The sequence below is a fragment of the Rhineura floridana genome, chromosome 2 (genome assembly GCF_030035675.1).
Source record: "Rhineura floridana isolate rRhiFlo1 chromosome 2, rRhiFlo1.hap2, whole genome shotgun sequence".
Lineage (NCBI taxonomy): Eukaryota > Metazoa > Chordata > Lepidosauria > Squamata > Rhineuridae > Rhineura > Rhineura floridana.
Window position 1 is genome coordinate 162,783,165 of NC_084481.1, and position 144,179 is coordinate 162,927,343.

Below are 144,179 nucleotides of genomic sequence, written 5' to 3' on the forward strand. Positions count from 1 at the left end.
GGGGGGAAATGTGCATTAAAATGCATATATTAGTGAAAACAGCACACACAAATTCATTATATTAGTGAAAATAGCACACAGAAATGCATTGTATTGGGGGAAATTGCTCTGCAAAAATGTATATTAGGCAAAATTGTGTACAATTGTGTACATTCGGAGAAATAAAATGTTGATGAATTTTCATGAGGACTTAAAAAAAATCACAAACTGATGTGAAAATGTGGAGACCTGAATATAAATTTGGAAAAATGAGTAACTGGGAGAACTTGAAATTGACAGATTTGCCCATTTCTACTGTTAACTGAATGAGCATGGAAACATTTTATTAACAAAGGGTTCTTTTCTCCAAAAGGTTAATTAGTAATTGAATTATGATCTATTGTACCATAGTCAAAAGATTTCATAGAATTGTAGAATTGGAAGGGGACTATAAGGCCATCAAGTCCAACCTCCTGCTCAATGCAGGAATCCAACTTAAAGCATACCCGACAAGTGCCTGTCCACTGTCCCTTGAATGCCTCCAGTGTTGGAGAGTCCATCACCTCCCTAAGTAATTGGTTCTGTTGTTGTACTGCTCTAACAGTTAGGAAGGTTTTCCTGATGTTCAGACGATCGAGAAGAGATCCCGGCCCTCCTCTGTGTGGCAACCTTTCAAGTACTTGAAGAGTGCTATCATATCTCCCCTCAGTCTTCTCCAGGCTAAACATGCCCGGTTCTTTCAGTCTCTCCTCATAGAGCTTTGTTTCCAGTCCCCTGATCATCCTTGTTGCCCTCCTCTGAACCAGTTCCAATTTGTCTGCATCCTTTTTAAGTGTGGTGTCCAGAACTGGATGCAGTACTCAAGATGAGGCCTAACCAGTGTTGAATAGAGGGGAACCAATGCATCACATGATTTGGAAATTATACTTCTGTTAATGCAGCCTAAAATAACATTTGCCTTTTTTGCAGCCACATAACACTGTTCACTCATATTCAGCTTGTGATCAACAACAATCCCAAGATACTATTCGCATGTAGTATTGCTGAGTAAGTATCCCCCATCTTATAACTGTGCATTTGGTTTCTTTTTCCAGGGTGTAGAACCAAATTTGCCCTGTAGAATTTCATTCTGTAGTTTTCAGCCCAAAACTCCAGCCTATCAAGATCCCTTTGAATTTTGTTTCTGTCCTCCACAGTATTAGCTGTCCCTTCCAATTTCATATCACCTGCAGATTTGATAAGCATGCCTTGCACCTCCTCATCCAAGTCATTAATAAAAATGTGGAAGAGCACTGGGCCCAGGACCAAGCCCTGTGGTACCCCACTCGTTACTTCCACACAGTTTGAGAAGGAATAATTGATAAGCACTCTTTGAGTACAATTCTGTTTCCCAGGAGGGTCATAGACCCTCTTTTGGGAGAAGACTGAGCTAAAGTAGGAATTCAGCACTTCTGCCTTTTTTTTGTCTTCTGTTAGCATTTTGTCATCTTCATTCAGTAGCTGTACCACCTTTTTTCCCTCTATGGATGTACCTGAAAAAAGCTTTTTTGTTGCTTTTGGCATCTCTGGTTAACCTCAGCTCATTCTCAACTTTAGCCTTCCTGACACCATCTCTGCAATTCCATACTACCTGTCTGTACTCTTCCTTTGTGGCCTTTCTTCCACTTCCTGTATGTGTCCTTTTTTGTTTTCAGGTCATCTCTAAGCTTTCTGTGAAACCACATTGGCTTCCTCTGCATCTTCCTCCTTTTTTCCTTGTTGGAATTATTTGTCATTGTGCCTTTAGAATTTCCTTTTTTAAGAAACTCCCACCCATCTTGGATTCATTTACCTTTAACCTCACTCCCTTACATCTATAGAAGTAACAACAGTGGTTCCATGTGCTCAGCTCAACCCCCTTAAACCCACTGATGATGCACCTTGTTGGTTGCAGGATGGATTGTTTCTTGCCCAATAGTGGTCAAAGAGAATTCACATACTGCGAAGTGTGGCTGCAATTGTTGTTGTTCCCAAGCTACTGCCCATGAAGGTAGACCAAACAATTATGTCAATTATTACTGTCAATTATTACTCTGTGTCAATTATTACTCACTGGAATTGGGTTGGCTGTCATAGTGAGTTTATAGCAGCCAACAGGGTAGGCAGAAAATGGTAGAGAATCTTCTTACTCTTACTCATTTCTCAAACCTCTGGGTTGGGGCAGTCTGTGGTGGCTGGACTAAAATCCACTTTGAGTAGCATGGCGTCGCTAATTCATCATCTCAGTCGTCATGGAGAAAGGATCTCTCCTCCAGGTCTTTCTCCTCAAGATCCATTCCTTTGGACTTCTCCTGTGCCCATCCTTCTCACCCACATTTATTTATTTATGTATTGCTTATTGTAAATTGTATTGTTTTATTGATGTATTTTTATATTTGTGTTTTTTGTAAGCCGCCTTGAGGACCTTTTGGGCAAAAGGCGGGGTAGAAATAAACAACAATAATAAAAAACCCTCTCTACAGTGAAGGGTCAATTCTGTAAAGAAGTTTGGAGCAGCCATGTTAAAAGGCAGGGGCAGGGCATCCCAGGTTGGGGGTTGCCAACCCTGCTTTGATATGGATATCTTTGCAGAGGATTCTTAGTCAAGCCTTACCAACAGCACAATCCTAACCATATCTACTCAGAAGTAAGTCCTGTTGAGTTCTATGGGGTTAGTCACTTAGTGTGTTTAGAATTGCTGCCTTCAGGGGCATCCATCTGTACTCCTGAGTGCTCCCATCTCACATCTCCACAACACTAGGCTCCTGTCTTCCTACAGTGGCCTTCTGGTGACTGACCTGGCCTGAGGGCATTTAAACCTTTCTTGCCAGAAGCAAGTAGGCTAGATTAAATATTCCCTACCCAAGCTCCCTAAGAAAGTGAGAAGGAATTATTCCATCATTTTAGCTGGACCTGGAAACACCATCTTTTAGCTAAGATTCCTATCTTAATTTCCAACCAGAGATTGTTTTGTTTTAATAGTATACTCCAAGTAACTGTGGTTGATGCTTAATGTATCATGCTTAATGACATCACTAGGGCCCACCCCTGAAATCTCAGGTTTGGGATGCTTATGACCTGGCAACACTACTTCTAACTCCTTTCTAAGAGTCCTTAAACATGTTAAATTCTGAAGTCCCTTCCATTTCTGCTGGTGTTCAGTTGCAAGAGAAAGGGCAAAGACTTAGGGCAGAAGTAGGGAAACTGTGGTCTCCATATGAAGTTGGACTACAACTCCCAGCATTCCTGACCATTGGCTATGTTGGCTGGAGTTGATAGGAATTGTAATTTAACAACATCTGGTGGGCAGGGCCACAGGTCCCCCACCTCTGGCTTAGGGGAACAGGTAATTTCATGTTTTAACAGATTTAATGCCTTGCAAAGCAAGGTGCATTACGCCCTATCATTCTACTGCTTTAGGTGGTTGATGAAGGTGTGACTCTTTAAAAAGCGCTTTGGTGACTAATTGGAACTCCTCCAGATGAACTGTTTATTGAGCAATCACCTTAATTTCCTTGCATAAAGCTTACACAGAAGTTAGACTGCATCTGGATTTTATTGTTCATATGTTCTGTTTTGATTGCAGGATGGCAATACAACCAATTAGCATTCATTCTGATATGTGTTATGCTAATATTTTGATTGTGTAATTGGATATGATTTGAGGTTTGTTTTCTAATGATTTATTATTTGATTTATTAAGCTGCTTTACATTTCCTTGGAAAATTGGGCAGGATAAGAAATAAAATAAGTAAGTAAATGAAGATAATCAAAGTGATTTCTGAAGATTATACAAAATATTGAATTTTGGTAAAAAGATCCTTTTTTCTCTCACACCTCTCTGGTGAAATTTCTGGAAAATGTCCATTATGGGTGAATAGAAGAGAGAGGGTTCAGCGAGTGATTGCCTAGCAATAGCTTCCAAGTCAAGACTGCTCTTCACATTACAATTCCCTGTAAGCCAGCTTTTGCCAACCTGACACTCTCCAGATGTTTTGAATTATCACTCCCATCAGATATCTGGAGGGTACCAGGTTGCCAAAAGGCTGCTGTAAACCTTAGTGCACTTGCAGCTAAAGAAACATTCCTTCCCAAATTGGAAGGAAGCTGCAGGAGCTTCAGCTTTTCCCCTTTTATATTTGCATGTGGTAACCCTAGTTGATGAGGCGCCGGCCCTGAAATGCACTGAAACAATACGGAGACATGCACAGGAACATGCTGTTGGTGGCTGGAGTCGTTTTGCTGCCGCTGGTGCTGTGGTCTATGCCTCTTTGGGCGACGTGTGCGCTCTCCATCGGCGCTCCGTCGCTGCCGTTGTTTTTCTTTTCGATGCTGCTCCCCGCTGGGGTCTGTGCTTCTTTCGTCGCTGTCGTGCAGCTGGGCATGTGGTCTGTTCCGTTTGGCTGCTGCTGTGTTTTGCTTTCCCTTCGGAGCTTGTTCCAGTCGCCGTCGCTGTGGCCTTGTGCTTCGTCGCTGTGGATTCGTGTTCTCTTGCCGCTGTTCCAGCTTTGCGTTGCAGCTTGCGCTTCTTTGTCGCTGCCGTTGCCGGGCATCTTGGGTGTCTCCGGCTTCACTTTTCGGATCAAGAGAGACACGAGTAACTTTTGGGGGAGCCTGGTTCCTGATGATGGCACTGTGCCGAAGAGGTTAGCTGACACAGCTGATACACCTGACAGACTCCAACCATCTTTAGTGTTGTCTGACGACGCGGCCCTCTTAAACCTTAAGGTTTTTTGCCTGTTAGTGAATTTCTCTGCTTTTTAATCTGGGAGGTAAGAAGTGGGATCCTGTACAAGTTTGCTGAGAATGGGGCTGTCTCAATATATCAGCGGCCCAACACATGTGTCGGGGCATACTCTAGATCTTGTCTTTGCAACTGGACATGGGGATGGTGATCTGGATGTGGGAAGTTTTACATCTCTCCCATTGTCATGGACAGATCACCGCTTGCTGAAGTTTAGACTTACAGTGGCTTTTCCCCTCTGCAAGGGTGGGGGACCTATTAAAATGGTCCGCCCCCAGAGACTAATGAATCCTGAAGGTTTTCAAAGGGCTCTGGGGGATTTTCCGGCTGATAAGACTGGCGCTCCTATCGAAGCCCTGGTTGAACTGTGGAATGCGGAGATGACTCGGGCTGTTGATACGATCGCTCCTGTGCGCCCTCTCCTGTGTAGAGCTCATACAGCTCCGTGGTATACCCCTGAGCTGAGAGTGATGAAACAGGATAGGAGATGGCTTGAGTGGAAGTGGAGACGAACTCCCGATGGATGCAATCATGTGCTGGTAAGTGTTTCCACTAAGCAGTATTTGGAAGCGGTGAGGGTGGCGAAAAAACAATATTTCGCTGCCACTATTAAGGCATCTCTTTCCCGCCCAGTGGAGCTTTTCAGAGTTGTCCGACAGTTACTCTATACTTGCCCTCAGGACACGGTAGGGTCATCGATGGTCTGCTGCAATGAGTTTGCTGGACACTTCCAGAATAAGATCTTATGCATCCGCCGGGACTTAGACTCCCAGTTTGTAGCAGATGATTCGAGTGAGGCGTCCGGAGCGCAGTCTTGTCATGTTTTACTGGATGAGTTTCAATTGGTTCAGCTCGAGGATGTGGACAAGGCGCTTGGACAGGTATGTGCAACCACATCGGTACTAGATCCTTGCCCCTCTTGGCTAATAAAAGCTAGCAGGGATGGAACATCTGGTTGGGCCATGGAAGTGATAAATGCCTCTTTACGAGAGGGAGTGGTCCCGGGCTGTCTGAAGAAGGCAGCAGTAAGACCACTCCTGAAACAACCTTCCATGGACCCAGAAAATTTCAACAGCTATAGACCAGTAGCAAATGTTCCATTCCTGGGCAAGATCTTGGAACGAGTGGTTGCTGGCCAGCTCCAGGCGCTATTGGATGAAACTGATTATCTAGATCCGTTTCAATCGGGGTTTCGGCCCGGTTTCGGCACTGAGACAGCCTTGGTCGCCCTGTATGATGACCTATGTCGGGAGAGGGACGGAGGGAGTGTAACTCTGTTGATCCTCCTTGATCTCTCAGCGGCTTTTGATACCATCGACCTTGGTATCCTTCTGGAGAGGCTTGCGGAGTTGGGAGTACTGTTTGGCAGTGGTTCCGCTCCTACTTAGCGGGTCGTCTCCAGAGGGTTGTGCTTGGGGAACATTGCTCGACACTGTGGGCTCTGCAATGTGGAGTCCCGCAGGGTTCGGTTCTGTCTCCCATGCTTTTCAACATCTATATGAAGCCGTTGAGTGCGGACATCAGAAGTTATGGAGTGCGTTGCCACCAGTACGCTGATGACACGCAGCTCTATTTCTCCTCATCCTCCTCAGGTGAGGCTGTCGATGTGCTGAACCATTGCCTGACTGCGATAATGGATTGGATGAGAGCTAACAAACTGAGGCTCAATCCAGACAAGACTGAGATACTGCTGGTGAACGGTTTCCCGGATTGGATGGTGGATATACACCCTGTCCTGGATGGGGTTACACTCCCCCTAAAGGACCGGGTTCGTAGTCTGGGGGTTCTTTTAGATCCTTCCCTGTCACTTGAGGCCCAAGTGGCATCGGTGGCACGGAATGCTTTCTACCAGCTTCGGCTGGTAGCCCAGCTACGTCCCTATCTGAGCAGGGAGGACCTAACATCAGTCGTACATGCTCTGGTAACCTCACGACTGGACTACTGCAATGCGCTCTACGTAGGGCTGCCTTTGAAGACAGTTCAGAAACTACAGCTTGTCCAAAATGCGGCGGCCAGATTAATAACGGGGACCAGGCGGTCGGAACACATAACACCTGTTCTGGCTCGCTTGCACTGGCTGCCAATATGCTTCCGGGCTAGATTCAAAGTGTTGGTTTTGACCTATAAAGCCCTATACAGCACGGGACCACAATACCTATCGGAATGCCTCTCCCGATATGAACCTGCTCGTACACTACGCTCCACATCGAAGGCCCTCCTCCGAGTTCCGTCTCATAGGGAGGCTCGGAGGACGGTGACAAGATCTAGGGCCTTCTCAGTGGTGGCCCCCAAACTGTGGAACAGTCTCCCCGAAGAGGTGCATATGGCGCCGACATTGCTCTCCTTTCGGTGCCAGGTTAAGACTTGCCTCTTTGCTATGGCGTTTTAATATCTAACTCGTTTTAGTTTTAAATTTTGTTGTAATTGTTTTTGATTTCTTGTTTTATATATGTTTATGCTGTATTTATTATGAGATCTGAGATGTTTTGTATTTTTATATTCTGTTGTTCACCGCCCAGAGAGCTAATGCTAGTCGGGCAGTATATAAATCTAATAAAATAAATAAATAAATAAATAAATAAATGCTGTTGTTCAGGAAACATGATGTGCAGTTGGTCCCGACAGTGAATCTGTAAACATCCTGAACCTCTGAAGAAATCTGACATTTCATTCCGTTATCTTTTTTCTTCCTCCCCCTCTCCCATTAGCTTTAATTTTCTTTACAAGGGAAGACAACCACTGCCTGTTTTAGTAAAGATCCTGGATCTAGCAATCTGTTAAAGTTGTAATACAATTGCATCAACCCTCCTGAAGCAAGCCTTATCACCCTGCCAAATAGGGGCCTTCTCTTTAGGAGAGTAGTGGGGAATCTGTGGTCCTCTACATTTTATTTTATTGTACTGTAACTCCCATTAATCCCAGCAGGCATGGCTAATGCTTAGGGATGGGAGTTGTAGTCCAGCAACATCTGGAGGGCCACAGGTTTAGGTTTACGAGGTGCTAGATGGATTGGATTCCTGAGAATGACAGAAGCAAGGCAAGAGGTCTTCCACAATGTAAGTCTGAACAATATCAACATTTGTAGTTCAGTAGCTAAAGGTCCCTATGGATTTCCTCTCAGGCTTATGCTAGGAGATATCTCTAGGATAATAACAAAGAAATCCCCAGAGATTCTAAGTGGTGTGCTTCCAGAGAGTCACACTGACAGAGACAGTCTTTTTTAAAAAAAGTGTCTTTAAAAGGGAACATTTTCTATTAATGCTCACAAGATTTTCTTCTGTTGCTAAGATGAAGGGAGTCTCTTTAGTCCCTTGGCTCACCGTAATTATGTGTTATGCTCTGCCAAGCTAGAGTTCTCAAAGGCCCAAGGCAAAGCAGCCAACAGGGTTTTAAACCCTTAAATTTCAGATTGCATTTGTAATTAAAACATTCTTCCTAGGAAATGCTTCATGCATAGGATGAAATTTACTCAAATTGGTATGTAAGCTTCCAAGCAATGATCCATATGAATCTCTAATGAAACACTGGAGGAAACACCCCTTCCGTGCCTGAAGACGTGCATTGTGTAATGTAAAATCCTCTGTGATCACGTAATGCAACACCACCAAGAGTAACAGCCACTAAGGAAAGTGGGGGACAATTTCTCATCCAGTTTATTTCAATATGCAGCCCAAGTCTTCGCATCTTTACTCAGAAGTCTCACTGTGTTCAGTGAGGCTTAATCTCGGGAAATGTGATGTACTGCACTGCAGCCCAGTCCTATTCATGGGTGCCTCTAGACTACCAGTATTTTGTGGGAGAGATTTAAGCACATACTATAAATTAAGGTTTCTACATTTAAAGTGGATTCAAGTGCTCTGTTGCCCTAATGCAGCCTTTCCCAGCCTTTGGGTCCCCAGGTGTTGCTGGACTGCAGTTCCCATAATTCCTGACCATTGGCCAAGTTGGCTGGAGCTGATGGGATAGGTAGTCCAACAACATCTGGGGACCCAAAGGTTGGGAAACGCTACTCTAATGCAATGAATTCACTTTTTTAAAGAATCAGACATTTTGCAGTTTGGAAAGTGATGGGGAAATGTATTGACAAGTGTGGCATGAATTAATGATTAATGATGGGAAGATCTTACAGTTGATCTTACAAAGTTGCTTGAACCCTATGTTTGTCTCTCAATGTTTCACTTGTTTAATGTGACTTGCTCCCAAGGGCTGATGGCTTAGCTTCACTGAACCCAGGGCTGATTATAACCTATAATCAGATACCAGAAAGTGAGACACTTGGAGCAACAGCCAAAGATACTATTTCAACTCAGGACTCCATTCACACACATACCAAGTCAGCGTGCGTGCGTGCGCGGGAATACTACAATCGTAAGAGCAGGACGCAATCATTCTGTAGAGAGGGAAGGTGCCAATAGGCCAGGGAAAAGGCATCCAATTGGTCCTGCTGTTCCACATATTGGAAATGCATGGCATATCAATATGAAAAAGAAAAAACCCTCCCACACCGTTGTGTGCATGTAAAGGGAACCCCACACATCAGGGGACTGGAACCACTTTATAGCAAATGATGATAAAATGTAAAGTTTAGCTGTAATTTTACAGAAACCAGAACAGAAGCCTTGTAGCCCAACCGGGAAATGCTGTTTGGATTCTGGGACAGCTGCCTCTTCCCTATGGCAGCAAAACCAAAAACCTGCTTCTAAACTTCTGAGGGAAGGAACAGCTCCATGGTAGCCTTCACTTTTCCTCCTGAACTGGAATGTGCCAGGAAGTTTTAGTTTTTGTTTTGTTTGCCAACTTGATTTGTATTCATGTGCAGTAGGATATAAATACCTTCAAAATAAATACATTCCAAATATTAATGTATAGAGAACATGTACATGACTGAACAGAGGACCACTTTTGGAAAGCAGCCAATCCCAGTCTCCCTAAATCCAAACAGACATAGAGGGGGCATGATAATAAAATACTGTCCAAAAGTGCTGCAGCTCACAAGGGCCACGGTTCAGTGGCAGAGCATCTGCCTTGCGTGCAGAAGGTTCCGGGTTTAATCCCTGGCATCTCCAAGTAGGGCTGGGGGACACCCGTCTGAAATCTTGCATAGCCACTGCCAATCAGTGTAGACAATCGTCTGACTCAGTAGAAAGCAACTTCCAAAAGCACTGCGGGATTCCCATAGGCATCTGGTTGGCCACTGGGAGAAGATGCTGGACTAGATGGGCCATTTGTCTGATCTGGAAGGCTCTTCTTATGTTCTTATGACAAACATGCACTCACAGAGGCCTTGCCTGGCACCCATAGGGTCCTCTCCTCGCCCCTTGCCCCACTGAACTTAGACTTGAAAGAAGCATTCTACTGTAACTAACAGAACATGTGGTGGTGTCAATGTGTTTATGGTGCCAACAAGTTTCTTTGGTTTGCAAGTGTGCCCATGGGCCCAAAAAGTTGACAACCGGTGGGATAGCATATTGATTATTACTGAGAAACACATTTCAAGAACTTTATTTACAAGGCTTCTGCTTAGGCATGCTATCAGATCAAAACAGTTTGTTCCTTGCTGGGGTTAACTACTGGTTCACCCATCCACTGGAAAGAAACAGTTCAAGGGCACACCAAGTGAATGAAGACAGGCTGGCCTTCAACTAAGACTTTGCTGGCGCTACCGCGGCTGCTCTTGAAGAGGCTTAGAATCTTCCCATGGACGGGGCCCTCTGATATTCTTCCAGTCTTCAAAGTTGGAATTTTTCATTTTCTGTAGGGACAAACAACAACAAAAACAAACTAATCTATATGTTGGAAAACATTCTAGACATCCTCAGTTTCTCTTACTGAATTACAGCATCTCCTTTAGAACCCGTAACAACTAAGATCTGTAGAGGAAACAATTAAGGAAATATCTAGGTAAACACAAATGAAGCCATCATTCAGCATGGCCAACACTATTCCTCTGTGGCAAAAGAAAAGGACTCTCAGACTCTCTCAGGCAAGATAGGAACCTTATTTCCATCTGACTCTTTGCAACTCCCTCACACCTCTATTACATTTTGCTGTATCCTGCTTTTGGCTTCAGTCTCTCTCATCTTCAGGGGAAGGTGGACTTTGCATGGGAAATAAGAAGAAACACCTCTCATCCTGTTCCTGGAACAGCTTCTCCTCTGAAGTGGCTCTGAACAGTTATCTCGGCAGCTTCCTACAAAACTGGTATGTTTGGAGGAGGGAGAGAGAAGTGTGTGACTGCATGTATACAGAAGTACATGAGGCCAACTGAAAAATCATACTGTGATTCTGAAGTCACCACCACCAAAATTCCCAACTCAAACCTATGCTGAGTATTTTTTACTGTCATATTTTTTATACTTACTAGTTTATCAAAACTAGTGCTGAGAATGCAAAACTTAAGGGAATGTAGGTCACAGCTTTAGCACATAGCACCATATACTGTGGGTAGCACAGCCAAATTCTGCCCCTCACCCACCCTTTCCAGAACCAAGGGGTAGAGAGCAAAAGTATTCTTAGACAGCGATACAACATTGTGCAATTTATTCTGAGCATAGGATGGGTGCAGGGAAGGAAGAAAACATCTCCCAAATAAGGAGTGAAAGATTCAAATCCACAGATTCAATGTTAAACAGGCTAGTACTGGTGAAGGTAGTGGATTCTACTCCAGCTGGAATCTGGGATGGAACCCTGAGTTCTGATTAAGAATGAATTATTTACAAAATGGACACAGAATTTACTACATGCCTATGAAATTGTTGTCCCAACTGAGCGGGCAGGCCTTTAAGTATGCAAGGTCAGGCCTAGGATAGGGGTGCTCCCCAGGCCTGTGAGCATTTGGCACAGTTGGATCAATGGCATGATCAACCCTTTGTTGCACCATAGTCTGGCATGTCACACTAGGCATCCCTGTGCACAGCTACAGTGTGGAACAGTTCTGTGACCAGCTCAGGCCTCTCTCCACACATACTTCTGAAGATGATCAGGGAAGGACCATAAACACAGGAAAGGCTATGACTCCCCATCCCCCATATCATTTAAAAAAATTTCTACCCACAACCACCGCTGTTGTTCTAACTACATTTATTTTTGCCCATTCAAACTTAAGGAGTTCAGATGCAGTCAAAATGGAACAGAAAATGTGTTTTGTTTGCCTGCATGTTGTTATGGAGAGATGGCAAACTACTGAAATCTACCAAAAATATATATTTAGGGAGATGTTCCAAGCCCAGGAACAAGGAGGGAAGGAAGACTGAAGCAGTGCAGAGAAGCCTATATAAAACTGCTCCAGTTGCTCTGAGCAAGTAGTACTTTCCTGGCCAATGACCAACCCAAAGAGTATTCCTCCCTCTGGGATGGATTAATCATAAATTCTTTTATTTACCATATTTGATACTGAAACATTTTTCTGAAACATTTTTCAAGTCACGAAATAAGGAAACGAGTGTATAACTTGCCCACTTATTAAAAAGCAATAGTAATAATTGGGTTGGGGTCAGAAGATGTACAACATGGGTGGGGAACATTTTTCATCCCAAGGGCCGCATTCCCTTCTGCGCAACCTATTGGGGGCCACAGGCCAGTGGGGTAGGGGAGGCAAAAGTGGGCCAAACAATGGATGTAAATATTATCTTTGTAAAGTAGTCTAGTTTCTATACACACTCACATGTTTTTTATCCTCCATCCAGGCCAGCAAGAGGCATTATCAGAATTCAAGGGCACTTTACGGCCAGGCAAAAACACTCAAGGAAGGTGCGAAGAAGGGCCACTGAGGGGTGCTTGACCTGGTGAGAGTCTGAAGGGCCAGACAGAGAGGACTGGAAGGTTGCATTTGGCCCCTGGACCTGAGGTTCCTCCCCTCAAGATCTCCACAGTAATGGAACCCAAAATACTGTATAGCATTCTGACATTGCAGTAGGTTAAAACATTCAAAGATGCATGATTTGGCAAGATATGACCTACTCGTTTAACATTCATTGTTGAAATTTCTATAAGCCACCAGATATTTCAATATAACCACACAGAAGAGAGCCTAGACGAACACAACAGTGGGTTTTAAATGCAACAAATAAAATCCAAAGGAAATATGAACTGGGACCAACACAATCAACCTCCCATTCTATCTATAAAATGCCTTTTGGAGCCAATCTATTCTGTTTAAGAAGGGCCCCATGGTTCCTTTTAAGTTAGTACCTCAAGTCACCTTTTGTCTGATTTAGGTATTTTATACTCCCCAAGCAAAAAGGGGTTGTTGTTTCTATTACCAATTCAATTTTTCATCTTCTTTTTTTTTTAAAGAAAGAACTAAAGAGGGAAAGCAAACAAGAAAGAGTTGCTATTTCTTGCCTTGTGTCGCTGGGCCAGAGACAGAAAGTTTAATATCTTTGGAAATGTAAATTGTCCATGCCTTACAGTCTCTCTCCTCCTTTGTGTAGGTGGATACCTTACAGGTCAAGGCTCTTGTTGTTTTAATAATGATGCAGCCATTCAACCAGTGCAATTTCTTCTGTGTGTCAACTATGCATGGATAATGTGCACTGTATAGAAACCACATAAAATAAGACTCCAACTCCTTGTTTTAGCTGGGCATGTACTAGTACTCCAAGTGATTTTTTTTTGTCATCATGCCAGTCCCCTAAAAAGTGGAGTTGCAAAGTTTACCCAAAGAATCAGATTGATTTCAAAGGCAGATTTTTAATAAGTTTTATTTTTTAACACAAGTACTTAAAACAGTACAAGCGGGAGAGACAATCTTAAAAAGAGGTATTCCCTTCTCTCACACATGGGGAAAAGGGGAATGCCTCTTGTAAGATGGTGCCTAGTGAAATATGAAAATACATAATCTAAAAATAAAAGTTTGCTTTTAATTCCTTTGCAAATTTATGTAGATTTAATCAATTATTTAAAAGTAATTGTTCTAGTTGGGTTTCTTTAAATCAAGAAACAAACCCAACAAGTTTCTATCTACATTATGCCAAACCAAAACACTAGCAACATTAGGAGCTAAAAGGATGTGTGTCACCTCTCAGGGAGTACTATTTCAATGCCCAATATTAAGATTTATTTATTTGCATTAGACAATTCAATTTACCGAAACTTTACTGGAGCATATTCGGCTCTAGTCCATTATTAAATAAGACTCTTACTAAGAAACTTTGTCAAGAAGCTAGAGGGGGCAGCTTTTTTTTGCTCCTGCTAACTTTGGCAATTGCAGAAGTGAACAGCTGACCATTCTAGAGCCCTTCTGATAAAACATTCCATGGTAAGAATAAAAGATTGGGAATGATCTACTCCATATTTTGGAAAGTTGCTTGTCTTTGTCTGGTCTCTGTGCATTTGGACCCTCTTACATATCAACACCAAATTTTGCAAGATGGTTCCTGAGATGAAGGAGCAGGTTTCTGTCTATGTTTGGATAGAATTGGACACCATTTTGAATCAAGATTCTGGACTGAACCTTTCAAAACTGCACTGATTTAAACCATTGATGTCAAAACTGCACTGTGCGTGTGTTTTTTAGTTTTGTTTTGTTTGTTTCTTAGAATTCTCAACCAACTCCAGGCACTTTTCACTAGTTAATTATATTTTGTAATGGGGAGAAGAGAGTTACTTCAGCACACACGTACAGAGAGACATAAGTGCCAAGGCACTTATGAGGATTTGGATTAACTTGAAGTCTAGAGTACTTCTTGTGGATCTGGCACTGGCTCTGTTACTGCTTTTGGAAAAACACAAAAAGGGGAATGAGGGCATAAAGAACTGGTTGTGGTTTTGTTGGGAGACAGCAGACTTTTTGTTAAAGGGTTGGGTTGCCTAAGTCTGGCAGCTTGCTTTACATGAGAAGCTTACACAACATCACAGAGCTTGCAGAGGACCTAAAGTGAAGGACAAACTTACAGATACTTGGATGCGTTTCATAATGTATACTAGCAAAGGCACCTTGCCATTGATCCCACCTTTGGACCACAGGACACTGTGGAGAGATATGTGTCCATCCACTGTGGAGAGATATGTGTCCATCCACTGTGGAGAGATACGTGTCCATTAATGTTTTAATGTGTTGCAACAGAAATGTGACTGTGAACTCAGAGAGGAAAGTGGGTAATGTGACAAGAATATCAGCAGTCCAATGTTTGTTAAAGCTGTTCTAGTTTATAGTTGTAACAGAAAATACAACTTTTCATGACGTTTGGAGTACTTCTAGGGCAAACCACTCCTAGTGCTACAGTCATTGCTCTTCTGCTGTACACTACATGTGGAACATGTAGAAAACAACATCTGCTTGGCTAAGACCCTGGGCTATTTTGCACTTTGTAAATGAATAGACATCAGACTGAGTCAGGTACTGTGTTGTCACAGTGATTTTTCTATATCACACTGGACCCATTTAAACAGGTACAAGTTTCCCCAGGAAGGAGCACAGTCATGGCCTTCATTTTGAGTTATGATCAAGCATTAGTGAAACTGGGTTTTGTTGCCTCTTCACCGTGTTACTGGAAGTTAAAGGCATGCTTTTCATGTCACATTCCTTCAGAAGGGACAAGTTTCTTATGGTTTCTTTCTGCAAAACTGTTGATTCACACATTTAGAAGTTCAGAATGAATGAATGAGAAGAGGCAGTCACGCTATTGCCCATAACAGAATCAAGCCAGGCCCTAGACTAGAGGCAAATGACTTAGAGGTAAAATTGTCACCTACCCCATTGAAAAAGTGGGCGTGTGCATGGATACACATGTGCATGTGACTTTTATTTGCCTATAGCATATCTTAGAATTGCTGCAGCTATCCAGTGACTAGTTTTCTTATGAGAAAATTAATACAAAAGCAGAAAAACTCTTCTGTAACAAGGGTGCAAGACAAGAGAACATCATTAAGGTTGTTATTTCCAAGGTGCAATGTTGGGACCTGCTTAAGCATGTTGCTCCAAGAGGCTAATGAGACAGCCATAAAACTGACAAGAAAGTGTGGACCAACACACAAATGGAATTTGAAAAAGGGGGTAACATTATTTTAAGTCCTCTACACATTTTTGCAGTTATAAGCAAATGGCAACTAGTGATAATGCATAGACATACAAAAGATAGACAGTGTGGTACAGAAGCCAGAGTGTCAGGCTTGTTTGTAGGAAAATAAATAACCACTCATTGATGAAGTTCACTGGGCGGCCTTGGATAAGTCATTTGCTTGTATCCAGACTTTGACTTCCATGGATGGAAAAACTCCATTCACCTAAAAAGACTGCATCCATCCATGGAAGGCTTTTGACCTAGTGGAGGGATCCCACTGACAGAGAAACGGGGAAGCTACCTTCCCTGATTCCCCCCTTCCTCTGCAGCCTCTAGCGTCATTTGCCATATTGTTTCAGAGGATTCCACATTGCTTCAGATCGGAATTAGACACCACAAAAGCCGGCATCTATTTCTCCCTCTCTGCCAATGTCTTACTATAAATCGTGTGACAATATGTCACTACGCTGCACATTCTCTTGCATTCTCCATGTAGAAAGCTAGAATTGTAAGTCTAGACTAGAACCATTCTTGCTGACATTCTAGTTTTCTTTGTGGAAGGAATTTTGCATAGAAGATATTCAAATTGTGTGATCCCTCACCCTAAGTTTGAAATGGTAAAGCTCAGGCACAGATTTACCAACTCAGTGAGTACAAGGCCTAAATGGCTGCTCTAGAGTTCCTTACAGAAAGGGCAAGATACAAAATTTAATATAAATATGCTACTTTCCAATACAGTATACTTTAAAATACAGGGATGTATTTTATCACCCTATTTGTTTAATCCATATGCAGAACATATAATACGGAAAGCAGGATTGGACCAAGATGAAGGAGGTGTGAAAACTGGAGGGAGAAATATCAATAATTTAAGATATGCAGATGATTCCATACTACTGGCAAAAACCAGTAATATTTGAAACGAATGCTGATGAAAGTTAAAGAGGAAAGCACAAAAGCAGGACTACAGCTGAACGTCAAGAATACTAAAGTAATGACAACAGAAGATTTGTGTAACTTTAAAGTTGATAATGAGGACATTGAACTTGTCAAGGATTATCAATACCTCGGCACAGTCATTAACCCAAATGGAGACAATAGTCAAGAAATCAGAAGAAGGCTAGGACCGGGGAGGGCAGCTATGAGAGAACTAGAAAAGACAATAATGCTGGGAAAAACAGAAGGGAGTAGAAAAAGAGGACGGCCAAACAAGAGGTGGATTGATTCCATAAAGGAAGCCACAGACCTGAACTTAAAAGATCTGAACAGGGTGCTTTATAACAGATGCTATTGGAGGACGCTGATTCACAGGGTCGCCATAAGTCATAATTGACTTAAAGGCACATAAGAACAGCATTGGATCTCTGAGGGAGAGAGGGTTTTTTTTAAAAAAGACTACATGTAGTTCTGTCTGCTATTTAAAGCAAATTATTTGATAGGGATACATTTGCCTCTTAGAGCTTTCTTGGGCTTTTTTGGATTTTCAACCTCTGCCCTGACGCTTCAAACAATGTAGAGTACAGAGTCCAAGCATGAAATGCTATGCTTTGTATTTTCACAATCTGCTTTACAAGGTGCATCCCAGAAGCATAGCTATATTCCCATTCGTTCCGATGGCCCTTGTAGAAACAGCAATAATTTATTAGGCAAATGAGACCGCAAGGCCTAGCTGACTGCATAAAAACATATGTGTGCGAGCAGAATGCTTTAAACTATGTGCGTAGACTGAAGAGGGGGGTACTTGGGGAAGTAGCTTACTCCCAGAACACAAGACAGATAGAATTCATGATAGACCTGAAAGTGCAGTCATTACTATACAAATATATGCACCAATTGTAGCTCTCGCTTGAGGCCTTGAGCATCAATATCCGAAGCAGCACTTCAGATGGATAAATAGAGCTTCACACATGTTATACAATACAGCTTAGAAATGATTCAGCGGCACAAGCTGATTCTCAAAATATATGGAACTAATACAAAGTTGAAAATATTTTTTAAAATTCTAAACAGGTGGGGTGGCAGAAGTTAGATCAGGATCTACTAGTATACCACAGGGTGACTTCTGGTAGACTGGCAAGGATTTCTTACTCTCAGTAGGAAAAAAATTTGATTCTCTCCACTTCCAAATTAAACTGTTTAAATGAATAAAGTTTTGTGCAGGGGGTGACGGGTAAGTAGGAGTGGGGTTTTCTGTGGAAGGACAGTAAGCTTTGTTTAGTTTTGGTTCTCTTAACAAATTCCTGGCTCCGAATTCTTTAATTCTAAGTGTACTTTTTTTGCATCAGGTTCAAGTTGGCATAAAAAAAGTAGATCCTGAAAACCTGAAGCCTCCCCACCTCTGTTCTAAAATACATTGTTCAAAGACTATGTCCCTCCTCACATTTTTTTTAAAAAAAGAACCCATTTTCTAATTAAAGGGAAGCAGGGCTTAATAATGTTGGGACAGCTCCACTTTTGTAAGAGAGGAGCTGAGTTGGGTTAACACAACTTAGGTCAATCAGGTTGCCTTGGAAACTTATGTAAATGGCAACACTGAAGAAAGCCATCTGTTAGAAGAGAGGGAATGAGAGCTACCTCTTCCCTGTCCTGAAGCTGCATCTGCAATACAGTACTCAGAATTGTAACTCCTCACCCAAGGAGTTTGGAAATGTAGTAAAAATTTCACTAGAAGTGCTATTACAATTTTAAAGTAGCAATGAGTTTTACTAACATGTCCTAAGCACTGTTGTTTCTGGTCTCAGTCAGCATCACTGCAAAAATGGCACTAAAGGAGAATGCATGAGGTTCATCACATGCATACAAACTTGGGCATAAAAGATGTAAACTGCTTGTAGACCTTCTGTTCATACGTTCAATAATGTCCTTAATGAATGAGTCCCAGGACTGCAAGACGTCTTCCTATTGTACAGTTCTAATCTTCTTTGTCCAATACACATAATCTATAAAGCCTTTTTACAACTGATGGGAATTTGTTACTGCCCTTAACAAGGACTGCTATAAAAAAAGGTTGGTATACTCTTTTCTTTCAAAGCATATCCAACTCCTCAGTCAATGGTGATGGACTGAATGAAGACATTTCATCTGTCTGTGTTTTATAGTACCTTCAAGTATCATTTACCTATACACTGAAAGAAAGCAGGTGACCAGACCAGCAGGCATTTTGTAAGAATAGATCCTGGCTGCTCCTGGAAAGCTCTCCTCTGCTAAAGAGAGCCTAATTCATGGGTAGTTTGTTTAATTATTTCACAAGAGCAGCGTACCCTTTTTCAGTCAGAATGGTTCTCAAAAGTAGTCTATAGCAATAAAACCAGATTTCTAAGTGGAGGATATTCACAATAATAGATTCTGAATGCCAAGTCCTGAATTAAGCTATGGTGTCATGCGGCTCCTGAATCTGCTCACTTAAAATGTGGAGGGGGTGGCAAAGAGGACTTTTGTGGGGAGCAGGTGTTCCCTAGAGACCTTTCCCCAGTGCCGCAGGTGCTCTAGCTGCCATCAGTGCTCTGAGTAGATGGTACTGTTCTGTGTTGCGATCTATCGTGGGGGAAATTTCATACTCTGTGTATTGACTATTATATGCAAAATGACCCATTTTCAGACTTCTCTAGTAATCATGGCAACTTGATCTGCATGTTTACCAAACTGGAATTTTCCAGGTTGTGTGAAATGCAGGTATTCTTGGGTCCCTTTTGAGGAAAAGCGCTATATGTAGATTTTTTAAACCCTCAGCTACTAGTCTTCAGTTAGATCAAGTTCCCTCTGTACAGATTCATAATTAAAGATGCCCAACGCCTTGTGGGTTTACAACGCTCTCTCTCTTTCTCTCCACATATATATTTAGCTGAACCCCATTGATAATAAGGCACTTTCAAAACTGGGACAATGTGAATTTCCTTTCACTTTGAAAGATGTTTGGATTTGGCCTCAATGGGTTTTCAGGCAAAGCAGAAGAATTCTTTAGCCAGTTCCTCATTTGGTTACAATCCTTGCAAAAATAATCTAAATGGACATTTAATGTTTTGCTATGCCACTTTTGTGTTATTACTTTTGATTTTCCCATAAGCTCAATACAATTCTGGCAATTTAAATATTGTCTTGCAAGCAGCCACTTAAACCTGGTGGAGAGAAAATACTGCATATCCAAGTACACACACAGTTCTGAGATGAGTTGTGTGTCAAGTGTAAAGGAGAGAGACTCTTCATTATATGTTAGTTTCTTCACATAAATAAATCAGAGCAGAGTTACAATGACTAGCAAGGGAGCATAGAAGACAAAAGGCTCTCAAAAGGCAAACAGAACTGAGTCTGAGACCAGCATTTTCATTCTACTTACTAAAAATGATGCTTTCTGTCACCCAAATGAAATGCATTTTAAAGCATGATAAATACTTTCAACCATAATGATTAGGGTTTCTTTTCACCTAAGAGTATAGTAGAAATAGAAATGAAAGACTGCACTACAGAAAATGCAAAAGAACATAAGAGCTCTGCTGGGTCACACCAAAGGTCCATCTAATCCAGCAACCTGTTCTCACAGCGGCCATCTAAATGCCCATAAGAAGACTGCAAACAGGTCCTGAGTGCAACAGCACGCTCCCCGCCTGCAATTTCAAGCAGCTGTTATTTGTTTCCCAGTAACTGGTTATCAATGTGCATGAGAGACCATACATGAAGATCACAAGAGTACTGGGTCTGCACTGCTCTCTACTCTACTCTCTTTGGTATTCCTTGCAACCTGGACATGGACCTAGCCAAACAAGGGATGGAGGGGGGGGATTGGGACAGGACTACTGTCAAGCACAGAATGGATAATGGAAATCCTGCCTGATGGAAATGAAATTAATTTCTAATCCTAGAGCCTATAATCATTGGAAATTTCATTTCTCTTCTCCCCTCACAATATCTACTTCCCAAAAGTGAAAAATATTTCTTTGGAAGGATATGTATTTTAATGCTGTCAAATGGAGCTACAAAGCTTGAAACGTTACAAGTGGTTTGAGAGACTGATGATTTAACAGCCAGTGTCACTAAGACAATCACATGGTTTTGCAATTAGCCACATGGATCTCATCATGATGTTAGCAATATAAATGGAGACTCATGCACATTCTAGTCAGACTTGCATTTCTTTTATAGACTAACCACAGGAACAGTAAAACTGCATTTGCAGTGTTGTATTTGGCAGATGGACATCAAAGAAGGGTGTGCGGTAAAAGGCTTTCAACTCTCAAAGATTATTTCTACCCAAAGGAAAAGGCCTGCTTTTACTGGATGCCCATGAATCAAAACCAGGGCTGGTTTAATTTTAGGTATGAGGAGAATCACCATTATTATAACTAGGGCAGGGTATGGGGGAAAAAGGCTTCAGTGCAGGCATTCAGTGAACCATACCTCATATTCTGATTCCAGTGTCATTTTATTCTTCTTGAGTTTTTCTTCCAAAGCTGGATCAACCTGCCAAGTCAAAAAGGCCAGAAAATGTCAATTTAAATTTGAAAGAAATCCTGAAGTTTCCAAAACTTTCAGAACAAGTAATAGCCTCTCCATTCTCTTATGATGTGCTATTACCCTATGTAGGAAAAGAATCAAGGAGAAGGAAAAATAGGTGAATCCCTGCAGTATTCATTCATCGATGATGGAACAGCAGTGCATTTCTAATTGTCTCTTTGTCACAGTAGATTCTGGCAGTATCAGTAAAACACAAGACATCTTTGCAAGGAATGCTCCATATGAAATCCCAAGCCTTTCACCTCAATGGTGCTCCACCTTAAGTCTAAAGTCCTGTAGATGGAAAAGATGACCTGCATATAAAAAAATGGATCACTAAAGATGTCTTGCACACATTTCCATTCATAAAGTGGGAAACCGGGACAGGTTGATAAATCAGTCTCTCTCTCTCTTTCTATATCTATCCATGAAAATAAACTGCTCTTGTTCAATTTTGATCACAAATTAAACAATGTAAGATTACAGGAGACTTGCTTAAGCTCAGGTTCTCAGAACTGATTGCACCAGAAAGATGAATGCAATATCCCAGTTCTGCACATCCCTTGAGGAGTCCACCTTGGAAACTGCATATGCAGTTTGATAAGGGTGCTCAGAATTGTAGTTCTGTGAGGTGTAAACTACAGTTCCCCGGATTCTTTGGGGGAAATCATGTGCTTTAAATGTATAGTGTGTATGCAGCCTGGCTCCCAGAAGATCAGCAGTAGCACAAAATAATTCCCCCACGGCTGGGGCACATAGCCCCTGAGCCACTCACTGTGGGGGTGATCTTCAGCTGGCCCTTGACTCCCAGGAGACACGAGCGGGGATTTGAACTCAGAGACTCCCAGCCAGGCTCTGCTCCCCACTGTGCTATACTAGCTGTCAGTTAGCTTACAGATTCCCAAAACTTACGTCTCTCTGTTGGTCATGATTTCTCTAACTCAAGTTACAGTTTCTATTGTTTCTCTTCATATTATCCTTAGCTAGTAATAGGGGGCGGGAGGCATGTTCCCTTTTCAGGTATTTCCTAGCCATTCAGAATACTTAAGGAACATTGTCCCTACGAGGAAACACACCACTGGAATATCCTAGGCTATCAGCATTCCTTTATCAAGTTCAAGACTCTGGCCAGGTATTGCCTTAAGGCAGGGTTTCCCAAACTTCCGAGTTCATTGATCCCCTGATGAGTTTATAAAGTTGTTATGGACCCCAACCCAAATTCCAAGGAATATAAATGAAATACAGTTGAAATATCAATATATTTGGAACAGGGTCAGAGGAGGGCAACAAGGATGATCAGGGGACTAGAAACAAAGCCCCATGAGGACAGACTGAAAGAAGTGGGCATATTTAGCCTTATATGGTAGCACTCTTCAAATACTTGAAAAGCTGTCATATAGAAGAGAGCCAGGATCTCTTCTTGATCATCCCAGAGTGCAGGACACAGAATAATAGGCTCAAATTACAGGACACCAGGTTTCAACTGAACATCAGGAAAAACTTCCTAATTGTTACAGCGGTATGACAATCGAACCAATTACCTAGGGATGTGGTCCAATACTGGAGGCATTCAAGAAGCAGCTGGACAGCCACCTATTGTGTATGCTTTAATTTGGATTCTGGCATTGAGCAAGGAGTAGGACTTGATAGCCTTATAGGCCCCTTCCAACGCTGCTATTCTGTGATTCAATATAAACAACATTTAGCAATCATCAGTCATGATTACTAGGAATCATAACATGTAAAAATTATACAGAGGGTTGTAGTCAACTAAGTCCTACTCAAGAGTAGACCCACTGAAATTAATAAACCTAAGTTAGCTCTATTAACTTCAGTTGGTCTACTCTGAGGAGGACTAGCACTGAATACCACAATTTCTTAATTGGCAAGGGAGGTGCGTACATGCCTATGCCCTTTATTTCTGAGCCTAATTAAAATTTTCATACTATACCTGGCAAACTTCTTTTCCACCTCAGCCCCTTTTCAAGCCCCTTTCGACTCCTAGGCCTTCATTCACCTTGTGTACAGTCCCATCAACCCCAGAGGGTCAATATCAATCACTCTGAGAAACCCAGCCTTAAGACAATGCACAGTGATAGTCCCATCCACAGAAATCTGATCAGAAATCCATAATGATATCAAAGTGAATAGCGTGTAAGGATTTAGGTATGAATGTCAGAATAAAGTGCAGGTCTCATAGAAGAGATAGTTATGGAGGGACACGGATGCATCCCAAGGGCAACAAGCTCTGTCTACTAGCTCTGAGGCCAGGAGAAGGAAGAGACATTTACAGTAGAAGCACACTTACTGTTCTGCTGGGTCCAGTGCATCTCCACCTCTCTTTTCTGAAAACGGGGGCACATGACACTAGTCAAATCCTGCCCCTTTTTACTGTAAAAACCCAATGGGATCAGCTTGAGTACATTTAAAAAAATTTGCTTCAATGAGATTTCACAACTAATCAGCAGATCAACCTGTTCCCCCTCCAGGTGTGGCCAATGGAAACACTTTGCTGTAGGCGACTAGTGTGCTCACAGCCTTATACTGTGAAGTTGTGAACCACTCTGCATGTAGACGAAGGCTGTAATCCTATGCACATTTACATCAGAGCAAGTCCACTGATCTGAATGCGATTTACTTCTGAGCAAATATGCATATTCATACATGCAAATGACCCACATTTCCCATTTAAGTGGGCTCTTGCTTCTTCCTTTCCCTTTCTCCTGTAGAGGTGTGGCCAAAATAGGAAAGTGGCCCAATTTTAAAATGTTAAAAAAGACAAATAGATCTGGTGGGACCATAAAAAATGTTTGGTGCCACAGAATCACAGCAGGCGACCCATAGGAGTGGCCAGCAAAAAATGCAATATATTTTTTTAATGGCAAAATTTTGGAGGAGCCTCAGGGGCCACAAATAAACTTTTGGCATCATAATATCACAGTGGGGTACCTATGGGAACAGTTAATTTTTTAAAGACACATTTGGGGGGCTTGGAGGGCCACAAAAACTTTCTGAGGGGCTTGAGATGACCTGCAGATTGTGAGTTACCCACACCTGCTGTTTTAGCTCTCCCCCACACATTGCTCAGGTATCTTTACCTGCTTCACATTTGACTGTTCCACGTACTTTATGGGTACAGAACATTTCAAACAAAGGATTGAAGTTTGTATGTACTCCATGATATACTAAATATACTCTGTGATAGCTAAAACTCTATGATGGCTCATTTTGGTCCAAGAATAATCTAGTCTCAAAGCAAAGTCTGAACTGCATGAATGCAACTCTGCAAATAGACTAAAGAAAGAACGGGGGGGGGGGGACATCAGCACAGAATGCAGGTCTCCAAAGCAGTCTTGTAGTGTTAGTTTCATTCAGCAATCAGAAAAAAAAAAGATTCTTTGATGGAAGATTTCCCCCCCCTCCTTAGGGCAGCATTTCTATCAACCACTGCAGTGAATTCATTCCTGTGTTGTAGAAACATTTCACAGCCACAATATATTTATAGAAACAATATTGGGGCCAAAGGATTGACGTTCACAGTAAAAGGAACCCTGCTGTGTTTGAGTCCTCCTAATATTGATCCTAGAGCATGTTACAAGAAGAAGCAAACATGACTTAGGAGGTCAACTGTGTCCTAGGTTCCTAACCGAGATCCCTCAACCAAAGATGTTTTGGTGGACATTGGATTGTTGTCAGGCACAACTGGCTACATTCTACCCAGAGGCTGGCAATAGCCAAACAAATATTTGTACTTCAGAATTTTATGGGCTACAAAACTAATTTGCACTGCTGGACAGTTCCAGAACATTAAGAACAGTTGTTTACACCCCAAGAAAGAATTATTTATACATGGTACTGTGTACAAATGAAGATCCCTTTCCTGTCATTAACTACCAAGTATAAAATGAATTCAGCTTTCATCCTGAGATGGGAAAGGATGTTAATTGCTTCAACACAAAGCATGAGAGGAAGCATACACTGAGAGCCCTCGGATCCAGCAGAGGTTGCTGTTACTGTGTGCTGTTTAACTCAAGGCTTGAATTTGGGAGCCTCCCTAATACATATGTGTGTACAGGTGGCACTGATATGGTTAGAGAGGTTTAGGGGAGGATAAAATGAGCTGATAAATTGTCTGTCTTAAATGAGTCAAATGACAAAAATTATCAATCTGCCTACTCTGATCTGTGTACTATCAGAGATAGAGCATGTCCAGTACCTACCTATATTTGCTACTGCCAAAAAACAGCAATCATCTACTTTTGCAAAGCTTTTAGCTTCCTTTGGCTATCTCCCCCAAAGCAATATAAATAATTCAGCAGGCATAAGTGCCTCTGCTATCTCCCCTTTCTTTTGATATGTTCCCACCAAAGGAGAACAATAGTTGAATACCATTGAAGTGGTATACTAGTGAAGGCCTTCAACAGATAGATGACTTCATGACTATGTCTTGAGTTTGTCCTGCAATTGATTCTAGCAGGTGATCTTTTTGATGCCTTTCATCTCATCAAACATTTACTTGATCCATCATTTATTCTTTTTGCCTTATTGCAGGAGTGCGAGTCTTTTCCATCCTCACATCCCCAACTCTTGTGGGGCATTTTGACAGTAGGGCAAGGCCACTGCCATCAGGGGAAGCCTTTACTTTGCCTGGGAGACTAATTTCAAATGGTGTGGGCAAAAGCATAAGGGTTTGTAGGTGCTGCTGATTAGCTGACTGGCAGCCCCTCCAAACCCCACTTTTATCAGGGAGCCATATCTTTACCTACTCCACACTTGGACTCGATGGTGGGCCGGATGAGGGCCAATAAATTGAGTCTGAATCCTAGCAAGACAGAGGCGCTGTAGATTGGTGGTTCCCGAGTTCAGATAATTGGTCAGTTGACTGCTTTGGATGTGGTTGTACTCCCTCTAAAAGAGCAGGTTCGTAGTCTGAGGGTGCTCCTGGATCCATCTTTGTTGCTAGAGGCCCAGGTGACCTCAGTGGCTAGGAGCGCCTTTTACCAGCTTCGGCTGGTAAAACAGCTGTGGCCGTTTCCATACCAAGATAGCCTGACCATTGTTTTCCATGCACTGGTAACCTTCAGGATGGATTACTGTAATGCGCGCTACGTGGGGCTGCCCTTGAGGTTGGTCTGGAAGCTGCAGCTAGTGCAAAATGTGATGGTGCAACTACTCACTGGGGCAGGATATTGCCAACATGTCACCCTGCTGCTAAAAGAATTGCACTGGCTGCCCATTAGCTACAGAGCTAGGTTCAAGGTTCTGGTTTTGGTGTACAAAGTCCTGTATAGCTTGGGTCCAGATACCTGAAAGATCATCTTAGCCCTTATGTACCCAGTCAATTACTACTCTCTGCAGGTGAGGGCCTCCTGCAGATACCATGTTATCAGGAGGTCCATTCCTCACAACATAGGAAGCGGACTTTCAGTGTAGTGGCACCTACCCTTTGGAATTCCCTCCCGTTAAATATTAGGCAGGCGCCACATCTGTTATCTTTTCAGCGTCTACTGAAGACCTTCCTGTTTCAACAAGCCTTTTAAGTAGAGACCTTATCCCCAGTCTGCATCTAATTGGAACTGCTTTTCAAGATGTTTTTAAAGCTTTTTCAAAAAAGATGTTTTTAAACATGTTTTGTTTTAATATATTTTAAAGTCTGTTTTTATGATGTTTTAGAGTGTTTTTGTTTGCCGCCCTGGGCTTCTACTGGAAGGAATGGCAGGATTTACATTTTAAAAATAGATGAATAATAACTAAAATCACCAACATACACAAATACAGATTCAAAGCTGGAGCAGTTTTATAACAATATTTATGTCTCAAAGCCTGGGTGAATAAATTTGTCTTCAATTGACATCTAAATGTCATCAATGTAGACCACAACTGCACTCCCATGGGGAAGGAGTTCCACAATTGTGAGCCACCATGGAGAAGGCCCTATCCAGAGCGACTGGCCTCTTTTTATGTGCTTAAATGCATGGCGAGCCCTAGCACCAATGAGTTACTTTTTCCTGTCTCAGACCACAGACAAGGTTTCCAACTGGAGCAGCATGAACTTGAACCCTGGATGGGTTAAGTAATGGAGATGAAAGAGGGAAAAACAGTGCCCTAAACAATAAAAAGGCTTATGGAAGGCAGAAAACAAAAAAGAATTGTCACAGACCAATATCTTTAGGCAAATAAAGCCCTAAACACCTTGGGACTTAAAAGAAGTGCCTTCCATTATCATCTGACCCCTACACTATGATCATGCAGTATTCTTTGTCCTATATACTGTAGTGGTCAGTAGGATGGCGATATGATATGGGCCACTCTCCACGGTGGCAACAGCTTATAGCACACCCTCCCATGTGACATCTTGTTCACCCACACAGCAGAAACATTTAAATGAAGCTAAATACATTTTTATTTCTCTGGGTGTTTGAATAACAACTGGCTTTCATGGGGGGTATTATAGATATTTGTCACTGCTGATTTTATTCCGATTTGGAGCAGTATCCAACTAATCTCTGCTTGCACAATGGACCTCCTCCCTTCCTTTCCCTGTGACCTTCCCAAGTCTGCTCCAGAGAGTTGGGAAAAATCCCAGAACAGATTTAGGGAATGTACAGGTGAATTCTTGTGCTGACAGAACCAATAACAGATGTGGTTGCAAACAGATTTGTAGGGGTGCAGAATGAGAAAGAGGAACAGTGCTATAGAGTAGAAAGAGAGAAGGAGGGTTAAGAGAAGGAAGAATCCAAAGAAAGCTGTGGGGATACTGAGGAAAAAGAGAGCCTGCACTGGGAGGCAAAAGTGGTGAAAAGACGTGGCCCTTCTAAATGAGCAAATAAAAGTTAAAGCAGTCCCTGATTTAGAGGAAACACAAAATAGATCACATTTATTGACTACTTTTCCCAAAGTTCTGGGGGTGATATATACTCTATTGTGTGTCAAAAAGCCGGACTGCTGTTGAAAAATGCACCACTCTTTTTGGAACTGGAACTCTGCTGCTGAATTGCTGGCTGACTCATCCGGAATGTAATGGAGGTAGACAGGGCAGGGGAGTCAGAAAAGTAAGACACCCGCGTTTAAAATATTAAAAGACAATTCCTCAAGGTGCCTTTGTAAAGCCTCTTTAATATGCTGTACCTGTTCTTTTACAAACCACTTAAATAGCCTGAAGTGCAAGATTTAAAACAAAATGCCCTCGAGGCCTGGGCTGAGAAAGAGGAAATGTTACGTAGTTCAGTGCTTCAAAAGTTTCCTCCTTTCTTTCTGTTCTTCAAAAAGGATATGATTATATGAAACATTTACTGATATTTTCTGCTAGAATTTGAAGTCTTTAAAATGTTGAACATGCAACTTGGAGTCTCATCTACTGCAGTGTCTTTAGAGAGAAATTTGCTGGATCATCACAATTATTTCTATAGCATGCTTGCTAGCTTTTTTTGAAATTTGAGTTTAGAATCACTTTTCTATATACTTCTAATCTTCCCCATAACCCATGTAAATTAGGCCTTGCACACAGAAATATTTTATTGTCTTTTGAGGCTAGGATGTCACTGGAGCACCAGGTAAAGAAGAAATAGACTAAGTTGAAATGACACAATCCCACAGTCCAGGTCTCCTATTTGAGTATGTTCAGAGAAACAAACAACAATCAGTTTTAATCAGTATACAAGTAATGACTGCATCTAAGCAAACACTACTACTACACAGCCATCATTAGTTTCAAAATGGTGCTTATGTGGAAGCAACTTGGAAATCTAGTTCATGTACAGTTACATATATGTAAATAAATTATGGAATTCAGCCACAGACCTTTGGTTCATATGTATACTGAAATGTTCAATTTTTCATTCATTTTGCTTTTCCTTGGGGCTTAAATAGAGTAACAAAATCAAGATTCAATTCAAGATTCACTAAATTCTAGTCAAAGTACCGGTAGCTTCTATACTGATATCTGGTGAACTTCACCAACAAGAAAAAATGCAAGTATTTACACAGTGCTTTTCATATTCAAAGTGGTTTATAAACTCTTGATTCCAAATCCTCTGTAGGTAAAATGAGAATGTATGCATTTCTATTACTCTATTTTTACATTTCCCTGAGATTTTTTAAAATACCATCTTGGGTTTTTTTAGCCAATATTCCAGTTACTCTGAAAGTCACATTGGAAACATCTAGAGGAGTTAGAATCAATATAATCTGCCTCCCAAAACGTTACTGATAAAATTGCCAAAATTGTTATTTATTGTTGTATATATATTTCTGGACCAGTGTACTCAGGCTTTTTAATTTGGAAAAATGGAAGAACTGAAAGTGAAATGGGCAAGTGTCATGCTAGATTTTTCAATGACAGAGGCATGAGACTAGGCACCGGTTAAGACATTTTAGAAATCAACAGTTGCCATGGGGGAAAAGTTGCTAGAATGACTAGAAGGGAAGAAGGATACATATAATAGTAATAAGAGGAAATTGGTAAGTATAGCTTCTCATGCAGGTGAAAAGAAAAGAAAAACCTGCACCCGCCAACATTCAGTCTTTTTACAACTATCTGAAGTACAAGCACTAGCACCAATTTACTAGACGTTATTTTAAAGGGTTGTAGCCAACTAACTTTTATTCAGAGTAGACCCATTTAAATTAATGGAGTTAAGTTAGTCATGCCCCTTAATTTCAACAGGTCTACTCCTGAGCATAGGATTGGATACAAAGCCTAAATTCTAACCCTGATAATGAGATAAACAGAACAAATTGCCAAAAATGTGCAGCTGCTTTCAAGGTTTCTGCGATCTCAACATATAGTGAATTCTGGAATATAAACTGGGAATTCATATGTATATAGACGAGCTCTTGGTGACAAGTTAACATGATATTAAAATAATTCTGACAAGTTGCCACTAATACATGGATGACATCATCAGGGGCTTTGAGGCCACTTTATCTTGTCTAAAATCATTTCAGCCTCTCTGTATAAAACACAATGTATGAATATCCCCTTGTCACGTAGAGCTCTGCTAGATCAGACCCTAAGGCCTATCTAGTTCAGCATTCTGTTCTTACAGTGTCTAACCAGCTCTTTGGGTAGGATGCATATCTGTCAATTTTGGGTTCCCTCACTTCCTCATTTTTCCAGTCTTAAGTTCAGTTCGCCACATTTTATTTATTTATGTATTTATTATTTGATTTATAGCCCACCCTTCCTCCCGGAGGAGCCCAGTACAGTAGGTACGGTTATTATGTTTGTCAAAAGCCACTAAGTAAGAATAACAGGGTTGCACTCCCGCTGTCTTTCTCCCAATAAAGATCATCCATCAGGGCAACAAGGCCGATTCAGTCCCATAACCAGACCTGAACCCAGACTAGAACGGGTCAAAATAATCTGTTTCATCCAAGAGTACTTGCAATTGCTGCGCCACATTTCTGCATCAGTTTGAGATTTTTTCACTAACATACAACAAATGCTCATATATCACAAATATATGCATTTTTATGCACACATTTCCCTAAATACATTTTTGTACATTTATTTTGGTTGGAGAACTGAATTGCGAAATTAAGAGAAGTGCAGATTTCTAAGGATAGTTGTGGCTTGGTTTGTGTATTATTTCAGGAAGTGTGAATTAGGTACATTCACATTAAAATGTGAATCGAACCAAATTTCTCCTCCATCCTTGCCTATGAGAAGCCCACAAGCAGGACATGAGGGTACTGATACCCACCTGCTTGTGATCCCCAGCAACTGTATTCAGAGACATGCTATCTCTGCTCTTGGAGGTTACCACCACGACTTGGAAATTCCTGTCATGACTAGTAACCTTTGATAACCTTATCTTCAATTAATTTGTCAAACCCCCATTGAAAGCTGCTGGAGTTGGTGGCCATCACTACATCTTGTGCTAGAGAATTCCAGTTTAACTAGGGGTTGTGTGAAGAAATGTTTGTCTGTCCTGAATCTCCCACCATTCATAGAATCATAGAATCATAGAATCATAGAGTTGGAAGGGGCCTTGTAGGCCATTGAGCCCAACCCCCTGCTCACAGCAGGAAATCCACAGCTAGAGCATCTCCCGCAGATAGCTGTCCAGCCTCTGCTTGAAGACATCCAGCGAAGGGGATCCCACCACCTCCCTAGGCAGTCGGTTCCATTGCTGAACTGCCCTTACTGTCAAGAAGTTCCTTCTAATATCCAATCTGAATCTACGCTCCTGCAACTTAAAACCATTAGACCTAGTCCTACCCTCTGGGGCAGCAGAGAACAAATCTGTACCCTCCTCTATGTGACAGCCCTTCAGGTACTTAAAGAGTGCAATCATGTCACCCCTCAGCCTTCTCTTCACTGGACTGAACATGCCAAGTTCCTTCAACCTTTCCTCATAAGACTTGTTCTCCATACCGGCTATCATCCTCGTCGCCATCTTCTGAACCCGCTCTAACTTGTCTATATCTTTCTTAAAATGAGGCGCCCAGAACTGAACGAAGTATTCCAGATGAGGCCTGACCAATGCAGAATATAGTGGGACTATTACTTCCCTCGACCTGGAAACTATAGCTCTGTTTATGCAGCCCAAAACCGCGTTTGCCTTTTTTGCCGCAGCATCACACTGCTGGGTCATGTTCAACTTACGATCCACTACAATTCCAAGGTCCTTCTCACATGCACTACTGCTAAGCCGGGTATTTCCCATCCTATACCTGTGCATTTTGTTTTTGTGGCCTAAATGCAGAATCCTGCATTTGTCTTTATTGAATGTCATTTTATTAATTTCAGCCCAATTTTCTAGTCTATCCAGGTCCCTTTGGATTTTATTCCTGTCTTCCATTGTGTTAGCTATCCCTCCCAGTTTCGTATCATCCGCAAACTTCATAAGGCTTCCCTCCACCCCATCATCTAAGTCATTGATAAAAAATGTTGAAGAGTATCGGCCCCAGGACAGAACCCTGTGGCACTCCACTCGAGACCTCCTTCCAGTCCAAAGCAGAGCCACCGATGACCACTCTTTGAGTATGGTTTTCCAACCAGCTGTGAATCCACCTGACAGTATTTCCATGTAGTCCGCATTTGACGAGTTTGCTAATCAAAAGGTCGTGGGGGACTTTGTCAAACGCCTTGCTGAAATCTAGATAGATGACATCTACAGCATTTCCACCATCTACTAAGCTAGTGACCCGATCAAAAAAAGAGATGAGATTAGTTTGACAGGATTTTTTCTTGACAAACCCATGCTGGCTCCTTCTAATCATAGCATTGTCATCTAGATAGTTGCCAATGGACTCTTTTATTATCCGTTCTAATATCTTTCCCAGTATTGAAGTCAGACTGACCAGCCTGTAATTCCCTGGATCTTCTTTTTTACCCTTTTTAAAGAGTGGGACGTTTGCCTGTCTCCAATCCTCCGGCACCTCTCCCGTTCTCCAGGATTTCTCAAAGATGATGGCAAGAGGTTCTGAGAGTACATCCGCAAGTTCCTTCAATACTCTGGGATGCAGTTCATCAGGCCCTGGAGATTTGAACTCATTTAGGTTAACTAGGTATTTCCTGACTATCTCCTTATCAGTCTTGAACTGCAATCCCGACCCCTTAATGAGATTGCTACCGATGCAAGGTTGCACACTGTTCCCTTTTTGGGAGAAAACGGAGGCAAAATAGGTGTTGAGCAGTTCTGCTTTTTCCTCGTTATCTGTCAACATTTTGCCATCTTCATTGAGCAGCAGTCCCACTGTTTCCTTGGTCTTTCTCTTGCTTCGAACATATCTGAAAAACCCCTTTTTGTTGTTCCTCGCTTCCCTCGCCAGCCTCAGCTCATTCTGGGTTTTAGCTTTCCTTACGCTATTCCTGCAAGCCCGAGCCGCTCGTCGGTACTCTTCCTTGGTGATGCGTCCTTCCTTCCATTCTTTATACATGCTCTTTTTTACTTTTACCTCCTCCACCAGTCTTCCGTGTAGCCACATTGGCTTTTTCCAATGTCTTCCGTTTTTCTTCCTCTTTGGAATTGTTTGCAATTGAGCTTTTTGTAATACGTTCTTCATGAACTCCCACGCTTCTTGGGCTCCTTTTTCCTTTAGTCTATCTAGCCACGGGATCCTACCCATCATTTCCCTGAGCTTGCTAAAATCGGCTTTCCTGAAATCCAAGGTCCATGTTTGACTATATTCTTCTTTGGCTTTCCCCAGAATCCCGAATTCCAGCATTACGTGGTCACTTTCCCCCAAGGTACCGACCGCTTTAATTCCCGTGACCAATTCGTCCCTGTTAGTTAAGATCAGGTCCAGGATTGCCGATCCCCTTGTTCCTTCTTCTACTTTTTGAAAGAGGAAATTATCAGCAAGGCCCATCAGAAATTTGTTGGAGGCTTTGTGCTTCGCAGAGTTTGTCTCCCAGCAGATATCCGGGTAGTTGAAGTCCCCCATCACTACTACTTCTTGCCTCCTTGAGATTTCAGAGATTTGTTGAGAAAGGCCTTGTCTACCACCTCTTCTTGGCCAGGGGGTCTATAGTAGACACCTACTACCATGTTGGTTTTATTTGTTTCTCCATTTATTTTTACCCAAATGGTCTCTACCGGACCACTTTGTTCACTCTCTTGGATTTCCATAGAGATGTATTTGTCTTTGATGTATAACGCTACTCCCCCTCCTTTTCTGTTGCTTCTATTCTTTCTGTAGAGTTTATATCCTTGAATGGCTATATTCCAATCATGGGAGTCATCCCACCAAGTCTCTGTTATCCCTATGAAGTCATATTTGCCTTGATGCACTAAAACTTCAAGCTCCCCTTGCTTGTTTCCCAAGCTCTGCGCGTTGGTATATAGACACCAGAAGTCTCTTTTGTCCCAATTGGATTCCTCCGTTAATACACCGTGAGCTTTGCCGTGCATCCCTTTCTCTCTCCCAGTGTCTCCTGTACCCTTCAAATCCTTGCGTTTACAACCTGCTGTCTTTGGATCGGTCTTTAAGCTATCATCTCCATCCCCCAGAGGCTTTAGTTTAAAGCCCTCTTGATGAGTTTTGCCATACTTCTGCCAAAGAGATTCTTCCCAGTCCTCGTGAGGTGCAGCCCATCTCTTGCCAACAGTCCCCCCTCCAAGAAGCTTAGACCATGGTCCCAGAATCCAAACCTCTCCTGTCGACACCATCTGCGTAACCAGTCATTGACCTGCAGTATCTTCCTTTCCCTTTGTAGTCCTCTATCCTTCACGGGAAGAATTGACGAGAAGACCACCTGCGCACCCAAATGCTTGACCTTCCTACCCAGAGCCTCATAGTCCGAGGTGATCTGTTCCAAGGTGTTTCTGGCCGTGTCGTTCGTGCCCACATGGATGAGGAGAAAGGGGTACCTATCTTGTTTCCCAATGAGCCTCGGCAGGTTGTCAGCGATGTCCGGGATGCATGCCCCAGGGAGACAACAGACTTCCCAATTCATTTTGTCCGGCTGGCATACCGGTGCCTCTACCTCCCTGAGCAACGAGTCTCCAACCACCAGCACCCTCCTCTTTTTGCCGCGAGCAGTGGTTGCATCAGCTTCCTTCTTCCAGGGTGTGGAGTCTTCCTTTGCAGTCAGTGTCTCTTGATGCAGGTGAGTTTGTTGAGGCTCTTCAGAGGTGCTGTCTGCCGAGAGACACTGAAAGCGATTTGTTAGTTGCATCAGTTCTGAATCCCTCCTGTTTTTCCTTGCCCTTACAGTGACAGTCCTCCACGGGGATTTGTTGCTGTTTCAGTCCTGTTCTTCCTGTCACTTTCTTCCTGTACTTTGTGTCGCTCCCTTAATCCCTCTTGTGTTCTATCGAGGAAGTCCTCATCTTCTCTGATAAGTCGCAGGGTGTCTATGTGTTGCTGCAGCCCCCTAACCTTTTCTTCTAGGAGCGCCACCAATCTGCACTTGCTGCAAGTGTAATCACGTCTGGTTTCCGTTAAGAAGATGAACATAGCGCACACGTTGCAGGTGACAACAACTGCTTGATCCCCCTCCATTTTATGTTTGTTGTTTCCTATTTCTGTTGTCAGTGGCAGTCTTGATGTTTCTCTTGTGAGTGCCAGGAATTAGTTGAACGGATTTTGGTTTGGTTTTTTGGTTTTATTTAAATTTGCGCGCTGTAAGGGATGGGAAAGAAAGTATGCAGATGAGCTGCTTACCTCACCAGAGCTCCTCCTCCTCTCTTGGTCAGCTGCCTCCCAAGTCTCTCAGGTCTTTCAGGGTCAGGAATCCCGAGTCCCTTCTCCCTCGCAGAGAGCGCCGCCGAGCCTCACCAGAGCTCCTCCTCCTCTCTTGGTCAGCTGCCTCCCAAGTCTCTCAGGTCTTTCAGGGTCAGGAATCCCGAGTCCCTTCTCCCTCGTAGCATAAATTCAGCCTCATTGGATGAGCCCGGGTTCAATATTATGAGAAAGGAAGAAAAAACTTCTCCCCATCTATTTTCTTCACCCCAAACCTGACTTTATATAACTCCATCATGCCCTCCTTTACTTGTCTGTTTTCTACACTAAAAAGCCCCAAACATTGTAGCTTTTCCTCATTGGGGTGTTGCTCCAACCCCTTGATCATTTTGATTGCCCTCTTCCCCATCTTTTCCAGATCTATAATATCCTTCTGAGGTGTGGTGTCCAGAACTATACACAGTATTCCAAGTGCGCTCATACCATAGGTATGTATAATGGCATTGTAGTATTGGCAGTTTGATTTTTATTCCCTATTCTAATGATCCCTAACATGGAATTTGCCTTTTCCCCAGCTGTCACAAACCGGCTTCTTTATTGAGATTTTTCTTGCATAAGCTGGAAACAATGTTCTACCTTTCTAAAAATGGATTTAGGGTAACTATATTCTCAGAAAGTCAAGTTGTCTTTAAGCAAATGTTTCCTTGACACTATTAAGAGGGAGTTATTGTTCATTTTGCACAGACAGAACATCGTACATTAAGGGTTCCCTGGCCCAGCCTGCAGATCACACATTTGTACAAAGAATAGGAATGTGAGCAGTCTGTGCAGGCAAAGTCTTCATCAGACGTAGCACATAAGTTCAAGGAACACCATATTAATGTACGTATTTGTTCCATTATTGAATTCATGATGGCATGTATAGGGGTCCAAGGTGCTCTTCCATTCAGGCACTAATAACACCCAGCTTAGCTTCAGCAAGGTTGCCTCTGAATCATGTCCTGGGACATAAATAGTCACAGATTACAAGTCAGAGGGGTGAAACACCAAATGTATTCAGGACCCAAGCACTGAAACCAGAAATATAGTCCTTTCTGGATACCTTAAATAGGCTAGAGAATCTGTTCACATATAATATACAAAACCAGCACTCTCACTAGTTGCTGTCACACTTTCTCCAGCTATTGCTATCATGGAAACTGCTGAGGCTGAATCTATGTACAGCATTGTTCATACTAGCATTTCTACACATGCCTGAGTAGTGGCTACTGTAACTGATGGCATGGACAGAAAAACTGACTGAACGAGCCATGATAAAAGCCCACATAGTTTTTCACTTCTTTTTGCTGTGCTCTCTAAAATAGTTCAAACCTAAGGCTCAATAAGAATCTATTTGCCAGGAGCAATGCTATTTATATCACCATCCAATTCCGCACCAGAGGAAAAACAAAAACTGCAGTATTAATTATGCAACCACATTAAACTTTCCACCAACTGGGATGTATAGCAATGAACTAGTCTGAAAGCAAAATTTATTTAAATTAAGCAAATGACTTTTGTTAGTAGAATTCTGATGAATAACAGTAAGCAGTTTCTGTTATGAGCACATACAAAATATTTATTATCACTCACAAAACCTGTGCATACTAAATTATATTTCAAAGTTATTCTTAAAATAAATAAATAAATCAGGAGATGCAGCCAAGTTACCATACTAGTGAACTGACTATCTGAAAATCAACTCCCACAGAGAAATTACCAAAGGTTTATCTTCATTAAACTTGGAGCCCAGGCCTATCGAACCTGCTAAACAAGAAGGGAGGGGAAAAATTATCAGTGATCATCATCAATCCCCTGCCACATGAAGTCACTGCAATTAGTTTACTGAAAAGCCAATTAAATGTACGAAGCCTGGCTAGACAAGACAACTGAATTATCCTGCAAAGTTCAGCAATGCACACTGCATTGTCTCTGTATTCCCTTACTGGTAGATTGAACACAAAACTACCCTCCTATCTAGAAATACTTCACTGAGTACATGCTGGCTGATCAAGACAGGGGGTTGGTCTATTCTGATCTCTTAATTGTATCACAATGCTAGATGAGAAAAGCCTAAACCTTACTTATACCCATGAAATTTGGAGTGGGGTGGACAAGCAACACGGGGCCATCTACCTCCATTCGTTCGTTCGTTCGATTTACATCCTGCCCTTCCTCCCAGCAGGAGCCCAGGGCGGCAAACAAAAGCACTAAAAACTTTAAAACATCATAAAAACAAACTTTAAAAAACATTAAAACAAAACATCTTTAAAAACGTTTCTTAAAAAAAGCTTTCAAAACATCGTCGATTAAAAACATTTTTTAAAAAAGAAGGTTTAAGAACACATTAAAAAGCAATTCCAACACAGAGGCAGACTGGGATAGGCCTCAACTTAAAAGGCTTGTTGAAAGAGGAAGGTCTTCAATAGGCACCGAAAAGATAACAGAGATGGCTGCCTGTCCAATATTTAAGGGGAGGGAATTCCACAGGGTAGGTGCTGCCACAGTAAAGGTCCGTTTCCTATGTTGTGCAGAACAGACCTCCTGTTAAGATGGTATCTGCAGGAAACCCTCACCTGCAGAGCGCAGTGATCGACTGGGTATATAAGGGTATATAAGGCACCTGGTTGGCCACTGTGAGAACAGGATGCTGGACTAGATGGGCCACTGGCCTGATCCAGCAGGCTCTTCTTATGTTCTTATGTTCTTAAGATAGTCTTTCAGGTATCCTGGTCCCAAGCAGTATAGGGCTTTGTATACCAAGACTAGATCCTTGAACTTGGCCCGGTAGCAAACGGGCAGCCAGTGCAATTCTTTCAGCAGTGGGGTGACATGTTGGAGATACCCTGCCCCAGTGAGCAATCTCACTGCCGCATTTTGCACCAGCTGCAGCTTCCAGACCAACCTCAAGGGCAGCCCCACATAGAGCACATTACAGTAATCCAGCCTGGAGGTTACCAGTGCATGGGCAACAGTGGTCAGGATATCCCGGTCCAGAAACAGCCGCAGCTGTCTTACCAGCTGAAGCTGGTAAAAGGCACTCCTAGCCACAGAGGTCACCTGGGCCTCTAGCGACAAGGATGGATCCAGGAGCACCCTCAGACTACGAACCTGCTCTTTCAGAGGGAGTACAACCCCATCCAAAGCAGGCAACTGAATTATCTGAACTCGGGAACCACCAACCCACAGTGCCTCTGTCTTGCTAGGATTTAGACAGTTTACTGGCCCTCATCCAGCCCACCACCGACTCCAGGCAGTGGTCCAGTGCTTGCACGGCCTCTCCTGATTCAGATGTTATGGAGAAATAGAGCTGGGTATCATCAGTGTACTGCTGTCACCTCGCCCCAAATCTCCTGATGACCACTCCCAAGGGTTTCATATAGACGTTAAACAGCATGGGGGACAAGATGGTACCCTGTGGCACCCCACAGCACTACTGCCAGGGGACCGAAAGACAGTCACCCAATGCTATTTTCTGAGAATGACCTTGGAGATAGGATCGGAACCACTCTAAAACAGTGCCTCCGATACCCAGTTCACCAAGTCGGCCCAGAAGGATACCATGGTCAATGGTATCAAAAGCCACTGAGATATCAAGTAAGAATAACAGGGTCGCATTCCCCCTGTCCTTCTCCCGATAAAGGTCATCCATCAGGGCGACCAACGCCGATTCAGTCCCATAACCAGGTCTCAACCCAGACTGGAATGGGTCAAGATTATCTGTTTCATCCAAGAGTACTTGCAATTGCTGCCCCACAACCCTAAGAACATAAGAACATAAGAAGAGTCTGCTGGATCAGGTCAGTGGCCCATCTAGTCCAGCATCCTGTTCTCACAGTGGCCAACCAGGTGCCTGGGGAAAGCCCGCAAGCAGGACCCGAGTGCAAGAACACTCTCCCCTCCTGAGGCTTCCGGCAACTGGTTTTCAGAAGCATGCTGCCTCTGACTAGGGTGGCACAGCACAGCCATCACGGCTAGTAGCTATTGATAGCCCTGTCCTCCATGAATTTGTCTAATCTTCTTTTAAAGCCATCCAGGCTGGTGGCCATTACTGCATCTTGTGGGAGCAAATGCCATAGTTTAACTATGTGCTGAGTAAAGAAGCACTTCCTTTTGTCTGTCCTGAATCTTCCAACATTCAGCTTCTTTGAATGTCCACGAGTTCTAGTATTATGAGAGAGGGAGAAGAACTTTTCTCTATCCACTTTCTCAATCCCATGCATAATTTTATACACTTCTATCATGTCTCCTCTGACCCGCCTTTTCTCTAAACTAAAAAGCCCCAAATGCTGCAACCTTTCCTCGTAAGGGAGTCGCTCCATCCCCTTGATCATTCTGGTTGCCCTCTTCTGAACCTTTTCCAACTCTATAATATCCTTTTTGAGATGAGGCGACCAGAACTGTACACAGTATTCCAAATGCGGCTGCACCATAGATTTATACAACGGCATTATGATATCGGCTGTTTTATTTTCAATACCTTTCCTAATTATTGCTAGCATGGAATTTGCCTTTTTCACAGCTGCCGCACACCGGGTCGACATTTTCATCGTGCTGTCCACTACAACCCCGAGGTCTCTCTCCTGGTCGGTCACCGCCAGTTCAGACCCCATGAGCGTATATGTGAAATTCAGATTTTTTGCTCCAATATGCATAATTTTACACTTGTTTATACTGAATTGCATTTGCCATTTTTCTGCCCATTCACTCTGTTTGGAGAGCTCTTTTTGGAGCTCTTCGCAATCCCTTTTTGTTTTAACAACCCTGAACAATTTAGTGTCGTCAGCAACCTTGGCCACTTCACTGCTCACTCCTAATTCTAGGTCGTTAATGAACAAGTTGAAAAGTCAATCACTTTCCCTAAGAAGGGGGTATTTGTGACCAGTCGGTAATTGTTGCTGACCAATGGGTCAAGGGTGGGCTTTTTCAAGAGTGGTCAGATCACTGCCTATTTAAGGGAGGCTGGAAACACTCCCTCCTGCAATGATGCGTTGACCACACCCTGGATCCACTCGGTCAAACCCCATTGACAAGCTTTAATAAGCCATGAAGGGCAAGGGTTGAGAGGACATGTTCCTGGCTGCATCATCGCAAGCACCTTGTCTATGTCATCGGACTGTATCAACTGAAACCATTCCCAAGAAGTTGCAGCAGACATTGCACTGGACACCTCATTGGGGACTACAATAGATGTGGATGGGGCATCAAGACTGCTACGGAGGTGAGGAACTTTACCCTCAAACTGTCTTGCAAACAATTCACAGTGGGCCTCCGAAGGGTCTAAAACTCCATTTCCTGGAGCTGATGTCAAAAGACCTCTGACAATATGGAAAAGCTCCACCGGATGGCTACTTGAGGATGCGATGGAGGCAGAGCAGTGGGCCTTCTTCGCTGCCCTCGCCACCGCACAGTAAGTACCATTGTTTTACTTGTGCCCGATCAGCCTCACAGCACATCTTTCGCCGCTTGTGCTCTAGCCACCGTCCATTATGTGGAAAGGATTCCAAGAAAGAGAGAGAGAAGCAAGGGAGGAGAAGGAACAAGGAAAGAGGCTGTAGCTCAGTGGTAGAGCATCTGCTTTACATACAGAGGTTTTCCCATTTTTAATTTGCCTTACAGGAGATAAAAACCACCCTATATTCTTCTAAGGCCGTACCACCAAACAGATCTACATTAAAGGCAAGTCCACAGCGCAGCTTACAAACAACTTCCAATTTAATGCTATCTGATTGGAAGGCAAAGTTCAAAATCACTACAAAATCACATTATAAATGGCATCATTGTTTATGTCCTTGCTACTGTCTGATAGCAAGAAAAGGCTTTTGATGTGTTCATCTGCAATCTTTTGAAAACCAGCCCTAGAAGATTAAGCCTTGAAAGAACTGGTCAAGCCTTTTATTTCTTGTTCACTATCCTTCAGACTTTTACTTCCTGAGTGCCACACAGAGTCCATACATACTGAAGCAGACAAAGCAGTCTATGAGGAAATTAAACCTACTGAATCAATAGGGCAAATGGCATCTTTGGTTCTCACAATTCTGTGGGCATATATAACGCAGGAAAATGTGAATATCCTTCATTGCTGATACCAGGGCTAGCTCCAGGTTTGAGGAACTCCTCAGCAAAATGGGCTCAGGTGGGTCCCCTCTTATGCCAGGGATTTCTGGTGGGCTTACCTGGCAATGGCAGCCAGCTGTAGCACTGCATCAGCATTGGGGAGCTTGGAGCTGCCGTTTTAAATGCCCTGCAACACTCCCAGTGTAGTGATGCTTGAGGGCACTGTGGAGAATTTTGCATGGTGGCTCCGAACTGCTTGGCAGCAGATCAGGTAGATACAGATCAGGCAGTAGCGTGACCTGCCACAGTACTGGAGCCCCAGCAGCTGCCAAAGGATGCCATATGGTGGCATGGAGCCTGGGTGGCACTGGAAATTCAACTTCACACAGTTCTTTACACTTAGAAATTGGGACTATATGGAATCCTAAAACAACAAAAACAGACACACCAAATTCTATGCCAAGAAAACCAGAATTTTCTGCTCAGACAATACAAATGATCAAAATATGTACTAAAGGGGGCATAAATTAGGCTTCTTTTGGTTTTCAGAACCACCATTTATTTGATCAGATGGCATAAAATGGAACTATTCTTCCCTGGAGAAGAATATAATATTTTTGTGGTAGAGAGGAGACCTAACAGCTATGGAAATTAGGAGATCCCCAGGCTAGGAGAATTTTGGGATGCTGATAGATTCTCAGAGCATGTGGCAGTGGTCAACATACCTCTAGTGTTTCTGGGAACAAGTCAGAGCAGGAGAACTCACTGGAAAAGAGAAATAACAGCCATTCCACATGGCTGCCTCAGAGGGAGAGCTGAGACAGTGTGGCTCCCTATACTGTTCCTACTCCCTACACTACACCCTACAGTGTGGCTCCAAGCAGCGTGGCCTGGGTGGGATCAGAAACCATTTGGCTCCACAGTCATTTACCAGGCTGTATTTAAATGAGAGCCAAAATAGCAAGGTCACCTCCATTGAGTTGACTAGGACCAACTGACTCTTGCCCTTCTGGAATTGTCTTATGTAGAGGCCAGGGTACTTGCATCTGCTTATTTCCCCTCCCCTTGCCTCTTTTACATCATTCTATTAAATTGTAAAGTATTATTGTACAAAGTGAGCCACCTTGAATGCATTGGCAGGAAGATATCATATAAAATATAGTAAATAAAATGTAGTGAATAAAAAAATGAAGTAAAATAGGACTCTGAGCCTAACTTTCCACCCTGCGTCCTTGCTTGTTGTGTGCTGGAGCATTGCTGCTATTATGAGACAGACTTTATGGCCAAATTTGAAAGACAAGACTGTTCCAGTAACCATAGTCACATTGGTTATACATGTACTAAAACTTCAGCTTCCTGTTTTGAGGTGCCCTGCAGTCGTCATGTGAATTAGCATCTCCCATGCACGTATGTGTGTGTCTGTTAATTGGCATATGGTATAACCCAGTGTATACCGTTTGTCTAATCCCCTTGAAGCTTCTGTTCTCTAAACACAGGGAAAGGAGAATTCAGCTTACCTTGCAGTGGCGCTCGTGAGCATCGTATCGAATCTGGGTGAACTCACGGAGCCCAAAAGAACCACCAATTATAAGCAGCTGAAATATAAAAATAACAAGAGGGGAAAAAGCAGGATAGAAGCAACAGAGAATCCAGAACACTGTGTATAATGCTGAGAAGCTGCTGGCATAAGCTGCTGAGCAAAACTGTTATAAGGATTCCCAAGATAATGCATGTGAAGCCTTAAACAGTCTAAAAGTGTTATAGAAACACTAAGCATGCTATAATATGACAGTGACTCAGACTCAGCACATATTCTTCCATTATTATTATTATTATTATTATCTTTATTTTTACGCCACCCTTTTTCCAAAGCTGGAACTCAGGGCGGCTTACAAATAAAAACGAATACATATAATAAAAACATACAAAAACCTGCATTTAAAATTGAATTAAACTATATACAACATTTAAACATACACTTAAAATGATTCAAAAAACAGTTTAAAAATAGTGCAATTAAGGCAGTAAAACAATACCGCCCACCATGGGCCCTTGGCTTTCCAAGGCACAGATAATAAAGTCAAAGTTTCATCTTGATTCATTGATGTAAGTGTGTGCACATATGAGAGAGATGCATGGAGGATCTTGTCCCAGGAAGAGGTTTGACTCTTGAGAATCTAACTTGATTGATCTCTTATGTCAGCTGGGTTGGGCTACTACAGCTTTAATTCACAAATATATAAAAAATGTCTCAATCTCTGCTACCTTTCAGTCTGATTGTCTATCTCCCCTCCTACAATGTCTCCTTCATTCAACAGCATTAAGGGAGCCTTGACATCACAGCTCTGGGAGGAGTTCTCACCATTTTCAAACATTTAACAAGTGAAGCAACAATGCTCAACTGGCTCATTCTGATGTCAAGGTGAAAAGGACCCAATTAAGCTTCTGGAACAAGCCAGCAGATTGGAACCAGAATCCTACAGTATGTTATTATGCAGCTGGAGAAATCAATCCCTGCTGTACCTGTATCTTCATTAGTCCTGTTGCTGCTAGCTTGAAACCGCTGAGACTTATGAATAGAAGTCCAAAAATTTGAGGAAAGTGAAATCTTTTCTGTCATAAGATGTCATAAAATGCAAATACCATTTTTAAAACCTTTGCCATCCCCTGCTATGCTGAGGCAAACACAGAGATAACATGCTCATTGTTGTGTATTAATACACAACAAGGATGAACCTCCAACCCACAGGCCTAGCCCAACACAGGTCCCAATTTGGCCCATAAGGCTGTTTCTCCCAAACTATGCTCACCTGCCCCATACTTGATATCAAATATGATGTAAAGTAAGGGCAGATGGAGATGCAGCTGCCAATGCATAATTGGGAGCCTTAAAGGAAGGCCTGCCATCACTACCAATCAGCTGATTGGTGGTGAGAGCAAGGCTGCTGGAATCAGCTGTGCTACTGAGTCCCCCATGGGTACCACAGCTGACCTCTGACCAATGCAGGGCACTGGGAACTCCAGCAGGTTCAATGTCCCTGTGTATCAGGCAGTGACGTCTGGACGTTTTCCGCATGGATCTCTGGAGAAAGCAGGTTTGGAGTCACCACCTGTCAAAGTAATAGACAGTGACTTTAGGCCTGCTGGATTAGCTGCACTACTGAGTTGCCCATGGGGAACTCTGTTCTGCAGCTGATCACTGCAAGTGGCCCTGCTCACCTATCAAAGTGCTCCACCAGTGTGGGACATCTCAAGATCCAGCCCGCTGACCAGAACCAGTTCCCCATCCCTCATATACAAGAACATTGTTTTGCACATACGAGAAAAGGCCTGCTAGATTAGACCAAAGGTCTAAATAATCCAGCATCATATACTCACAGCAGCTAATCAGATGCCTATAGAAAGCCTCCAGGCAGGACATGAGCACAACAGCAACCTCCCCACTTGTGCTCCTGAGCAATTGGTTTTCAGAGGCATACTGCCTTTGATTTTGTTGGTAATATATAGCCATCATGAATGCGACTGATCCCCTTTTAATTAAAGCTGTCTAGGTTCATGGCCATCACTACATATTCTGATAGCAAATTTCATAAGTTTATTCCAACATTCTGCTTTACTGGATGATCCCAGGTTCTAGTGTTATGTAAGAGGGAGGAAAACTAAGGACTGACCAGATCTGTGGATCATGAAGAAAACAGCCAAGAAGTCGTGGATTCAAACAACATTGCTGAAGGAAGTCCTCAAAGCAACAACCAGTTACCATTTGTTTTGCCAATACAAGTCCAGGTGGTATAGCCTCTACTACTAAACAAGAAAAACCAGTAGAGGTCTCAGCTTATGTGAGCAGTGAAAAGAACCAAGCTGAAATTGGGATGAGGGGGACACTTTTTGCAAAAAATTTCATCCAAACATTTTCATCCCCTTTTCAATGTTTATGGCAGAGATGAGTGACCTGGGGACGTCCATGATGATACTCCCATCAGTATAGCCAAGTTCAAGGATGACAGAATCTGTAGTCCAGCAACATCCGGAGGACTACCGGTTTCCCACCCGTGATTTACTGGGAGGAGCTGGAAACAGGGAGAAAAGTATTCACCATTCAGAGTGAGGGAAGCATTGCCTTCATCCTGATTTGACTTTGTGGTACTGGCTACATGGCATTGTAACATCATCTTATTTACAACAGCGTTTCATAAGAACCTAAGAAGAGCTTGCTGGATCAGGCCAATGGCCTATCTAGACCAACATCCTGTTCTCACAGTGGCCAACCAGATGCCTATGGGAAGCCCACAAGCAGTGCCTAAGCTTAAGTCCACTCTTCCTGTGGTTTCCAGCAACTGGCATTCAGAAACATTCAACTGGATGGGATTAGAGTCCCAGGAACAAGAAGATAGTTTTAAGAGAAAATAAAGGAAAGTTGCAAGCATTCAACACAAACCTATCAATAAGCAGGGGTTTCAACACAGTGTGTTTTTCTTCCTTTAAAAATTTAAAACTGTTTTAAATGAACAAACGTGCTCATATTTTCTTCTTTAATGGTTATTACCACAGTAATCATTTGTACAGAGGCAATGCAGTTTTGCTCTAAATTGATTTACTGCCATTATACTTTCCAGGCTACCAACAAACCCACAGTAGCATAATGTATGAATAAAAGCTGTGCTGGCCTGAGACAGTTGCAGTAGGAAGTTCTTGCTTCTTAATAATGAAACTAGTTGTAAAACAGCCTTGCTAGACCCATTAAGCTCTAATTTGCTTCTCTTCAAGCTTGCAAAGTTTGTGCAGTAGTGAATGTTCATATTATGTCATTCACATGAAGATATGTGACTAATAACTCAAACAGAACTTGACCAACATTCTACATGTTTAATCAAGCATACCAGAAGAAAGCTAAGGGTGCAACCCTAAACATGTTTACTCAAAATTAAGTCCCATTGATTTCAATGGAGCTTAGTTCCAGATAGAGATGGAAGAGTGACAGAAACTGTCTTGTTTAAAGCCATCTAGTAAGTTTGCAGCTTATCTGAAACTGGAACATCCCAGCTGTGGATGGACAATTTCTGCTCTCTAAGTTTCTCATCTTTCCGGTCTTAAATTCAGTTCTCCGCATCTGTGCAGCAATTTGCATTTTTTTTAAAAAATCCACATGACAATTTGTCAGCAGTTTTGTGAGAATTTCTACTAACACACACATTTTTGTATGGTTTTGACCAACATACATATTTTTGCAAGCAATTTCCCAAAATATAAAGCAGGTTTGTATGCTCACTAGCGATCATGGGAACCAACACATTATTATATGGACCAGGATGGCCTCTGTTTCTTCCTTTAGAAACTCACATTTCTCAAAATCCTAGTCCCTGTTCTGAACAGCAACTCAGCTTCAGTGGGCAAGCCACTCTGGTGCATGATGACAAAGACTTGCAGATACCAAGAGAGATGCTACTATTGTTTTTAGCTTTGTACTGCCTGCTGTTTTTACGTTGTGTTTTTTTTACTGTTGTTATTGATATTTTTAATGGTTTTATGTAAGCTGCCTTGGGCATCAGATGATGGATAGGCAGAGTGTACAGATAACAAATAATGATTCAAAATCTTGCCTTCCCATACCTATTTCCCCTCATCTAGGAGAATACAATTGTGTTGGTGCAACAGTTAGCTGTTAGCATTTTGTACTGTAAGCAATTATGTGTTGGATCAGAGGGTGTTCACATTTGAGATTAACAACATGAGGGATCTGTTAGTAATATGCAATCTGTGTGGTACACAAGAGAAGCAGGAGAATTCGGTTTTGAACTTACATACAGAATTGTCTCATTTTGACTCTGGCTACTGTAAAGCCATGAAAACATGGATATAATAATAGATTTTTGCATTTTACATCTGAAGGTCACCTTTAACAACACAGAACAGCAATACTCATCACGTAAACTGTGCTTTACAAACTATTCTGGAAACAAGCCGACATCACAGCTATCTGAACTACCACTTTATTCAATATTCAAAGAGGGATTCTGTTGACGTTTCAGTGAGTTCACAGCAAGACACACACCAATAGCAACAGTTTTAATGAAATTATATATGTACAGAATTCAAGCAGAGCTTGGAAGTAACTCGTTATTTTTAACGAGTTACTTTTAATTCGTTACAATTTTAAATAACGAGTGGGTAATTCCATTACATTTGGCAAGTAACGGAACAAATAGTAATTTCCCTGCTTTTCAGCTTCAACTTTAACGTTTCCACGTTAGGTTGGATGTTACTTGGGGGCGGGAACAAGGGGAAGTCAGCTCCTGGCTGTGATTGGTTAACACAAGACACGTGCCTCACACTGATTGGACCTCTGCGCAGACTGTCTCTTCCCTCGTGATCTGTGTTAGGAGGCACGAGGGAAGAGATGAATAGGCAGGGGGAGCCTGCTAGCGTCTGACTCTGAGAGGAAAAAATGGACGCCGGAGGAAAAAGCCAGGGCAAGGACAACAACGGAGGAGAAAGAAGGCTGCAGCAGAATGGCGAAGAGCTGTGGAGGTGAGTGACGATTATTTGTGTGTGTGTGTGCCCCGGTGTGTGTGTTTTCGGCTGGAGTCTCTGGTTTTGGGGGGGGCTCCGGCTCTCTGGCTACCACCCCTTACTCTCTGGACTCTCCGCTTCAATTTTAAAAAAAATTAAGTTTCTAGGTGGTCTAATTCCCGAGATATACACCAAAACGTCACCCCCCCGCACAACTTTTTTTTAAACAGATCATGCTCTAGCTACAACTCCCATCAGCCCAATCCAGTGGCCATGCTGGCTGGGGCTGATGGGAGTTGTAGTTTAAAGTAACTTTTCAAAGCTCTGGCTGCAACCCCGCCCTTTCATGATTGTGAGTAAAGTGCAGACTTGTGTTTGTGTTGTAAATCTCTCTCCCTCCAACCCTATTTTTAAAGAAATTAGGCAGGGTTTATCACAGTTTTTATTATGTAGGAAACTAATACTCATTTTTTTAAAAAATGAATGAAGTTTATTTATTTATTTTTATTATTTTATTTATATCCCACCCTTCCTCCCAGTAGGAGCCCAGGGCAGCAAACAAAAGCACTAAAAACACTTTAAAAATCATAAAAACAGACTTTAAAATATATTAAAACAAAACATCTTTAAAAACATTTTTAAAAGCTTTAAAAACATTTTTTTAAAGAAAAAGTTTAAAAACATATTAAAAAGCAATTTCAACACAGACTGGGATAAGCTCTCAACTTAAAGGACTTGTTAAAAGAACAAGTTCCTTATCACTTGAGGCTGCAGTTTTCCCTGGTTGAGTAAGCCCCATTGAATACATTGGGACTTGCTTCTGAGTAAACAAACATAGGATTGCACTATAAATATCTTTACAGGTTATATAAATAAACATATTTGATAGTCATGCTTATATAAATATTTTCATAGAATAGTAGAGTTGGAAGGGGCCTATAAGGCCATCAGCCTGCTCCACGAGCTAGAGGGAGCCCCAGCTGACGAAGCGTCAAGGCCCCAGCTGACAAAGTGTCAAGGCGAGTTAAGCAGCAGAGCGAGTCAAGGCCCCAGCTGACAAAGCGTCAAGGCGAGTTAAGCAGCAGAGCGAGTCAAGGCCCCAGCTGACAAAGCGTCAAGGCGAGTTAAGCAGCAGAGCGAGTCAAGGCCCCAGCTGACAAAGCGTCAAGGCGAGTTAAGCAGCAGAGCGAGTCAAGGCCCCAGCTGACAAAGCGTCAAGGCGAGTTAAGCAGCAGAGCGAGTCAAGGCCCCAGCTGACAAAGCGTCAAGGCGAGTTAAGCAGCAGAGCGAGTTCGGCAGCAGGGCGAGGAGGCCAGGGCCCCCCACTCTGCCCGTCTGTTTCCTGACCTCAACTAAACTGCAGTCTCCAACCCATTGACGTAATAAACCTTAAACAAAACTATGCAGGTAAGAAGCCAGCAGGGGTGTGGGGGCTTTCCAGTGTTTTGCACCGCCTGCAGCATGTACGACTATCTGCCTGTTGGACAGAAGTCGTGGGTGTGCTCTCGGTGCAATGAGCTCCTGGCTCTCCGGGAACGACTTCATTTCCTTGAGGCCAAGGTGGCAGACCTGGAAAAGCTGAGAGAGGCAGAGAAGTGTGTGGAGGAGGCCTTCAGGGACGTTATAGCTGTGTCCCACTCCAACGATGATAGCTCTCCTGCTATCATGGAGAACGATGGTCTCGGGGAAGGACAGCATCCAGCTGAGGAAGAGGGAAACGATCCCTTAGAAGGGACCCATTCCTTGGGGGATGAGCAGCTATCCTCTCGTGCCGAGGATATATCTCCAGGGGGTGGAGGGATCCTTGTAGTGGGTGATTCGATCATTAGGAACATAGACAGTGGGGTGTGTGATGGGCGTGTAGACCGCAAGGTGTTTTGCCTGCCTGGTGCGAAGGTTGCGGATATCGCCCGTCGTTTAGATAGTTTGGTAGACAGTGCTGGGAAGGAGTCAGTGGTCGTGGTGCACGTTGGCACCAACGACATGGGGAAATGCAGCCGTGAGGTCCTGGAAGCAAAATTTAGGTTGCTAGGTAGGATGCTGAAAGCCAGGACCTCCAAGGTGGCTTTCTCTGAAATGCTACCGGTTCCACGCGCAGGACCAGCCAGACAGGCTCAGCTTCGCAGTCTCAATGCGTGGATGAGACGATGGTGTCGGGTGGAAGGGTTTGGATTTGTTAGGCACTGGGGAACATTTTGGGACAAGCCGGGCCTGTACAAAAGGGACGGGCTCCACTTGAACCAGAATGGAACCAGACTGCTGGCACTTAAAATTAAAAAGGTGGCAGAGCAGCTTTTAAACTGACTGAGGGGGGAAACCCGACAGGAGCTGAGAAAGGTCCGGTTCGGAATAAACCTCCCCCCTGGGATAAAAACCAAAGAAATGATGAAATTTTAAAAGGGGTAGGCCTAGAAGTAGGCATTGTGAGAGCAGGGGCAAAATTACCACAGGCCTAACCACAAGTGCCAAAGACACTTGAAGAGAGACACTGCTTACAAGTGCCTGTACGCTAATGCTAGGAGCCTGCGAACCAAGATGGGAGAACTGGAGTGCTTGGTCTTAGAGGAGAGCATTGATATAGTGAGCATAACGGAGACCTGGTGGAATGGAGAAAACCAGTGGGATACAGTTATCCCTGGATATAAACTATATCGGAAGGACAGGGAAGGACGTATTGGTGGCGGAGTCGCTCTATATGTGAAAGAAGGCATTGAATCCAGCAAGCTCGAAACCCCAAAAGAGGCAGACTCCTCCACAGAATCGTTGTGGGTGGTGATACCATGCCCCAGGAGGGACTTAATACTGGGAACGATCTATCGTCCCCCTGATCAAAATGCTCAGGGAGACCTTGAGATGTGATATGAAATTGAGGAAGCATCCAAACTAGGAAATGTGGTAGTAATGGGTGACTTCAACTACCCAGACATAGACTGGCTGCATATGTGTTCCAGTCATGACAAAGAAGCAAAGTTTCTAGATATTCTAAATGACTATTCCCTAGACCAGTTGGTCATGGAACCGACCAGAGGGACGGCAACCCTGGACTTAATCCTCAGTGGGGACCGGGACCTGGTGCGAGATGCAAGTGTTGTTGAACCGATTGGGAGCAGTGACCACAGTGCTATTAAATTAAACATACATGTAACTGGCCAATTGCCAAGAAAATCCAACATGGTCACATTTGACTTCAAAAGAAGAAACTTCACAAAAATGAGGGGATTGGTAAAAAGAAAGCTGAAAAACAAAGTCCAGAGGGTCACATCACTCGAAAATGCTTGGAAGTTGTTTAAAAACACTATATTAGAAGCTCAACTGGAGTGCATACCGCAGATCAGAAAAGGTACTGCCAGGGCCAAGAAGATGCCAGCATGGTTAACGAGCAAAGTCAAGGAAGCTCTTAGAGGCAAAAAGTCTTCCTTCAGAAAATGGAAGTCTTGTCCGAATGAAGAAAATAAAAAAGAACACAAACTCTGGCAAAAGAAACGCAAGAAGACAATAAGGGATGCTAAAAAAGAATATGAGGAGCACATTGCTAAGAACATAAAAACCAACAACAAAAAATTCTATAAATACATTCAAAGCAGGAGACCATCTAGGGAGACGATTGGACCCTTGGATGGTAAGGGAGTCAAAGGTGTAAAGAACGATAAGGAGATTGCAGAGAAGCTAAATGAATTCTTTGCATCTGTCTTCACAGTGGAAGATAGAGGGCAGATCCCTGAACCTGAACTAACATTTGCAGGAAGGGATTCTGAGGAACTGAGACAAACAGTGGTAACGAGAGAGGAAATTCTAAGCTTAATGGACAATATAAAAACTGACAAATCACCGGGCCCGGATGGCATCCACCCGAGAGTTCTCAAAGAACTCAAATGTGAAATTGCTGATCTGCTAACTAAAATATGTAACTTGTCCCTTGGGTCCTCCTCCGTGCCTGAGGACTGGAAAGTGGCAAATGTAACGCCAATCTTCAAAAAGGGATCCAGAGGGGATCCCGGAAATTACAGGCCAGTTAGCTCAACTTCTGTCCCTGGAAAACTGGTAGAAAGTATTATTAAAGCTAGATTAACTAAGCACATAGAAGAACAAGCCTTGCTGAAGCAGAGCCAGCATGGCTTCTGCAAGGGAAAGTCCTGTCTCAGTAACCTATCAGAATTCTTTGAGACTGTCAACAAGCATATAGATAGAGGTGATCCAGTGGACATAGTGTACTTAGACTTTCAAAAAGCATTTGACAAGGTACCTCACCAAAGGCTTCTGAGGAAGCTTAGCAGTCATGGAATAAGAGCAGAGGTCCTCTTGTGGATAAGGAATTGGTTAAGAAGCAGAAAGCAGAGAGTAGGAATAAACGGACAGTTCTCCCAATGGAGGGCTGTAGAAAGTGGAGTCCCTCAAGGATCGGTATTGGGACCTGTACTTTTCAACTTGTTCATTAATGACCTAGAATTAGGAGTGAGCAGTGAAGTGGCCAAGTTTACTGACGACACTAAATTGTTCAGGGTTGTTAAAACAAAAAGGGATTGTGAAGAGCTCCAAAAAGATCTCAACGAACTGAGTGAATGGGCGGAAAAATGCAAATGCAATTCAATATAAACAAGTGTAAAATTATGCATATTGGAGCAAAAAATCTTAATTTCACATATACGCTCATGGGGTCTGAACTGGCGGTGACCGACCAGGAGAGAGACCTCGGGGTTGTAGTGGACACCACGATGAAAATGTCGACCCAGTGTGCGGCAGCTGTGAAAAAGGCAAATTCCATGCTAGCGATAATTAGGAAAGGTATTGAAAATAAAACAGCCGATATCATCATGCCGTTGTATAAATCTATGGTGCAGCCGCATTTGGAATACTGTGTACAGTTCTGGTCGCCTCATCTCAAAAAGGATATTATAGAGTTGGAAAAGGTTCAGAAGAGGGCAACCAGAATGATCAAGGGGATGGAGCGACTCCCTTACGAGGAAAGGTTGCAGCATTTGGGGCTTTTTAGTTTAGAGAAAAGGCGGGTCAGAGGAGACATGATAGAAGTGTATAAAATTATGCATGGGATTGAGAAAGTGGATAGAGAAAAGTTCTTCTCCCTCTCTCATAATACTAGAACTCGTGGACATTCAAAGAAGCTGAATGTTGGAAGATTCAGGACAGACAAAAGGAAGTACTTCTTTACTCAGCGCATAGTTAAACTATGGCATTTGCTCCCACAAGATGCAGTAATGGCCACCAGCTTGGATGGCTTTAAAAGAAGATTAGACAAATTCATGGAGGACAGGGCTATCAATGGCTACTAGCCGTGATGGCTGTGCTGTGCCACCCTAGTCAGAGGCAGCATGCTTCTGAAAACCAGTTGCTGGAAGCCTCAGGAGGGGAGAGTGTTCTTGCACTCGGGTCCTGCTTGCGGGCTTCCCCCAGGCACCTGGTTGGCCACTGTGAGAACAGGATGCTGGACTAGATGGGCCACTGGCCTGATCCAGCAGGCTCTTCTTATGTTCTTATGTTCTTAAGTCCAACCCCCTGCTCAATGCAGGAATCCAAATCAAAGCATTCCCGACAGATGGCTGTCCAGCTGCCTCTTGAATGCCTCCAGTGTAGGAGATCCCACTACCTCTCTAGTAATTAGTTCCATTGTTGTATGGCTCTAACAGTTAGGAAGCTTTTCCTGATGTCCAGTCGAAATCTGGCTTCTTGCAACTTGAGCCCATTATTCTGTGTCCTGCACTCTGGGATCATTGAGAAGAGATCCTGGCCCTCCTCTGTGTGGCAACCCTTCAAGTACTTGAAGAGTGCTATCATATCTCCCCTCAGTCTTCTCTTCTCCAGGTTAAATATGCCCAGTTCCTTCAGTCTCTCCTCATAGGGCGTTGTTTCCAGTCCCCTGATCATCCTTGTTGCCCTCTTTTGAACCTGTTCCAGTTTGTCTGCATCCTTCTTGAAGTGCAAAGACCAGAACTGGACACAGCACTCAAGATGAGGCCTAACCAGTGCTGAATAGAGGGGAACTAATACTTCACATGATTTGGAAACTATACTTCTGTTAATGCAGCCTGATATAGCATTTGCCTTTTTTGCAGCCACATCACACTGTTGGCTCATATTCAGCTTGTGATCAACAACAATTCCAAGATCCTTCTTGCATGTCGTACTGCTGAGCCAAGTATCCCCCATCTTATAACTGTGCATTTGGTTTCTTTTTCCTAAGTGTAGAACTTTTACTTCCACCCAGTTTTGTCATGCTGTGTCCCTATAAGTATCCAATTGCATACTATGGTTGTACAATACTTCCTTTACATTTTAAGTATGCCTTGGGGTAGTCATGGTTCTCCATTGTTTTCATCCTGAGGAGCAGATAGGCTGAGAAATGGTGAGTAGCCCATGGTCACCCACTACACTTTATAGCTTATTTTCATTTTGAAAAATTAATTAAAACAATTTACATGCAGGCAAAATTTATTAAGCGGATTCACACAATATGTGTAAAGCACATCCAACTCGCATTTAAAGCGCATGACTTCCCCTAAAGAATTCTGGGAAGTGTCATTTCCCCCTCACAGTTATAGTTCTCACCACTCTTAACAAACTGCAGTTCCCATGATTCTGTGGTGGGATACATGTGCTTCAAATGGGTGTTGAATGTGCTTTAAAGGAATGGTGTGGATCTGCCCTAGGTATGATGTTCATTCAAGAGTGAATTGAAAAGAACAATTTTAAAAGATACTTCTTACTCTTACTCATTTTTCAGACCTCTTTCTGAAGTAAAGGGTCAAATCTGTAAAAACATTTGGAGCAGCCACATTAAAAGATATGGGCAGGGTATTCCAGGCAGGGGGTTGCCAACCCTGCTTGGATATGGATGTCTTTGCAGAAGAACCCTAGTCAAGGTTTACCAACAGCACAGTCCAAACTATATCTACTTAGAAGTCAGTCCTGTTGAGTTCTATGGGGCTTAATCCCTTAGTAAGTGTGCTTAGAATTGCAGCCTTCAGGAGCCTCCATCTTTACTCCCCAAAGCTCCCATCTAACATCTCCACAACACTAGGCTCCTTTGTCTCTGCTGTGGCCTTCTGGTGACTGCCCTAGCCTGAAGGCACTTAACCCTTCTTGCTGAAAGCAAGTAGGCTAGATTAAATGTTCCCTACCCAGGCTCATATATATAAAATATAAACGGCATTTTGTCAAAAGTATTTTTGTCTACATTTTATACCTCATCCTTGGTTTTCCAAGCTTGGCATGGAATGCTTCTCATACAGAATTAATTTGAAATGCTGCATATTTATTATCATAATCATCATATTCAAAATTAAAAATATATGTACCGCCTTCAAGTTGATTCCAACTTATGGTGACCCTATGAATAGGGTTTTCATGAGGCTGAGAGGCAGTGACTGGCCCAAGGTCACTCAGTGAGCTTCATGGCTATGTGGGGATTTGAACCCTAGTCTCATTTTGTTCTCACAACAACCCTGTGAGATAGTAGGTTAGACTGGCCCAGGCAGGGTTATTCAGTGAGCAAAAATGATGCAAATAGGATCTCTTTTAATTGTGCTATCGACCTGCTTACTTCCACTCTGACTGGGGCATCTTGCAGCATGGGGAAGAGATGGGGGCACATCACAGCTGAAGTTCACCCATATAGAAGCATTATCTCTTGTTTATTACAGACACGCCTGTTGCAGGTTTTGCTGCTGAAAGCAGCAGTCAGTTAGTGCGGCCACTTGCGTCACAGCTTGTTGATCCTGAGGAGGCAAAACTAGAAAGTGAGGTTCAGAAAGGAGGCCCTGTGCACGAGGAGGAGGAGGGCATGAAGCAGTGCCAGTTGCCCACAGCCACATCTGCAGAACAGCAAGTACCATGGTTTGGCTTTGAGAAAGCTTGTACATTTGTGAGCCAGAGTGGGAAAAATGTTGTTGTACGATGCAATTACTGCCTTCCAAGGATCAAAAATCTGAGATCAGCTGTTTCCTCCTCATCCAATGTGAAGAAACATTTTGAGGTAAGCCTTTGTCATGCTGGTCCTCAAAGAGTGTCCATTGTCTATTTATGCTTAAATTGTGAAGTTCCTCTTCCATTTTTTCTTGGATTCATGCTTTGTTCTTCTTCCTCAGAGGGCACACCCTGAGAAGCTGAGAGCAATTGAAGAAGCAATAAAGGCAAGGAGACGTGGCCTTCCTGAACCAATGCATGACACCCCTCCTCCCAAAATGCTGAAGCAGCAGCAGACAACCCTTGAGAGGTAGGGATCTGGCAGGGATCTGCTTCTTCTGGCAGCCTGCATACACCCTCGCTTCAAACTAGATCAGCTGGAATCGTGTCAGGCCACCACCCATACCAACAAGTAAGAACATTAGGGAAGCCCTTTGGGTGGATTACTCCAAGGGAAATGTTGTCTCAAGGGAGGCATCAGAGGGCTTAAGGTGGTAGGCAGGGGCTGGGCCTTTTCTTCCTGGGGCTCCTCATCACAACCCTGGGTTGCTGCAGGTAATCCTTAAGGGTCTGCTGTGCTGCCCCATGAGTGTGGTGACTTGGTCACCTTCCTACCTTCCATGTCATCATTCACAGGCTCAGGCTGGACCCTGAACCAGGGGACATGACAAGCATCAGGAAATGAAGAGCAGATGATGGTTTCCTAACATATATGTGTTAACATATCCTCTCTCTTTCTTAGATACACAATGGAAGCCTTGTTGAAAGCTGAAATAAAGATGGGTGTACTTAATGAGGACAGTGATCAGTCTTCAGATAAAGACCAGGAAGGAGATGACTTAGAAGATGACTTCTTTAACTTTCTGCCCCAGGGCAAGAAGTCAGCAGTGGACACTGCTGAGGAGGAACTGGTGAGGTACCTGAGGTCTCCCAGCAGGGAAGTGTCATCACTCCATGGCTTTCCACGTGTGCTGCAGTGTTTTTTGCAGCACAACACAGGCATGCCTTCAAGCGCCGCAGTAGAACGCCTGTTCAGTACTGGTGGCAATGTAATGACTGTAAAAAGACATTCCTTGTCTGACATGCTCTTTGAGCATCTTGTTCTTTTGAGACATAACAGAAACATATTATAAAAGCATTTCAAGTGTAAAATCTGATTTCAAGAGTTGGGGTATCTTCATTGCTTGGGGGGATGTGAGATTCTGTTATGCCATTGTGTTAATCTTAAGGATAATTTTTTTTATTCTACTACCCCCTGTGTGTGTGTGTTTATTTTTAATATTGTTTTAGGCTTCTTAGATGTGCAGCAGCCAAGGCCAGCACCTTGTAGGAGTTTTTTTAAAAAAGTAACTGAAATGTAATTGTAGTGATTACTTTTGAGAAAAAGTAAAGTAATCAGTTACTTTCAGAGCAATTGTAATTGTAACGGTAATTACTGCTTTTGGGCCAAGTAATTGTAACTGTAATTTATTACTTTTTAAAAGTAATCTTCCAAGCTCTGGATTCAAGATAGGATGAAACGTGATGTCACAGAAGCATTATCTGTCACATTATGCTCAGCAACCTCAGTAACTGTTTCATGTAGAAATTGACATTAATTTCTCCTTAACAGCATTTTGAAAAGCTACGTTCAGTTCCTTTTCTGAAAAGTATGTTAAACATCTACTGACAGCATCAGCCTGACTACTAAAGCTGCACTGCAGATGGAGGATATTAGCGCTCATCAACTCATAGGCCCAATACATTCAGTCAGGCCTCAGATACTCCATGAACCCCGTGTTCTACTACAGATCCCAACCTCACCAAGTTATTTAGTAAAATCTAAACCAGCCAACCCTTAGGTTAGCAAAACAACAAGGAGCAATTTCTCCAGCACTGCTTAGCAATTGGCTGCGTTAGATCACCTCTGTTACTAGAGAAACTAATTCTTTGTTGTAGCACTGGTTTTGAAAGCCAGATTACAAAATTACACTCCTTTTGTCATAAATCCCTAAATTAATCACATCACAATATTCACTGCTGGCAACATAGATCACACACTGGTGAAAGGAAAGCAAGGGAAATGTTATGAAATATTTTACTTGAAGAGAGAATATAATTTTTAAGCCTCTTCTTTAAGACTGTTGCTGTTGAAGCTTCCAGCTATGCACTGCGCAGCGGCAGAACTGGAACAGTCAAATGAAATATTCTCTTTGTACTTCACAGTGATGGAAATTAAAGAGGTTTTGGGGGTTTCCTTTTTTAAAGAAAAACTGCTGTGGATGCAGTTTACAGCTGTTGAAATGTCCCAACCTGACAGCTCAAAACACTACAATCTTTCCTTTATCTACTATCCAAATACAGCAGTAGCAAAAAAAACCCCCGTTAACAAAAGATGGCCTACCAATATGGTTTGACTCCAGATGCCCCAAAGGGTCCCCAATCTTTTCTCTTTCAGATTAAGATGGGCTTTGCTAGAAGGCAGCTCTCTGAAACAGCTCAGATGTACCTGAACATTCTGTTAGCCCATTCTCCAGGAAGCCATGTGTCAACAAAATATTTTTGTCCAAGAGACTTTGCTCTGCAGCTGCAAATTTTGAACATGTCAATATGAAACTTTAGAAATATTATCAATCTCCTATCCAGTCACTCTTCAATTGTACATTAAGCACAGCAAACTTCTGGATTCTCAGCAGCCAGTGTATTCTCAGCAGTCTAGAAGCCTGGATGCATAATTTGCCATACAAGTCATACCAGGAAGAATGAAACATAATTCTTTAGAAGTTCTATTCATACCTAAAACACTATCAACACTATTGTCTTCCTTCCTTCACAACATAGCTCTCTACAGACCTGCGCTAGCCCCCCATCTTCTGTCTGAAGCAACCATGATCCCGGAAAGTCCTCCTGAAATCTGTCCAACTTGCACATCTCTGCCCTCTTGCCAGCTGGTTTACAGGCCACCTCTTGTTGAAGGCAATTATCTTGTAGGATAAGGAGTCACATCAAATATTCCACATCATGCACATGTCTCACTCCCACGCACAAATACCCCCATGTCTAGCAAGACAACTCCCTCAAAACAAATGATTTCAAAATGTGTGGGTATGCACACATTTCATACACCCTAAACTGGAGTTTATTTAAAACAATGGTTTAATTGATGTGCAAATAAGGGTTTGTGGCCATCATATCTTTTGCCCTTGCTTTGAATAACCAGCTTCATGTACCATCATTCTCTCTATTTCCAACAGGAAATCTTTGTGTGCTAACATAAACGGGACCAAAAAAATGGCACCACCCATGCACAGGAGGGAGACTTGCAGTAACTCCAAGTTTTGTAGGACTACAAACAATGGGCAGGTACCTCCAAAAACAGTCCAATGAGACTTCAATGGCCATAGAACATTGACTGACTGAAGGGGGGGGGGCTGAAAACCGACTGGAAAAAGGAATGGAATGGTGTGGCTGGAAAAGGGTGTGTCAAACTGACTGGAATTGGACCCACCCTGCAGCACTTTGCGGGTCCCAACTGTATGTGGCATCACTAAATAAACATACACAGAATGTTTGGTGTGTTCATGATCTTGTCTGCTCAAAGATTTATGCCACATCTCAAAGCCTTGCTACTTATAGAAGCCCTTTCTCCTGATGCAGTATAGAGGTAATTAGTAGGTTGGAAAGCCATCTACATTAAATAAGAAAGAAGTAGACAAATACAGTGCCTTGCCAAATTAATTAGACCCCTGACCAATGCTCTCATATTACTGAATTACAAAAAGTAATTGTTATTTCATTCTGTATGATATTTTATTTTGAAACACTGAAACTCAAAATCAATAATTGTAAGGTTGGTTTTATGTTGGGAAATGTTTGAAAGAAACATAAAAAATATGTTGCTTGCATAAGTATTCAACCCCCACACATTAATATCTGGTAGAGCCACCTTTCACTGCAATAACAGCTTTAAGTCTTTTGGGGTAGGTATGTACCAAGTTTGCACACAGTGTTGAAGGGATTTTGCCCCATTCTTCTCGGCAGATTCGCTCCAGGTTGGTTGGACGTCGCTTGTGGACCACAATTTTCAAATAGCGCCACAGATTCTCAATGGGATTGAGATCAGGACTGACAGGGCCACTGTAGGACATTCACATTTTTTGTTCTTGAGCCACTCCAATGTTGCTTTGGCCTTGTGCTTGGGATCATTGTCCTGCTGAAAAGTGAATTTCCTCCCTAGCTTCAGTTTTTAAGTGGACTGAAGCTGGTTCTCCTGCAGTATTTCCCTGTATTTTGCTCCATTCATTCTTCCTTCGATTTTAACAAGATGCCTAGTCCCTGCTGATAAGAAGCATCCCCACAGCATGATGCTGCCACCACCATACTTCACTGTAGGGATGGTGTGTCTTGAGGCATGGGCAGTGTTAGGTTTGCACCACACACAGTGCTTTGAGTTTTGGCCAGAAAGCTCTATCTTGGTCTCATCTGACCACAAAACCTTTTCCCACATCACAGCTGGGGCATTTTCATGCTTTCTGGCAAACTCTAGACATGCTTTTAGATGGTACTTTTTGAGTAATGGCTTCTTTCTTGCCACCCTCCCATACAGGCCAGTGTTATGAAGAGCTCTGATTTGGATTCCTGCATTGCGCAGGGGGTTCGACTTGATGGCCTTATAGGCCCCTTCCAACTCTACTATTCTATCATTCTTGATATGGTTTATTGGTGCACCATTACTTCACTCCCAGCCACTTAACTCTGTAGCTCCTTCAAAGTGTTTGTTGGCCTCTTGGTGGCTTCTCTCACAAGACTCCTTCTTGTTCGAGTGCTGAGTTTTGAGGGACGGCCTTTTCTTGGCAGTGCCTGGGTGGTGTGATGCAGCTTCCAATTCCTGATTATTGATCCAACTGTGCTCACTGGGGTATCCAAACACTTGGATATTATTTTGTACCCTTTTCCTAATTTATGCATTTGTATTACATTATCTCTCACTTTTGTAGAATGCTCTTTGGTCTTCATTTTCCTTCAGATCCACAGCCTGACCAATGATCCTTCAACAGTGGGGTTTTTATCCTGACAATATAACCTCCAGGCTGGATTACTGTAATGCGCTCTATGTGGGGCTGCCCTTGAGGGTGGTCTAGAAGCTGCAGCTGGTGCAAAATGGAGCGGCGAGACTGCTCACTGGGGCAGGGTATCGCCAACATGTCACCCCGCTGCTGAAAGAATTGCACTGGCTGCCCATTTGCTACTGGGCCAAATTCAAGGTTCTAGTTTTGGTGTACAAAGCCCTATATAGCTCGGGACCAGGATACCTGAAAGACCATCTTATCCCTTATATGCCCAGTCGATCACTGCGCTCTGCAGGTGAGGGCCTCCTGCAGATATCATCTTATCAGGAGGTTCATTCTGCACAATATAGGAAATGGACCTTTAGTGTGGCAGCACCTACCCTGTGGAATTCCCTCCCCTTAAATATTAGGCAGGCGCCATCTCTGCTATCTTTTCGGCAACTTTTGAATACTTTCCTCTTTCAACAAGCCTTTTAAGCTGAGACCTATCCCAGTCTGCGTCTGTTATAATTGCTTTTAATATATTTTCTTTAATACGTTTTTAAACCATTTTTTAAAAAAAGATGTTTTTAAAGCTTTTTAAAAAAATGTTTTTAATGTTGTTTTGTTTTAATGTATTTTAAGGTCTTTTATGATGTTTTAAAGTGTTTTTAGTGTTTCTGTTTGCTGCCCTGGGCTCCTGCTGGGAGGAAGGGCAGGATATAAATCAAATAATAATAATAATAATAATAATAAATTAATAAATAATAACGTGACAGCAACTATAATGGTTCACAGGTGGAGGCCAATGGTAAGGTAACTGTGTCCTCAATAGGGCAATTTCTTTCATCTCTGTAAATTGGGAGCTTCCATAGCACAGGGATTGAGTACTTATACAAGCAACATGTTTCAGTTTTTTATGTTTCTTACAAACATTTCCCAAAATAAAACCAATGTCACCTTACAATAATTGATTTGAGTTTCAGTGTTTCAAAATAAAATATCATACAGAACAAAATTACAATGTACCATTTGTAATTCAGTAATATGAGAGCATTAGGCAGGGGTCTGATTACTTTTGCAAGGCACTGTATGTCAGCCTTATTCTTGACTGTTCCCACAGAATTTCTTTCTACTGGGTGCAATGAAATTGGTTGGCCTAATCTAGTTGATGAGTTTTAAAAGTAATTCTGAGAGTAACAGGCATGAAATATCAACCAGGTCACTTGCCAGGACCATGACTCTTCATTTGGTTGGAAACAAGTTTGTTATGTCCTTAATTCTAAGTGGGGACCACTCTGGCCATAAGCTACAGATTCTACAGCAACTTTTATGTAGAGGTGGAGAAGTAGCAATAGAAATGCCACCATTCTTCACAAAGGCGCTCCCTGGTGAGCAAAGAAACCTGCTTATTTGAACCAAAGAAGAGAGCCACTAGATCAGAGACTGGGAACATATGACCCTCTAGATGTTGTTGGATTACAACTACTATTTTCCCTGACCTTTGGATATGCTGACTGGGGGTGATGAGAGTTCAAGTCCAACAACATTTGGACAGCCATTGTTCCCAATCCAAAAAGAAGTTCTCTTAAACAGATTAGAGTGAGGGAGTATAGAAAAGACATTTTGAGAAAATAAATTCAAAAGAGAAGGTAGGCCATATGTTCCACAGTGCTAGCATGAGCAAAAATGGCTCCTTCAACCAGACTGTTGTCATTTTAAATTACACACAGTGCTTGGCCAGGTCAGATAACAAGAGAATTAACACAGCTGCAGCTGTTCAAAGAATGTCTGTTGTGGTGGGTCAAAACAGCTTTCTGTGGACCGTCCCTTTCTTCTCCCAAAGCAGGACAATTCCATTTTAAGATGTAAAGAATTCTCTCTCCTCTTCATTCCAGTTCCCAATTCAACCAGCTTTTCACTTTAAAAAAAATGTACAAAAGCTGTAGCTATCTCAGCTGGTATTGTTTCTTCAGTTGCTTCCACACAACAGGCAAGAGAACCTCCACATGCCACTATGCAAGGAAATAATATTCTCTTTTTATTGTCCAGTGTTCTATGATGTGAGAAATGTAGGACATAAACAAAGGATTAATGGGATATGGAGCCCACCAGCTCTGCAATTAAATGCCACCGCTCTTTCATTAGTTGGGCATTGACTTTCTAAGGCCAGTAAATGGACTACAGGGTAAAAGTTCAAGCTGTGGCAAAGCCCACAAAACAGCAAATTCTGAAAGGAGAGGCGGGGAAAGAGGTAGGAGGCATAGGTCAACATGGAATAGAATGAGATGACAGAAAAAGCAGTGAACAACATTACGGCATCACCTGCAAACAGCTCATGCCCCCTAAACACGAGGACATGATGGAGCAATGTTTAAAGCCTGAGAATGGTTTAGTAACATTCTCATTGCAAATGAGCCTTCTTTGCATTGTCTATTTCCATTGTCTATTAAAATCAATGGCATACCTCTAAGCACCACTATGGGTGGTGTACCACCTTTGCAGGGCCAGAGTGCATATCATGTATAGACAGTTTTCCTCAAGTAGCTGGCTCACAACTATGGAATGCCTTTCTCTAAGGGCTTAGGGTTCACCCTTGGGTGAGCATTTTTTAAAGGCAGTTATATTTCAATTTTAGAACAATATCTGGCTATCTTTATTTTTTAATTTATAATAGTCTGGTTTTCCATATGCAAACAAACCACTTGATTTTAGGCTTTAATAATTATTTTTCCAACACTTAATGGCAGCACGCATAGTACCATACGTTCCATTGGATATATTGCCCTACTATACAAGCATCAGCCATCAGAAACTATAAAAGGCAAACAAAATACAACAGACAGTCATGGCAAATACAGAAAATTTGATTTTCAAAAGACAATGTATGCAATAGGCAAAGTGCCTGTCAGTGTGATGGCTGGATTTATTTTTCTCCATTGATGTCAATGGAGATAACAGTTTCTGGGAGATAATATAAAATAGTTGTAGTCGCTTGTGTTTGTGACTAGGCAAAACTTGCCAACCTGCCCTATAGATGCTCTTAAGTTCAGCAGCTTTATTTCCTTATACAGTAGGGCCCCGCTTACCGGCACTTCGCATTCTGGCGTTCCGCTAATGCGGTGGAGGGAATTCCCCCTTTTAAAGCCGATTTTGCGATTTTACGGCATTTTGCGACATTTTCGCGTGACGGCCCCATTATAGTCCATGGGTTCTGCTTTACGGCGATTTCCACTTTACGGCGGGGGCCTGGTCCCTAACCCACCGTATAAGCAGGGCCCTACTGTAGAAGTAATTGGCTTCCATTCATTTCAATGAGAAAGAATAAAACAGCTGCGTATGAGCTCCCTCCAAAAGGTGGGACAGTGCACAACAAATGTGCTGCCTGACCAAACCGAAACCATGTATGATTTTATACATACGATACTGAGATTTCTACATTCATCTTCTGTTGATCTTAAAGGGACTCTCCTGAATAGCCTTTCAGATTTATTTATTTATTTATTTATTAAACTTGTATACCGCCCCATAGCCAAAGCTCTCTGGGCGGTTTACAATAACTAAAAACAAATATACAATTTAAAATACATCTTTTAAAAACAATTTAAAACACAATTTAAAAATTTAAAACAATATAGAACATATGCTAAAATGTCTGGGAGAAGAGGAAAGTCTTGACCTGGTGCCGAAAAGATAACAGTGTTGGTGCCAGGTGCACCTTGTCAGAAACATCATTCCATTATTTGGGGGCCACCACTGAGAAGGCCCTCTCCCTTGTTGCCATTCTCCAAGCTTCCCTCGGAGTAGGCACCCGGAGGAGGGCCTTTGATCTTGAACGTAGTGTACGGGTAGGTTCGTATCAGGAGAGGCGTTCCATCAGGTATTGTGGTCCCATGCCGTGTAAGGCTTTATAGGTCAATACCAGCACCTTGAATCGAGCTCAGAAACATAAAGGCAGCCAGTGCAAGCGGGCCAGAATCGGTTTTATATGTTCAGACCATCTGGTTCCTGTTACCAATCTGGCCACTGCATTTTGCACAAGCTGCAGTTTCCGAACAGTCTTCAAAGGCAGCCCCACGTAGAGTGCATTGCAGTAATCTAATTTAGAGGTTACCAGAACATGGACAACTGAAGCCAGGTTATCCCTGTCCAGATAGGGACATAGTTGGGCCACCAACCGAAGTTGGTAGAAGGCACTCTGTGCCACTGAGGCTACCTGAGCCTCAAGTGACAGAGATGATTCTAGGAGAACCCCCAAGCTACGAACCTGCTCCTTCAGGGGGAGTGCAACCCCATCCAGGACAGGTTGGACATCCACCATCCGGTCAGAATATTGATTGATTGATTGATTGATTGCATTTGTATACTGCCCCATAGCCAAAGCTCTCTGGGTGGTTTACAACAATTAAAAACATTACAAACAAACATACAAATATACAAATTTAAAAACACTTAAAAAACAATTTAAATATTTATGGTTTGCAATAATACTATACAATAAATGACCTATGATAACATATTTACAGTACTTGACCTCACAAGTAAAATATTTTCTCCACTTTTTTCCTGTAGCAGGAAATACAGCAGGCTTTAATTCTGTGTATTTGACAAAGCATCTGTTCAATTTTAAGAGACAAGTGTAGACTTCATTATTTTTTTTTTCATTCAATTCATATTTCAGTTTAAACAAAGTCTTTTAAGGGACACAATATAAAATGTCAGTTAATTTTTTTAAAATAATAATCTGGTGACTCTTTGACTCAGTTTTTATCCACTTGTACTCTTCATACTTAAAGAAACTGTGTTCTATATATACATGTTATATGCAGTAACAATGTGTTCTGGACTGGTCATTAAAAGTGTCACACTGGATTTTGGAAAGGCTTTTGTACTTGAACAAGAAGCGGTGACAGGACTGAAAGGGATGAGGTTAATTTTTAAAAAAGTGATTTACAGTATGGATACTCCCTGACCCCAATCAATGTACAATCTATGTTTTAAAAACCTAGACACCTTATCTACAGGAACAGAAGAACCAGAAATGACAAATTCCACTGTTGTGAGTTCTCCATCTATGGGTCAACTAGGACCAGGATTAAAGGTTTCTTACGTTTTCGTCTTTCAAGAGTATATGTATTGCCACCTGTCAGCTGCCATTGGGCTTCTTTGCAAAGATTCTGAAACCAAACCCAGATTTTGTTTTGGTGAGTGTTATAAATCCTACAGTAGGGTCAGTTAGCTTGGGTGGCTGGATGCCAACCAAACAAATTACATCTACTCTGCCTGTTAGACTGTATTTATAAGACTTATGTCTGTGTCTGCAGTTCTTGATTTCATTAGTGTGAACAACTGGAGAAAGTAAAAGAAAAACAACAACAATCATGCTATGGGAATCGGTGATAACTTGAAAGCCAAATAAAGTTTGCATCTGGTCCTGTTACAAGTCCATTTCTTAACATTGGTAACAACAAGCAATTAGCATTCAAAATCCAACCAGAACATTCAGCTTCTCTCTCCCAAGAAACCAACCAGGAGATCAACTTTTAGGGAAATAAAAAGTTCTGTCTAACCAAACTTCTTTGTAAGTATCCAATTTAAGTGGACATTTTTGCATTTTAAAAGATTAACAAACCTCTGTACAGTATAGGAAACAGCCACCCTCTTTCAAATGAAGAGAGAAATATAATTGAAATTAAGTCTGAACCAAGCCTCTGGATCCTTGTGCTGGTGGTTTTTGAGGCAATCTATGTGCTGAGAGAAAGTGGCCCATTCAGTTTGAGACATGCTAATAATACTGATCCCGCGGGTGCTTTCCCAAATCACAAAACTGGCAAAATACAATTACGCACATGTCCTGGGCTCATCAAGAGGCAACTACCGTCATGCATCACAAAATCTGCCTAGCTTGCAATGATTCTGCAGAATGTAATAAAATACACTCACCTACCCATCTGGGTCTGTTCCTCTCTAAAATAAAAAGGTTCTAGAAGTGCAATGCAGGTGGTCTTTCTGGGTAAGAGAAAACCAAGGTAGAAATATCTCTCATAACACAACATTGAGGAAATCTAGATTTGTGTTAGTAGATTTGTGTTAGTTTTTATGTCAAACTTGGGAAGCACCCCCCCAACCACTGAACAGCCCCATTGATGTTTCACTTGAGAGAAACTTCAGAAGGATGGGCTCCCTTGCCTTCTGTTAGGCCAGTCATGGCTTCTACATGCAAACAAAAGCAATGTAAGCTACAGCAACATCAGTTCTGCCATCCTTATTGTCAACTTTTTAACAAACGCATACATTCCTCAGCTCCAGGAAACACACTTTTAATCAAAATGTAACAGCCAAAATTTCATTAATTCTCTTCCTACTGAAAGAGCTTCCTTTTTATGATTTGAGAAGAGTCTGTTTGCCTGATCTGACATAAGATTGGCTCATAGAAAGTTACCCTAGGACAGCAAACACTGTTTTGCACTTCCCCATACCAAAGCTTCAGAAATGGAGAAGTTCATAGGGCTAGAGACGCTTTTGCCCCAAGCTGATTCTGGAAAACTCAAGAGACAAGTATAGCAGCTTTCTTTGCCTTTAAACAACACCGTCATTGCCTCTGATTTTCTTAATGTCTACAGAGAGGGAGAGGATGAATATGACTTGGACTGGTAAGATGCATACTTTAGGATCTTTTGCACAGACTAACACTAGATGATCGTGCATCACATCCTTGTTCATTCTTGAGGAAATGAGGTTCACAAAGAACTCTTCACATCACAGATTGCTTAGACCCACTTTCTAAACATTCATACCACCTCAGTGGCCTTCTGGACTTTAGCAGAAAATGATGCAAGCTTTCTTAGTCCTATACACAAGCAAATCAGTTTTTGATCTGGTTATTGCAATAGCTTCCATTCCTCTGTTGTTGTGTCCCCCCCCTCCCCGTTTCCACTTATAATCTATTTAAATGCAACTAATGGCCAACAGCAAAACTACAGAGCCAGGAAGTACAGTATTTTACACCCTAGTTCAGGATGCAAATTGAAACAAAGGCCTGGCTGTTAAGACTTCCTTTGAACTTCATAAAGAAGTTCATTCTCTTCTATGCAGTGCTTTTAAACTGCACCTCCCAGTCCTCATGGAAAAACTGCTGGGTGAGTTTATTCCTAATTTTTCTCAGCATAGAGCTGGGGAGATAAAAGAAGAGATTAAAATCTAAACAAACAGGTTGTATTCTGAGGCCAGTCACTGCGAGACAAATTATTTGGTGGCATTGGGTAGCTTTTGCCGTGGGGATGTGGCAAGAAGTTAGGGAACCTTTCATCTAGAGGTCAACAGATTAACACAGATCATGTTAAAAGTTACAAACCATCCACAAGGCACCTCTCAACTCAGACTGCCTCTCGGATCAAAGAAGCAGATGCCCATCCTACCAACTTCATTTGAGGCAGAAATGACTGTGTGTGGTGTTTAGCAAATCCTTAGAGAGGGCAATTGAATCCAAAGGTTCAAGAGCATGAAAAGGCTAATCACTTCTCACAAGTAGCCCTGGCAATTTTGTTATTTGCTGATCTCTACAGGTTGTATCCAGCTAAGCCATACTCAGTAAACCCATTCAAATCCATAGATTTGAAGTCCATTATTTCAACTTTGAGTATGCTACAACATACATTTAAAGCACAATTATACCACTTTAACAGTCATGGCTTCCCCCAACAAATCCTGGGAACAGTAGTTTACCCCTCACAGAGGTATACCCCAGCATCCTTAACAAATGACAGTTCTCAATATTTGTTGGGAAAAGCCATGCGCTTTAAATGTATGGTGTGGATGTGACCTTAGTTGAAAACAATACTTTTACCAAATGTTGAGAGTCACTTTGAGAAAGCAGCAAAGTCAGCAACTGTTTCCAAGGAAAATCGGGGGGGGGGAGGAGGAGAGAATTGCCAGCCCTCACTTCTACAATCACCACCTAGCCTGTGCTCAGTTAGGAACAAGAGAACTGTCAGCTTCAACAGCACAAAGAGTTTCCCAGAGTCAAAATGTGACAGTGTACAAATCTGACTGAGGAACTTGCAGATGACAGCTGAATAAAGCTTCAGCTTATTCCAGAATCACAATATTTTGTCAATTCTCTGTCTACCCAGCAGAGTGGGAGGTTCCAGGGCCATCTAGAGTTCTGTTGAATGACTAGCTCTGTGGTTCTTAGCATCTGGCCTGTATCCAGTCTTGCTCCAGACCTCATCTCCCATCCTGAAATCTGGAGACTAAGGGGAAAACCAAGCAGCCTCTCACAGCACAATCCTATGCATGTTTACTTGGAGGTAGGTTCCACTGTGCTTAATGGGACTTATTGCCAGAAAGGTTTGCATAGAATTAAAGTCCTATAACGCAATCATGCAATCCTATGCGGGATGATTGGGATTTATTCCCAGGTTGGTGTTTATAGGATTACAGCTTCAGTAAACTAGGTAGAATGAGGGTATAAGAGTGTATATATTTTGACTGAAGGTATTGGTTTTACTTTTTATGTATTTGTATTTTTTTGTGCTGATGCATTTTATCACTTTTGATATTATCCTGTGTTCCAATTATAGCAGTTGCTGGAAACCACAGAGGGGAGAGTGCTCTTGCACTCAGGTCCTGTTTGCAGGCTTCCCACAGGCATCTGGTTGGCCACTTTGTGACTTGGATGCTGGACTAGATGGGCCACTGGCCTGATCCAGCAGGCCTTTATGTTCTTAATTTTTGTTAAGAACTGGGTTAACGGGCAACAAATACATGTAAATAATAAAAGAAATAATGGAATAAATTCCATTATAATAATGGAATAAATGTTCCATTAGAATCAGAGGTGGAAGACACATCAAAAGCCACCTATATAAAATTCTGCATGTTCAGGAAATAGTCTGGTGTGGTTTTATTGTACCAGTCACAAAAAACTTTGTTGTCCCTGTACAGTATGCAAGGGTCACATGGGGAATGAGTCACTGGCAGCTGCAACCATGATCAGAACTGTGAAATCAACACCATATTTTAGAAACTGGAGCACCATCTACTGTATATGAGAGACAGGTGCACGTCTAATAGAATTTGCAAAAAGAAAAAATAGCTTTCTCTGCCCTTAGAGGTCGGTTTTGGAACAGTACAAAGAAGTAAGAGGCAAGGAAATGTGAAAATCCAAGCATGCCAAACAACCTTTTGTGAGGCATACAAGACACATCCACAAGGTCACAAGAATTCATACCAACATCCAGACAGATGTTACTATCCTGGTGCTATAGGACTTCACAACCTGAAGCACACAAGCTGTTAAACCGTGTTCAATGCCAGTTTACAACACTATCCTAGACTCCTGCTGGCTTATGCTAGGCATGGTTATAATCACACATATTGCCAAGTTCTTAGGTGGAAGAAGCCAGATTGGATAATTCCACTAAAGAACCATTCTATCCAGTAGGTTTCACTGTGTTGGTTATTTAAACACCTCCCACCCTCCAAAAAACTCACATCCCTCAGAAGCCAACTTGGTTATGTTAAGAGTTTGTTTGGTTGTTTATTCACATTTCTAGTCTTCCTAGTGCTGAAATATATGGAAGAGTATCAACAGATTCCTTGAAAAATAAGACAACTAACATATGGTAATGCTTGATTTCCCTAATGCATTAGTATCTCGGTAAATTATGATTCACTATTCACAACTGGGTCACACTAGAAACACAATGACAATTTCCTAAAAGAAAAGAGGTTTTTTTTAAAGGAGAATGACAAAACCAGGATTTATAAGTGTGTCCATCTTTCCTGTTTTTGTCATTCTCCTTCTTTTAATAGTAAAAGTAAGCTCATGTTGCAGGTCAAAGCTAAAAAACTGAAGACTACTATCCTACACATTCAGCCTTAGTTGTCACCAAAAACCAAGAGGGAGTGTGAACAATTCCTCAGATTAAATGGATGTTAGCTTAGACTGTTGGTCCACTGGCCACATTTCAGTATGACAAATCATATTCACTGTCTGATGCAAAGAAAGCAAATCAGAGTTTTAAAAAACCCAAGGATGATGCAGAAGGGAAATAACAAGGCAACACATTTTAAATCTAAAACAAGAACCAGAATCCCAACAACCCAAGCCAGCATGTAACTGCTAAGGGAGACAATGCTTCTGGTATTTATCTCCTGTCCCCCCTCACCGCATCCCTCCCTCCCTCCCTCGAGATAATTCTGAGGCTAAAATTAATCCAGGGTTTCCTCCCTGCTACTGGGGTGGGGAACCACTTTTGGCCAGATCAAACTGACCAACCCTACACAGGCCACATTTCACAAATGAGTAGTTCTAATCCTGGCCCAACACAGACAGGTTGCGATAGGTGCCACATTTAAACAGCACAGAATGCAACCTACACTTGCAAATGGACAACTGAGAGTGTCTTATACTATGCGCATCTGCTGGTTAAAGAAGTAAGTATGGATCAGTCTAACAAATTTGAAACTGGAAGAATTCCAGAGTGTTCATTCATTCTTTCCTTTACACACAAACATACAATAGGTTTGAAAACAAAAATTCAAACAACTTCTTACCCAGTGTGCCACCACTTGCCTAAATGGACTTTATTGCATTATTACAGACTGTATTATGTTGTGTAATGCAAATGCATGATTACATCAATTCTTATGCTGTTTGTATGTATGTGCTTTTAACGATCCAGAAGATGTTTGTGCTACTTTCCTCAATGGCCTGTCATATATTACATATATATATTACTGCCAACAATAAAAAAAATCCAGTTCAGTTAATGGCATGAGCAGAATTTGTGAATACATCTTGCAGAGAAAGAATTTAATAGGAACAAAGATAGGAATTCAGTCATAACATTAAATTCTGTACAAAGTCACATTTACTGTCTATTCAGTTTCTGCAGAAGCGGGTACCATTGGAACAATGAAAGTGACCAGAATTCTGAAACTAATGATACAAAATGATACAAAAACTGTCAAGCAAAAGCCAAAACCAGCCCCTTAAGCAAAAAAGGGCTTATCAGCAAAAAGTGAACAACTGAATTTCAAAGGCCACCAAGCTAAATGTTCTGCAGCCCATCAGTTATATATCATGACTTTTCAGGTGCTCAAAGGCTTTTGTATGCAGAATTCATCCTGCCTAATTCCTGTATTTTTTTGTGTTTTTCCCTCATTCCTACTCTCTTGTTTTGTGTAACATCAAGCCTGATTAAGAGTTCTGGAGAACCTGAAACCTTGCTCACTCTTTTGTGACAGTTTGGTTGGTCCTAATAAAGTTATGGCCCAATTGTGGATGCTTTTCTTGAAACAGCTGCCTTTCCTTTTTAAGCCCAAGAACTTTACCAAGACCTCACAGCACTACAACAGGGCTGTTAGGGTGTCCTACTCAGTTTTGTAGCTTATAAATAGTGCAAGCCTGTTTTAAATGGTAAATTACTGAAACAAAGCATTAGAAAGATTTATGTAGACAGAAGCTTCTCCAGGGAAGTGAGCATCAACAACTGTAAAGGGAATGGTAGCTAATAATTCTTAGAATGTTTGAAAGTCAGCTTATTTAAGAACTGAAGTGACATTATTAGCACTTAGCAACTGTCTTTGCTTCCATTATTTGCTACTCCCCCAGCAGTTGTGCTGTGGGTTACCCCAGGATATCATCTTATCCCCAGTGCTATTTAATATCTTTATGAAGCTGCTGGGAGCAGGTTATTAAGTGTTTCAGGGGAAAGTGTCATCAGTATGGTGATGACAGATCTATTTCTCCATAACATCTAAATCAGGAGAGGCTGTATGAGTCCTGGACCAGTGCCTAGATACAGCAGTGGGATGGATGAAGGAAAATAAGCTGAACTTGAATCTTGGCAAATGAGGCCAGTGTGTGTGAGTGGTTCTTGTGTCTGAGAAACTGGTCAACCGCCTGCCCTGGATGAGACTGCACTCCCCCAAAGGAGCAGGTATACAGTCTGGGGGTGCTTCTGGATCTAGTTCTGTCACTAGAGGCCCAGGTAGTCTCAATGGCTAGGAGTGCCTTTTATCAGCTGTACCTGGAAAGAAAATGACGAGTCCCTGGACCAGGAGAGCTTTGTCACAGTAGTTCAGGCATTGATGACTTCGTATGTGGGATTCCCTTGCACTTGACCCAAAAACAGAAGTTAGTGCAGAATGCTGGAGGCAGATTGCTGACAGACGCGAGACCCTGTCAGCATGTAACAGCTTTGCTCAAGGATCTGCACTGGTTGCTGATTTGCTACCATGCCAAGTTCAAGGTGTTACTACTAGTATATACAAAGCCCTTAACAGCTCGGGACCAGTTTACTTGTGGGAGCACCTTACCCCATATGTGTCCACGCAAGTGCTTCGATCTGTAGAACAGGCACTGTTACAGATGACACAATACTTGTTCTGCACTTGGAAGAAATTGTTTTTAGTGTGGCAGCACCTACTTTTTGGAACTCCCTGCCTACTGATATTAGGCAGACGCCTTCACTGTATTATTTCCAGCATCTGCTTAGATCTTCTTTATTTAGACAAGCCTATACAGACACATAGATGCTGATATGTTTTCATCTCTTTAGTCTGTTGTTGTTTTGTTTTAAAAATGTTTTAATTACTTGATTTTTAACTGTTTTATTGATTAATGTTTTTTGTAAACCACTTAGAGGTTTTTTACAATCAAGCAGTATATAAACTTTGTAAATAAATTCTAATAGAAAATTTGTTTTTTGCCTTGCTAAAGCCAATTAAAAAAAAAGTTCTGAACATGATGCAAACTATTTTTTAACCTTAACTGTCCTCCCTTTGATTAGAATCATAAAATAGTGGAGGGGGCCTATAAGGCCATCGATTCCAACCCCCTGCTCATATTCATTGCAGCCATATTCTCCAGCACTACTCTATAACATGCATTTTCAGTAAAAAATTAAATTTTCTCTAGATGATGGAGCAAATTTGTTTTCTGTTGTTCCAGATTATAGGACCTGGACCAATGGGTCAGTGATGTGGGTTTTCCAGAAAAAATGAATTGGAAAATTAGGATAAATTGGATAGGTAATTTTCAGTTTGCATTGAAAATTTTCTGATGCCCCTGAGAGTGATTTAGCATGTTTATTTTCAAAGTGTTTAGTAAACAGAGCAAAAAACTTTGAAACTGCCAAGCTTGCCTAATACTGTATTTGCATTTGCCGTCCATTCATTGTTACTAATGAACGTAAGAAATGGGGGGGGCAGGGGGGAAATCACAGAAAAATAAAGCACAGGAAAAGTGTTTCACTCCACAACTCTGCTATGGATTCACATAACAAGGGGATTAAGACAAAACATTAGGAAGAACTCAGGCTGTTTGATAGTGGAGCAGACTGCCTTGGAAAATCTTCATTAGAGGTTTTTAAGCAGAGGCTGGATGACCACCTCTCAGAGATTCTGTAGTAACATTTCTCATAAGACTAGAACTCAGGACCATCCAATGAAGCTGAATGTTGGAAGACTCAGGACAGACAAAAGAAATTATTTCTTCATAGAGCACATGGTTCAAACTATGACATTTGCTTCCACAAGTTGGGAGTGATGGCCATTAACCTGGGCAGCTTTAAAAGAGGATCAGAGAAGTTCACGGAGGATAGGTTTACCAAGAGCTATTAACCACAATGGCTAGTTCAACCTCCAATCAGAGGCAGTTTGTTGTTATGTGCCTTCAAGTTGATTATGACTTATGTCAACCCTATGAATCAGTGACCTCCAATACCATCTGTCATGAACCACCTGTTCAGATCCTGTAAGTTCAGGTCCATGGAGTCCTTTATGGAATCAGTCCACCTCATGTTTGGTCTTCCTCTTTTTCTACTCTTGTTTTCCCCAGCATTACTGTCTTTTCTAGTGAATCATGTCTTCTCATTATGTGTCCAAAGTATGATAACATATCTCTGAATATCAATTGTTGGGAACCTGAAATGGGGAAAGTGCTCCTGCATTCATGTCCTGCTTGCGGGCTTCCCATTGGCATCTGGTTGGCCACAGTAAGAACAGAGTGTGGACTAGATGGGCCTTTGGCCTGATCCAGCAAAGCTCTTCTTATGCTCTTCTGTTTATACTTCCTGAATTGGCAGGTGTTTGGCCTAGATGGCCTTCAAAGTCCCTTCCAGCATAGTACCCATTGCCTCAAAAGCTTGTGGGGCTGCATATTTCTAGTCATAACAAAAGAATCTGGAAAGGTCCACCTTCTGATCTAGTACTCTAAGAGCAGCCAAGTAGATGCTAATGGGACGCTTCCAAGGAGGGCACAAAGGCAACAATGAAACCAATTGCAGAGAAGTGTGAGGCACAAAGACAGAAGCAGCTGGGGAGAGGAGTGGCTGCAGGAAGAGTGCCACACATCAGCGGCCTTCCAGCGCTCTAAGCCGGTCACCAGCTGCCTCACACTTGGCTGCATCTCTCCAATGTCAAGCATATGGGGAGGGGCAGGGCACCACAGCCACAGGGGAATTGCATTCACTAGCTGGAAAGTCAGAGCTAGGAGGTGCTCCAGTTTTTCCCCCTCTTTCTCCTGTGCAGGGCCCGGTTGGAAGTACCTACTGAATTTTTTCCCTTCGTTCTTCGGAGAGGTTCGATTGCAGCACACCAATCATGACCCATCCTTAAAAAAAGATCCGATAACCTTGAAACAAATTAAAGGTCAGGCTAGAGTGGATCTTATACACTGATAAGAATATACAGAGGATCCCTCTTTTCAAGTTTTCCCTTCGGTTTATATAACTTCCTGCCCCGCTACCGTCGACCCTTCTGTGAAATTGTGAGGAGGCACGCGGGGGGAGGAGAGAGGGGGGAAAGCCGTTTTTAAAGCTCGTGCGCGCCAACCGACGCGATTCCTCAGGAGTCCGCCTCAATGCAGAGCGCAAGGCTATGCCTTGAGCAGCCGAGCCCGGTACTGTCGCCTCCTAACGGCAAGCTTGACGCGCTGCAGCCTCTGCCGTAGCAAACTAAGCCCCGCCCTTCCCAGCCCCTCTGGTGAGCTAGCTAACCGGCCGTCCCCGCTGCTGCCGTCACTCACCATCATCGGGAGTCCATACTGTAGCGTCTTGTTTTTCGACAGAGCTCGTATCCTGGCCATGACAGGGCCAGTATAATATTTCGCCATATTACTCCCGGAAAGAGGCCGTGATCGCCACACTTCCGGCGTTATACAAAATCCTTGTCCCTTGGATTCCGTATCTGGGAGCCGCTAAATTCCGCCGTGCGAAAGGGCAACAGAGGCAAAAATTCATGCGCAGTGAGTGACCTGTGACGTAACCACCGTGAATCTTCGAATAGGAACGCCGTCAGAAGCCCAGCTACCGAACACCGGAGGAAGGGGGGCTTTTGTTCCTTTAAGAACCGTGTGGCAAGTAGAAATTCAATGGTACAGCCCCCCCGGCATGGAGACAGACAAAGGTCATAAATATAAGTAGTCACAGTGTGGTTTGCATCGTTGATTTCTGTGTCGTAACTTGCTCCGTCCTGAGAGCACATTTCAACAGTCCAGACGTGAAAACATGCTAGCGCCATACTGACAAGTCCAAAGATCAATCCCATTGCTTATGTCAGAGCTTTACCCTGAGCTTAAGTAGTAAGAACAAATGAAAACGCTCCTGAACATTTCATCTCCTTCAGGACTGAGTAAATAGAGTCCACATGCGCTCATCAGGGATTGGGCTTCCAGATCAGAAGGCAGATTTTCCCAGTGTTTCTTTTTCGCGGGGGGGGGGGACTGCTTAGTGGGCTATACTCAGACCCATGTGTGCTTGGTAGCAGTAACATTGGCTCTAACAGTGAATGAAAGGCATGCTAAATTGGGGCTATGAAAGGAGAAATTAGATCTGGGAACGGTTGTGTTTTAAGCTATGATCAAAGCTACACGTATCCCACGCCCGAATACCAAGTGAACATTTCAAATGGTTCGTATCGGCAAAGCAGATTTGAGCAATTGTACTTGTGTTTCTCCACTAGATGGCACATTCATTATATCAAATGTTAAAGCAGTACATTTCCTCCCTGCGATGTTGCAGAGAATTAGCTGCTATAAACTAAATAGGAATGATATTATGCCTTCCATGGCAAGCTTCTGGATTACACACAGCACTTCACCAAACACAATCAATGGAGCATTATATTATGCTGCTTTTGTACTACTATAGATTTTCAATCAAATGAAACCAAAGGTAGAGAGAATAAAGCAACAGTGCAGGATTAGTTTATTTTTACAGCAACATGGCATTATCGTTTTAGAGGATGAAGAGTGACAACAATGCAGCTTCATATAAAGGAGGGGCTACTACTCTCTGACCAATAATACTGTTCATTAGCCTGGGTGATGCCTGGGGTCTCTCACAGAGATCTGTATAGGAAAAAAACTGTGTAAAAAACCAAAGCCACAACCCCACACCAAAATGCCACTTGGACTTTCTGTGGGAGCTGGAGCAGCTGCAGAGTTTGATTTGAGAATTCAGTCTTGGAACCCATTTTTCAATAACAGGGCCCTAGCCATGGAACAAAATTCATTTTTGAGCATGTGCTGAGTGCCTTCCCTTCATTTTTAAGTGCTTTCTGCTTGTCATCCTGAAGGCTACAGCATATCCCCATGTATCTGAGATTAAAAGTTACTTTTTCATGAGCAGAGATTGTGACTTCCAAATAAACTCGAGCAAAGGCCTTCAGTGGTGTAGCTAGGTCTGGACCTCAGGTCCCCTGAGACCAATTATTATTTATTTAATTCATTTACAAATTTATAGACTGCACTTTCATAAAAATATAGCAAGGTGGCAAGAAGGTCCCAGGTTCAATCCCTGGCATCTCCAGGTAGGGCCAGGAGAGGATTCTGCCTGAAATCCTGGAGAGCCGCTGCCAGTCAGTGTAGGCAAAACTGTACTAGATGGACCAAAGGTCTGACTCCGTATACGGCATCTTCCTGTGTTCCTATACAGCATACAAGATTACAGTAAGATAAATACAAACATCAATACAAACACCAATAAATACTGGTTGGAAAAATGAACTGATGTTTCAAAGGCCTGTCTGAATAACACAGTTTTCAGCAGACAGGGATGATTCCTGCCAAGCCCCTACTGGCTGGGAGTCCATAGGGCAGAGTCTGCTACACTAAAGGCTTGGTCCCTAGTAAAAACCGACTAAACTATAAATTTTTAAAAAGTATTTTATTTCATTATGTACAAAATGTAACATGCCTCTGAATTCTAAGTGAGCAAATTAATCCTTAAAATCAAATATATAGTGAAAAACTAATACCATACTGATTCACTTATTCAATTTATATCCCACACTTCCTCCAGAAGGAGCCCAGGGCGGCAAACAAAACATTTTAAAGCATCTTAAAAATAAAATACTTTAAAACATATTAAAACAAAATACCTTGCAAACATCTTTAAACAATTTTAAAAGCATCTTTAAAAGCATTTCCAACACAGACGCAGACTGAATAATTCGTTCTTTTGGAGTATTAATCCTGGTAAGATTAACCTAAAAAATTGTTATGGCTGTTAAGAAGATTACCTTTTATTCTAACCTTTTAATTCCTGTTACTAAATATGCTTCCTGATTGGGCTCCAAATTAATGCTTACTCAATTTTTGTTGATGGCTGATGGCAACTAACTGGAACACATCTATTCACCGGGATGGGGACTGAAACCAGTGTTTTGCTTGTGTGTTTGCAGCTAGAGCTAACCATTCAGGTCACTGGCAGGGAAGGAGAAAGAAATCTGAATTTTCAGCTGTCTCGGGGGTAGGCTGTCTATGGCGGAACACCTATACACAGTTATCTGGGAAAAAGCCCCAATGAATATAGTGGGACTTCTTTTCCAAGAAAACATGCATAGGCTTGCACTGCAGGAACTGATGCTATTTGGGTGCTTGATTGCACCCTGTATGCAACGAATATATTTTTAAATAACAGATATTCAAAAGGCCCAATGTCTCATATCGAGCTAGGAGATCAAACTGGCAAACGTAATTGGGCTTCTTGCTGGGTCAGAAACTCTACACATAAATTGGATGTAAATGCACATTGCAATGCACATCTGAGTATGGATGCATCTCTCTGCATTGCAAGGCTTTTGTACATTCTAAAGGTTTCCTTTCTCCACATGACAAGGCACTGCTAAAGAAAGAGACCCATCTTCACCATGTTTTTTTTGCCTGGGTGCTTCACATGTGAGGGATGCAGGTGCGGAGTATTTAGCATTTAAATATTCTTTTAATGAAAAACATTTTATAAAAAAGAAAGAAAAGTCACATATGGTAGTAACAGATGAACTTGTGTTGCTTATCACTGTAATGTCATGAACACTGCCCAATCTGTGCTCATGACACATTCAGTAAATGTCCACAAAGCATTTACTATCACAGTAAAGACATTTGCTTTGTCAGGGGTGAATCACATTTTCTCACTCATTAAAAATTGGCATTTAAATGCTTGGAGAATGCTCTTTTCCTGCAACAGAAGCACTGCCTTCCCCAATAATCTGAATTCTGTGCAACGACTCGGTTTTTGTTGCACCTGCACAAGTAAACAGTAAAGGTTCTTAACTCATAGAGCCAGCCAGGGAAACACAGTAACAAGCTGTGGGTGGTGGATCTGCTCTCTGTCATGTGTTATGTATATTTGAGACCATGCAGTTTGGGAAAACAATACCATAGTGCAGACAGTGCAGTCTAAACCCAAGACCCACTAGGATGAGCATAGTTTGGAATAAGTGGGTCTTAGGCTGTCCAGGCTGCGCTGGGGCTACACTGGCATAACTCCCTCATCCCAGCTAAGCCAAGGACACACTGGTGTAACTCTCTCAGCATCTGGGGCTATGCTGGCTCAGCTGGGGCTCAGCATGTGCAGTGTAAATCAGTGGAACGTACACTGGGGTAAGTCCCCAAAAGGGGTTTTCTGATGATGTGGGAAGGGCAGGGGGACAAGGAGAGACTTACAGCTATTCCAAACCCTGTTCAGCTCGGTCCTGTGACCTAGAGCTCTATGCCTACACTCACCTGCTGGCTCAGCAGGCAGTAGCCCCTCCTAGAGGCTCCTGAACAGAGTTTGGAATAGGGATAATTTACACTGGTGCAAGTTACACCATCTGAAGTTACACCAGCTTCCTATAGTTTGAATGTCTCTTCCCAGCTGCAATCCTGTCCATGCTATCCGCAAAGTATGTTCCATTTAATTCAGTGGAGTTTATTTCTGAATAGGCATGCATAGGGTTGTGCCACCACTCACCATATGCTCAGAGGCACATGTTACCAGATTCTTCCAAGCTACACAGGAAGTGGATTGGACTGTGAAAGACCAACCCAAATTGTGTTTGCATTTTATTTATTTATTTATTTATTTATTAGTTGCCCATCTGGCTGGTTGTCCAGCCACTCTGGGCGACGTACAGAATAAAAACATACAAATACATTTTGACAAATTTGCAGTGCAGTACAATAAAGGAGGTCAGGTCGCCTGTTCCCCTGGTGCATTCACTGGCCAATTTCCTTGCTTTTTAAAGTTTGATAGAAATATCTATTGGCTATAGGTAAGTTCTTAAAGGCTTTTTTGCCTTTTAGTGAATTTCTCTTCTTTTTAATCCGGGAGGTAAGAAATGGGATCCTGTGCAAGTTTGCTGAGAATGGATTGATTATTTGCATGCTTATTGAGTTCAGTGGGATTTATTCCCCTGCAATCATGCGTAGGATAGGTAACAGTGATCATGGGGGGAGAAGGAAAAGAAGGAGGGAGGGCTAGAGTGGGCAGGGAAAGAGGAAAAAGGAAGAGGGGAGGGGAGGGGAGGAAGAAGGGAGGAGGAAGGGAGAGGAGAGGGGAAGGAGGGGAAAGGCAGTGAGGTTGAAGGCACCGAAGTAGGTACATTTGCTTTCATTTTCTGAACAAACCAAGGCTAGTGATATACAATTCAGGGAGTTGAAAAATGAAATGTCACTTTGGTCCAGAAGCCATCACATCATCCCAGAAACCAATCTTTGTCACACTAATGGGTGACTGGAGTGATTTGAAATACAAATACAATTGCAGAGGGGGGAAATAAATTGTACAATGGGGCACAAAAGGGCAAAATTGAAATTGAAATGGCATGTGTGTCTGTGTGTTGCTGAACCAAAGAAATCAATGTATAAATGGAGCTATAATGGGAATGTAATGTTGCACTCTTGCGTCAAGAGAAAAGATAATAATCTCAAGGATTTTGTTTAGCAAATAGCAAAAATGTTTCTTCTTCTAATGGCTTTTGATGGCAAGGCAGTTGACTATCTTGGACTCCCTGATTTTCAGCCAATAACTAAAAATCAAAATACTTTGATACAATACAAATGCATACAAACACTATGGCCCCTTACAGACTGGTGGTTTTTTGTAGGTCTATTCTGCCACATGTCATTGACAGTGCATTAATAATTGTTCATTAGAGGTGGATTTATACTGGACCATCCGCACATCATTCCGCTTTGTTAGTTGTTTTGTGATGCTTCTCAAATGATATCACATTATTGCTGACCAGAGGGGTACTCTTATGCTCTAGTGGAACAAAGTGGGACAACTCCCCACTCCAGAACATTTGTGGTATAAAATGTTACAACATTTTAGCAGAAAGCTATGAGACATGCACTAATTGGAAACAAAGAAGTATGTCCACCCCAAAACTACTGCAGGCATACAAGGTAATAAAAGTGGGATTGCAGATAACAGCCCCAGTACGTTCATGAGGAGCACAAATCATCATGAATGCACAATAAAAAAAGACATGGGGGGGCTGTGATGATCCTGTATTAGTGTAAATATGGTAAGTGCTGTTTGTATAGGAGATACATGGTAAGTGGGATGAAAGAGGAAGGGGGAGTGAATGGGCAATAGAATGCTGGATGATTGGCTGAGTGTTTTGAATGGCTGAAAGTATAAAAGGAAGAATGACAGTTAAATCTGGGGGACGTTGGTGGACTTGAGAGGGTTGTTTTGGTGGGTTTTGAGAGGAGAGTGTGTGGAGAGTTGGTGGATGTGGGGAGAGTGTGGAGTTCGGATTAATACTAAGACCAGTACCAGAAATAGATGAAACCATATGCTTAAGTGCCTTTATAAAGTAATCTTGTTATCTTTGTTATATTTAATAAAAACTATATTTGGTTTACCGAAGGCCTGATCCTTGGCTGGGGTTTCACAGACCAGAAGGGAGGGTAAGGTAATGACCAAGGCTGAAGGGAAACTGTAACAATTGGTGGCAGCGGTGAAGGGAAATATAACACCACAAGTATTCAGAGCAAACCAGAATTATCAGCATTGATACAAAGGGATTGGGACAGCTTAAGCACGCAGTCACAGAGGTAACCTGATAGAGAGACTCAGGCAGAGTCTCTGGGAATACTGGTTATAGGACGTGACTGGTGGTGCTGCCTAGCAGGGGGATCTGTTGAGATCTGTGCTAGAGCGGGGAGAGAAACCATAAAAAAGGACAGTCCGGACTGGTGGAGTCCCTGGTGGTGCCTAGTGACAGGCAGTAACCACGAGCAGGTAGGAACCTGACTGGGAGAGCCAGGGAAGGGCGTCACAGGGGCTTAGAGTGTCTTCAGACTGTCACTATTCTGCAGGAGGGATTCAAGTGCAGTCTGTAACTCTAGTATGTATGGACTGCCTTCAAGTCGATTCCGACTTATAGCGACCCTATGAATAGGGTTTTCATGGTAAGCAGTATTCAGAGGGGGGTTGCCATTGCCTCCCTCTGAGGCTGAGAGGCAGTAACTGGCCCAAGGTCACCCAGTGAGCTTCATGGCTGTATGGAACAGCTGGTCTCCCAGGTCGTAGTCCAACACCTTAACCACTACACCACACTGGCTTGTGCAATTAAAGTGGATTAAAGTGCTCTGTCACCCTAAAGTAGCAAATCCACATTAAAAATGCACTTTTTGTAGTTTGAAAAGTGACAGGGAAGTGCATTGGAAAGTGTGGGGTGAGCAAATGATTAATGGGAAAATGTGCCACCTCTGTATCCACAGCCCTCTGAAGCATGCCATGGGGTGGGGGTGGGAGTGGGACACAGATAGATTGCTGTATCCTCAACCCAGCCAAGCATGCTGATCAGGGCAGAAGGTGGGGGGATAGGTAGGGGGACAGAAGGTGGGGGGGAGTGGCACCATGATCTGGCCCAGAATGGGCCCAATATTGTCATGTGACAGCAGTTGGGCCAGATCAGAATCCCCTTCCCGCCCAGGAACTCCACTGGCTGCCGCCTCTGGGGAGCCTGCCAGTGACACTGATGTCATTGCTGATGCTGATGTCATTCCACAACCAGAAACTAGCAGGCCTGGGCAGAGGGATGCCTCTGCCCAACCCACACACACATCCACACACACACACAGAGGCTGGGGCAAAGAGGGTTTGGATTGCCTTCCCAGGCTGCAATCCTATACATCCTTATTTAGGAGTCAGCCCCACTGAGTTTTTATTTATTGCCTTATATCCTGCCCTTCCTCCCAGTGGGAGTACAGAACAGCTGACAATACAGTAACACATACACAACAGTAACATACTGTTTAACCATCACATCCAAAAATACTAAAATAGAAGAAAAACAGCAATAGTAAAGTTAGCCAAAAAACACTACCTCTTCCCCCAAAAAACCTAGAGCCAGCAAAACATGTCAGTTACCAGTGCTTAGAATGAACTAGTTCAGTTTAATACAGTTCACTGAATTAGTTAAAAAATCTCAGAATTACACCTGAAAGTAGTTCCCATAATTGGTGGATGATGAACTGAATGTGAATAAGTTTGTTTTGGAGTAGAACTTTGAACTATTTCTAGTTCATCTTCAGGTTCATGCTCTTGCATGTATTTTTTACCATTTAGACTCTTTGAGCCTGTAAATTTAGAGATCATAATTGTTGTGGAAAATAAACAATTCACACTCCCTTGTGTCTGTGTGTGTGTGTTTTAATCTTTTCTTAGTCTTGTTAAGTATATTTTATACCAGCACAGCAGCTTGGAGCATTCTAAATGCTCATGTTTTCATTTATTTTTGCCAAGGATCATTTCAATGAACTTGAATTGAACTATGAAATGACTATGAACTGAACCGATTCATTTTGTAAAGGGATGAACATGAACTGAAATGTCATCCTTTTGGGACATGTTGAATTAGAACGATGTGCTTTTTAAAATGAACTTTCCAAGCTCTGTCAGTTACATTCCAAAGTCCTGGACTAACAGAAAGGTTTTTGGCTTGCATCTAAATGTGACCAATGTAAAGGACAACTGAATGTCATTTGAGAGGCAGTAACTGGGGTGGCCACCACCGAGAATGCCCTGTCTCATGTCTCTGTCTCCCTAGCATAATCTAAATCTGGAAAAACAGGCAACGCATCTGAGTTTTTTCAAGTAGACATGTATCGGAGTGTGCAGAATGACAGCAACCCTAAATGTACATTTGGAAACAGAACAGAACAAATAAAAGGTGGATGGAGTTTGGATCCCCTAACAAGGGGAAATGCCAGGATCAGAATTTGAAGGATTTCAGTTATACTGTACTTGTGCAAACCTAATAATATTTTTCTCTCAAATTATTGTTTTGGTTTGACACTTCATTCTGCCATCAAATGCAAAACACACTTATATGATGAATGACGGCCATAACACGAGGAATGATTTGCTGTTACATCTCATCCTGAATGCAGATTTCTCCGTCCAAGTGGATATTCTGCAGCAACCTTCACTCAGCCCCTACCCAGGTGAGACCTAAAGCCATGTGTTACAACTAGTCATTGCACATAATGCAGATTACACAGCTGTTTATAGGCAGGGTGAGACCTGGGAATTTCAGAAGCAGCAGCATTCAACTCTTGGTAACCCCTTCTGGGCAATAAAAAGGCAATCCAGCTACTTATTCCCCTACCCACCTACCCTTGAGGAACAGCTCTAGGAATTTCAAAATAATGGCCAACAACTTCATGCTGATTCTAGCAAATATTGCTCAATGAACTTAAGAAGAAGAGACTGTGTGGTGCCAGTTTGGTGGATTAACATGGCAACAACCAATGTGGAGTCAGCAGCCCTGAAAGCCAAAGGGGAAAAAAGCATGTGACTGAGGCAGGGTTGATTCTGGGCATGGCCATCGAACTGCAGAGGCTCAACTAATATCTAGTCTAGTTGCTCCCTAATTCAGATTTTTTTAAAAGAGAGAGAGAGAGACCATCAATTGCTTCTGTTACAAAGCCTTTGCAATGTTAGTGTGTATGCGTGTCTTTCCATATATAGAATATAGTATGGTTTGCATTTTCCCCAGAGATTGTAGTTACTTCCAGATGACCTGTTATTAATAATTCATTCTGACTTGTTTGCACAAAGTTTTTAGTAAGCATTCATTCTGATGTGTTTGCAGGGAGGTTAGATGATATTGCATCAAGCAAATGTTATTCCACACTTTCCAGTACATTTTCCCATCACTCTCTTTCTTGTAAGAAGCCTAATAATTGGGGGAAGTGGGTTTGTTCCAGAGGGCTAAATCAACTATAATTGCACAGCCTGAAATTGCCTGTACGTGATTGAATCCCACCCCACAATAGTAACAGTCTGGATGCACCCTGTGTGCTGCTGCTCCCCAGCTCTGTCTCTTCCCTAGTCTAAAGGAAATGGCCCACCTACCTCAGCAGTCGGGAAGTGGCAAATTCAGAAATTCAGGGTCTTTTCATGATTATCACAACCACACCTCCTTCTAAGATTATAGATCTGACCAGGCTTGAATACTGTTTTCTGCTTCTTTATCATTGTCACCATTTGACAGTCCTTTCTCACTATCAAGAGATACTGCTTGAATTACTGAATTCAGCATCTACACGGTTATCGTGAGTTCCATGTGAGATCTGAGTAACTAGGATACTCTTGGGTACAGGTTGCCATTGCCTTCAATGTACAGGAGCCAAAACTGATAACCACCCTCCCTAAATTAGGACTACTTCAGATCCCATTTATAGCATTAGTTGTACTCTCTGTGTGAGTGTGTGTGTGTGTGTGTAATAGAGCTATAAAAACATACTTTGGGGTCATCTGAAAAGGCCCAAAGCTATGAGAGATTAGGACCACTCCTTGGGTCTCTTCTATGACACAATTGACTAGGAGATTCCCAGTGAGGTCAATCTGCCCATTCTGGATGTTGCTGTACTATAATTCTTGGCCTTACTGGCTGGGATTGGTGGGAATTATATTCCACCAACATCTGGGGATCACAGGTTTTTCACCTAGGGACTAAACTGATTGGCAGAAACCTCTAGGATTTCTAACAAGGGTCATGACCCTAGAGCAATATTCAGGACTCTGCATCAGAGGCTGCAAAATCTCCAGCTAAGGAGCCAGACCAGGTGCATGGTTCTGAGTCTGCTTCTGGAGGTCAGGAGACAACCAAGCCTGAGGCTGAGTAACATGAGCCCCCAGAAGAATTTCCCAGAGCCAGGACCCTCATGGGCACCTTTGCCTGAGGAACCTAATGCCTCCCAACACACCTCACCACTCTAGTTGCATAGGGAGTGCACCAGGAGGGAAGTATGAAAAGGAGGAGGAGTGTCTGTCTTTAGGCCAGAGTGCTGGCCCTTTAAGGCTCTACAGTTATCCTCAAGAGGGCAGAGCCTGGGATAAATAGTCTGGGGCAAGGGTGGGCAGATGCTTAAAAAAGACTTGTATCTTCTCAATCTTTGTTGGATCAAATTGCTCACTTAGAGCTATCCATGGTGCTGCCTTCTCTGTGGGTCTTTCTCTTACTTACTTGGGAGATGCAGGGGCTGAACCTGGGACCTTCTATATGGAAAACACTAGGGCTGTGCACAGCACCTCTACCTGCCCTGTGGCTCTGATCTGGAGGGACATCAGGCCAACCCACCCCTGGGTTGACCTTGGGACCACCCCTCTGCCCTGCCTTGCATTCTCTCCCGAATACATTTGGGGGCAGGGCTACTGTTTAATTAGGGTTTTAACACCCTAATTAAATATGTAGCAGAGAGAAGGGGGCAGGAAAAGGAGACTTTGCATCTCCTCCACTTCCCCATGACCGAGACAGGGTCAATTCTGCAGGGTGCTTTGATGCCTCCCCTGCATCAATGCCTCAGAGGAGGTACTGATTGGGAGGGAGGCATTGCAGCACTCTACAGAATCACCCCCTCCATTGAACAGCTGATCAGCAGAGGAGGTGATCCTGTGCTGGTGGCTCTCCACAAATTTTTGTAGAAGAAAGCCATTTGCTGCGCATCACTGCACTATGCAGAATCTACCCCTCCGCTGAACAGCTGATCAGTGTGTGGGGGGGAGAATTTTGTGCCACTGTTACTGTGCAAACAACTTTCCTCTAGGAAATCCACTTGCCCGGCATCCCCCTTACCATGCAGAATCACCGAGGGATTGATCCTGCTGGGGGCAAGCAGTGGGGAGTCGGTTAGGAAGGCAGGAAACTAGGCCTACCTTCTCCTGGAAGACACAGCCAGGGATCCAAGGTAGGTCTTGGCCTTTTAATAATGTTTTCGCGCTCTGCTTGCCTCTTCTTCCTGCCCTACGCCCCACTCCCTGACAGCCGCAGATTGCTCTGGGTCATCCAACCTGACCCTAGCTGAAGCTTCGGTTTTATCTATGTGGCAGTGTTCTTATTGATGTGAGTGTTATAAGCAGAGAGTAAGTTAAAAGCATGTAGCCCAGGACATGGATATGGCACAGAGCCCCCTTTGCCCATCCCTGATGGATACATCCTGTAAACATTTTATCATCCAAATTCTGCATCACTACCAAGATCAGGCAAACGGAGTTTTAGCCTCTTAGGAGGTGAATTTCCAACTGTCTCCAAAACTTATTTCACACGGAACCAGAACTGTTTCCTCCCAGGCCCAATTTAAGGTGCTTATGTTGACAGTTAAGGCCCTAAATGACCTGGCCCCCAAATATCCAAAAGAATGCCTCCTCCTATTATCAGCCTGCCTGAACTCTTAAGATCTGTGAGGGAAGCCTTGTTAGTGGCTCCCACACCTGCTGAGGTTTGTGACGGAGGAACCGTAGGTGGATTTTCTCTGTGATGACCCCACACCTTTGGAATGCCCCCCTTGCAGTCTGCCCAGCCCCTACATGGGTTTCGTTTTGGCAGCAGGTCAAGATGCACCTTTTTGCCCAGGCCTTTGGAGAGGGGGGAGGTGCATTGGGGAGTCATGTTTTTGCCAGAACTGCTCTCTTTTAATTTGTCTTATGAATTAAGTATTCTTGTTGTTTTAAGTTTTTGGATTTTACTTTGATTTTGCAATTTATGTATTTCCACCCTGGGACCTTTGGGTGAAGGGTGGATTATAAGCATTAAAAAAAATCCAGTCCACCTTCAAGATTTATCAGTCTCTTTTTGACACTCCCCATACTGCAAGTAGAAGCATGATGATTCATGAACAGCAGGACCTGAGCAATAACTGATATCTTCATCCAGGGAGTGGAGATCTTGGGAGGAAGGGACCAGGCTGCAACCCTTTCCCCATCAAGAAAGAAACTGGAGCTAAATTGTAGCTTGTGCTCAGTACACTCTGTACTGTATCTATGTATTTTGTCCAGATCTTGTGAGCTATTCTGTAGCCAATCAAAGAAACGGTGTTAGAGCAAAACAAGCACCATCCTGATCAGTGACTTGTTGGCCTCGGCCCTTCTCTCAAGCAGAAATAGTGTGTTTCTGCAGTTAAATTAGTATTTGTAGTTTGAGAGAGATCTGTGCTTCTGTGTGACATGCTCTGTCAAGAACTACTAATTCCAGAGGTCTTTGTGCATAGGCAGGAAGGAGGGAAGCTGATGGGAGGGAGAAAGCACCATCAGAATTGGGGACATTGATCCAAGGGATAGTAGGAGCCTGTGTTGTAGAATGTATAGGCTGCAAATATAAATGTCTAATCCATAAATGCCTACGATGGAAGTTCAGGATGATCAGACCCAAAATTTTCAACATGCGCTCTCTCTGAAGTGACAGTTGTGTAGCCCCCTATCAGTGAACATGTTTTCCCTACACTGGCACTCTGGTCAGCTGTGAGGGCAAGAACAATCATTAACAGGGATACAGTATATTTCTTCTGATTCTAGATATGTTTACGTAAGTAGCTACTGTGAAGAACATCTTTGATTTAAAGGGGATTGCTCACAGTAGCAAAACAGAACATGGAAACTGGGTTATTTATTAGGTGACCTTTTTAAAAAAAGCCAAGTAACATAACTGCATAGAAGTGTTGTGTACATACATCACTGCATGTTCATGATCTTGGATTTCTGTCTGTCATATGGTTAGCAATGACAGGCAAATAATCTCTGTCAAGAGGGGTGGGATGAGAAGAAAGTGGCAATCATACTTGCAGCCTGTTTGCTGCCTACAGCACATTTGCCATTTGTAGTGTTCCAGCATCATTTTTGTGACATATGCAAATATATGAAGCTGTCAACGCCAGTTAGAGTAGATAACACTGAGCAAGATGGATCAACGATCTGACCAGTGGGGGCTGGTGCCCATTGGGACTCATAGGGTAGAAGACAGGGAACCCAACAGCAGGTAGAGCCAGAAGCAGTGACAGGCAGAGCCAACTAATTCTAGTTTTGTCCCCATCCTCATCTCTGTTGAGTGCCACAAGGACAACACTGAGACTGAGGAGGAAGCTGACAGGCAGTGACACCCCTGGAGCGGGTGTAAGTCAGGCAGGCAGGTGGAGACTGGCTGAGGACAGACCGAGGTTGGTGGGGCAGTGACCCTTTCACCCTGATGGACCAGCCTCCGCTGGGTCTGAAAGAGCAGAAGGCAGCTTCCTTGATTCCTATTGGTCTATCTAGCCAGTGCTGGTTTGGCCCATTTGCAAGCCAGCCACTACCACCCCTCAGCTTGTGGGCTCTTGTTAGCATTAGAAGATGGTCCTTAACTATGGAACAAGTTGCCCTCTGTGTTGGAAGGGTTTCAGGGAATGGATACACCACTGGAATAGTCTTATCCAAGCAACGACCGAAAGCAGGAGCCAGAAAACACAAAGAGAGACAGTTCAAACCAAATACCACCTATGGCTAGGGCTGTTAATTCCAGTCTAGATGCAGATTCCCAAGCAGCACCAGCCCAAGCCATTTTGCCACCTGAAGCAGCGGCCAAAGCTTGCTCCCTGCTAGGGCCAACAACTGGCTAAAGTCTTACTGCACCAGTTAAACACCAATCTCTGCCTTCCTCAAACCCCAGTTCTGCTTCACTCTGGTGCAGGGCAGGGCTAGTTCTTTTCCACCGTCTTTGACATGGCATGGAGAAATTCAAGAGGCTCAGCTTTGTCCGTTAGGGAGCTCCAGTGACTGAAAAAATGGCACCTTTTAAATTTGTCCAGATAGAGAGATTAAAGCAGGAGCAGGGAACCTACGCCCCTCCAGATGTTGTTGGACTCCAGCTTCCATCATCCCCAGCCAGCAGGACCAATGGTCAGGGATGGTGGGAGTTGTAATCCCGCAATATCTGGAGGGACACGGGTCCTCCACCTCTGGATTAAAGGCCTGAGAACCTCTGCTCAGGAAGGAGTTACAAACCCAACTGTAGTGTGCCCTCTTGCTCTCCCTCATTTAAAAATAAAGTCAGACCCACACATTCATTTTTTTAAAGATTATTTTTGCTATTGTAGTTGAAGTCCTTCAGTCTCTCATACAATATTCTAATTCACAAAATAATAATAATAATAACTATAATCATTGTAATCTGTGGTAGTAGAATGGCAGCACCTTTCATTTATCCTTCAGATGATTTAGAAACTAGTGATTACAAAAAGGAAGAGAACTGAGGAGACAAGTTAACTGGAGCTTGTTGCTGGTCTTGGGGATGAGAACGTTATGCTCTGGTTCCAGTTCATTATTTTGGTACTTAAAAGAGGTGCATTGTGGGTAAGATGCAACCTCAGGGATATAGGAGAGAAGGTGTTTTGTCGTCACAGCTGGAGGAGGCAGAGGATCAAAAGAGTACCAGGTAAGGAACTTCTCAGTATGGCTTCCCTTCAGTTCCACTGCATCACATGTCCCAGAGATTCCAGCTGTTTTTGTTTTGTGTATTTAAAATCAAGGAGTACAACCCAGCCTCAAGCGATTAAAGCCCCACAGGCTTTGATGCAGTTTTAGAGTGGCACGGCTGAGAAGCAGCTATACTTAGAAAAAGGACTTTCCTCTTCTCTTTGAGGGACCGCTCCCCAGTGTTCTTGCAAGAAGGATATAAAGGCTACAGGAAATGGCAAGTGAGCAACCAATGGGCTAGGGAAAGAGGCTCAAGGGCAGCTCCAACAGGCACAGTTCAGACCCTCGTATGCCGGCAGGTTCGCGATGTGCCTGAGGCGGAGGCTGCTGCAGAAGTGGATGGAGATTCCTCATCGGTTGTGTCTCCCTGCTCTTCCTTGTGGAGGCCGAGGCTGATGTGGCTCTGCAGGGCAGCTGGAGTCAGCCATTCCTTGGGGAGGCAGCTTTGCAGGAAGGGAATGCAGGAGCTAAAGTAGGCCAGGCGGTTCACCCAACGTGGGATTTCCTTCCCACACAGGATCTGGGGAATTGACAGAAGAGCAACAACAGGCAAAGTTATATTTTATGTGCAAGCCAAAAGGTGATTATTCCATACACCATCACCTCCTCATGACTGTTCACGAGGTGGTGGTGGTGGGGAAGATGCAAGGTACATATATGTGCACAGGCCAGCAGAAGCATCACATAAACTCTAAAAGCACAGAGGGTATGGCAGTTTTGCAGTTGGAGGTGGTTAGGTAAATTTAGATTCTGGACTTAATGGTTTTATGGGGAAGGGGGAACTCTTTAGATCAGGAATGGCTAACCCCCAGATCCAGGCTCTACTCCCCCTCAAAACCCCACTGATTTTGGTGACATCAACAGCAAATACATAGCAAATACTATGTAATGCTTTAAAAGAAATGGGGGTGCTACAGCATCTGATTGTTCTGATGCGCAACCTATACTCTGGACATGTGGCTACTGTAAGGACAGAAAATGGAGAAACCGATTGGTTCCCAGTTGGAAAGGGTGTGAGACAGGTTTATTTTATCACCCTATTTGTTTAATTTATATACAGAACATACCATAGAGACAGCGGGATTGGGCCAAGATGAAGAGGGTGTGAAAATCGGAGGGAGAAATATCAATAATTTAACATATGCAGACGATACCATACTGCTAGCAGAAACCAGTAATGATTTGAAACGAATGCTGATGAAAGTTAAAGAGGAAAGCACAAAAGCAGGACTACAGCTGAACGTCACAAAGACTAAAGAAATGACAACAGAAGATTTGTGTAACTTTAAAGTTGACAACGAGGACATTCAACTTGTCAAGGATTATCAATACTTTGGCATAGTCATTAACAAAAACAGAGACAATAGTCAAGAAATCAGAAGAAGGCTAGGACTAGGCAGGGCAGCTATGAGAGAACTAGAAAAGGTCCTCAAATGCAGAGATGTATCACTGAACACTAAAGTCAGGATCATTCAGACCATGATATTCCTGATCTCTATGAATGGATGTGAAAGTTGGACAGTGAAAAAAATGGATAAGAGAAAAATCAACTCATTTGAAATGTGGTGTTGGAGGACAGCTTTGCAGACACCATGGACTGCGAAAAAGACAAATAATTGGGTCTTAAAACAAATTAAACCAGAACTATCACTACAAACCAAAATGATAAACTGAGATTATCATACTTTGGACACATAATGAGAAGACATGATTCCCTGAAAAAGACATTAATGCTGGGGAAAACTGAAGGGAGTAGGAAAAGAGGAAGACCAAACAAGAGATGGATTGATTCCATAAAGGAAGCCACAGACCTGAACTTACAAGATCTGAACAGGGTGGTTTATAACAGATGCTACTGGAGGTCACTGATTCATAGGGTCACCATAAGTCATAATCGAGTCGAAGGCATGTAACAACAATATGTATTGATTTTAAAAGGCAGACACTGTTGGGGTGGGTGGTGCCCAGTGCCTTGATGGGGGGTGATTGATCTGAGATTGATCTGAGGTCATTAGACCAATCATTTAATGAGAAGAGAGGGGGTGATAACCCCCTCCTCAGTTTATTTGCATGGATCAGCCATGGAGGGGGAGGGCTGTGTACTATGTGTGTGTGTGTGCCCAACAGGATTGTGGCCACATCCCCCACTGACACGTGGCCCAGAGGGTGGCCAAGTTGAAAGTGGTCTTCAGGCCAAAAAAAGTTTAGCCACTCCTGCTTTAGAGGGTAAAGTGTATTCTCTTACTTCAAATGGTCTTACAGGGTGCACCCCTTCTTTAGATGAACAGTCTCCCCGAAGAGGTGCGTATGGCGCCAACATTGTTGTCCTTTCGGCGCCAGGTTAAGACTTGCCTCTTTGCTATGGCGTTTTAATATGTAACTCGTTTTAGTTTTAAATTTTGTTGTAATTGTTTCTGATTTCTTGTTTTTACATATGTTTATGCTGTACTTTTATCTTGAGACTTGAGATGTTTTGTATTTTTATATTCTGTTGTTCACCGCCCAGAGAGCTAATGCTAGTTGGGCGGTATATAAATCTAATAAAATAAATAAATAAATAAATATGTATTACTTCAGCAGCAAGTCGGCCCTGCAGGGTTCAGAGCCCTCCTGCTCCTTCTGCTGAGTGGACCCCAGAGTCCGGTCCTGGCAGCACCACTCCTTGCAACCTCAACTATGCAATCCTCTAACTTTCTGTACTGAAGATTCCCAAGAAATAACATACACCCAGGCCATTTAAAGATGAATATGACTAGATTCCATTAGAATACAGTTCTTATGCTGGATTGTTCTACAACTACCCTAGGCAGCAGGGTCAAGGAAGGGAAGACCATGAACATCCATGAAGAGGGAAAGAGAAGAAGAGCAGAACAAGAAACAACAAAACAAGCTGGGCAAATGGCAACATGCCACAAAATCCATTCTGCGTGGAAGCTCTGGGGACCGGATGGCCTTCATCTTGCAGTGTGGAGAGAGTATAGCTGAGAATGGCAAATGAGCATGCCTGGAGACAATCCCTGCATTGCATCTTGTGAAATGAGATCCCACGGCAAGTAAAGGGAGAAGCAGAAAGCTTTTGAAACCAATCCAAGAATAGCTGCCCTGCTGCCCTCTGTAGTCATATGCTTTTTGCTTGGAAACAAAAGTTGAACTAAACAGGATAATATCTCTGCCTGTTCTATGTCTTTTATTTTGTGGAACTAATATAGGGCTGCCAGGTCACATCCTGGATGGAGCTCCAGTTCCTGTAGAACAGGCCTGAACAACTTCCCAACCAAAGCTAAAGAAGCAATCTACCAGCCATGCATTGTAGTCTTCTTGACCCAGTCATGGGAAGGTGCCAAGCACCACGTCAGACCATTTGTCCATTCAGCCCAGTATTACCTACATTGACTGGCAGTGGCTCTCCAAAGTTTCAGACACAGGTCTTATTTGGACATGTCAGGGATTGAACTTGGGATATTTTCATGAAAAGCATGCACTGTCATTGAGCAACAGCATATCTCAAACATGCCTCCCTGGTTTCACACTTGGTGAGCTATGTTAGGCTTTGTCGGACACAAGTTGTGGAGGCCTTATCTAGACTGTAAGGGCAAGCCCTAAATGGCTTAGAATCAGGTTACCTCAGAAACTGCCTGCTCCCATATGAGATCAGCCTTGGAGGCCCTGCTGTCTGTCCTATCAAACAGGAGGGTGGATACAAGAGGCAGAGCCTTCTCAGTGGTAGTCCCACAACTGTAGAATTCTCTTCCAGTGCAGCTTTACTAAGCTCCCTCCCTGTTTTCCCTCCCTTTAGCAGATGGTAAAGGTTTTTTTAAATCAAGTCAGCTTTTAATCAGTGACTGCTGTTTTCTTTGGATGTTTTATGATCTTGCTTAAGTTTTAATAATTGATGTCTCTTATTGGTTTAATAATTGATGTCTCTTATTGTTATGTGTAATTTTATTATTTTGTTGTATTACATTATTTTTACTATAAGCCGCTTTGGTTATTATTATTTTTAAAGAAAAGTATGGTATAAATATATAGTCAGCTAAACTAAACTACTGTTGTGTGATGAGACAAAATTCTTCATGCTCTGGCCTCCAGAAATACATAGCTGTCCCTCTGACTAGAGCAGAGGAGTCCACCAATGTGAACGATAAATTATTAACTTTAGCCTTGCCCAACCTTCCTCAGCCTGGTGCCCTCCAGCTGTTTTAGATTGTAACTCCCATCACTTCTGACCATGGGCCATGTCGGCTAGGCAGGTGAAGTCCAAAACAGCTCAAAGACGCCAGGCTGAGGAACGCTGGCCTAGTCAATAAGGGTGCCACCACAGAGGCCTCAAATAAGCAAATCAGATTCCTTTGCAACCTGTGAGTCCCCACACCTCTATGTTCCAAATAACTTACATTCTTTGGTTCAAATGCAGTTCTGCTTTTTTATGCATGGAAGTCCTTGAGATGAAGATTTTTAAGTACAGGGAGCAGCTGCAGGATGACAGGAAAGATAACAAGCAGCCCTCTGGGGAAGGCTTGGTTATAATTAAGACTAAGATTGCTGGTGACACTTGAGAATAATGGCTTTCACGCTGAATGGATGAACCACTGTAAGTCATCCAAGCTACTGCCTTGGCACAAAATGGATTTTTTTCTACCCCAGTAGATGTTGCTGCAAGGCCACTGTCAGGACAGTCACAATTAATGGTTTAAGGAGTGTTACGATTACACTGTGCTAGATAGAAGATGATCTATATTACAGCTTTGTATTGACCTTGAACAAATGCACAGTGATGTAAGAAAGCTGACCTGGCACCAATTGGCCTTGTGTGTATAACAAACTGTATAAAAACAGGAACCACACCTATTACAGGCCATAGCCACACCATCCAGTTAACGCATATCCTGGGAACTGTAGTTTCCCTCTCACAGAGCTACAACTCCTATCACCCTTAAACTACAGTTCCCAAGATTCAAAGCCATGTACTTTAAATGTGTTTGAAATGTATGGTGTAGATGTTACAGTAGATTCTAGTAATGCAGCCAAAGATTAGAACTGAAGACTGTGGAGTATGAACTTTTCCAGTTTGGAACTTCCAGATAACTTTGAGCTGACTGCAACCCCCTTCAAAGTTCAGGCTTAGCTCATGATGACCTTAGCACTAACCACACCCACTGCTGCAGCTGCCCCCTTCCCTTTCCCTTTGGAATTAACTAGCAGTAGTGGCAGCAATGAGAAGGGCTGCTATGTCAGCCCTCATTAGGCCACAGCACCACAACAGGAGGCATGTCAGCAGGGAAATGTAGTTTTCCAGGGCTTCTAATTCCTTTGGATTCAGGAGCTCTGGGAAACTATAGTTCCCATGGATCCATGTGCCAAGGATGCTTCTCTGATCATGCTCAGCACCACTGTGATTGAATCCCTATGAATTATTGTTTAGGAGGCGTCCGGAGTCCTCACTCCTGACTAAGGGCCCCAAAGCTGTAGCATCCACCATGTTGCTGCAGCCTAATGAAGGGCATAGCAGTCCTTCTTATTAATACTGCTTACAGGCAGGCATGTGTGAGGGGAAAGAGAAAAGGTAGCAGGGTTGTGGAAAGCAAGCCGCAGAATAGCCCATTATTGGTGAGAAGGCCCAAGCTTTCTAATTTAGTGCTCACATGAATCAAGCCCAAAGTAGCTCATTTTAGGTAAATCCATTCTACTAAGTATGAGGAAGTTTGCCCAACAGAGAATCTTCCTTAGAGTCAGGTGAGTAAACATTCTAGACACCAGAATACAGTACCATAAATACATTTGTGAAATATCCTTTTCTAGGGGTCGAGGTCTGCTCAGCCTTCCATCCGTCCATGGTTGGTAAAATGAGTACCCGGCATATGCTGGGGGGTAAAGAAAGGCCAAGGAAGGAACTGGCAATCCCACCCCATATAAACGGTCTGCCTAGTAAACGTTGCAAGACGTCACCTTAAGAGTCGGAAACGACTCACACTATAAGTGTGGGGACACCTTTACCTTTACCTTTTACTTAACAACTAAACTTTTCCCCCCACTTCCTGAGACATTGGCAGATTAATTAGAATTCTCTGTGAATGAGCAGACTTCACAAAAATACTCTGACATGCTTGGGACTCAAATCTGCATGGGTAACTAAGCTTTTGAACCTATGGAAAAATCTTTGGGATTGGCTGAATATTCTGTTGTGTTCCAAATGCCTCTCATCTCAGGAAGTGTTATGGTATGTCTCAAAGCCAATTCATGTTTTGTGTGCCAAACCATGTTCATAGTAGGTGTGAAGCAGAGATGTATGTTTGTAAATAAGTATGCAACAAAAAGGCAAAGAGGGAGGCACCCAATGACGCTCCAGCCAAAGAGAGGGAGACCCTCAAGCTGCCAAAACAGCAAACAGCAGAGAATGAAAAATGAGAATTTTTTATTGCAGCCCAACGCGTTTCGGGCATTGACACAACCCTTTGTCAAGGGCAATCTTGTACAGATAGCAAGCTGGTATCTCCTCAGTATAGCCATAAGGAGCCAACGAACTGTTTATGTTGCTGATTCATGAAACCGCTAGCACAAATTTCTAGTCAGGATTACTTATTCCATCTGAGTGCTGAACTGAAAACTAATTATTCAGAATTTAAACCGTTATAATTACCCTCAACATTTGATAGAATTGACACAATAGAAGATTTTGCTCTGATTTGAATTTTAATCCTTTTTTTCATTTCTGTTATTGTATATTTTATTTATTGTAGAGATTTTAACCTACTTTTCATGGTATTTACCCCCAGAAGGTGGTTCACTACATACACAGATTAGGTCCACTGATTCATGCTACAGTGAGGGGAATTAGATCTATTTAAGTACGTATATTTACTCAGAGATTAGTCATACTGAGTTCAATGGGGCTTTTATACTCAAGGGTAAGCATACGTAGGATTATATTTTGTCATCAAAATAGGCATAACCAACAGCTCACCACAAAGATCACAAAATATTTGCTTATTCATTTTTAAACTCTTATGTTATACACACATAATTCCAAAGCTGCTCACATCATAAAAATAAGAAACAAACACAAAAAGCACAATTACAAATATACAAATAAACAAGGATAACAATAAGATTGAAATATAAGTAGGACAGCCTTTTTCTTTTGCTATCTTTTGGGCTATTTCCACCCCCCCACATTTTCCCCCAAGAAGGCTGCACTCTGGCCTCCAGTTACTATTTCAATTGCCGTTTAGATCACCCATATGATATCCTATCTTCTTTGCCTATCTTCAGGGAAGCCCCCTCCCTCTTCTTGCTGGCATTTCTAGCTTTCATCTCTGGGCCCTCCACACATTTTCCTTCTAAATATTCAATTGCCCTACACATATGATGGAGCCATTCTAGTATTTAAACAACCAAAGCCCTTCTGCTGGCATTACAATAAAGAACAAAGTAAGCATGTAGAGCTAGCTCACCCCCCAACCACCACCAATGTTCCCATCATCATTCAACTTGTGGAGGTTAACTGTGTGCATTGGTTCTCATTCTGTTTTCACAGAGACTCCACATGTATTTTACAATCCAAACATTTGAGTTCTAAAATACACAAGGTGTAATACACAAGGTGTGTGTAAAAGGCTCCTGTTGCAGACAGTTGCCCTTCACGAGGTGGCAGACAGGAAGGACAAAGGGGGCAGATTTAGTGCGTTCATTCTCATTGCCTCCCTCACATCTTTCCTTTCCTCTTTACTGTAATGCCTAACGTTCAAAAGAAAAAGCATTCAAAGGAAAGGCAAATCCTTTGGGGTACACCTCTGGAATTTGGATCTGAGATGCCATCTTTGTATTTAGGGCATGAAATATTTGTGGAGGAACATTAAGGCGGACAAAAGCATCAAGTGAAAATATGTGGGCAGTGATACAAATCAGTTTAACCTATATTCAGGAACTGAGCATAAAATATTAAAAATATTTCAGAGGATTATATAGGGATTGCCCCCTATCTCTACCTATCTTTGCCCTTCATTGTTGCCAATTCTTTGGTGATATTTCAGATAATTAGGTAATGGTGAAAATTGGAACCTAGGGCTCATCTACATGGGAGCATTTCTTCGTAGCAAATACACTGCTTTTACCTTCGCTATTAATTTTCACTGTCTGCACTTTCTGCTCAGTCATAGCTGCCAATCTCTTTTTTCCATTCACTCAAGTAGGCATTCCTCTGGGAAGGATTAGTCTCGCTGTTTCCTTGTGGCCTCACTCTCTAATTATGCATATCTACTCCCTCTGGTTGCTAGGTGACTGAGCATGCTCAGTCTGTTCTTCCAGCTGCAGTAGGTTCCTTAAAAAAATACCCGGAAGTGCAAATATCTGTGTTTTCTCTGCATATGGCTAGTAGGATATAGCTGAAATACCAACGGTAGCGTAGTGGCAAATTCAGAAGTGTAGGGTCCCTTCATGATAGTCACAGCCATGCCCCTCCCTCTTTTTTTGCTGCTGGGTTGAGAATGAGATAATGCCTTCTCCCACAACAACAGACATCCCTAGGAATCAATAAGCACGAAAGAGGAGACTGTTAGCTACTGAAGAGAGTCTTCTCAGTGGCTGACTCACCACCTTTCACTCTGATTGGCTCCAATCAGCAAGTAAGGACAAGGAAGCATGTTAGAAGACTCTTCTCAGTGGCTAACACACTCTCCTTTCATGTTGATTGGCTCATAGGATGCTGGAGATATAGGGACCCTGCTGGGATCCTGCTCCCAAAAAGTAAGGAGTCTAAGACTCCCTGAGACCCTGGATGACTACACCACTGAATACAAATCTTTGTTTGAGCAGTGTTATGCTTTTGCACACAAGTTAGGGGTAAAAGAAAATAAAGGCACCATCTGCAGCATCATAAAAAAGGCCAGTAGAATGGAGGAGAGCAGCCAGAAGTTGCTTGTCAGACCACAGGAAACAAAATGAGAGAAAGGAGGAGATAGTGGGCGTGGAGAGAGGAACTGTTGACGTACCCACCTAAAAGCATCAGAGCAAAGCATCTATAACCACTATAGAAATGGAGTGGAGACTTTTTTCCTCCCTTTTTCGTATTATCAGCGGATTGGGTTAGTACGGATTTACAGGGGGAAAACTGCGTGATAGCTTCTGTTTGCCGGTAACATCATGTGAACCATGCAAATTTAAAGGATATGTGAGTAGCACCAAACACACAGTAAATTACCGTGTAGATGAGCCCCTAGAGGAGAGTAACGGAACCATGCAAAAGCAACTATTCATGCATTACAACCTCTTAAAACATGTTCCTTACTACCAGTAAGCACTGTAATACCTACTATTGCCTTGTTTTTTAGTTTTTGCTAAGACTTCACTTATCTGTTCTCCACTAGGAGAAAATCAATTTAGGCACTGCTCTTGATTTCAGAATCTGAGTTTGCTTTTCTGAGTAAACAAAAAAATGACCCGAAGTATTTGTGGTAAAACACACAACTGAGTGCAATTTTTCACAAGCATCCCTTTGAAATAAAAATTTCAAAATATTCCAAAATTCAATAAAGTGAATTCTAGTTTCCCTCCCAGATTTCACAAAATGTTTACAAAATTTAATTTATTTTCTAAATGTTTACAGTTCAGAAGTAGTAACTCTAGTTGGAGCAAAATTAGAACAGAAGCAAGAGACAACACTTATTCTGGATTAACAATTCCAGACAAAGGATTATATCCAATGGGATATAATCCTGTGCTTTGATTTAGCAGAAACTGTTTCTACTTGCACAAGGTGGGGTACCACATTTTCATTGCCCTCCCTCCTCCACACCATATTCCATTCTGTTCCAAACAGTCCCCCAACCCATAGACATATTTAAGTCAGTAGAGAAGATCTATAGGATACCCTCCATATATTATTAACTCCTGTCAGCCAGCATTGTCACTGGTCTGGGCTTGTTCACATAGCAGTTCACAGCAGCTGGCTATGCCTCATCTGCATATGGAGAACAGCGGCATGCACTCGACTTCTTCTAAAATCTCAGCTGTGTATTATTACAGCTCACTGAGGAAAGTCCAAGGAGAAAATGTAGATTAGAACTGGGAAATCATGTGCAATTTAAATGAGAATTGCCCCTGATTATTAATCCAATTAAGACAAGAATGGGAAAGCCGTGGCCTTCCAGAAGTTGTTGGACTCCCTACTCCCATCAGCCCCAGCCAGCATGGCAGATGGTTAGGGCTAATGGGCATAGTAGTCGAAAAATATCTGAAAGGCCACACAGGCTACTCATCCTGATCTAGGTCCAAGATTATTCTGGCTTCTAACTCATAACTCAAATAAGAAGAGCCTGCTGGATCAGGCAAACGGAAAGGGCCCAATTGGGCCATACAGACCCAAACACACAGGCCCTTCCAGGTGTACCTTTTGTAGCACCATAGCTGCTGCTTTTGTTGCTTCCACATGATGTCATTACCATTCCATCGCTGCACCAGTGTATTGCAGTTATCAAACCACTTTTTCTTCTGTTGCAACAATTCTGACATTTGTGAAAGATCTGGAATGGTTCTGCAATATTTTCATTTAGAGGCCACAGCCTCTAAAATGCTGGATAGTTCACACAGTGAACCCAAGCAGTTCCTGCCCGCCCATTCTCCTAATTTCCTAATCTCCCACAGCACCAGAATTCCAGGTGTTATATACAAAAAAGAAAAGGTGGTGGTGGTGAGTTTTGTGAAACCTGTGCACGTGCTCATAACTTTGACATAGACTGGGTGGTGGAACAAGGGAATGGAAGGGATGTGACAACAGGCACAGAACTTTTCGCACTCTGACCACATCCTGTCCATGGTATGGATGGAAAAAATCACATTCATCCTCCCCCAAAACAGCAATATGCCACTGGTGGTACGGATGGGCCACTATAATTTTGCTCCAAAAACATGGGAACAAACAGCAGCTATAGCCCTATAAGTGGTGTGCCTGCAAGAGCCCTCATACAGGACTGTGCTGCAAAAGTGAAACGGTTTCTTCACTGGGCCTGGCATGCCTCTGAAAGAGACATTACATAACAAGATAGGTGAAAATCGGATACCCCAACTCACATGGGGGAAAGTGCTTTCTGCTAAGGTAAGAGTGACTACCGCACAGTGGTAGCTGGTGCCCATTGAGACTGGGGGGATGGAAGGCAAGGAGGTCAATAGTATGTGCAGCCAGAACCAATGACAGGGAGAGCCAGCTAATTCTGTTTGTCTCCATCCCCCTCCCTGCTGAGTTCTACAAGGCACAACACTGAGACTGAGGAGAAGAAAGGAAGCTGGCAAACAGTGTCGCCCCCTGGACTGGCTATAAGTAAGAAGGCAGGTGTGTGAGGTCTGGTTGAAGGCAGACTGAGGTTGCTGTGCAGTGCCTTGCTCATCATAATGGACCAGCCTCCACTGCTACCACAATGGACACAACCCCCCAAAATGGTCAAAGAAAAGAAGTGGTTCTTGTTGCTAAGATGCAAATGCTTTTCATGTCACTTTATCAATCAAATCCAAGATGACAAACGAACTTTCAAAATAATAATTGCACTTGCATCCTGTCTTGAAATATAATAAGTTCCAATTTAAAATGCATCTACTTGGAGAAAGAGACACACACAGAGAGAAGATATGGCAATTTAGAAAATGCCTTGAGAAGCTTAACGATCTGAATTGACATCCCACAGAGTCCTGTAAGAAAAGAACATATCGCACACCTACAGAGCCGATTTCCTCTCTCAAAGACATCAGAGGAAGTGCATCTCAGGTGAGCATCCCAGCTGCTTTTATACCTACTTAGTAGCAGTCCAAACCTGATTTACCTTGCAAATATGAGTCTGAGACCCCATAGGGATAAAAGTAGCAGAGGGGGCAGGGAGACACCAGTGGAAGTGATGGCAAGAGAAGGGTCAAGCGGCTGAGACCATCGGACTTCATTATACACAGCTACAGTGTGGCACTGTATGCCCAACTGTCAAATGTTTTGCAGTTCATTCACCTGCAGCACAAGAGACTGGTTTGGTCTTTTCCTCTCTTCCTTTTTTGTTAATTTTTTTTAAAAGGTAGAACAGTTTACAGCAGCCAGGAGACATAGGAACCTCAGGGGAGTTGCTATGAGATAACAGCAGTTTATGACCTTTTCTATGACACTTCATATAGACTGCGCACACAAATCTGAAAGATATCACAGCATTGACCAAAGAGACCTGTTAGGGTGAGTTGCCCCCCTTTGTAAAGGGGAAGTACCAGCTCTTTCAGTCACAGCAGGCCTGCTCTGTGATTTCAGTAAGGATGTCCTTCAAACAAAGCAAGTATGTGGCTTCTAATCCATTTCCCAATTATGGACACTTCATCCCATGGATGTATTGTCAAAGAGTGTAGCTGAGAGGAGCAATCAGGAAGGACAGATGAGTAATCAGTGTTAATTTGTAGGACTACAAAAGAGAGCAGGGGAAACATCAGCTGATCACAAAGTGCTTTCCTGTCACAGGTCTTATGCTGAGAGGTTTTGTTCCTGTCCCAAAGGATGAAAGCGCAGGGATTTGCATGACTGAGACTGGGGCCCAAGTGGCATATCAGTTCCCAAATATAGCAGCCATGAGAAAGCTTGGCCTCTGTAGCTGTTTTAAACTTTTCTGGGCTATGCACAAGTGAGCATATGCAAAATCCACTTGGTGTCGATGGGAGCTTTCCCCCCTAAGGTTAATTGAAGTGTGGGGGCAATTTTTGCCATGGTTGCAACTGGGAAAGGAAAGACTAAACCTCCCCATGTTCTGTAGTCTTCATGAAAAGTGAGTCTCCCACACCTAGTACCAAATTTTAAAAGACCCCAGACTGAGCTGCTGCTAATGATGCATTGAGCATCACATATAGCTTGGCCCCAGCCTGGATTCGGGTTCATGGATACTAAACAGGTGTAAGCAGTGCCTTGGCAAAAGTCAAATCTCAGCTGAATACTGTCGATATATAGTGCATGTGCAAGGAAGATTAGTGGAAGCTTTGGCTCGTATACTGTAGGACTGAATTTGTCGTTCATCAGAAAGATATGATAGTGCAGTGTTATGTGACAACCTATATAAGCATAGCAGCCAGAATCATGGCATTTAAAAAGACAAATACTGTTTGCTTTCAGAACAATGTTCCTTGAGGAATTTTGTTTCCATAATTTTATGTGATTCCCCCTCCCCCAATTGATAGTTTTGTAGTGCTTTGTCTATTTGTAATAGTTTTGTCTCATGGATATATTAGAAAGGATAGCCAACACACCTATAAACTTAGTATCACTATAAAGCAAAAAAACTTGCTGTGGTCTGTGAATACCCTCTAGCCATTTGCTTAAACTGCTGACTTGTCACGGAATGTTCATAAACATTTAATTACCGAGTGAGAGTAAATGGAACAAATTGAAAAGTCTGAGATAAAGAAACACTTATCAGGATGCAGGATGCACAATATGCTGTTTGTTGAAAAGGTTGGAGGACAAAAAGGAATGGATGCTCAGCACAAGAAGAGGCTGACAAATTGGGTTAGAATAGGGAACAAAAACACAGGAGCTCCACAGGCGGAGTGTCAAAAGGGAATCAGAGGAGGCAGTTGTCTGAGAAGGGAGAGCCTGTGGAGGGGCAAAGACAAGGTTCTGAAAGGTAAAGAAATTGTGTGCTGGTGAAGGGAACCATACAAGGTTAAGCTGTTAGCAGAACATTAGGAGAAAAAGGGGTACTTCTGGGTGAGCTCTCAAAAATGATTGACAGGCAGGAATGTAAATTACCCATTGTATTATGCTCATAAAAGCTCTACAAACAGGACATGCCTATCAGACTATTAATGAAGGGTGATTCAGGGATGACACTCTGATCAGAGACTTGTTCCTGGTTGAAGGTGTGTTGGCCAAATTATCACACAAGCAGCAGAATGGGAGGTGAACCAACCTCTGCCAAAGCAGCCGAGAAGTGATTGCAGTTCTTGTGCATGAGATGGTAGGCATTGCCCTTGTACTCCTTGCCCAGTTCCTCCATGATTTTGTCCACATCTTCTTCTGTGAAGTCTGTGGTGCCCAAGGCAATAGATTCTCTGGGTTAAACAAAGGTAAGCATTAAGAACAGGAAACACACAATAAGGTATCATGAAATAAATTAAGGCGATATAGCTGGCACAAAAGAGAGACATTGCATTACATATATTCCTGACTTGAGTCAAGGATGTAGTCCCCATGAAAGGTCAGAACATAGTAATGCTACATACTTAAACTGATTAAAAGGTAATTCACAATAGCACTTGGCTAAACTCCTCCTATTAATTTATAGCCATTCTTGTCATGCAAATCCAGGATATAGTTCTAGTTTGATCTATTTTTATAGTCGCTTTAAAAGAAAAAAAGAGTAAAGCATGTAAAATAGAGAATACGTTTAAACACTACTGCTAAAGTTTGGTATTTAAACTTCACAGACTCTTAAAAATGTTTAATGTACATGAAACAGTGATGAACATTTCTTGATTATGCAATATATAGTCTCTTAGAGAATAAGTTATTATCCCTGCTTCCCAGGGAACCTGGGTACTGTAGTTCTGTGAGGAGGAAGTAGGGTCTCTAGCAGAGTATTTTCAGAACCTTAAATCTGGTGTAGGGAGCCTTTGGCCCTCCAGATGTTGCTGAACTACAACCCCTATTCTCCCTGACCATTGGCCGTGTTTGTTGAGGCTGATGGGAATTGTAGTTCAGCAAAATCTGGAGGGCCAAAGTTTCCCTATACCTGCCTTAAATGATGGTTCTCTGGATTCTTTGAAGAAGTCATGCCTATTAAAGTGGTAATACAACACCTGATATATTTGTGGTGTAGATCTGGGGCAGTATTCCATTAAATAATAGCGCCAGCGCAACAATATCCCCCCTCTCTCCTTCCCAGGTCTGCCCTGTGGCATCCCCAAATCTGCTACGGGTTGGGGGAAACCTCAGAACAGATTTAGGGGGCACTCAGGGAGAGGAGAGGGAGAGAAAGTCCTGTTGCACTAGCACTAATTCTTGCACTAGCACTATTATTTAACTGAATACTGCCCAAGGCCTCAAGAGTTGACGAACTATTAAATTCTATCATCAAGAGAGAGCACAGGCAGAAGAAATACATGCTTCCTCTTACACTAAGAAGGGAGGGAGTACCTCTGTGATTCTTACACAGTTCATTCCTGGCCACTCTGCTCTGATTGGCAGTAATGCCACAGACACATTAGACTGTTATAACAGCAATGAAAGGTCTAGTGGCACCTAAATGACTAATACACTTCATAAACTAGATGCATCATCTGATTATGTAGGCTGTTGCTTAAAGGCTGGCCACTTACACATTGCCAAAAAGAGGAAATGCATCACCACAAAAGAGGACACAGATGTGTGTAATATTTGCACATGCTAATTTATATGCATGGATGAAAATTGAGAAATAATGACTATAACTTAAATGGAAACACCGCACATTTTATCACAGTGGGGAAGACTATGACCAGGTGACCTATGTGCCTGCTCCGTCTGCTGCCCAGGTGCTAATAGTTAAAGAGCAAATTCAAGGCTGCTGCTCATGCTCCCTCTTGTGCCCCAGTGAAGCATTGGGCTGGATGCAATGATATGCCTGATCTAGAGGACACTGTAGTGGATGTGTTGAAGACCGTACAAAGCATTCTGGGTCTTGTATTCCTTGCTAGAGCTGCTTAAGCAGATTGGTTCACCTCATAGCATAGGAGAGCTTGCCTAGCGTAAGGTTTACTGTATATAAATTGTGATTGCACACAAAACTGTATAATTTTGTCAGGTCTCCCAACTGTTTTCCAGCTCTTGAGGTGCAGTCCTTGCCCCCAAAAAATCACACTCAGTGTTGTTCATTATACTATGTAATAAATGATGTCCTGGCTCATGGACTATAACATGAGAAGACCATTTGGGGAAGAATCCAGTGCTCTGGTTCCTCCTCATGCCAGTTTTATCCCAAGGCTGTAGATAGGTAATGTTGGCATAGGCCAAAGCTACAGAATGAGCTCCTCCCATGTAGTCTAAGGAAGAAGTGGTGCTAGCATGAGTAAGAGCCACAAACCATGATCCCTGGCATAGTGTGGCATCCAAAACACAGTTTGTTTCATTTCAAACAAACTGCATTGTGAAGCCAAGATTTAATTTTGGCTTAACAAGCATGGTTGGAGAGACACAAACCACAAACTATGGTTTATTGCAGAGGCAGCCAACATGGCGCCCTCCCGATGTTCATCATCCCTGACCATTCGCCATGCTGGCTTGGGCTGATGGGAGCTGTAGTCCAACAACATCTGGAGGGTACCATGTTGACTACCTCTGGTTTACTGTGACATGCATATTGGGTCAGTGTGTGCGTAAACCTGTGGGGTGACAGTTGAGTGGAGAGATGCTGTGCTGGGGAGACCTCTGTTCTTGCCCATCCCATGTGTTTAATGACATCATTCAAACCCATGAAGTGGGAGAGGGGTCATCTGCCCCTTCATTAACAATGGCTTACCATGATGCGCAAATGCTGCTACTGGCAACCATATGCTTCCTTCGATTGTCAGAAAGAATAAGAGAGGAAAAAGAAAAAAAAACTTGTGACAGAAATAAGAATGGAAAGACGGGGTAAAAAGGGACCACCATATTGACAATTGAGGAGCTGGAGGATAACAAATGTGGAAAGGAGAAGAAAAGGCCCTTACTTGAATTTAAAGGTCTCGCCAAGCTCTACAGCGCTGCCTGGTGTGATTTCAAAAATCCCACTGAAAGGGTAGGGGTGCCCTCCATAGGCAAACTCTGGCAAAGAAAGAAAAAGACTGTAAGAGAAAAGAAGACTTTTCCTGTATCTGGGGAAAGGCCGCAACAACTGCTTACATGGCTGAAGGTTAGCATGCAAGCCAAATGTCTTTGTGGCATTGGTTTTATTTGGGCCTCAACTCTGCCCTTCCAAGGTAAAGGAGATTGTTGTTACAACCAGAGTTCTTCATCAGATAAATCCTCAAGTGGCAGTTTCTTATGTTCTCCTTCCCTCACTTTCTTTCCTCTCTTAAAGAATGTTAAGGGGGAGGGGCTTAATTCTGCTAGCCCAACCATCTTAGGATGAGATGTGTTCTGCTAGACAGCACTGCTCCACTGCCATTATTGTGTCTCCTCATGAGCACCAAAATAGTTTGTCTGGAACAGTGAGATAGTAAGGGTCTGGCAAACTAGGACAAAGTGCACTTGAAAGTTCCTTCTAAAAACCTCTATTGAAATGGATAAGGAGTGTCCATACCCTCTGTATCAGTGGTGGAGAACCTGTGGTCCTTCACATGTTGTTGGACTCCAACTCCCATCAGTCCCAGCATGGACAATGATCAGGGAGGATGGGAGCTGTAGTCCTTCAACACCTGGAGGACCACACAGGTTAAAGAACATAAGAACATAAGAAGAGCCTGCTGGATCAGGCCAGTGGCCCATCTAGTCCAGCATCCTGTTCTCACAGTGGCCAACCAGGTGCCTGGGGGAAGCCCGCAAGCAGGACCCGAGTGCAAGAACACTCTCCCCTCCTGAGGCTTCCGGCAACTGGTTTTCAGAAGCATGCTGCCTCTGACTAGGGTGGCACAGCACAGCCATCATGGCTAGTAGCCATTGATAGCCCTGTCCTCCATCAATTTGTCTAATCTTCTTTTAAAGCCGTCCAAGCTGGTGGCCATTACTGCATCTTGTGGGAGCAAATTCCATAGTTTAACTATGCGCTGAATAAAGAAGTACTTCCTTTTGTCTGTCCTGAATCTTCCAACATTCAGCTTCTTTGAATGTCCACGAGTTCTAGTATTATGAGAGAGGGAGAAGAACTTTCCTCTATCCACTTTCTCAATGCCATGCATAATTTTATACACTTCTATCATGTCTCCTCTGACCCGCCTTTTCTCTAAACTAAAAAGCCCCAAATGCTGCAACCTTTCCTCGTAAGGGAGTCACTCCATCCCCTTGATCATTCTGGTTGCCCTCTTCTGAACCTTTTCCAACTCTATAATATCCTTTTTGAGATGAGGCGACCAGAACTGTACACAGTATTCCAAATGCGGCCGCACCATAGATTTATACAACGGCATGATGATATCGGCTGTTTTATTTTCAATACCTTTCCTAATTATCGCTAGCATGGAATTTGCCTTTTTCACAGCTGCCGCACACTGGGTCGACATTTTCATCGTGGTGTCCACTACAACCCCGAGGTCTCTCTCCTGGTCGGCCACCGACAGTTCAGACCCCATGAGCGTATATGTGAAATTAAGATTTTTTGCTCCAATATGCATAATTTTACACTTGTTTACATTGAATTGCATTTGCCATTTTTCTGCCCATTCACTCAGTTTGGAGAGGTCTTTTTGGAGCTCTTCGCAATCCCTTTTTGTTTTAACAACCCTGAACAATTTAGTGTCGTCAGCAAACTTGGCCACTTCACTGCTCACTCCTAATTCTAGGTCATTAATGAACAAGTTGAAAAGTACAGGTCCCAATACCGATCCTTGAGGGACTCCACTTTCTACAGCCCTCCATTGGGAGAACTGTCCGTTTATTCCTACTCTCTGCTTTCTGCTTCTTAACCAATTCCTTATCCACAAGAGGACCTCTCCTCTTATTCCATGACTGCTAAGCTTCCTCAGAAGCCTTTGGTGAGGTACCTTGTCAAACGCTTTTTGAAAGTCTAAGTACACTATGTCCACTGGATCACCTCTATCTATATGCTTGTTGACACTCTCAAAGAATTCTGATAGGTTACTGAGACAGGACTTTCCCTTGCAGAAGCCATGCTGGCTCTGCTTCAGCAAGGCTTGTTCTTCTATGTGCTTAGTTAATCTAGCTTTAATAATACTTTCTACCAGTTTTCCAGGGACAGAAGTTAAGCTAACTGGCTTTATATATTAGTGTGGAACCTCCTGAAGTTCTTATATGCCCAACCTTCTCCAGTCCTAATCTCACCAGTTGACTGACTGGTGAGCCCAGGGATTTTGACTTTCTTTACAGGAATTATATAAAACTTCACCTAAATCCTAGACCAGGGATAGCCCACGTGATACCCTCCAGATGTTGTTAGACTACAACCTATAATCTTTGTCCTTTGGGTGTGCTGTCTGGGACAGATGGGAGTTGGAGTCCAGCAACATCTGGAGGGAACCAGAGATGTTATCTGTGAGTATCCCTGCCCCAAAACCCTTTCTTTTGTCAAGCAGGAACAAGACAAATCTGTTGGCAAGTAAAAAGTTCCTAAGAGTATTTTTCCATGGCAGAGTTACAAGGCCAAGTAGCTCACAAGGCTGGAGTGGACGTGCACTCCTCAAGGACACGTTGCCAGGACAACCAGCTGTCTTATCAGTATATAGCTGGAAACTCAAACTGGCAGGGTGTGGGGGTCGAGGAGTTTGTATAGAGAGAGCTTGTGATATATTGTCAGTAAAGTAACTCTTAAAACTTATTGCTTATCCGGCTCATTGCTTCAACTGGCATCTAGCCTGTCACTATACTGTTCTGCATCCGGGGCATCTGCTTGCGCCAGATACAACATCCAACAAAATCATTCTTCATTGGGAACCTATAAATTGTCATTCTAGGACCTCCCTGCTCTTTTGGGAGTCTTTGTAATCAAAGGTGATAACTGCCTCAGAACACCTGGATTCAGTGCCTTACAGTGCCTTGTAGAAATTGTGCTTAGAAGTTGTGCACTTTGTCATCATAACTTCTCCAGCCACTAGCCTTGCAAAGCAGTATGTTATCCCTTTAATGCACATAATTATACCTACAGTCTCCACAGATATTGCGCTGTTTAAAACCCTGCCTTGATGCAGAATTTGACCACATGGCTACTTCCAATACTACAGCTATTTGGATTTGCGTTGTGTTTTTTTTAAAGGCTAGAAATTGCAAAGTGTGTGGCAGAACAAAACTATGTAGGCAACTGTTGGTACAAAGATGTCACACTCCTTAAAAGGCAAACTTTCTACCCATGAAAATAGCAATACAGAGAAACCTACACCCTTCAATTTTAGGACCCAGTGAAAGATTCCATTCATTTCCAGGCTTAACTAACAGAAAGCATCCTACCTCTGCCATAGATCTCAATTCCAGAGTGGAAGACTCCAATACCCAACGTGGAAGTGTATTCATTTATCCAATACTAGAGACAGGGGGAAAAGACATATTTGGCAGTATTAGCAGAACAGACATTGCTGGATAGTTGTATATTTATCACTTTATGTAGTTATTGCATCTCACCTAATCTTGAAGGCTCTGGATGGATTGCAAAACTTTTAAAACAGAAAAACAAGCTTATAAAATATATCCCATAAAAATCAGAATAAAATTGCACAAAACCCAACAAGAATAATATTAAAAAATAGCTCAAGCACAGCTTAACTTTACCCCCCTATATTTACTGTTAGAAGATGTTCAAATGCTGTTAGAACAATCACTCCCTGGAGCAGTTAGCTGGACGAATAAGAAGCTGGAAGCGGTGGTATTTCATCTACTGAAGCAGAGTATGCATCAGCTGCCCAAGCATGCCAGGAACTGAAATGGCTATGTCAGTTACTTGGGGATCTAGGAATAGATGAGCCAAAGCCCATACAGATCCTGAAGGACAACCAAAGCTGTATAAAGCTTTCACAGACTGAAAGAAACAGCACACCTACCAAGCACATTGATGTGAAATACCACTGACTGGGAGACATGCACAAACAAGGGATTGTTGAGACGGAGAATTGTCCAACAGGGGGCATAATTGCAGATATGCTCACTAAGCCACTTCCTAGAGACCACTTCCAACATCTGTGAGAGAAGATGAATCTCATGAACTTGAACACACGTTGTTGAGAAGGGATATTCTGATTAAAACACTAATGCATGTTACAAGTGATCTGAATCAGTTGTGGGTGATAGGCAAAAAGGCAATATATTTTTCCCTCTGCTGATTCCTCCTCTAAAGTGTTTGTTGTTTTTCACAGGCTTTGCTCCTCCTCTTCCTCCTTCCTGCCTTTGTTCTCAGTTAGTAGTAATGGCTCCCTGAGTGCAGTCTGCATGGCTGCTTCAGCATGTATGACTTTACCTCTTTGTAGCAATGTGGACCTGTGGACTGCAGAACTCAATCAGAAAACAAGAAGCTGTGACATGTGTCAAAGCAATCTCCAAACTCATATTTCCACCTAGTAGATTCATCATGGGGGGAAGGGGAAAAGGTATGGTAGCATTGAGATGCAAGTCCTCAGAAGGTCTTGAACTGATGACTCAAAGCCAAGATATAATAGGCTGGAACGGGAACTTCCTGTAACTTTCAGAATTCAGTGTGTCAGCAGTTTTTCAGTCAATAGCTATAGAAAAAATAGTGACAGTATTTAAAAGAAATGGGGATGCCACAGCTTCGGATTGTCCTGATGAACAACCTATACTCTGGGCAAGAGGCTACTGTAAGGACAGAATATGGAGAAACCAATTGGCTCCCCATCTGAAGGGGTGTGAGACAGGGGTGTATTTTATCATCCTATTTGATCTATATGCAGAACATATCATACAGAAAGAGGGATGGGACCAAGATGAAGGAGGTGTGAAAATTGGAGGGAGAAATATCAATAATTTAAGACATGCAGACGATACCATACTACTAGCAGAAACCAGTAATGATTTGAAACGAATGCTGATAAAAGTTAAAGAGGAAAGCACAAAAGCAGAACTACAGCTGAACGTCAAGAAGACTAAAGTAATGACAACAGAAGATTTGTGTAACTTTAAAGTTGACAATGAGGACATTGAACTTGTCAAGGATTATCAATACCTTGGCACAGTCATTAACCAAAATGGAGACAATAGTCAAGAAATCAGAAGAAGGCTAGGACTGGGGAGGGCAGCTATGAGAGAACTAGAAAAGGTCCTCAAATGCAAAGATGTACAGTATCATTGAACACTAGTCAGGATCATTCAGATCATGGTATTCCTGATCTCTATGTATGGATGTGAAAGTTGGACAGTGAAAAAAGTGGATAAGACAAAAATCAACTCATTTGAAATGTGGTGTTGGATAAGAGCTTTGCAGATACCATAGACTGCAAAAAAGACAAATAATTGGGTCTTAGAACAAATTAAACCAGCACTATCACTAGAAGCTAAAATGATGAAACTGAGGTTATCATACTTTAGACACATAATGAAAAGACATGATTCAAGAGAATAATGTTGGGGAAAACAGAAAGGAGAAGAAAAAGAGATGGATTGATTCCATAATGAAGGCACAGACCTGAATTTAAAATATCGGAACAGGGTAGTTTATTACAGATGCTATTGCAGGCAGCTGATTCATAGGGTCGCCATAAGTTGTAATTGACTTGAAAGCATAGAATGACAACAACAAATTCAACTAACTTCTATGCTCATGCAAGGATTAGTGCTTGTGCAATGGAATTTCCTCTCCTCACTCTGCATGCACTCTGCACCATCTCCAAATCTGCTTCAGAGGGTTGGGGGAACCCCGGAACAGATTTAGGGAGTGCACAGAGGGGGAGAGTGTACTGTCATGTGAAGAGGAATCCTTGTGGTGACAGAACCTTAGCCTTAGCACTACGTTGAATACAACCCAATCACTCTAGCTACTAGAATTTTCTGTCAGGCCCTTAATGTGATCAATTTGAAGTCTTTTAAGTATGTGGAAGATGGGGGCTCCTGTGCCAGCTACGGTTACTGAGCTGGACTTTCATTCTTGCCTTTTCAGATCAGTGTGTTGCCACTTTTTGGAGGCCACAAAAACAAATCTCAACAGAGCAAGTCTTTGGAGAATGCTGCTACCCTTATTTGAGTGGGAGATGGGATGGAGGGGTAACTCTCTCTTTTCCCACTTCTTGGGACCCTGGGAGGTGGGAATGGATGAAGTGGTGGACGGTGGAGGGCAAGGAACAGCATCCAGGGAGATGAATTCCTGGACTGGAGTGAAAGTAGAGGCCATGGAAGATATGTTATCTTTGATGCCTTGTTTGACTCCCATATTGCAGGAGGGAAGCCCGTAGGTTGGGGGGCAAAGTAGTGGTGGATGGTACCTATTGGGGCTGGTAGGGCAGAAAGTAGGGAGACCAACATTAAGTGGACCCAGAGTAAGGATAGAGACACACTCACTGTTGTGCTAGTTCCAGTGTGTCTCCACCTCTGTTTGTTGAAAATGGGGGCACACTCCACCCCTTTTCTTAAATTCAGCTTCAGACAGATTTTGCAGCTGATTGGTAGAGCAACCCGTTGCCCCTCCAGATGTGGCCAACGCTTTGCTGCAGGCTCAGGCAGAGACAGGAGGCTTATCCACATGGGAGCATAACATTGTATTGTCCGTAGTTTGGGGGTCTTATTAGATCCGCTCCTGTCACTTGAGGCTCAGGTAGCCTCGGTGGCACGGAATGCGTTCTACCAGCTTCAGCTGGTAGCCCAACTACGACCCTATCTGGACAGGGAGAACCTCGCCTCGGTTATTCACGCTCTGGTAACCTCTAGATTGGATTACTGTAATGCACTCTACGTAGGGTTACCTTTGAAGACGATTCGGAAACTTCAGCTAGTGCAGAATGCTGCGGCCAGAGTTCTTACTGGGACGAAGAAATTCAACCATATAACACCTATTCTGGCCCAACTGCACTGGTTACCAATATGTTTCCGGGCCAGATTCAAAGTGTTGGTTCTTACCTATAAAGCCCTTAACGGCATCGGACCGCAATATCTGATGGAACGCCTCTCTCGCTATATACCTACCCGTTCACTGCGCTCGACATCTAAGGCCCTTCTCCGGGTCCCAACCCATAGGGAGGCCCGGAGAACAACAATTAGATCTAGGGCCTTTTCAGTGGTGGCCCCCGAATTATGGAATGCCCTCCCAGATGAGATACGCCTGGCGCCTTCTTTGTTATCTTTTCGGCGCCAGGTGAAAACCTACCTCTTCGCCCAGGCATTTTAAACTTAAATTTAATTTTATTTTAAACTTAACTGTAACTGTATTTTTATTTTATTCGTATTTTAATTTTGTTTTTAAATATGTTTTATATTGTATGTTTTAATCCACACTTGTTTGTTTTTAAATGTGGTTTTATTTTGCTGTACACCGCCCTGAGAGCTTGTTGCTATAGGGCGGTTTAAAAGCGTAATTAAATAAATAAATAAATTAAAAACACTGTTTTTACCTCCATTTTCTGTTTGCACAGTCCAGGGTAAGGGCTCAAAGCCAGCTGGAAATACTGTGCTTTTCATTCACACTGAAGGGAAAGGATCAATCATGCAGCTTCTTAATGACCACGTCCTCTTAAGGTCAAAATTCCACTTCCTCTGGTTACCTTGGCAACTGAGCATGCTCAGTTTGTTCCAGAGTAAGTTTCATAAAAAACAACCCTGAAGTGCGATTATTTGTATTTTCACTGCTACAATCCAGCTGAAATACAAATATTTGTTTGAACAATGTTATGCTTTTGTGCACAAGTTAGGGGGGAAAGAAAAATAAAGCACCGTTTGCAGCAGGCTTGCTGAGTGGGAGCCAGCAGCCAAAATGTTTCTCTTGAACCCAGAGGAAATGAAATGAACCAAGGGAGATGAAGGGAGTGGATGTGGAGAGGGGAACAATTGACACACCCGGAGCATTGAAACAAAGCGTCTGCAAGCACTAGAGATACTGAGTGGAGACGTTTTTTCCTCCACTTTTTGTATTATCAGCGGAGTGGGTTAGTATGGATTTACAGGGGGAAAACTGTGTGATAGCTTCTGTTTGCCAGCAACGTCATGTGAACCATGAGGATTAAAAGAGGCTGTGAGTAGTCCCAGACACACACTCAACCTTTGTGTGAATAAGCCCAGGGACTGGCCCAACATTTTGCTGTGGGCGGTCCTCAAAGGTCTGAAGTCGGCTGTGGGGAAGGGATGTGTGGGCAGCAGAGGGCAGTGTCGCTTCAAATGCAGCCAGAAAAACCATTGTGGCTGCTTTTGAAGCAACTAGCGTGCCCACACCTAAATGACAGGCAAAGCCACACTCAGGCTGCTTGTAAGTATGGAGGCAAGTGGGGTCTGGCTGAGGGCAGACTGAGGTTGGTGTGCGGTGCCCTTATTACCCCAATGGACCAGCTTTTCCTGGGCCAAAGGTAATGGCAGAAGGGTAGGGTGGGTGGAATTAAGCTCCTTTGCTCGCTGACTCAATCAGAGCAGGAGGTGGGGAGGATCTGATGAAAGGAAAATACTTCCTTTGGGCTCTTCAGGGATACCAGGCAGGTTTGGAAGAAATAATTTCATTTAGGTAGTGATTCTCTCCATCACTCAAATGGTAGATGCCATCAGCCCTGGAATCACTGCTTTTTAATCCTAAATGTATGGGGAGGTGGAAGCTGCAGTTATTGGCAATGAAGGAAAAGCCACTCTGTATGGCATTGACACTCTTCTTAATCATTTACTGCACATGTTCCAGGGGTGAGACCTTCTACAAATTAAGCTCTGCTCTTCAACTAACCCATCCTCTCCCAGGCACTGAAGTGGGGTTGGAGGTGGTTGGAGGAAAAGATTTACTAGAGGGGTATATGGAGATAGCCAGGATTCTTCCTTCCCATTTCTCCAATTTGGGTTGTAGTCTCATAGTTAATCAATCAATCAATCAATCAATATATTTGTTTCTATTTAATTCATTTTTTTATAACCCCATGCTTCAAAACATGGATTTCCATGAGGGCTTATAAAACATGGCAACAAAACAATGAAGCCAGGATCAGGAATTTAAAATAACAACCAAAGCAACAATTATCTAGCAGCATTAAAAAAAAGATCACAGGAGTTAAAATGTTAAAAACAGCATAAAATACAACTAAAGGCAAAAGGCCTGGGGAAATAATGCCTTTGCCTGACACCACAAAGATATAAAAGCAGTGGCCAGGCAAACGTCCCTAGGGAGAGCATTCCAGAGGTGCAGGGCCATCACGGAGAAGGTCCTTTCCCCAGTCAACATCCATCTCTCTTCAGTAGATGTCCAAAGCCAGGGGTTGCCAGCATGGTGTCCTGCAGAGGTTGTGGACTAGTTTCCCATTATCCTTAATCATTGTGCCTGCTAGATGGGGCCTGGGGCTAATGGGAATTGTAGTCCATAACATTTGGAGGAACCACACTGGCTACCCTTGACCTACTTTATATGGGCAGATTGAGTTAGGCTGTCATCCTATACTCACTTATCTGGGAGTGTGCCCCATTGAACTCTGTGACTTATCTCTGGATAAACATGCATAGGCTCGCACTGTAAGGTTTCCTGACAGGTCTGTGCAATAGAAACTCTGGTTTTGCTGGCAGAGTGTGACCCTAAGTTGTCTCTCAGGACTTGGTCCATTGTTTTCAAATAATACAATGATGCAGGCCACTGCGTGTGCAACTCTAAACATCCAACGTTGGTGCCAAGGTAGCCCAAGCTGTGTCAACTGTTTAATTTAGGAACACAGGAAGCTGTTGTATGCTGAGTCAGATCACTGGTCCATCTAGCTCAGTCCTGTCTATATAGCCTAGCAGTAGTTCTCTAGGATTCCAGACCAGGTTCTCTCCCAGCCCTACCTGGAGATACCGGGAATTGATCCCGGGACCTTCTGCATGCAAAGCTGGTACTCTCCCACTGATCGACGGCCTTTCCCCATTTATATGTGCATTATGACATAATTCTTAAGTTGGCTATTTTTGTTTAATGGAGTTGCAATTTCCAAAAATGGAATAAACATGTTTAAAAAAGGAAAGAAGGTCTGGATTCTGGATTCTTGCGTATATATGCAAGACATGAAGAACGGCAAGAAGCTTGGGGAGGTGTTCTGAGTCTGTAAAGCCATGACTGGCTTCTGATAATCCCCCAAGCATTTCTCCACACGCTTTCAAGTCTCCCTTTGCAATCTACCTAAGCTCTAGGAACTTGTTTTTATTTTATTTTTTTAAAAATATCAGGATACGGAGTTCAATTTCTGCCTTTATGTGTTTGAGTCACGGAATTCACAGTGCCTCAGTGATGATGAATTCGTCAGAAGCACCTCTCTCTTCGCTCAGATAAGTTGCTTTCCACAAATCCTCTGCTTCATTCTCTTCAGTGGTATTTTTCCACCATCTGGACTTTATGTACACACCTATCGCTAGGTGGCCATGATAAGTAGCACTATCAACTGGTGTGTTCCTAGTGGATATACTTAATCCACTTTCTTTGCCTTTTTCCTTGCATTATTGATGATTCTGCCAACCCTATTAGCTCTCTAAGTATCTGGAGATGCATTTTGAATGAACGTTAGCGTTCCATATAAAATCAGAGTTGCCTTATTATTCAACACAGGAATCCCAAAGGTGACTGGAAGGAGGCAGGAGCAACCCAAAGAGCATAAGCCTCTAATTCCAAAATGCGTTGCCAGCAATTTTCCTCAGCTTTACAAGTCTGCTTCCCTGCCAGAAAGCCCCTTAATGCTCCTTGGTCTCCGGCTGGAAAATTAATGCTCCCATGGTAAGGAAAAGGCTGAGCTGAGCCTCTAGGGCCCCTAGCCCATCTGTCCCCTCTTCCACTATGGTACTAATGCCAATATGCCCCTTCTTAGGCAGGCGTTTCCCACTTTGCATAGTCCTGTGTATATGAAAACAAAGGAAGGGAGTGAAGAAGAGTATTTCACGCTGCACATACACTTTGTTGTTTGGAGCATTCACACTGCAGTCGTTCTGGCCTGGGTCTGGTGGAGTCAAGAAAACATAAACCCACCTACATGCAGATCTTTGGCTACAGACACATTAGCTGCTTCAAAAACAGCCAGACAATTTCTCTGGCTTCAGTTTAAAATAAATTTAAAATGTGTTTGCCCATGGCTGGACACACTTCCTTTCCCTGCTGCCGATCGTAGTGTTGCGCTGCGATCGAATGTTGAAGCGTAGTATCAGTCCACCCACTCAGTAGCTCAATAAGTAGCCAAAGTAAAGAAGCTTCACAACAGGATCTTGTAAAGAGAATCTTTTACTTGATTCACTAGGTATAAACAGTACAAGGCTCTTTCTCCTACAAAACGCATTCCCCCACACTGCTGTGTCTCGCTCAAGGTTTTTAAACACTTTCAGTTCTGTTCCAGCTGCCTTGTGCCCTTGAACAGCTCTGTACAGTTTTAACCCCTTCCTTGTCTTTGTGGAAACCCATGGAGCTTTCCAACAGGCTACAGCCCCCACCTTTCCATAAAGACATCTCTTTGTGCATATGTACATTTACAGACTTTTACACATTTGGTTACAGTTCATGAGCATTTGTTTTGCACACACTCTAGGTACAATGTTTCCCATTTTTTCTCTTCTTCGTACCTTTCATTATTATACTGTTTACTCCCTTCTGGAGACCTTTCCCATTCATTTGTGTTTTGTGCTTTCAGCTTGCTTACTTGAAAGTGCTCTGGAGGTTTTCCTAGGTTTGCCCTTTCAGACCTCCTGAGTGTGATTTGAGGCTCAGCTTCTTGTCTGCTGCTTTGACCTGCATCAACAATAGCCTGTTCCTCTTCCTCTGCTTTTATTTCTTGCTCTGTCTCTGTCTCATGTGCGTTTCCCAGTTCCACATATTCAGATTTGTCCCAATCCTGTTCCTGGGCTTTCACACTTCTACTTAGTACTACCCTTCTTTGTTTTGGTAACCAAACACGATATAATAAGCTTTCTGAAATCCAAGCATATACCCCTTCTCTGCTCTAGGTGCCAATTTTCCTTTCCTTTTACTTTGTGGGATGTGCACCCAGCACTCTGCTCCAAATCTGATAACATGTTGTAGTCTGGGTTTCGCGTTGTGCAATTTCTCATACGGTGTCACGTTAAGTGTTCTATGCAGTAATCTGTTCTGTATGTAACATGCATATAATACACATTCTCCCCAAAATGCATTTGGTAAGTTAGAGTCCTGTAACATGGCTCTCGTTGCTTCCTGCAAAGACCTATTTTTTCTTTCAGCTAACCCATTCTGAAAAGGGGGAAATGGTGCAGTTAATTCATGTTCTATGCTTTTCTGAACCAAATACTGCTGAAAGGCTTTGCTAGTGAATTCCCCGCCTTGATCTGAGCGTATTCTCTTTATGTGTGTGCCATGTTGCACCTCCACCTTTTGCACAAATAGTTTCAGCGTCTTCTCCGCTTCATCCTTTGCTTTCAACAGATAAACAGTACTGTATCTGGTAAAATCATCCACTATTACCAGATAATATCTGGCTCCACCCTGTGAGCTCTGAAACGGACCGGCCAGATCTACATGAATAGTTTGATAAGGTTCATTAGTTTCACTCTTAGCCTCCTTGTTTATGGGCGGTACTGTGGCTTTCGTTTGTTTACATGTTTTACAGTCTACATGTTTGCTGCACTCCTTTAATGTTACATCAGCACAATGTTTTGGCATGTCTCTTATTGTACCATAGTTAGCATGCCCTAACTTTCTGTGCCACAGATGAATACAGTTGTCATGAGGCTTTGCGTTTGTTATCAGCGCTGTTTTCTTTGTTGTGCCCTTATCCACATAGAAAAGTGAACCCTTTAAGCTCCCTTGTGGACACACTTTGTCCTCCTTTCTTATTTCACAGATCCCACGTTTAAACAATACGTCATACGCCATGGCATTAAGCTTTGTTACAGATAAGATGTTGTTTTCCAGTCCCGGTACAAACAATACATCAGTCATAATAGTTTGCAAGTTACATAATTTAACAGTACCCTTCCCAAGTACCTGTCTTTGTGTACCATCCGCCAGAAGTACACCTTCAGTTGTGGGAAGCATAGTTTGGAACATAGTTCTGTCTGCAACCATGCTATGCGTTGCCCCTGAATCGACCACCCAATTGCCACAGTCACTGTCTCCGCAGCTTTTGCCAACACTCACCAGCTGCACATACGACTGTTTTCTTCCTTGTACTCTCCTTCTCGACCCACAGTCTCTTTGTAGATGCGAGTAAGACCCACAGATGTAGCAGGCTTTTACACCAAACACTCTTGTACCTGCCTCTTTGAATACAGTTCTTTTCTGTTGCTTTTCTCCACGTGCTCTCTCTCTGTCGTTTCCTGACGTCTTTCCCATTCCTGGATCAGTTTTCCAGACACGTAATCCACCGTCAAATTTTCGTCTCTCATGGCTTCTAACGAACTCACGACAGGATCCCAGGACATGTTTAATGATGAAAGAATAATATAAACTTTCTGCAGTTGTGTGTGTTCCACATTTCTCTCCTGTAACTCAGCAAATAGCTTCTTTATTGCCAGTAAATGTTCAGACATCGTTATCTTTTCTGTCAGCCTCATTTGATATAATCTACGCGCCAGATGTATTCTGCTGCTGGCTGTCTTCCTCACATGTATATCATTGAGAGCAGTCCATATCATTTTAGCTGTCGGCTTATCATGTAAATAAATCAATTGCGAATCATCCACTTCCAAGATCAGAAACGCTTTCGCTTTCTCCTCACGTCGGATCCACTGCTCCGGAGGCGGCACGGCGGGGGGGTCATTAATTATCACTTCCCATACGTCTTCCTTCATGAGAAATGCTTGCATCCGTAATCTCCAACTCATATAATTAGTCTCTGTTAGCCTTTCAAGAGGCATGCCTGTGGAAAGTGAAACCGCCATATTGGCACAGCCTTTCGTCACTTTCTGCTTACCAGCCAAGCTTTCTTTTTCACTGCCGCTTGCCACTGGTCTTCTTCAGATTCTCTTTCCTCACTGCTGCCGGATCCCTGGCTCACTGTTCAGTCCGGTCCTCTAGGCTTTTGAGACTGGCTGGGCTGGCTGGGCTGCCTGGGCCCATAACCCTTGTTGCGCTGCGATCGAATGTTGAAACGTAGTATCAGTCCACCCACTCAGTAGCCCAATAAGTAGCCAAAGTAAAGAAGCTTCACAACAGGATCTTGTAAAGAGAATATTTTACTTGATTCACTAGGTATACACAGTACAAGGCTCTGTCTCCTACAAAATGCATTCCCCCACACTGCTGTGTCTCGCTTAAGGTTTTTTGTTTTATTTTATTTCATTTCATTTATAAACTGCCTATAGCTAGTAGCTCTCTGGGCGGTGTACAACAAGTTTAAAATACAATGTTACAATAAAATCTATAATGAGTATCAGCAAATTTAAGCTAAAACATTAAACATAAACATTAAAACGTTAAAATGCCTGGGAGCATAGCCAGGTCTTAACCTGGCGCCTAAAGGAAAGTACTGTAGGCGCCAGGTGGATCTCTTCAGGTAGGCTGTTCCACAATTCGGGGGCCACTACAGAAAAGGCCCTAGATCTAATAACAGTCCTCTTTCAGTTCTGTTCCAGCTGCCTTGTGCCCTTGAACAGCTCTGTACAGTTTTAACTCCTTCCTTGTCTTTGTGGAAACCCATGGAGCTTTCCAACAGGCTACACGTAGACCTTTCAGGACTGCCCAGAGCAAAGCGTTGGACCAATCGCTGTCTCTGCCCAACCTACAGCAAACATTTTCAACTGACACACCACAGGGTGGAAATGAGTTGATTTGTTTTGATTTCAGCTTTAAGCTGATTTCCTGGAGAAGTGCACTGGAACTGCATTTCCCCAGCTTTTGGTGTAAAAAGGGATGGAGTTTGACTAGCATGGTATGTCTCTGGCTTCTGAAAACAGAGGTGAGAAGCACTGAAGCCAGCACAACTGCAAGCGTGTCTCACCCGAAGACTAGACTTATATCTGGGTTACATGGAGGGAACATAATCATTACAGTGCTATTTCCAGCTAAAATAAAAATGATCTGGGCCAGCATCTATTCTTTAAAGCCGGGGTGGAGGACTCTTTTCAGAGGACTGCATTCTGTCATGGACAGCCTTCTAGGGCTGCATGGCAGTGGTGGGCAAGGCCAGAGGCAACAGTGGGTAGAGTCATTTATATAATTTTTACTGTTGTACAGTAAGTTGCATTCCAGCCACATAAAAGTCAGAGATTTCAAAACATGCACACACACATCTCTCTCCATCCTGGCAAGCAAGAGGCATTATTGCAGTTGAAGGACACATCCCAGCCAGGCAAAGGCACTCAAGAAGGGCATAGCATGGCCAGTGAGGGATGTGGCCTAGGGAGAGGAGATATGGCCTAGGGATAGTACTGATGGCCAGCTAGAGCGGCCTGGAGGGCTGTATTTGGGGCCCGGGCCTGAGCTCTCTCCCAACTTTTTAGAGCAGCACTGGCCAACCGAGATGACACCGTTCCCTTTCCTTCCAAGCATCAATGACATACAGTGACTGCTTGGGCCAGACCTGGATCAAAACAGATAAAGTGTGACAATATCCATTTGGAATATAGTGTGGCATCCACTTTTGGCATATGGTTCTGGGCTCTGCCCCTCAGTTTGCCTGCATAAGACCTATACATTGCTCAGCTCTATATGTACTCAACAATACCAATGGTGGAGAATGTCCCGAGAAAAGAAATGGAAAGATAACTCTTAAACATATTGATGCCATTGAAATATACACCCCAATCCCAATTTAGAGTAATAGACACTGATTTCCATGGAATTTACACCAGGAAGTAGCTATGCTGACGAGGTCAGGCTTAATCTTCCTTTGTTTGGCTTTATCCCATTTCCAGGTTACGGATTTATGAAAACTGTGAGATAATAATCAAACATCAATTTCTCACCAAGGATTAAGGATTACAGTTTGTTCTGAGGGCAAGCTCACTCATAAGGCAAATGGGGACTTACTCCAGACCCTAGCTCTGTTGAGCAACTAGGTTATGGGAAGCATTCAGTCCTGCCTTTCTTATCTCTCCATCTTTCCAGGCACTATAGAATTGTGCCTACAGAAAGAAAAAGGAGGAAAGTAGGAGCTTTAGACTATGTGTGGGGACTTTTTCATCCTAAGGACAACAAATTTCTAGGGGCCACATGCTAGTGGTAACTAGGAATGCGTGAAAAATTTGATTCAGTTTGTATTTAAAGCCAAATTTACCAAATTCGCACTTTCTGAAACAATCTGAGAACCAAGACACAGCCATCCTTCAAAATTTGCATTTATTCGAATTTTGCAGTGCAGTGGTCCAACCAAACAATGTTTACAAAAATGCATATACTGTGGAAAAGTATGCACAAAATGAATATATTGGTAAAAATAACATAAAAAATACTATATTAAGATAAATTGCTTGCAAATGTGTACATTAGTAAAAATTGCATACAAAAATGTATTTTATTAGGAGAATGATGAAACAAATGATGAAACTGAGGTTATCATACTTTGGACATACAGTAGGGCCCCGCTTACCGGCGTTCCATTTTGCAGCGTTCCGCTGATGCAGCAGCTCTCAGTTAGGGGAAATTCCCCATTTTAAAGCCAATTTTGCGATTTTACGGCATTTTGCGACATTTTCGCATCATTTTCGTGCGATGTGGTCCATTATAGTCAATGGGTTCCGCTTTACGGCAATTTCTGCTTTACGGCAGGGGCCTGGTCCCTAACCCGCTGTATAAGAGGGGCCCTACTGTATAATGAGAAGACATGATTCACTAGAAAATGCTGGGGAAAACAGAAGGGAGTAGAAAAAGAGGAAGGCCAAACAAGAGATGGATTGATTCCATAAAGGAAGCCACAGACCTGAACTTACAAGATCTGAACAGGGTAGTTCATGACAGATGCTCTTGGAGGTCACTGATTCATAGGGTCACCATAAGTCATAATCGACTTGGAGGCACATAACAACAACAACATTAGGAGAAAGTCACATTAAAATGCTGAAGGATTTTCATGAGGTTTTTTTAAAAAAATGCAGATTGGTGCAGAAATGTGGAGAACCGAATTTAAGATCAGAAAAATGAGAAAGTGAGAGAACCGAATTTGACAGATCATTCCATCCCTAGCAGTAAATGGAAACAGAGGCAAAAGTGGGCATAGCAATAAATATATATGGCTAGTTTCTATACACAGTCAGGGTGCTTCCAGACTGCTGATGTTCTTGGGTGGGATTCAATCATATACCAAAAAATTCGGGTTGCCCAATTAGAGTTGATTGAAAGGTCTTGTGCAACAAACCCACTTCCCCAAACGATCGGATGTCTTTGTGATAAGGAAAGTGATGGGGAAATGCACTGGAAAATGTGGGATAACACTTGCTTTAATGCAATGTCCAGACTAACCCCAGGGCCATTTTTCTCCTAAGTCTAGGTTAAAGGTAGCTTCTGGCCGGGGGAGGAAATTCTCTCCTGGAAGGATCACTAGCTAGTTGTTGCTACGGCAACACATCTGTACTTGACTAATTCTTTAGACCTGTAAAAAAGATGCTTAGTAGCCAGCTAGGGCCATTAACTTAACAAAGAGACTGCTCTGACCACTTCAGCAGTTCCTTCTACTACATAATCCCATCTTACAGATATAAAACCAAAGGGTTTTTTTGGAGGGGACCCAAAGATGACATTCAAACCTGCCCCCCCACTCCTATAACACTATCCTTTCCCCTGAAGAGGTCTGTCCCAGACCTACAAATAAACAACAGAACAACCACTTTCCCTGCAAAGAGATAGCACAGCCAGGTGAATAACACACATTATCAAAAGTACATAGTCATAACACAATTACACCATTTGCCATGCTGGCTGGGGCTGGTGGGATTGGAGTCCAACAACATCTGGATGGTCCACAAGTTCGGCACCTCTGCAGCAAGAGAACCATAAAGGCATGCAAATGAATTCTTTGCCTAGGTAAGGCCAATAGTGTCACAGCACCTTCTAATGCCCTGCACAAACCAGCATTGATTCAATAAAAAAAGGCCCACTGGAAAGAAATGGGCCTCAGTTATTCTGAGCACATACATCCTGCTAATTTCTTAGTGTATTTTATTTCATTTCACTTATTAAAACCATTTTGCCTTGCTTTTCCACTCAAAAAAGGTGAGCACTCAAAGTGATACACACACACATATCCCTATCTAAGCACCAAATAATGATCCAGTCAGCAAGAGAGAAGATGTGGTATCTAGTGTTGGTTGTAGGATGAACCAAGGGCAAGTGGAGGGGTTGGCACTGGAAGCCTGACTAAAGCAGCAGCATGTCGGACCCAGACAGGTCCCAGAGTCACAGCGTAAGGAAGGGCAATGCACGTGGGGGAAGAGAATTAGACTTGTTATGTCTACCTCAAAAGCACAACATTCCCTTTGAACTTCAGCAGGGAATCTAAAAGCAAAGCAGATGAATCAAAGCATTCACTTTGTCCTCCCTTCACCCCCATCTCCAGAGAGCTGCAGGAGCAGTTCAGGAGTGTACATGACTAAACTGTGCAAACAACTCATGGCTTTTTGGAACAATCCCCAGCATATCTTTAAAGCAGAGCTTGGAAAAGTTACTTTTTTGAACTACAACTCCTATCAGCCCAATCCAGTGGCCATGCTGGCTGGGGCTCATGGGAGTTGTAGTTCAAAAAAGTAACTTTTCCAAGCTCTGCTTTAAAGGCAGCTTCTCTGTCACTGCGTATATGCAACACGCAGTTGTTCGGTGAGCTGAAAACAGCACAGAGGCTCTCATTTTTTAGAAACCCACAAGGACATGGCTGCTTCTCCAGCCCAAAGAATATAAGAGTAACTGGTAGCACTGTTGCATAGAGGGATCTCTGTGCCATGATGGGGATAAGTAGCCGTCAGAATGGCAGAACCAGGGATCCTGCAAAGAATCTAGACTCTTTCTGGGCATCTCAACTTTCATGTTTTGAAAAGTGCATGTTGCTAGCCCTTTTGCCTCCATTTTATTTTCTCAGAGCTTGGAAGATTACTTTTAAAAAGGAATAAATTACAATTACTGTTACATGGCCCCAAAAGGGAATAAATTACCATTACAAATACAATTGCTCTGAAAGGAATTGATTACTTTACTGTCACTCAAAAGTAATCATTACAATTACACTCAAGTTATTGAAAGAAAAAACTAGAGTGCCTACTAAGTGCTGGCCTTGGCTGCTGCACGCCTAAATTACCTAAAACAACATTAAAACACACACACACACAGAGGTAGTAGAATAATTCTTTTTATCCATAACATAGCAGTGGTGGTGTCTCCACGGGTAAGGGAGGTGGGGAGGGAAGCAGAGGCCACTACTCAGATTTTAGCACGTCAAATCAAGTGCAACTCCCCCCCCACACACAAACCGAGTGCATGATCAGCCAGCAAGCACAATCTCTCTCACTCAACCACCTCCGGACCCTGCCCTGCCACCAACTAAGGGACACCCACCCAAGCAAACATTTTCCCCTGAGATGCAAAAAAGTTAAAACACTGCAAACACAGCAAAGTAGCCAGGGAGGGCAGCGGAGGCCGCTTTGTGTGCCAAGTGCAAACACAGTATTCATACACACACACACACACACACATGTCATCTTTCACCTCCACAGTTCTTTATCTCCATTCTGCTACTGCCACCTTCTCCTCCTTTATCCATGTTCTTGCCCTCCTGCTCCTTTCTCCCTCCACTCCATTCTTCACCACCATCCATTTTTAAACAATTGTTTTCTCCACTCCACCCCTACCTCCTCCCTTGTCGCCTCCTACCCACCCACAGAGCATGAGGGAAGAGCAATGCTGCACAGAAGCCCAGTTTGAGGCACATGACTTTCATCCACAAATCAGAGGAGCAGAAGACTTCCCCTGCTCCCCCCTCCAAGTAATGCCCCAAAGTAATGATAGTTTTTTATAACTAATTACTTCCAAGCTCTGGATTTTCTTACTCAAAATTCTTCTCCTAGCTGCTTCTTCACCTGTGGGATGACAAATTCAGAAACCTAGTGGGTGACATCTAACATAATATTAATGCAAGAAGTTTGAGAATTGAGGTTGTCATGCAAGTAGTTGTGCAAGTGGTAGCATGCAAAGCTTCACTGTCACAGATGGCAACAACAGCAGTTGCACTAGAGGTTGCACACCTGTTGCATGCGCAAGACACCTGTTGGATTCAGCCACTATGCTGTGCTAGAATGGGGCTCCCACCTGCAGACTGGCAATTGTGCAAATGGGTTGCCACAATTGCGTATCCATTCAGTATCTTTGCCAGTATCTCAGGTGGAAAAGCAGTTTTGTTGGGGGCAATTTTTAAGAGGAAATGGCCAAAGGAGAAAGAGCTAAGAACCCCCCCCCGTTACTCTTCCCACTATCTATCACAGTCTCCAAAATTGCTTTGCATTTGGAAAATATATACAGTATATATATGGGGGGGAGGGGGAACAATCACACAGCTGAGCATCATGTGTAGTTCCAGCCTCAGTCCTGGCTGCAATTAAGCTATGCTGAACAGCTTGAAAATGAGCAACACTGAACATGTGGGAAACATTCCATCAGATATTTCAGAACCACAGATGTATTTCAAAGTGTACAGCTGAAGCCCAATAAAACGGTTTGGGGACATTATGTCTCAGGTTTTGATTCAATTGAGCCAACAAATGAAATAAATGCTGAATGTAGAACATGGATTTAGATTTGGATTCCAAATACCCCCAGGAGTTCTAGATTGAGTATACTGTATCTAAACCAGCAGCAAAGGCTCACAGTTATGGAAGATGGCTATTATTTTGCCAAGGACCTTGTATGCTTAACACCATCTGCATTATACTTCAACAGGCTCGGAGCCAAGCCTAACTTGAGTGTTACTGGCAGCTGGCACTGAGTTTGCCTTCCAAAGAAGCATCATTGGACTGAATTAATCAGCCTGTGAATAGTCACACTGTGTCTGGATGTACTCTGTGTCCTGATAATTAGAGCCATATTCATGGCAGCACATGCTTCTGGGGATCTTGTACAGAGGGAGAAATCCATAGGGAGATGGCACAATGGGAGTACATACACCTTCCCACAGCAGAGATGCATGATTTGCCCCACTGTACAAGATGTGGTGGGGGAAGGGAAAGGGAGAAGGGCAGGAAAAGAGAGGAAATCCCATTTTTATAATGAAAAGCAACCTTAGGAGGCTGAGCCAGAGGATGGGGTGGAGAAAAACCTCTCCTGGGGAGAGGCTTAAGCATCCCGTCTGCACTACTGCATGCAAAATTTCAGCCTTGTAAGTTTGTTTGACATTTAAAAGAAAAGAAAGAACAGTTATATGTGCTTTTCTACATGTAAAATGTAGTTTGCTTCCTAGAAGTGTGAAAAGGGAATATGAAATACTTGGGACACCCAGGGCCATTCAAAGCACATGTGAAGGCGTAGGCATGTGTGAAATGAAACTTTTACAGGATGTTCCCAAGAGCCTTTTCTACACAAGCAGCAGATTCTGAGGTAAAAACTGCCTATGGATGGCACTGCTTCTGAATGCAGATGTAGGTGTTTTATGTTAGCACACACAAACCAAACTAGTATATGGGGGGGAGGGGAATAAGCTAGAACCCTTTCCCCTGACACAGAATTCTCTATGTGCAAGCATAAGAAGAGCCTGCTGGATCAGGCCAGTGGCCCATCTAGTCCAGCATCCTGTTCTCACAGTGGCCAACCAGGTGCCTGGGGGAAGCCCACAAGCAGGACCCGAGTGCAAGAACACTCTCCCCTCCTGAGGCTTCCGGCAACTGGTTTTCAGAAGCATGCTGCCTCTGATTAGGGTGGCAGAGCACAGCCATCATGGCTAGTAGCCATTGATAGCCCTGTCCTCCATGAATTTGTCTAATCTTCTTTTAAAGCCATCCAAGCTGCTGGCCATTACTGCATCTTGTGGGAGCAAATGCCATAGTTTAACTATGCGCTGAGTAAAGAAGTACTTCCTTTTGTCTGTCCTGAATCTTCCAACATTCAGCTTCTTTGAATGTCCACGAGTTCTAGTATTATGAGAGAGGGAGAAGAACTTTTCTCTCTCCACTTTCTCAGTGCCATGCATAATTTTATACACTTCTATCATGTCTCCTCTGACCCGCCTGCAAGGCAGTGGCAACTAAAACGAGAGAGCCTTCTCAGTGGTGATGCCCCATTTATGGAATTTCCTGTCCAGAGAGGCCTACCTGGGAGCAGCATTGTTATTCCTTTGGTGCAAGGTCAAGATTTTTTTTTACTCTCCCAGGCTTTTCAGTGTATTTTAATATATCTTTCTCTTTTCACATATTGTTTGTCATATTTGATATATGTATTATCAGGTTTGTGTAAATTGTCCTGAAAGCTACACTGAAGGGTGTTACATTATGCATCCCACAACGTGATTCCCCACCTGCAGCCTGGTAGGACTGAGCTCATGTTCCTCCCCACCTTTTTCATATGCCGCACTTGACTGGCTACATAGTGGCACTAAGAGATGACACAGCATTGCGATGAAGCCAGTTAGGGGGACAACCGAGCTTTCTGCCCTCACTCCAAGAGGTCCTGGGAGGAAAAAATAGTGACTGCTAGATGCAGAGATTTTCGAAAGCACCATCCCTCCCAGAACCCTAAAACAGGTTATGGCAGTGGGAAAGGGTAACCTGGGGATATGTGCTTTGAAGGAAAACTTTGGTTCACTCCCACCAGTGCCCCCAAATTTGGGGCAAAAAAAAGTTGTTTTAAAAGAACTTTCAGCTCAGCCCAAATCTGAAGTGGTACACTCCAGGAACAGTTTCACCATGAGATGATTTGTGGCTTGGGCAGAATATTTGTCACTTCTTTTCATTTCCTAGAAGCAAAGCCCTAGGCATTTGAACAGCATTTGAACAGTGCTTGAAAGAAGGCTTTGACTAGGGTTGCTGTTGGAAGTGGGGCAAGAGCAACTCCTGTTTTGTTCTTTTGTTTAAGCTCCAGAAGGAAGATAGAGCTAGGGTCCTCCAGATGAATAGGCTTTGTTTACCTTTTACCTGTGATGCTCTGACTGAGTTCCTGCTGTCGCTAGACTGTGATGCCTTTAGGGAAGCTTACCTGCCCCTCCTCCTTCTGCCCTTTCCATTCCTTTGTCCTCCGGCTGACCAGGAGAGAGGAGACATCCCTTTGTCTCTGCTCTCTCTCTGAGCATGGAGCTGACTCCTACACCTGGGAGTTATGCCTCCAACTTAGCTAGTTAGTTAGAAGTAGGTTTGCCTTTTCTATCTACTATGTATTTCTATAAATAAAGTAGCTTTTCTTATTTTACTAAGTCTCCTGTCTCAGTGATGCTGATGCAGGGTAAAAGCCTGCTTTCTTAGGCAAACACACGCACACGCTGGCACACTCGCATTTCAACATCTGCTGTTACTCTCTGCTGCTGTGGTGCTGCTTTTAAACGAAATTAAGCAACACAACTACACACAGCGCAACAAGGGTTATGGGCCCAGCAAAGTAAGTTGAATGCAAGTTGTAGCTAAAGCTAAAAGTGCTTGTGTGTAATTTACAAGGGAGACTTTAAGTTAGAAAGAAAAGCAGAACAGAGATAGAAAAGATGACTGAAGTAACTTTGCTGGAGAGACGTGTTCCAAGGCTTGAAAACGATAACTTCGAACTATGGGATTTAAGATTCAGAGCCCTGCTTGAAGGAGAAGAGTTGGAAGGAATACTGACTGATCGTGAACCCTCGGCTGAGGATGCAAACACAAGGGCTGCATGGACATGTAAGAATGCAAAAGTAAAATCTCTGCTTATATCTGCTCTATCAGATGAAGCTCTGAATATTTGTACAGGCTGCAACACTATAAAGGAATTTTATGAAAAACTGCAGGGAGTCTATGACAAAAAGACAAAAAGCCACATCTTATATCTGTACAAGGAGTTGCTTTCTCTGAAAGAAACTAATTAAAGGGGCAGTCTATGTAAACACTTAGAGAATTTTACAAGCCTTCTTGCTAGACTGGAAAGGTGTGGAAAATTTTTAGAAGAGGATATGAAAAAGGCTTTGCTTTTAAGCTCTCTTAATCAGGATCATAAATTAATTTGCTGTGTACTGGAGAATTCTGAACAAAGTTTAAGTCAGCTTATATTGTACTTGAAAGATCAAGATTTTAAAGAAAGGTGGGAACTGGAGGCTGTGTCAGAACAACAGGAAGCAAACCTTGCTAGAGGCAGACAAAAAAGGGACAAAAGAATGAGTCACCTCAATCCACAAAGGAGAAGATCTGTGTTTCAAATGTGGCTCTCAAAACCATTTTCAAAGAAATTGTGATAGGGGGCAGACGAGAGCAAAGGCTGACTTTAAACAGAAGCCTGACTTCAAAAGGGAAGTCCCCAGACAGATACCAGATAAACAAAGGCAAAGAAACCCGCGAACAGAAGATTCTCTCACGCCCACGGGAGCTTTTTAAAGTGGTTCGTGGCCTACTTCATCCTGGCCTACAAGATACGGTAGATACATCGGTAGCTCGATGTAATAAATTTGCTGAACACTTCCAGCATAAGATCTCATGCATTCACCGGGACTTAGACTCCTATTTAATAGCAGTTAATCCTACTGAGGTGTCCAGAGCACAGTCTTGTCATGTTTTGTTGGATGAGTTTCAGTTGGTTCAGCTCGAGGACGTGGACAAGGTGCTTGGACAGGTTCGTGCGACCACTTCGGTACTGGATCCTTGCCCCTCTTGGCTAATTAAAACTAGCAAGGAAGGAACAGTTGGCTGGGCCAAGGAAGTGATTAATGCCTCTTTACGAGAGGGAGTGGTCCCTGGCTGTCTGAAAGAGGCGGCAGTGAGACCACTCCTGAAAAAACCTTCCTTGGACCCAGAGGATGTCAGCAGCTACAGACCAGTAGCCAATGTTCCGTTCCTGGGCAAGATCCTGGAACGTGTGGTTGCTGACCAGCTCCAGGCGCTATTGGATGAAACCGATTATCTAGATCCATTTCAATCGGGGTTCAGGCCCGGTTTCGGCACTGAGACAGCCTTGGTCGCCCTGTATGATGACCTATGTCGGGAGAGGGACGGAGGGAGTGTAACTCTGTTGATCCTCCTTGATCTCTCAGCGGCTTTTGATACCATCGACCTTGGTATCCTTCTGGAGAGGCTTGCGGAGTTGGGAGTACTGTTTGGCAGTGGTTCCGCTCCTACTTAGCGGGTCGTCTCCAGAGGGTTGTGCTTGGGGAACATTGCTCGACACTGTGGGCTCTGCAATGTGGAGTCCCGCAGGGTTCGGTTCTGTCTCCCATGCTTTTCAACATCTATATGAAGCCGTTGAGTGCGGACATCAGAAGTTATGGAGTGCGTTGCCACCAGTACGCTGATGACACGCAGCTCTATTTCTCCTCATCCTCCTCAGGTGAGGCTGTCGATGTGCTGAACCATTGCCTGACTGCGATAATGGATTGGATGAGAGCTAACAAACTGAGGCTCAATCCAGACAAGACTGAGATACTGCTGGTGAACGGTTTCCCGGATTGGATGGTGGATATACACCCTGTCCTGGATGGGGTTACACTCCCCCTAAAGGACCGGGTTCGTAGTCTGGGGGTTCTTTTAGATCCTTCCCTGTCACTTGAGGCCCAAGTGGCATCGGTGGCACGGAATGCTTTCTACCAGCTTCGGCTGGTAGCCCAGCTACGTCCCTATCTGAGCAGGGAGGACCTAACATCAGTCGTACATGCTCTGGTAACCTCACGACTGGACTACTGCAATGCGCTCTACGTAGGGCTGCCTTTGAAGACAGTTCAGAAACTACAGCTTGTCCAAAATGCGGCGGCCAGATTAATAACGGGGACCAGGCGGTCGGAACACATAACACCTGTTCTGGCTCGCTTGCACTGGCTGCCAATATGCTTCCGGGCTAGATTCAAAGTGTTGGTTTTGACCTATAAAGCCCTATACAGCACGGGACCACAATACCTATCGGAATGCCTCTCCCGATATGAACCTGCTCGTACACTACGCTCCACATCGAAGGCCCTCCTCCGAGTTCCGTCTCATAGGGAGGCTCGGAGGACGGTGACAAGATCTAGGGCCTTCTCAGTGGTGGCCCCCGAACTATGGAATGGTCTTCCCGAGGAGGTGCGCCTGGCGCCGACACTATCATCTTTTCGGCGCCAGGTTAAAACCTTTCTCTTCTCTGAGGCATTTTAATTCCTGTTAATTGTAAATTATTATATTTTGATTTTAGACTGTACAGTTTTGTGTACAGTTTTGTGTTATTTTTATTGTATTTTTAATGTTCACCGCCCAGAGAGCTGTTGCTAGTCGGGCGGTATATAAGCTTAATTAAATAAATAATTTTTTACCTATGTGTCTTATCCAAGCAAGAGTGACTATAAAAGCAGGTTTTTAATTGATCTACCTCACATGTAATGAATTACAGGAACCTGTTTACAATTATTGAAAGTCACAGGCAAAAGATACTGACAGCGTCTGGAGAGGAAATTTTTTCTGAAGGAAGAGGAAATGTCCAGTTATTGGGTAAAGTGGGACATTTGGAAAGAAAGATAGAGTTGAAGGAATGTTTATATGTTCCAAGCTTTAAGGACAATCTAATCAGTAGAAATACTATGTATTTCTCTAAATAAAGTAGCTTTTCTTATTTTACTAAGTCTCCAGTCTCAGTGATGCTGATGCAGGGTAAAAGCCTGCTTTCTTAGGCAAACGCACGCACACGCTGGCACACTCGCATTTCAACATTTGCTGTTACTCTCTGCTGCTGTGGTGCTGCTTTTAAACGAAATTAAGCAACACAACTACACACAGCGCAACAGTTGCCAGGTTCCTGGTCTGAGACTGATCCTGTATCTTTAGGAGAAGAGAAAGTCAGCCAAGTGCAGGTGTTCTTGCAACACTGTAATGAGAAAAACCACAAGGTGGAATTTTCCCTTCCCCCTGCACAACTTTTAAAGATACAGAAGACCTCTTGGAGGCCCGGCCTGGTAACCAAAAGTTCTTCTGTATCTTTAAAAGTTGTGCAGGGGGAAGGGAGAATTCCACCTTGTGGTTTTACTCATTACAGTGTTGCAAGAACACCTGCACTTGGCTGACTTTCTCTTCTCCTAGATACAGGATCAGTCTCAGGCCATGACCCTGGCAACCCTAGTTTTGACCCAATCTTGTATTGGCAAAAGTGTTTATTTTTAAATGTTTGTACACTATCTTTCATTTTTTTAAAAATCCAATGTTTACACATGAGTGCATGTTTTAAGAATGCAGCTGTAGTCACAAACACATAGATATATAATTCATGCAAAGCATGGGAAAATCCATTCATAACATCAAAAGCCAAAATCATTACTAGAGCCAGAGCCATATCGATCCAGGGAGCCAGCTTCAGACATAGAAGTGAGAGGTTGAGGTGGGGAGGAGGTGAAATACAATCTCCACATTAACTTCTTGGGTTGTATTGATCCTGATGTGAAAAATGAGGTCATAGAAAAGGGAAGAGGAGCTATGATATTTGAAAAACAGTGTATTTTTCTAATACCCCCGAACTTTAATACTTACTTGAGGCTAAGGAATTATAAACAAATGATACCTGCCACAAAATGTAGCAGTGTTGAAGTCTCCTGATCAAGGTACCAGCCAGCCAGCCATGCCCTCTTTCAGGATATTCCATTCCATCATGCTCCTCCTGTTTTTCTGTACCTCCTCCCAATAGACATGCAGTGTTATGTCACCATTGGGCATACTTAGACCTCATTGGGCTGTTTTGGGGTGTCCCCCCGTGTCTGCTCTGATCCCATTATATATCATCCCCTGCCCCCAAGTTGATACAATTTGCATTTTAAAAAACCTGCACATTGGATGCAAAGGATAAAATGTAGTTTGGGCCTCACCTATAAGCTAAATGAGTACAGAGGTTTCACCGTTGGAGACTCACTTGCACCACTTACGTGACTGATATATTAATCCAATTACACATGTTGGATTGGATACATTTTTTACAAATCTAGTGGGAGTCAAGGCACAATTGCAACAGGAAACAAATGTATAGAAAATACATTTTAAGATTATCTGAATTATTCATTGGAAGATTCTGCACTTATCCAGGGAATGTAAAGCTGGATGAAAATTAACATAAGGAGAGGGCTATTCTATGGCCTAGGTTTGGTGTTGTTTTTTTCAATTTTCCCCAAGTATTCTGACTAAACAACATGCTGTTTCCTCTGGTGGTAGCAATAATGGGAAGCTATTGACAAAAGCAATTGTTTCTTTCTTGCAGTGAGAACTATTTGCTAAAAGCGACAATTGGCACCTAGAAACCACCATGTTACTGTGGTGAAATTTCATGGCCAAGTGCTGTACAAAGAGAGATTATCACAGCAGTGAGACAGATGGGTGAGGAAAGATCAGACAGTAAGTGATTTCTTGTATAGAGAATATTGTAATACAAAATCCAGTCAGCAGAGGGAGGGGATATAACAGCATAAATGCTATCCAGAAAATCTTGTAACACCTTGTGTGTTTTTGTTTTCAAAACAGCGGAACAGTCAATGCGGCATGGTCGAAGGCAGTCTCAGAACATAAGAAGAGTCTGCTGGATCAGGCCAATGGCCTGTCTAGTCCACCATCCTGTCCTCACAGTGGCCAATCACTTGCTTATGGAAGCCTGAAAGGTTGGAATTAAATTTGTTGATGTATGCATGTTATAAGTTGTCTATGAGCAAGTAACATGTGACAAAGGAAAGTGTGTTGAAAGGTCTCTGTGGACTGTAGATTTAGTGCTGCCCCCAAAGTTACATGGCTCCTCCTGCCCCACCATTGCCTTTGTCATGCTGAGAATAATGTTTGTAGGAGCGAGCCTTTTCTATGTGTGGAGGCCCTCTGCACGATTTAGAATCGTGGTCAATTGCGGTTCTAAATCATGTGGGATGCCTCCATGTAAAGGATCCCCACTGAGGACATTGTTCTCAATGATGCAATGGTGGGGGCAGGAAGAGCCATGCAACTTTGGAGACAAGGCTGAAGGCACGGCTCAGAGGCCCCTTTCAACATGTTTTCCTTCTACACATGAGTAACACAAGAAATGGGCTATAATAAACTGCTGACCTGAATGGTTAATTTAGTACTCCATCTTGTGAGCCAGCTCATGGCAATTGAATTTACTTTCTGAACTTTCCTCATCACAGCCTGGGGAACAATCCTGACATGTGGGGAATAGTCAAAATAACCAATTTACCATGTGGGGACACCTTATGAGGTCAACTTGTGTGGCTACGGCCTCAAAAAAGAATCCCATGATATGCCAGATTCCATGCCAACACATTGCAAGTCTTCCTCCCAACACTTTCATATTCTTTTGTTCTAGAGTAGGCACATAAGAAGATGCTGTGTGGAGGAAGGACCATAGCTCTGTCAAAGAGCACACGCTATGCATGCAGAAGGTCCCAGGTTCAATCATCAGTATCTTCAGGTATGGCTAGCAAAGACACCTTACCTGAAACCTTTGAAAGCCACCACCGGTCAGCCTCAGCAATCCTGAGTGACACGGACCCAATGGTGACTCAGCATGTGTGTGTGTTTAATCCACACGAAAAAAATTATTTAAATGTGTTTTTCAATTCATATTTAAATGCTTATTTTGTCACAAAATATATTTTAAACACATTTTATCTCACTGTGCATATTTGAAAACATACTTTATCCTAAAATATGCATTTCTAATGCATTTTTGTATTTTGAGCTGAGAACTGTATCACAAAATTCAGAAGGATAAATCTGAAGGATAATTACATTCTGATCTGCAGATTATTCTCAGAGATGTGGCTCAGGTCAGCTCACATCAGAATTCACAGAAACTAAATTCCTCACACACCACTATTAGACTTGACACAGAAGATGCATTCATAGTCTCTTGGTAGTCTCTTTACAGCTGTGTTTGTGTGTATGTATGTTAGGGGGGCTGATTGGCACATTGAGATCCTGCTCACTTGGATTTGCTTCCAAGTCATGTGTGCCATTAAAAGCAGCGCTGTGTGGACATGGATAGGGAGCATCTACACTTAGCAGCCAATTTAGATCTCTGGTCCTGATCCAGCAAGTGATATGCACAAGGAAAGCTACTTCTATGCACAAATTTTTATTTTATTTTATTTTATTAGATTTTTATACTGCCCGACTAGCATTAGCTCTCTGGGCAGTGTACAACAAAATATAAAAATACAAAACATCTCAAAATCTCATAATAAATACAGCATAAACATATATAAAAACAAGGAATCAGAAAACAATTACAACAAAATTTAAAACTAAAACAAACAGGTGGATTACATGAGGAAACACCGGAGGGGGGGGATGACAATAAAATGAAAGGGAAATCCTTCTCTTTGATCATTGCCCCTCTTCTTCTTCTAGGGTGGGATGTGATAGACTAAAAGGCAGGAGTAAATTATGCAAAACACAATCCCCACCCCAACTACACTCATATAGTATATATACATAAATGTCTCCAAAGTCTCACCCTGTGACATACAATTACTTTGTAGCATATTCTTCTACATTTACTGTTTTAAGTATACATTTCTAGGATCTTTAAAACCAGCCTTTCCCAACCAGTGTGCCTCCAGATGTTGTCGGACCACAACTCCCATCAGCCTCAGCCAGGAAAGGCTGTTTAAAGCCATTACCAGTTGGAGGAAAATGCATATGGAAATGTAAAAAAAAAGAAAAGAATTGCATACCTTATAACACACTGTGCTCTTAAAAAAAAGTTCCCTTCTGTTTCCACCCCCCCCTTGCCTGCAGGAATTTATAGAGGAATTCTAACTGTCTCCATTATTCCTAATGATGTCTCACAGTCTTGTCTCATTAACGTAAAAAGTAAAGTCTAGAATCATATCTGTTCCCAAAGGCATGCTATAAAATTTAAATGAACTGTCTTTATTAGGTAAAGTGGACTGTAACCCTAAACAAATTTAATTGTGCTTACTGTTCAAATATGCCCAACAGGAATTCTTATATATGCACATCTTTAAAGGAGGCACCAAACATGGATTTTTAGTATTATGATCCCATAATGATGACCTATGTAAATTCCTAAGGGAACATAAGTTTGGTTCACACATGCTTGCTCATCACTTGATGATTGAATCATCAAGGGAAGATTGTGTAAATAAACCATCCTGTGTAAATAAACAGTCACAGGTGAAACAGATGAAATGTTTTGTAACACCTCAACTGTGACACAACTTTGCAAAAGATTCATTAAGAACATAAGAAGACCTCTATAAGGACACATTCCACCCAGGCAAAAACACTCAGGGTGTGAAGCAGGGCCAGTGAGGGGTGTGGCCTGGGGAGAAGGGTGTGGCTTGTGGAGAGTTCCAAGGAAGTGCCTGAGGTTCCCTGCCCCAATATACAATTTAGGCAACTAACATTGCTGCTGCATTACCTCCATAGTTCTATCTTTAGGAAGCTGTGATAGATCACAACTGAATTCACAAGCGTGGGAGGTGATATGTTATTAATGGGCATAGCTGAAAATTAGCTTTCTCATTTTCCTATTCCAGTAAAGATAATGAAAGATCAGCCTCCATTTATGGAATATTGGAGACATAGTTAAGAAGAAGGACCATAGTTCAGTGGTAGGGCACCTGCTTTGCATGCAGAAGGTCCCAGGTTCAATCCCTGGCATCTCCAGGTTAAAAAAATAAATAAAACCAGGTAGCAGGTGAAAGAACTCTGCCTGGGGCTCTGGAGAGCTGATGCCACTCAGAAAAGATAATATTGGATTAGATGGCCAAACAGTTAAACCCAACAGAAGACAGCTTCTGATGGTCCTAAAAACTGAGAGGGTGAGAGTGCTATTTTTCTTACGCCTTTCCAAGTTAAAACTTGTGCTGGAAAAGTACAAGTACTTGGATTACTTGGCACAATAATCAAATATGTATGTTCTTTTACTAGATTATATTACACCACCTTGGAATATATGCATAGATACTCTAAGGTGGAATACATTTAGTCTTTCCCTCTGTCACATGGTCTAGACAGAGAAAAATGGCATTTGAGCTGCTGACACCAACTCTCTCTTCCTTTGCCAAGCCCATTAAAAGCAGTGCCCATAAGAAGAGATAGCTGGAGAAGACCAAAGGTCCATCTATACCAGCATCTTGCTTTCCACAGTGGCCAAGCAGATTCTTGCTGGAAACCCACAAGCAGGGCATGAAGGTGATACTCTTCCCCTGATATTGGTCTCCAGTGGTTTACTGCCTCAGAGTCTCCTAGTATGTCATTTAATAATCTTTTAAAACAGGGAGCCTGTGGACCTCCAGATATTATTGGACTCCAACTCCCATCAGCTCCAGCCAGCATGGCCAAGGGTCAAGAACAATGGAAATCTGACCATCACTGCATCTTGTGGCAGCAAATTCCCTAACTTTTTTGTATTAGTATTTTAAAGTCTGTTTTAATGATGTTTTAAAGTGTTTTTGGTGCTTTTGTTTGCCGCCTTGGGCTCCTGCTGGGAGGAAGGGCGGGATATAAATCAAATAATAAATAAATATGTAAAAAGTGGTGGTGCTCTTTTCCTCTTCCCAGACGCACCTGGAAAATGAAAGCATGCTGTTGCATAATGTGCTGAAGGGCAGAAGTATTTTCTCTGTGCAAAAATAGCTGCACAATTTACATTAATTTCCCTAAGGGAGCAAATCCGCTGACCGCTCACATGTGCACACTTCTGTCCTCTTCAGAGATTTCTTGAAGTGCGCGGGTTTTGCACCTATATCTATATCATTTCATTTATATATTGATGTTCGTTTTTTGAAAGAAACCCCCCACCACCACAGACTGATTTACAGCAATAACATTAGTTGTTGTGCATGTGTATTTTATCACAATACTATTAAATCCCAGAAACCAGCTCATCAGCCACAAATTCATCCCATTCATCCCAGGATGGGCAATGAATAAGTTTTCAGGTGTGGTCCAATTATGGACTCGAGGAGGGGGGGCTCTGGTGCTGACATGAACTGTGCTCCTTCCAACTCTGCATCCTTGAGACTACCACGCCTTTATTTTCACAGCCAAGTTAAAAAGTGAGAAAACTATAGAAGGATGGAACTTGGATAGAAGCATTACTGGAATAGTCTGGGAAAGACTTTTCCATTCACTTATCTGTGCATAGAAGACAGTGGTGCCATCAGGGCAGGACTTTGGAGTAGAAGTCCACAGCCCTATTCAGCAGACTGAGCACGAGGGCTCCCAAATGCAGCAGGGCTGACTTACCACAGTTTGGAACAGAGGAAGGTGCCTTACACCAAGTCAGGCCACTGGCCCATTTCGCTCAGGATTGTCCATGCTGATTCACACGGGTTTCAGACAGGGGGCTCTCCCAGCCCTTCCTGGAGGTGCCAGAGACTGAACCTGGGACTGACAGGCAAAGCAGATGCTCTCTCACTGAGCTATGTCCCCTCCCAATACGTGAGGAAGTAAGTGCTGTAATGCACAGGACCATCTCAATATTGCCCTCCCCCATTAGAGCATTAAGGGCAGACTAAAATGACCAAACTACACCACTGACAGAGAAATGAATTGCTCTAATTATAGTAATGTATTCTATTGTTTTGTAGGGCCCCATCAGGTGGCTGTCATTTCAGCCTGGGCTCTCTCCTTGGACCATTATTGATCATCTCATCTCTGGCCAGGCTTTATCCCTTCGCTCCCCTGTCACCACCCTTTGGGTTTTGTGCAGAAAGGGTCTGTCTGTCTGTCTAAAATCTCCTTCCAAAGGCTATTAGAAGCTGCCGCTCAGCCTGTCACCTTAGGCAACTGGAGAGGCAGCTGTGCTCATTGCCTGGCAGCTTTGCTGAAGAGCGGAACGCCCTTCTCCTTTCCCCCCTGGTGTTTCTGCTTGATTTCCCTTTGTTCCAGCTCTCTTGAAAAGAGATTCCCTTTTATTCGTAGGGAAGCAGCTTTTCTAGGAACTAGCCCACGCACCAGTTCTCGGCCTTTGTTCCTGCTGCCCTTTGACCACATATGGCATACGAAGTATATCATGGCTTGAAATACTTTTCTTCTTCATTAGCTGCTCTCAGCTTGCGACAAGGGAAATGTGATTGCAGAGAAAGCTCCCCCTTCTCCTCCCCCAACTTACAGTTTTCTAAATGGGCTTTAAAAAAAAAACCCACCTCCCTTTTTTAATCTGGTTGCAAGGAAGCCCAACTCCCTGCAGAAAGTGAAGGTAAATGCAGCAAGACTTTTAAACTGGGCAGAGCTTTCAAGCAGTAATAAAAAAAGCCCTTTACTTGTCTATTTATCTAGTTATTTATCAGATGTACCCTTCCCTGTCAAAAGGGGTGGGCAGGCTTCAGGCTTTTTGTGTTTTGCTAGAACCTCAAGAGCTATCAATCAGAGCCAGGTGCTAAAGGCATCTCGTTAGAATCAAAGCACAACAGGTGCTTTTGAACCTATTTTGAGTCTAGAGATTTGTTTTCTGTAACAGACCTGAACTGAGCTTATGATCCTTTAAGGCAAAAGTCCACTCCTAGTTAGCATTCTTCATTTCAGCAGCCTCATTTAGATAGAAAAAATCATTTTATTGTTGCTGGGCTTAAAATCAAAGGGATATATAAATGCTGTGTAAAAAAATGACTCTTCTTAGTCTATTTAAAGCACATCCCCCCCTCAAGAATTATGGGAACTGTAGTTAAGGGTGCTGTAGGTCTGTGAGGGGTAAACTGTGGTTAACAGGATTATTTGTAGGGGGATGTGCTTTAAATGTATGGTGTGCCTGTAACCCGAGAGAAGTTGTACTGTTCGCTTGTTTGTTTGCTTATCTATTTATTACATTTATATCCCACCTCTACTCCAAGGAACTCAAGATGGCATATATGATTCCCCTTCTTCCCATTTTATCCTCACAACAACTCTGTGAAGTAAGTCACCCAATGAGTTTCATGGCTGAATAGGGATTTGAACCCTCATCTTTCAGATCCTGGTCCTAATCTGTCACTGTAACTACTGCACCACATCTCTCCATCCTGTCTCTTGTCCATCTGAGCTTCCAACTTAATCTCCAGTCTGCATTCAAGCCAGCTGCCTGTAGCTTATTCAATCTGCCATTTGCCTTCAGCTGAGGTACCCACTGCCCACCACCTCTGAGCACCTGACAGCTCATCAGTCTGGTCAATTTGTTGTTTTGTGCAGGCTGAGCTGTTCATAGAGTGCCTGAATTTTGATTCTGATTTCCAGTCCTACCTTGCTCGATAATGTGTCAAGTGCTTGAACATAAAGTGACATATGAATGAATGTTCTGCAAAGAAATAATTTATAGATTGTATAATATGGCTTTGATTGCACTGATGTCTGCCTACCCTTCCTCCAGAGATAACTGTAATTAGATTGATTCAAAAGACTGTCATTCAAAGAGCTCCTTCCTGGTAAGCCAACATAATATTATTTTGCTGTTAATTTACAATTTGTCCATCCCACAGGCTCAAAGTGGCTTAGAGCATCTAAATAATATTATGGGCCTAGGAACATATACATGGATAACATAGCCCCATTCTTATTTTATCTGGAAATGTGTCAACATATTGCACTGCACAGGGAAGATGCGATGAACTGGAAAAGAAACTGGACCATCAATAGAACATTCTGTTTCTTAACTGCTGAAAAACATCAGTGATCTTATAACCTTGACAGGTGGTAACAGGATGGAAGGAAGGCCTGGGCCTGATAACCGGGGGGGGGGGAAGAGGGGAGAGTCCTAATGAATTGGAAAAGCAAATCCATGGCAGGAGAAAGGGGTTGGATTTCTCTCCAGTGGGCAGGGAACAAATCCAAGCAAATGCCTTTTTGCACACAATGTCTAACTGGACAATTTTTTAATGTATTGTTATTATTATTATTATTTATTGAATTTATATCCCACCCTTCCTCCCAAAGTAGCCCAGGGTGGCAAGCATTCTAAAAATAGTTACAGATAAAAACATTCTTCCATCCAGCGATTTCTGGGTTGCCAGGAACAATCTACTTCAGTCATCAAATGCCTGAGTAAACTGGAATATGTTTAAATTCCTCCTAAAAGTCAATAATAAGGGAGATAGATGCTACTCACTGGGGACAGCATTCTACAAGCAGGGAGTCACCACTGAAAAGGCCCTGTCACAGGTCACTACTAACTGGCCAGGTACCAGTGGCGGCACCACCACCATCAAGGCCTCGCTGACAGTCAGGTCCAAGAAGGTTAACACTGGGGAAGGCACTCTTTTAGGTACTTGGATCCCAAGCCATTGAGGGCTGTATATGCGAGAACACCTTGAATTGGGCCCAGTAGGTCATTGGCAGTCGGTGCAGCATTTTCAGGATCAGTGGCACATGGTCCCATTGGACTGGTCCACTTAGCAGTCTAGCAGCCACATTCTGCACTAGCTGCAGCCTCCGGACCATTTTCAAGGGCAGCCTCACATACATCATATTACAGTAGACCAGACGGAACGTCACCAGAGCATGAACAACTGGGGCCAGGCTATGCTG

The 144,179-nt window shown here is 42.9% G+C and overlaps 2 protein-coding genes across 3 annotated transcripts; both read right to left on the minus strand.

Moving 5' to 3' along the window:
• Positions 1 to 10,227: 10,227 nt before the first annotated feature.
• LOC133377317 (cytochrome c oxidase assembly protein COX16 homolog, mitochondrial) lies at positions 10,228 to 76,234 on the minus strand. 2 transcript variants are annotated; one of them, XM_061611161.1, is made up of 5 exons: positions 75,952 to 76,042; positions 75,477 to 75,558; positions 42,978 to 43,055; positions 21,136 to 21,198; positions 10,228 to 10,493 (listed from the first exon to the last, which is right to left on the minus strand). In XM_061611161.1, exons 2-5 carry the CDS (start codon positions 75,534 to 75,536, stop codon positions 10,401 to 10,403), a joined length of 294 nt encoding a protein of 97 aa, XP_061467145.1. In that variant the 5' UTR covers positions 75,537 to 75,558; positions 75,952 to 76,042; the 3' UTR covers positions 10,228 to 10,400. The 2 variants fall into 2 exon arrangements, with proteins under 2 accessions (XP_061467145.1, XP_061467144.1); XM_061611160.1 differs by lacking the exon at positions 75,477 to 75,558 and having other exon boundaries at positions 75,952 to 76,234.
• A 14,341-nt stretch (positions 76,235 to 90,575) lies between these two features.
• LOC133378355 (deubiquitinase DESI2-like) lies at positions 90,576 to 115,209 on the minus strand. The gene is made up of 5 exons (XM_061613187.1): positions 115,106 to 115,209; positions 111,009 to 111,081; positions 107,624 to 107,717; positions 104,848 to 104,989; positions 90,576 to 91,454 (listed from the first exon to the last, which is right to left on the minus strand). The coding sequence occupies exons 1-5, from the start codon at positions 115,109 to 115,111 to the stop codon at positions 91,212 to 91,214; spliced, it is 558 nt and encodes a 185-aa protein (XP_061469171.1). The 5' UTR covers positions 115,112 to 115,209; the 3' UTR covers positions 90,576 to 91,211.
• Between the last annotated feature and the right edge of the window lie 28,970 nt (positions 115,210 to 144,179).

Bases quoted from the DNA above. Each gene is read 5' to 3' on its own strand.
- LOC133377317 (XM_061611160.1), bottom strand. From the start codon at position 76,038: ATGGCGAAATATTATACTGGCCCTGTCATGGCCAGGATACGAGCTCTG. The intron at 43,056-75,951 runs GTGAGTGACGGC...TTTATATTTCAG, and splicing joins AGTATGGACTCCCGATGATG to CTGCTTATAATTGGTGGTTC. The intron at 10,494-21,135 runs GTATGGTTCACT...TTGTCCCTACAG, and splicing joins CACTGGAATCAGAATATGAG to AAAATGAAAAATTCCAACTT.
- LOC133378355 (XM_061613187.1), bottom strand. The intron at 107,718-111,008 runs GTAGGATGCTTT...TTTCTTTGCCAG, and splicing joins AATTGAGATCTATGGCAGAG to AGTTTGCCTATGGAGGGCAC. The intron at 104,990-107,623 runs GTAAGGGCCTTT...TGTTTAACCCAG, and splicing joins GGCGAGACCTTTAAATTCAA to AGAATCTATTGCCTTGGGCA.